The following is a 134,793-nucleotide window of genomic DNA, read 5'->3' on the forward strand; positions in this document are numbered from 1 at the left end:
ATTAAATAACATATGACATCATAAAATCTAATTAAAGTGAACAATTAAATTCATATTTTGAAGGAATAATGTATTAAAATATCCAAGTTTTTGGGTGCATAAAATTATGTAAAAATTTTCACATAAATGCAAACAAAAAACTAAGTCAAACTAGCACAATTAAGAAAGTGTTGATTTTTTATTTAATTACTCTCAAACTAAAATAAATTTGTAAAATATAATTTGAACATTCTCCTTCTGCACTTAAAATATATTTTTTCAATTTTTCTTATACATTTTCTCAAAAGTTCATTTTTGGACTAAAATACCCCTAGTGCACAAAACCTAAACGCTTAGGAAAATTTTCAAATATAATACAATGTGTATATACTTTGGGATAATAAAGCATTAATAATGGTTCTAATTGACATATATAATTGTGTAATAAATGTGTTCTATCAAAAGGTCAGGAAGAAAGTAGAGAATTAAAGAGAGCTATAACGGTCAGATTTTTGGATGTTAAGGTTCAAGTGAGATAAATGATCTGACATAGAATATATATATATATATATAGCCATGAGCCATTCACTCATGAAATAGAAGTGATCCATGCATGATTTGTCACTTCATTTGTTCATGTGGTCAGTTCAAGTTTGAAACAAATATATTTCATACAACATCCTAAATTTCTAATCTTGCATTAATGATTGATGATGGAATAAACTAGTAATTTAACGTGAGATTAGAATTTTGGGTAGTGAAGTATTATATTGACTCCTTAGGATGTTGTATGAAAAGATATGAGGGGAAGAATGAGGTCTTGTGGTAGAGCGTGTGACTACAGTGAGGATTTCCCTCACTGTACCACATGCCGCGGTGGAGAATGGATGCACCATGGTGCATGGTCGAGAAACTTGATAAAATGGGACATGTTACTAGTAAAACATAGAAAGAAAAGCAGAGAAAGAGAGTGTGAGGGTGGAGAAGGAGAAGGACATCTGCTAGGGCAAGTGAAATCAGAAGCAAGGATGACATTTTTGACCTGTTACTTATCGAATAAGTCTCATACTTCCTTAACCTCCAATTCTACCCTATTTTTCTCTTAGTTTCAACTAGTAAGATATTAAACTTGGATGTTTTAAGGAGATAAATTCTTATCCTATAATAATAGAAAGGTCATCTGGGACTAAACTAGTATTTTGTGATTGGTTTGAGTCAGAACGATAAAGCTTTAAAGCTATAGGCATAATTTGACCTAATATATAGAGAGAGTAGTGAGAGAGAATTTTTTGTTAGGGAGTTAAAGCTTGTTTTGAGTGGTAATCAGATGTGATACGCGTGAACGAGTGTGAATTGTGGAAGTGATAGTGATTAGATGTTTAATTATGGTAATTGGCACTTTTGTTAATTGTAAGATTGACTTTGGCTTGACAATTTTGTGTAGATTCTAGCATGTGATGCGTAAATAGAGAAAAGAAACTCGAATAGAGTTGTGGAACACAAGTAACCCTTTCTATTGAATAGAAGGGTTGAGGTAACTATATAGTTTATTATGTTTATTAACTATTATAAATGTATAGAAGTAATTGTATAACTATGATTCTGTTGGTTTTTATGCATGATTTGGTTTGAAAACAAGTTTATTATGAAATTAATTTATGAAAAGAAAGGTTGAGGATTTCTAGTATTGAATGAATAAATATGTATGTGTGTGTGTTATAGATAAAAGTATATGGTGTGCAAATGTGAAAAAGTAGTGAATTGTGTAGAAGGGCATGATCATAAGGGGTGAGAGTTCACCCAGTATATGTGGGGATGGGTGTGTGTGGAGATGTGAGTGAAAAAAATCCATAGAGTCGGGTTGGTACCATAGGACATCCGGTGCAACATTATATAGGTTGTTACCATAGGTAATTTGGTACAGCATATTATGGGACTGTTACCATGGGACATCCAGGTAGTCTGGCAGCTCCCTAGTGCTCATTAAGGTACGGTTAAGAGTCAACAACACCTCTATCATAAGTATGTGAAATGAGGAAAACCATAGTCCGTAGTAAGATAGATTACCCTTAACTTAGTATTTCTACCACCGAAAGTATGCTCAAGTTAATAAGTGATTGATCTAATAGAGCATATGGTTTCATGTCGGGAAACTTTAGAGGATCGATAGATAGATGATCATGCTAAAGTGTAAAAGTGTGTGAAAATGATTTATATGTGAAAGTGATGATTTAAGCTATATTATGATATATATATATATATATAGGTTATACTTTGGTTTCTATCACTTTAACATGGTTGTTTATGTTAATATACATGAATGAACTATATTGATTACTGAGATTTTTATCTCACCCGTGGTTATTTATATTTTTTTCAAGTTTTAGTATTAGTGATGTGAAAGGGAAGGAACTGGGTCGAGAATAGGGATTTCTCGATTAAGCCTTGCAAGAATCGGTGTAATGAATTTGTATATAAGTTGCCATAGGAATTCATACCTGTGCATAAATATGTGATTCTGTATGTGTGGATGATTTTGAGTTCTAGTCCACTGAATTGGATTAAATCCATGTATATACTAAAATAGCAATGTGGGCTAGTGGATGAATGTATATGTGAGAATATGTTAAATACTTGATATAGATATGTGGAGAAATTGGCCTCGTGTATGGATGAGATTGAGAAATGAGATATTGCCCAAAAGTGTGTAAAGGGCGATTTACAGGCTAGTTGTGTGTATGTGTGTTATATTATATATATAATTGGTCAATCAGGTGTATATTGTCCATTTGGATGTGGTCAAGGCCCTAAAAGCGGCTAATGACACACAATTTCAATTGGTGAGGCTCAAGTGGCAAATTTTCACATAAAACAATCAAAATGTACTTGGATATTTAATTTTCAATTAGGAAATCAGATTTAATCAAAGCTAGTATCATTGGTTAGATTTTGAAGCAACCTTTATGTGGGCACTTGAACCACCCCAATCAAACATTGGATGCAAAAATGGTGTACTTCTGAAGTTCATATTAGAATCTAAAATTTGATAGCAAATTCTGATATGTGAGCCATAGCGCATGTGTCAATAAAAGACCACATGCCGCAACACGACACAGAGAGGAACACTGAGGTCTTTATGCCACATGTCATAGTGTGTGGTCCACTTTTTGTATGAATTGGGCTGTTTTGAATTACAAATTGATGTGATTATGTATTGTGCTTCCACTATGTATTAGTCTATATAATGCAAGTGATTTCTATAAAGAGATTTTCAAAGATTTTATATTGGGATCTTATAGTTTTGAAAGTTAATTATTTTGATTAGTAGTTATGTCGAGGATCGTATAGTAATGTTAGTGAGGGCATTACATTTAATGCTTGAATTGTCCATATGAAAGAGTTATAGATTTCTGACATTTTAGCTCAAGCTATTTACATGTGATCATAGAATATATTCACACTTGAAACATTAAGGAAGGATGAAGGATGCTTACAGTAGGACATTTCACACTTGAAAGCTCCTAGCTATTATGCTTGATTTGTCATGACTTGAGAGGGATAGCTTTTTGTGTGACATTTCATACTTGAAAGCTACTTGCTCATGCTTGATTTGTCATGACTTGAGAGGGATAGCTTTTTATGTGACGTTTCACGCTTGAAAGCCACTTGCTCTCACGTGTGATTTGTCATGTCTTATGAAAGCCACTTTCTGTAAAGCATTTCAAGCATGTGAACTACATACAATCATGCTTAAAATGTCTTATAACATCAAAATTAGCTTTATTTACTCTAATTCTAGCTAGAGATCACCTGATTCACTAATTTCCTTGTGGAAGAAAACCCCAAATCAATTAAAATGACTAAGACTTAAGAGGTGAATCTTGCAAAATAAATTGAAACCACTCTGAAGCTCAAGTTAGTAATGTTCAAAATATAAAGACAAGAAGAAGAATGTATAATTGAAATTTAAATATTGATCATAACTCATTGGAATTTACCATTCCCAATTCTCTCCTTATAAAAGTGAATTGTTCTTCAGCCAAGGGTTTAGTGAAGACATATGCTAGTTGCTCAATTGTAAGAACAAATTCAACTATAATTTCCTTCTTTTGCATATGGTCTCTTAGAAAATGATGCCTTATGTTAATGTACTTAGTTTTCGAATGTAGGACATGATTCTTTGCAAGTTTAATAGTACTTTTATTATCATATCTGATTGGGATTTCCTTGAGATGAATTCCCAAATCTTCTAATTGTTGCTTCAACTATAAAATATGTGCACAACATACTTCTTCGAAAAATATTATATACTCCAATTTAAAATAAGATTCATTTAGCATAGAAGGGGTTCGCTTTGCATGATATGTGATCGATAGAAAAAATATATAAAAAATAGAAATAAAATAGAAAGATATAGAATAATGAAAATGAAAAAAATTACTATTCCAATTTATTACAATACAATATATTTATTACATTTTCTATTTATTATTGTTTTTTTATTGATTTTTTTTATTTGTGTTTGTGCCACCCAGAAAAAGGAAATCAAGTGATTTCTTCTTTGTTTTCCTTTCGTTTTCTTTATTTTAAATACTCAAATTCACATGAAGAGAGTGACACACTATTCTGCTTTTTGCTAAACCATGATATAAGTAAGCCTCTAAAGAATTGATATGTTCCACTGGTGCTCTTTCTGTTTGTTTTATAACCAATATGATCAACATTTGAGTAGGTAATTAGATCAAGCTCTACTCCTTTAGGAAACCAGAGTCCCAGCTGCGATCTGCTACTTAGGTACTTAAAGATCCTTTTCACAACTTTTAGATGAGACTCTTTTAGATCTAATTAGAATCGTGCACACATACAGACACTGAACATAATATCGGGTCTGCTAATAATGAGATAAAGCAGTGATCCAATCATTTGTCTATATCTAGCTTGATCCACCTTCTTTCCTTTTTCATCTTTATCTATTTTGATGGAAGCACTCATAGGGATATCGCTTGGATTGAAATTTTCAAATTTAAATTTCTTTAGCATCTCATGTGTGTGTATAGTCTGACTTATGAAGATCCCATCTCTCATTTGCTTAATTTGTTATCTGAGGAAGAAGTTCAACTCCCTCATTATGGACATTTCAAACTTTCCTTGCATAATTTTAGCAAATTTCTTATAAATAATTTCATTAATAGCTCCAAAAATAATATCATCAATATAAATTTGAATTATTACAATATCACTTCCTTCAATTTGGAAGAATAGAGTTTTATCTAGTAAAACTCTTTTAAAATTTTTACTGAGTAAGAAAGTACTTAACCTATCATACCAAACTCTAAGGGCTTTTTTGAGACCATACAAGGCCTTTTTCAGTTTGTAGACATGATTTGGCAAGGATGGATTTTCAAATCATAGGGGTTGATTAATATAAACTTCTTCATTAATTAGTCTATTCAAGAATGCACTTTTAATAACCATTTGAAAGAGTTTAAAATCTTTATGCAAGCAAATGTAAGTAAAAGTCTAATTGGAGCAAAGGTTTTTATTATAATCAATACCTTCTTCTTAACTATAACCTTTAGCTACTACTATGGCTTTATTTCTGGCCACAATTCTAGTTTTGTCAAATTTATTTTTAAAGACCTATTTTGTTCTAATTACTAGATAATCACTAGGTCTAGATACTAAATACCAAACTTGACTTCTTTCAAACTAGTTTAATTCTTCTTGCATAGTTATAAGCCAATATTCATCAGATAAGGCTTCTTTAATATTAGATGGTTCAATATTAGAAAGAAATACACTAAAATGGCATATTTCTTTGAGTGAACCTCTAGTTCTAACTTTGTCACCAACTTCTCCAATGACTTGATCTATAGGATGGGACTTACTATATTTTTAAGTTTTTGGAAGATCATTTATCTGCCCATTTAGATCACTGATCATGGTATCATCATTGGTTTGATTTTCTTCCTTATCATCTAGTGAGAAATCATTTAGAGGAAGATTTACATTTTTTTCTTCTTTGTTCTCATCTGAATAGGATTTATCTAACATGAATGGATTCTTCAATAGTTAAATTTATTTTATTAAAGATTCTAAAAGCTTTGCTTCTATTAGAATATCCAGAAAAATAGCTTCATCACTTTTAGAATTAAATTTATTAAAATTATCGTTACCATTGTTGAGGACAAAACACTTGTAGCTAAATACATACAAATGTGTGATGTTGGGCTTCCTTCCTTTATAGAGCTTATAGGGTGATTGGTCTAACATAAGCTATATTAGTGATGTAGCATGATGTACTCATTGTATTAGCCCAAAAATATTTCGACGGTTTCTTTTCATTTAATATTGCTCTTGCCATTTCTTCCAATGTTTTGTTCTTTCTCCCTACTACTCCATTTTGCTGAGGAATTCTTAGTGATGAGAATTCATGACCTATACCTTGTTCTTCACAAAACTTAATGAAATTGAAATTGTCAAAATCTCTACTATGGTCACTTCTTATTTTACAATTTTTAAATCCTTTTCATTTTGAACTTTACCGAGAAAAGCTACAAAATAATTAAAGGTTTGACTCTTGAGAGACATGAACATAGTCGATATGAACCTTGAATAATCATCAACAATAATAAAAGTGTAGAGATTACCTCATAAGCTATTTAGCCTTGCTTGACCAATTAAGTCCATATAAAAGCAATTCAAGAGGTCTTAGTGTGGATACCACATCTTTGATATGAAACATGGTTTTAACTTGCTTTTCCTCCATACAAGCATCACATAACTTATCAGTGTCAAATTTTATCTTTGGTAAACCAATGACAAGATCCTTTTCAACAAGCTTGTCAAGTTGCTTCATATACATGAGCTATTCTTTTATGGCATATCCATCTCTCATCATTCACAGATACTAGAGATTTAGTGTTTAAGGAATCATCATCACAAAGATTAATAAAGTACACATTTTAAACCTTTTTTCCTTCTAGGATAATTTTTCCTGTTTTCTCATATCTTACAATGTAATGCATAGCATTAAATAATACTTTATAACCTTTATCACATAATTGACTTATACTTAAAAGATTATGTCCTAAACCATTAACTAAATAAATATTATCAATACAAGATGAGTTGATGGAATTCTTACCAACCTTACTTATACAAATTTTTTTCTGCTTTTTTCATTGGTCCCAAAAGTGACAATGCCACCATATTTAGTTTTCACCATAGATAGAAATATAGAACTATCACCAATCATATGCTTGGAGTAGCCACTATCTAGATACCATTTTTTATGTGTGACTCTCCTTAGTACCTACACAACCATAAGGTTTTCTTAGGTACCCAAATTTGTTTGGGTCATGATGGGTTAGTAGATGTAACATCCTGATTTTCTAATCCCATGATTAGTTGTTAATTAAGGGTAAAGTGGTAATTGGTAAAGGATTACAGATTTAGATGATTAGTTATTGATTTGTGTCCTTTAGATGTTAGATGGGCAGATACAGGTAGAAGGATTGTATTTTAGGTTGAAGCATGTGTGCGTGGTGAGGATTCTTCTCACTGTACCACGTGCCATGGCATAAGCTATATATGCCACAGTGCATGGACCAGAAGAAGACCTTAAAAGTCATGGATCAACTAGTGACTCAAAGAGGAGAGAAGAGAAAAACGTGAAAGAAGAAGAGAGGAAGTAAGGTTAGCTAGGGCTAGCCTTTTCCAAGCATTGGAAGGCATTTCTGACTAGTAACTTATTGGGTAAGCTATACATAACCCTTACCTTCCATTCTTGATATGAGTTATAGAAAATTGAATTGAAAAAATTTAAGGGGCTTGATTCTTACCTAATAGTAATAAAAAGGTTCTTGGGGGTTAAATTAGAGTTTTACAACTAGTTTAGAGCTAAACGATAGAACTTTGGACCTATAGGCTCAATTTGGCCCTAATTCAAAGGGAAACAAGGGTGAAAATCATGTGTAAGTGAAAGGAGATCATTTAAAGTAATATAAAGCGATAATTGGTTAGTAATGAACCTAGATAGGATATGTAGAAAGTAATGAATGGCTAGTTATAACCATAATTGATAATTAAGCGCTTTTGGTCAATTTGAACTAATTGACTAAATTGTGCTAATTATGTGTGAATTGGCATATCTCACGAGTGGAGTAAGAAAGGAAGCTTGTGATGAGCTGTTGTGGTAATTGAAATCAACATGTAACCTTTTTAGTGACAAAAGGGTTGAGATAATAAAATAACTTTCTCTGTTAGACTATTTAATGTAACTCTGTGTGAATATGCTATATAGTGTATGAAATTGCTTTTAAACTAAGCATGTTTTGTAACATTGTATGTTTATTACATGAAAAGGAACTTTAATTAAACAAGTAATTTGATATAGAAATGTATGTATGTGTATATATGAGATTGATGGCGATTAAAAACCTATGATTGGTTCGGAAAGTATGATCATAGGGGTGGGAGTTCACCCGTGTAGAGTATAGTGATAAGACCATATAACATCATTCTCCTTAGTGCCTATAACATCTTGAATTTCTTAATCCCATGATTAGTTGTTAATCAAGGGTACAGTGGTAGTTAGTGTAAGATTAGAGATTTGGATGATTATGTGATGATTTGACTCATTAGGATGTTGTATGAACAAATATGGGTGAAAGGATCACGTTTTGGGTCGATGCAAGTATGCATGGTAAGAATTTTTCTAACTGTGCCATGTGCTGTGGCTTCAACTGCATGTGTCACAACTTGAGCTACATGCACCACGACACATGGAGCATAAAGTTACCCCATATGTGATGAATTTTGGGTGATTGTCAAAAGAGAGAAATAAAAAACGCATAAGAAGAGAAAAGGAGAAGGGCTAATGTGCTAAGGCAAGCCATTTCATATCATTGGAACGTGCTTCTAATCTATAACTAAGCTGGTAAGTTATGTATAACTCTTACCTTCCATTCTTCCTAAATTTCTCTAAATATGAGTTTTATAGAATTGAATTGGTGAGATTTTATAGGTTTGATTCTTGCCCAATAGTAATAAAAAGGTTCTCGAGAGTTAAATTAGAGCTTTACGACAAGTTTAGAGCTAAGTGATAGAACTTTGAACTTGTAGGCTTAATTTGGCCCTAAATCAAAAGGTTTTTAGGGTGAAAATTGTGTTTAAGTAAAATGAGACTGGTTGAGGTGATGTAAAGTGGTAATCAAGTAGTAATGGTTTTAGAATGGATAAATGCAAAAGAATGGATGGATGAATATAGCCCATAAGTAGTAAAAATGTATTTTTGGTCAAATTGGACTAAATGATTAAATTATGCCAAACGTGTCCAAATTGGCATATCGAGCTTGTGAGTTGAGAAAGGAAGCTCGTGACGAGCTATAGTAGTAGTTGAAATCTACGAGTAATATTTTTAGTGATAGAAGGGTTGAGGTAAGTCAATAACTTCATTTATTTATCTATTTGTTGTAACTATGTGTGAGTATACTATGTAGTGCACGAAAATAGTTTTCAACTAAGCATGATTTATGGGATTTTGTTAATGTTGCATGAAATGGCTTTTGATTGAATAAAAGTATTGAAATATGTGATTTCATATGGTATGTAATTATATATATAGTATGTATGAGAAAACATATAAAGTGGTTATAGGAAATTATGTGGTTTGGAGAGCATGATCATAGGGGTAGGAGTTCACTCGAGTAGGATGTGGTGATAAGACCATATGACATATTCTCCTTAGTTCTCAATGGGGTGTGCTGTTAAAGAATTATTCCTCTTTAATGCCTTTTGAGGTGTAATGTTGGAGATCTAGACTCCTTAGTGTCTATGTAATACGGTGTTGGAGTCAACAACACTCCATTGTGTGTATTGGAGGAAACCATATTCCATAAGTGAGATAGAACAACTTTAGCTGGGTGATTCTACCACTAAAGTTGAGCTCAAGCCCAATGAGAATGTAAATTGGTCCAAGGCGAGCTTATGGTTTTGTGTCCGGGTGATTTAGAGGTTCAGTCGGTAGTGATCATGCTATGTGATGCTTGTGCTAATAAAGTAGTAAAAAGTGGTGTGAAGAGGTGAAATGTGAAATATTGATGTGATTTAAGTGAAACTTGTGATATATGCTATGTTAATGAGGTTTATATGGTATATTATGCTTTACTTTCATATAGTTATATGTGATAGTCAATAGGAGTGAGATATTTTATTACTAAGATTTTTATCTTACTCCCGTGGTTACATTTTACAGGACAAAGTAGTGATCAAGGTAAGAGAAAAGAGTTAGGACTGGCTTAGGGTTGTTGAAGCCATGTTAGCTCAAAGTATTGTGTAATGAACTGAAAACTCATGTATATATGTACATATAAGTTGCCATAGGGTTACATGCATGATTTGAGTAGTGATTTTGTGAAATCTTAGCCTAATTGTATATATATGTGGTGAAATGAATCAAGGGCTAAGATTTAGGTATATATGTGTTGAAAATGTTGTGAGTTTGGTGAATCTTAACCCATGTGTGGAAATTATGATGAAATGAGTAATTTGAGGCTAAGATTATATTGTGAATATGTTTGAAGGTTATATTTGAATGTGTTGAGAAAAGGGGCCAAGTTCTACCAAAATGTGTTGATTTGTAAAAAGTTGAGAAATCTAGAAATTGACCGTTGAGGGGTCAAATTTTGATTTATATTTATATAGGTGATATATTGTGGTTAATCAGTTATAAAAGGTTCTTTTAGACTTAGTTCAAGGTCTTGTGTGGTATAATTAGAGAAAGGGATCAATTTGAGCGATTGGGTACGCAAAACTTTAAGAAAAAAAGACTTTTTGCACCCCAAGTGTCTAAATGTTGATCAGACCATTAGATCATGTCCAAACCTATCTCATTAGCTATCTTATGAGATAAGCTTTGTGTGGACACTTGAATCACTTCGATCAGATACTGTATGTGAAAATGATGCTCAGAAGTTCGTTATTTTGCTATTAAAATGACGCAGAAATTTCAAACTGGCATGCTGTGACCCATGGTGTCTTATGCCGTGTGATTAGGCACATTATTTACATATTTTATCCATATGTTTAGGACCTATTTTGCATGATATATTCCCTAACTACATGCATTCTTAGTGTTAAAAGTGATAAAATCCCCCAAGGGGTGAATTTATGCACTAGGGATATTTTGGTCCAAATTTGCACTTTTTATGGAAAATTAGGTTTTTGTTGGACTAAATGTCATTTTTACCTAGATTCATCATGGTCCAATTGGTTTTCAAAAATTCATTTTGGTTTGGGAGATATTGCATAAAAGTCGCACTTTTAATGTTGTTGACTTGGTTGACCTAGTTTGGTCTTTACATACATGTGTTTACATTGTGCTTCTCACATGGCATTTCTCTTGAATTTAATTTATAAATATTCTCCCATTTAAATAATTAAATCCTTGTGCAAAAATATAATTTATTTTGCCACACATATATTATTGGATTAAATCAAATGTTATTTTGTGACTTAAGTGAATAAGTGCACTTAGACTTGTGTCAATTAGGCTAAAGGCAAGCAAGGAACGCTTTTGGACTTGAGTTAGGTTTGCAAAGCCTTGCAAGAAGAGGAGAGGGAGCTACAAAATTCAAATTCAAATTCAAAATGACAACCATGTGGCAACACCTCACTTAAATCTCTGAATTAGGAAAATCATATTCTCTCCTTAATCGTTATCTTGACTCTGTGATTTGGAACCAGATTTGTAGCCAACAAAATCACCTTCAAATCAGCTCATATTCCTCCCTTCTAATCTGAACCTAACCTCTTTGTGTCCAAGTTCATTCTAAGCTTAATTTACACACTTAATTTTGGCCAACTCACACAATCATCCATACTAATTCAAGGGGCGGTGTAATTTCATCCAAGCCATCATCCATTCACTCATCCATTCATTTCTCTCATTCTCTCATCTCTTTTCTTCCATCTCTCTTCACAAATTTTATCCATCGCCTACATTACCCAAAAAAACACACACAACCCTAGTCTCCATCCAAAGTTTTCATCTCTAATGTTAGGTGAGTTTCATTTTGGCTAGGGCATGAAGAAGAGGTCTTCCATGGAGTTTGAATGCTAAGGGGCTTATGGATCTTAGAGGAGGAGGAAGAGGATGAGGCCAAAAACTCAACATCTCTTTAGTTTTTAATTACTCTACTCTAGTTTTCTTCAATGTCTTGATGCTATAAGGCCATAATTTTGGATTATTTCATCATGTATTTGAGCCATAATGTAACATTTTCCTTAAGTGTTATCTAAAAATCACACAATTCAAATAAACTAAGTGTGGTTAAGGAGTTGATTCTAAAACTAACTTAAGAAACAAATCATTTAAATCACTAAACGGATACACCATGGCAAAATAAACATTTAAAACCTTTAGAAAAATTTATAGGTTCTACCTATAGCGCATGGAAGCAAGCTAGGTGAAAACAAGGCAAAAAGATGTTGTCAATGCTGTCATGACAGCATTAAATTGCTGTCATGATAGCCCTCCCGAGCCAACTTCTGGGAGGTGCTGTTCTGTCATCTAGCCTCCAATCGTAGTAATTTTAAAGCTCACACATCATTCTTAATGATTACTAGTAGTTTACCAAATTTCAAAAAGATCTAACGGTCAGATTAAAAATTGGACACATTACAAGTTTGTCATTTTTGCTGTCATGACAACACATTCAGACCAACTTTTGGAGTGTACCATTTCATCATCCAACCTCCAATTAGAGCGATTCTAGAGCCCACACGTCACATTCAAAAGGTACTACAAGTGTATCATATTTCAAAAAGTTCCAACGGTTGGATCAAAATTCATGCATGTTGCAAATTCAGCAACTTTGCTGTCATGACAGCACCTCTGAACCAACTTCTGGAGTAGACTGTTTCTCTATACGATGTCCGATCGAGGTGATTCCAAAGCCCACACAAAGATTATAAAAATTTTTACTTGTGATCCAAATCTCAAGAAAATCTAATGGTCAGATTGAAATTTGAATACCCGGATGCAAAAGTGCAGCTTTTTTGGCAAAAACTATTTTCAAAATTATCCAAAACTTATGGTCACAAACTTGTGGGAACGCTTTAGACATATCAAATAAGACTAAAAACACCTACAAAAATATTTAAATGATAGAAAAACCCCCCATACCAAAATTTGACCGGGTGCCATTTCCTAAAATAAACCCTAAGTCCCCAAAATTCACAAATCACACAAGAGTGGCCAAAAACCAATTCAAACACCATATGCAATCACTTTGCATTTGCTTATAGAATCACATATATACCAAACTAAACATTTTCTTGTAGTGGAAACTTAGTCTACCAAATAAATCCATCAAAACCACACACCATAACCAAGTTTCCTAGCCACAAGTCTACAAGCAAACAAAAATTCATACACAAGCCATAAAATTCACACAATACACACACATATATATAATCACATCCTACTGGCACCCTAATCCTAAATGAATTACAATAGATTTGCTCAAAAGAAAGGGGTTGCAGTTCTTTACAATCCACAAACAACCCCTAGCTCTGCTCCTTTCCCCGTCCACTACTGGTTCCTTTGCCTGGACTTGAAAATATTGAAAAGAATGGGGTGAGATAACTACAATCTCAGTAACATAGAAATCTACATTGATTATTACAAAGTAAGTCATAATCAAATAAATGAATTTTAATTCAACGTAGTATATAACTTAGTCATTTAAAATGCATGAATGCATGACATAGGCTGGTATAGCCTTTCATGACCAACAAAATGCCCCCTGGTACTCTTTAACTCGTAGGTAAACCTTATACCCACTTATACCTCCACAGGCATAAAACATAATCTAAGGCATGATCTAATTCACTGAACCACCTACGCCCCTTCAACGTGAATCCTGAGCAATTAAAGCTAACTCCCTCCCAAAGCCAACCTGACTTACTCTCTATGTGAGGGCTACCTTGGTTTAAGCACTCAACCTCACACTTTATATGTTGAATTCCCTCCCCTACTGAGAGATGTCGAACACTCAATATACTAACTACTTTAGTGCACTGAGCCCATAATACGTAAGGCAACACTGAGTACTGGCAGTGTGCCATAGAATATCACAATTCCACACCTTCTTATTGGTGAACTCCCACCAAGATCATACCTTTTGCTCTTGTCTACCTTTCCCAAGTATTGACCACTTCAACACTCTAAAGTAGTACAACATCTATAAATCTCCCTTAAACGGTTCCTTAGCCTATATAAGGTTCCTAATTTAGTTACACTTCCTTAAGTGAAACTTCTATTCTTTATGATTACAATACATTCAAATAATCTCATTTCTATAAAAACATTGTTGTTAAACAAATAGAAAACTTATTTGCACTATAATTAAAGTAGTACCCCATAACCCCTTATAAAGTGCATTTAATCTTTTAAAACATGTAATGCATGATAGCTAGTAATATTTATTCAAAAATAGCTAAACAAAGTAATAAGAAATATAAATTCTCCTGTTACCTCAACCCTTTGGTACCAAAATGGTTTCTCTTGTACAAAATAGGACTTGGCTTATTCCTTAACTTCTCAATAAGTTCTACCAACAATTTCCTACAACATATAGGTGATCCATATCACTCTTTAAGGCAAATAGCATTAATGAAGACTATAATGTTGGATAGGGAGGCACAATGAAAGATTAAAATTTTAAAGTCCCTATCCTAATATGGATTGAACAAACTCGTTTAAGTCAAGGTGGATAGAAGAGTTGCCTTTTTAATTCTTTGAAGTTGATACACATTTGGATCTCAGGAGCTGACAATGTAGATCTGCTCCCTCTACCAATATCCACATGAACAGCTCTCTAACTCGAACAGTGTGTTAGCGCTCTCAGCATCCGTTCTTCTTTAAACGTTAATTTTTGTTTCTATAGGGTGTTTCATAACTCTCAAAGTGTTTTTACCGTTAAAACTTTTCTAACTCTCTCTCTCTCTACCTTCATAAGGACATCCCTATCTGTATATAGTATATAGATAAGGGTTTTCGTCTTTCACTTAAAAGCTCATGAAAATTTAATTAAATTTATTTCATAAATTTAATTCATAATATCATATCTAATTGGAATTTATCTTATAAATTCAAATTATAAAACTGACATGATATTCTCTCTTATCATGTTAGTTATTAAATTTAATCTATCATATAAAATTAAATTTAAAACTAATATAAGATAAGATAATATAATATAATATATATCACGTGTACATATTATATTATATTATATATATATATATGAATATATATACACATATATATTTCAAATATATATATATTATATTATCTATATTTAATTTTATATATCATATACATATATCATATATATATTTGATATATGTATACATATATGGATATATATATTTCGAATATATATAATTATATTCTGAATTTCATATTTCATATAAATATATATAAATATTTGTCAAATAAATATTCAAATATAGATATATATATATATATATATAATTCATTCACCCTATATTATATTCATTGAATCTAAACATATTCCAGATTCAACGAACTTGGATATTATAACTCGAGTTGGGCCGTTCTTGTGTGTAACCCTGTAGGCCCATATGAAATTGGCAGTGGGCTAATTACGCTACTAGCCCACAAGTTATAAGTGGCCTCTAGCAAGACATTGCAACTACTCAATTTATATGGGGATCGATGATCCAATGTAACCTATCATGCAACCATATCACATCCTTTTTGTCACACGATATTTCAGTTAAGTATGAGACATGGAATTGTCATTCTCCTTTACCTGACCATTACTTTTTCAATCTCTGAGTAGACTGACAGTAGCAATGGAAAAACCCTTTCTATTGTAGTATGGCCATACATTTTTTCAGTCTTACTCATCGAGGGGCCCAATAATATCTCTCACTTAATGTGAGGGAAAAATTATATCTTGACTACTCATATTCCTCTGTATGAATATTACTAAACTCAATCATAGCCTTTATGATCACCCGGTCAAAGGTGACTTTTAACTAGGTCAAAGTTCAGTGGTCATCATGTAGGAATCCATGATGATCTCAAGTTAAAGGGCTTAGTGATATAGTTACATATGAAATAAGCTTATGACTTTTACCATGCAACTTTCTCACAGCGGGTCGGTCCAGCACCTTATACTCTTTCAAGTGCCTATGACTTTAATTTGTATCTCTATAATTAATCAAAGTCATACTAGTCTTGTTTCATTTATGATCCCTCAAAGATAATCGACCAGGAACATTTAGGACAATTACTATAGTTTGTCTAAGGATACAGTTATCATATTGAACATGTAATTGTTATGATAACAAAAGAGAAATTCATTAAATAACAATGTGCATAGTACAATGATTGACCCTAGGGCACAATTTCTAACATATAACTCATACCACAACTTGAGTTAATGAGCCATAATCCATCTCGATGGTCTATATATTAAACCAACCATTCACATAATACCACTTAACTACTAAAACCATTTATTAGCCACCACTAGGCTAATTTTCAATTCATATGATTTTTAATCAATTAAAAACCTTCACTTAGTATCACCAACTTTTACCATTAGCCCTTATAATGAAAACCAAAGCTTAATTTAAATCTTATTGGATTCAAATAGCACAATTGTAACTAAATCAATAGGCTTAAACCATTAAGGAGCAAAACCCAACCTCTTGGGGTTTGACTATTGCCCTAAAACTCCATTTTTCATCCAATTACTTGCTCAAAACTTTAGAGCACCATATAAAAACTCAAAACAACCTCCCAATGAACTAAAGAAACCGAAGCTTATAAGAATAAAGCCTTTGGGATCAAAATCTAGAAATTCCCTCTTACAAAAATTGAAGAAAATCAAGAGGAAAGGAAGAGGATTGAAGTAGGAAGTTTATCTATCATGTAGCCTAGCTTGCAATGGTCATAAAGCCTCCTAGATTTAAGCCTAACTCCCTCTCTTCCTCCTCTCTTCTTCCTCTCACTCTCTTATTTTCTTTCTCTTTATTTCTTTGTTTCATTTTTGCGTGAAATGGTTCTTAAAAAAATGATCCAAACACTTTAGGAAAAATTACAAGGAAGGCCTAACATCTCTTAATTATAACACAAAAGCTTGGGTCAACTTTGGTAATTTTTTTCATAGTTAAAAATAAAATAAAACCAAACTTTTGCCTACTAAAATTCAAACTTGGGACCTTTATCATACTATTCTTAATTTTAATTTAATTATAAATTTTTTATTTTTTAAAAATAAATCTGAGTCTTAAAATTTCATGACGTTACACATAATCTTAGTTCATTTGTGTTTATTGTTGAGAACTTAGTGATTTGATTATGTTTTTTGTATTTGGTACTTCCTTACATTAATGGATGTTATCATAATCTTGAGATTTCTATTAGTGTCTCATCTTGCATTTTTTACATCATAATCTTGAGTGGTTGATGCTTGATTTATTGTTTTCTCACCATAATTTTAGGAGTTTACATGCTTTTTGGGAAGGGTCGAATCACATATGCATAATTCACATCACACTTGGTCAATACTTAAAACTAACCTAATGAATTGAACTGAGGACCTTAATTGAGGACTTAAGGAGGTTGTTAGGAAGGTTAAAAGGCTAGAGATAACTTTTCTAGTTTTCTTCATTTTAGGACTTTCCTTGATTTGATTCCTACTAAATTTTGTGATTTTTAGGCTTGTGTGTTGCCCTGTGCAAATTTGTGAAGCAAGCAAAGTCTGACTGCCTGTTTTGGAGAAATCTAAAGCACTAAGGCAAGTTGTTTGTTTCATATATCTAGTTGTGGTGTTCTAAATTAACTAATTCTTATCTCATTTTTTCTTTTGTTATCTTAACTCTATTGTTTGTGTTTAGTGTTTTTCATTTCAAAGTCTTTAATATTTTTGAATTTGAGGTAGAAGCTCACTAGGTCACTTTGGAAGAAATTTTGTTTCCAGAGTGCTGTAGCCCAACTTTAGAGAATTCTAGGATGTTTTTGTGCAGCTAAAATTCTAAAATTTTAATATGTTTTTCTCTTATATGTCCCTTGTTTGTCTATAAATTTACAAGTTTATTGGACGAGTGGATTGCTCCAAGGAGATCATAAAATCTACTGGACTCAAAATATGGCCAATTTTCCAGTGTTCAAGCTTCATTGATTCTATTTTTTCCTCTCTTGTGTGTTTTCCTTGATTTGGGGCTTCTATTTGGTATATGACTAGAAATTCATCTCATTTAGTAGCCTTAGATCAATACTCCATTGGAGATAAAAGAAATGTGTCTTTCATGATTACAGGTTTAAATGATAATCAACTTGAATTGCTTGCATTGAAGATAAGTAAGATGCTTTATTCACAAGGTACATTTGGCCAAGGTAATATGGCCCAAGTTTCTCAAGTTGCCAATGCCTTTTCCACCTTAAGGTTTCCCATAAGTAAGCAATGTAAGTATGTCCAATGCTCTTATGCCTTACTCTTGTACTATATGTGACTCACCCATACATGTAGATGCTAATTGTCCACATCAAGTTGAGCAAGTGAATGCCATGTATGGGGGGTAACAATTCGGTCAAGGGAGAGGAGGTCAAGGAGGACAGATGTACTCCAACACTTATAACCCTTCATGGAAGAACCACCTTAATCTTTCCTATGCTAATAAGGATGTTTCATTACAAGAGGAAATTCCAAGGTGAGGGTATCAAGGAAGACCAAGCTCTAGTTTTGGTCAAGGGAGTAATGTACTTGTACCTACTTCTTTTCCTAGTAAGCAAGTTATTCCAATTGAATCAAATGCTTCTACTTCTTCTAATAAGTTTAACTTGTTGAGCAAGCAAATTTTTGACATGAATAAGTTGTACAAAGGTATGTTTGATGAGTATGGAAATAGGTTAAGCAATTTGGAGGCCTCTCTTAATTCTGAATTTGACATACTTGCACTAGTACAAAATATGAAATTTAAAGGGTACTTTCTACATCAGTTGAAAGGCAAACGGTATTGAAAGTTAAGGCGATGACATTTTTGTAATTTTGGCAACGCGTATTATAGTTTTTACACCGATGACCCACTAACTGCTGTTAAAAACACTTTCTATAGCGGGTGTCTATGCACCCGCTGTAGAAAATGGAGTTTCTACAGCGGGTGAGAGGTACCCACTATAGAAACTCAACCTTCTACTGTAGAAAGCTTGATTTTCTACAGCGGGTGGCAACCACCCACTGTAGAAAGTTGTTTTCTATAACGGGTGACATCACCTACTGTAGAAAATGGAGTTTTTACGGCGAGTGGCAAGCGGGTGGTTGCCACCTGCTGTAGAAAATCAAGCTATCTACAGCAGGTGTTTTCTACTCACAGTAAAAGGCTGAGTTTCTACAGCGGGTGAGTCCCACCTGCCATAAAAACTCCATTTTCTATAGCAGGTGACATCACCCGCTGTAGAAAACCACTTTTTACAATGGGTTACTATTCACTCGCTATAGAAAGTGGTTCAAATTTTTTTTCTTCAACTCTGCGTGTCTCCTCCCTCATTTCCTCTTCTTTGCGTTCCAAAACTTTCCTTCCTCCTCTCCCTTGACCGATGCCCCTTCCCCCTCCTCTTCCTCTTCCCGAGCCCCCTCCCCTTGCCCTGCTATTCATCCTCTACCCCTCCTCACCCCCTCCCCCCCGTCCCCACCCTCATCCCCTCCCCCCTCGGCCTCCTCCCCCTGTTCCCACCCCCGTCCCCCTCCCCCCTCGACCCCATCCCCCTCTCCTAAGCCCCTGTCCCCACCTTTGTTGGCCCCCTCCCCTCGTCCCCACCCCGTCCCTCCCTCATCCCTACACCCCCTTCCCCCTCCCCATCCCCTTTACCTCCCCTTGCGGCTCTACCCCTCCCCCCCTTTGCCACCATTCCCTTTGCATTCCCCTCCCCCTGCCTTTACCGCCTCTTCCTCCTCCTACCGCTTGCTCCTCTTCTTGTTGTTGCAGCCACTCTTGATTAATTAGGTATGACTCTTAATTTTTTTAATTTATTAGGCTGATATGTGTGTGTATATATATGATGATAATGATATTGATTATTATTGGGAGTGCTGTTAGTAGATTCATAAAGTCTTAAGTTGTTGCATGTAATCATTAATTTGGTTTAAAATTATCAATTTTCTCTATTAAAATTTTTTAAAAGTCTTGGGAGGTCTAATTTTAGGGGAGACTCTGCCAAAAATTTTTAAAATTCATTCTTTCCCCTTGAATTGCTTAAATTTAGTTTTTAAGGTGTCATCAAGTTGTTTGCATGTGGTCATTTATTTAGGAATTTAGATTTTTGAAATAATTTGAAGGTAATAACATTAGTTATATTCTTTAGGAGTTGACATATGGATCGTAGTTGGATAAATGCTGGATGAACGAGTGATGAGTATGATAATGGGATAAAGGAATTTTTAGAATTTGCTAAGAAAAATACTATTGACAATAGTGTAAGGTTCTATTGTCCTAGTGTTAATTGCTTGAATGAGAGGAGATTAGGTACTGCCAAAATGAGAGAGCACTTGATTTGTGATGGGATTTGTAAGAATTATACGGTATGGATTTGGTATGGTGAACAATTGGAAAATTATAGTAACACGTCTCAATATGTGGAAATTGATAATCTGGATGATGAAATAGATATGAATGAAGATTAGTTAGAGGATATGATCCGTAATGTTGGGGAAGAAGCTTTTGAACGAGCACATGTGTATGATAACTTGTGCATTGATATGGAAAAGCCTCTATACCCGGGGTGCACTGATTTTAGTTTGTTATCTGGGGTGTTAAAACTAGTTACCTTAAAGGCAAGAGCAGGGTGGAGTGACCAAAGTTTCACTTAGTTGCTAGAGTTACTTCAAATAATGTTGCCGAAAGGCAATGTACTACCAAATCATTATTATGATGACAAGAAGATCTTATGTCCAATGGGTATGAAGTATAAAAAAATACATGCATGCCATAATAATTGTGTGTTGTACAAAAAAGAGCTTGAAGGGGAGGAGAAGTGTCCGAAATGCGAGGCACCACAATACAAAGAGAAGGGGGCTCCTACAAAGGTCTTATGGTATCTTCCAATTATACCAAGGTTCAAGAACTTGTTTGCAAATACTAATGATGCAAAGAACTTAATATGGCATGCAAATGAGAGGATATTTGATGGAAAACTTTGACATCCAGCTGATTCTCCTCAGTGGAAGAAAATTGATCAATTGTTTCTTGAATTTGGCAATGAGTTAAGAAACCTAAACCTCAGACTTTCTACAGATGGAATGAATCCTTATGGTAGTCTCAGTAGTATACATAGTTCATGGCTTGTTCTTTTGGTGATTTATAACCTATCACCTCGGCTGTGCTTGAAACAAAAGTACATGATGCTATCCATGTTGATTTCAAGACCATAACAACCTGGAAATGATATTGACATTTACCTAAGACCTCTAATTGAAGATTTGAAAATGTTATAGGAGGTAGATGTGGAAGTGTTTAATACAAATCGGAAGGAAAATTTTAAGTTACATGCTATGATCTTTTGTACTATAAATGATTTTTCTGCATATGGAAATTTATCTAGCTATAGTGTGAAAGGTCATAAAGCTTGTCAAATTTATGAAGAAAGCATAAACTGTCATCAACTTCAACATGGAAGGAAGACAGTCTACCTTAGCCATCAGAGGTCTCAGATGAGATCACCCTTATCGTAAATTGAAGAAAGCTTTTCATGGTCACCAAGAGCACAATCATACTCTGGATGGTTTAACTAGGGATCAAGTGTTTGAATGGGTGAAAGACATCAATATTGTCTTTAGTAGACTAAAAAGAACATTGGTGCAAAAAACATATGGAAAAAAAGGTCTATCTTTTTTTACCTTCCATATTGGCACAATCTTGAAGTGAGGCACTGTATTGATGTTATGTATATGGAGAAAAACGTGTGTGATAGTATTATTGGAAAGCTTCTGAACATACCAGGTAAGACCAAAGACAGTGTGAACGCAAGATTGGATTTGAAAGAAATGAGAATACGAGAGGATTTACACCTGAGACCAGAAGGTAAGCGAACTTATTGTCCCCCAGCCTCTCATACATTGTGCAAGTCTAAGAAAATAAATTTTTGTGAGTGTTTATATGGAATTAAAGTTCCTTCGGGGTATTCTTCAAATATTGGGAAGCTTGTATCTGTGAAAGAATTGAAACTGGTAGGCTTAAAGTCTCATGATTGCCATGTCTTGATGCAATAACTATTACCTTTGGCTATTCGAGGTATATTGAAAGAAGATTTAAGACTCAGAATAACTAGACTCTATTTCTTTTTCAATGCTTCATGTAGTAAAGTTATTGATCCCTGTAAACTAGAAGAGTTATAACAAGAAGATTGTATGATTTTGTGCCAACTTGAGATGCACTTTCTTCCTACTTTTTTTGACATTATGGTTCACCTAATAGTGCATCTAGTAAGGAAGGTAAAATTGTGTGGCCCTATTTATTTATGATAGATGTACCCAGTTAAGAGATACATGAAAATACTAAAAAGGTATGTCAAGAATCCATATTGACCTGAAGTATCGATAGTTTAAAAATATGTTGTTAAAGAAGCCATAGAATTTTGTTCTAATTACTTGTCAAGTACAAAATCAATTGGACTTTCTAAATCTTATTGTGAGAAGAGGCAATTAGGTCAAGGCACACGTGGAGTATCAGTAAAGAGCATGAGTCATGATGAATTACAAGAAGTACATTTATATATTTTGAATAATATTGATGAAGTTAAAGAATACATTTCTTCTCACAAAGAACTTCTAAAGGCAGAAAATTATCGAATGAGAATGACTGAATAAAGGTTGTTGAAAGAGCATAATAAGACTTTTATAGATTGGTTCAAGCAGAAAGTTTTGAATGAAAGTAGCATTTCTGATACAGTTAAATGGTTGGCAGGAGGTCCTAACTTTGATGTTATATGTTGGAGTGCGTATAATATTAATGGGCATTCTTTCTACACAAAGTCCTTGGATGAAAAGAGTATAGTGCAAAATAGTAGGGTTATAATAGTGGCTGAAGCCGTTCACTTCTCTAGCTCAAAAGATAAGAAACTAAACTAGCAGTAAGGACTTATTTTGGGGTTATTGAAGAGATTTGGGAGGTTGATTATACAAAATTTAGAGTTCCTATTTTCAAATGCAAATGGGTTGACATCAATAGTGTTCATAATGATAAGTTAGGATTTACAATGGTTGACCTTAAAAAACTAACTTATGGGGATAAGCCATTTATCATGGCAGACCAAGCTAAACAAGTTTTCTATGTGGCAGATCCAGAAAGTAAAAATTGGTCAACAGCACTGAAAGGAAAAATGGTGATTTATAGTGATGATAATCAAGAATCAAGCTTCAATATTTCTGAAACCCTTACTTTCTCATCAGGGCTACCAATTTTGAATGTAGTAGATGACGAACATGCTACAAGAAATGATCACCATGAAGGGATATGGGAGAATATCCCTATATGAATTTAGTTTTTAAATTAAAGTATGTTTTCTAAGTTCAATTAAATTTATATTATGTTTTCTAACCATCTTATATTTATTTATTTTTCTAATTAATTTAATTTATATGAATTAATAGGAACATGGAGTATCAGAGTGAACATGGTGATGACACTCAGAGCCAACCTACTATTAGCCAGCCACTTGGTGATGACTCAAGTCAGGGCACCCCTAGTGAGAGCCAGTCTATGAGGAGAAGTAGACGTGGCACACGATTGAGAGATTTGACATTAAGTAGGAGTGCTGGGCACAGGTTACCAATCCAATTTGATCGGAGATGGAATTCGATAGGGGAACACAAGGCCAAGTTTATTTGTTTTCTTAGCCTCCTATCTCGTACCAAGCCCCCTATTATATTTGAGGACTGGTCTAATGTGCCAGAATGTGTGAAGGACCAGATATGGGAAAGTATTCAAGTACGTAATTAATTTATGCATGTAGTTATATATCATTGTTAAATTACTAATTATCATCTTGTGTTTTAATTGCAGCTCACGTATGATGTTCCTTCTAATCAAGATTGCCAACACAGGTTGATTTCCTATTGTGGAACGTGCTAGATAAATTTCAAGACTGATCTTGCTAGGAGATATATCCATATTGAGGTGCCAAAAGGTCAGGCTCATCCTAATCCTCTCGACACATACCAGTTCCTTGATAAAGATACTTGGCCAGAATTTGTCAGGATTCAAACTTATGAAAAAGCTTTGGTCTGTTGATTTCTAATTGATTTAAGTTTTGTTTAGTTTTACTTCAACTATAAAATTTAAAATTTATTTTTTTAACAGGAAAAACAAGCTAAAGGGTAGGAAATTGCTCGACAGAATCAATGCCCCCACACGCTGTCTCGTGGGGGTTATGCTAGGACTGATAATTGATGGTGGAGAAACAGAAGAAGAGAGAAGAAAAAGCTAAGTCCGATCCTTCCATACTCCTTTCTCCACCATCCCCCATCTCCCGAGAGGAGAAATGGGGATATGGACACCAATATAAAAAAGGAGGCAAAAAAGGCTATACAAGCGAGACGGCGTGTGAGATTGCTAAGAGGATTGTAAGTAATATTATTATTTCTTATCCCTTTAAATTTCTATATAATTATATATAATATTAATTAAGATTGTTATTTTTATGTTACAGGATGCTCTTAAGGACAACAAGCCCAAGGAAGTTTCATTCCAGAGGGCATAAATGATATCTTGACTATTGCAATAGGAAAACCAGAGCATCCGGGTCGTGTGAGGGGCATTGGACATGGTGTGGGCATAAGAGACTACTTTGGAGCACCTTTACGCCCTAACTCAAGAGGTGTAGTGACTAGAGAAGAACTTGAAATAGTGATATCCACTGTGAGGCAACAAACTAAAGAAGAGTTTGAAGCTTCATTTGAGGCCCGGCTTTTACAAACGAAGGAGCAAATAAAGGAGGAGATGATGAGCATGATGAGCTCACGACAGGAGATGCCTACTAAACTAGTTCATATGTCTCCTGGATTTCATAGCACAAAAGGGAGTAATGTTCTTGAACGTGTGTCAGAGGTCCTTCTGGTGACAACATTGGTGAACCATGCGAGATGTTTCTAAAAGATCCTGATAGACACTTGGTTGCTCTTGGTAGCATTTATAACTTGGGGTCAACTATCCACCATAAGCAAATTCAAGATTATCAAGTAAGAGTGGTGGTTGAAGATCAAAAAGTGCCAAACGTGTTGGTTCCATTCCCTATTGATGAGGTGAAGATTGTAGCAGAAGCTGTTGGCAATTTTATCCTGTGGCCCAAGAGACTTGTGAATATGGTTCAACCTGTGGTATGCAATTTTATTATGTTGCAGCTTTCCTAAAATGTTTTCTTACTAACTATTTCTTTCTTTTTATTATGTATAATATCTTTTCTCACCAAATCTCCTGAAACTTCCAGAACCCTCGTTAACTCTACACCAACGAATGATCTTAATGGCGTATGATCCATCATTCAAATTCAAAGATTTAGAAATGGATCCGGACGTTGTGGGTAAGAAAGACATGAGTGACAATTGAACGAGAAGATTTGCTTAGACTTTTGTCAAATAGTTAGCTTACCATACCACACATTAAGCTATTTATGATGTAAGTTTGTGTTTTTTTAATGAAATTAACTTAATTATCAAGTCTAGTAATCTAACACAATTGCATTGTTGTAGCTACCTTCATCATTTATGCATCACATTAGGCAAAGGTGATAAGTTTGGATTCCTTTGCCCACATCACATGACAAAGAAAGGGAATACTCCGGAGTTAACGGCCCAGTACCTCCAGCAAAGAATATGTGAAGTCAACAAGAAAGATGTTTTTATGGCTCCATATGTGCACTCGTAAGGATCAATTTGTAATTAATAGTTTTTTCGATGTAGATTTACTTTAACTCGTCATATTTTGTAGAGACCATTGGCAGTTGTTTGTTCTTTCAATAAAGAGCAACACTATTGTCTTCTTATGTTCCCTCCATTACAAACTTTGGAAGGAAATGAAGAAGACGATAGACTTGTAAGTATATTTGTGCAAAAATATTTAATATAATTTACACTAAATATTTTAGTTACTAATTGGGTGATCTTGAACATATAACAATGAAAACATATCAAAATGTGGTCTTGCAAAAGCACGGATATGAGCTCAAGATTCCTACATGGATCGAGCCAAAGGTAATGTTATACTTTATGAATATGTTCAATTACTAAGATTATTGATTTCTTATGATTTATTCCTATACAGAGCTGTAGATAACCAGTGAAGACGAATTTGTGAGGCCTATATGTCATGAGACATATGCTCAACATTATCAATCGGGCATGACTGAATTTACAAAAGAGGTAAATATATTTTTAAGAGTTTTATTTTATTATGTTATTTGAGAGTACATAATAAGTCTCTTTTACAAATTATATTTTAGATGTTTGACAATTTGGATCCATTCCCCGAAGTTAAAATTGAAGACATTCACATATGTTAGGCAACTTATTTTGGGGAGAATTTGTGAGTTTTGTAGAAAGTTTCATACAATTTAAGAAGTTTGTTAGTTGTAGACAACTTTTGAAAACATTTGTTAACACAATGTTTTGGATAGCTCAACATATAGTTTTTAGATAGTTTATATATAACTTTGAGTTTTGGATAGTTGTTAATTTAATTTTATATTGAAAATTGTAAATAAATTGAGCTGTCTGGTTTCGCTATGGTAATTTTTGTGTACAGAGTAAGGTAAATTTAAAAATACAGACGTTTATTTTAAAAACAAAATACACTTTTTACAACATTTACTACATTAACCGGTGTAGAAATTACTATTATACATTAGTTAATGTAAAAACTGGTGTAAAATAGCAAACTTTCTATAGCGGTTGGATTGCCAACCGGTGTAGAAAGTATGGACGTTTATTTTAAAAACAAAATACATTTTTTTACAGCATTTATTACATTAATCAATGTAGAAATTACTATTCTACATCGGTTGATGTAAAAATCGGTGTAAAATAGCAAACTTTCTGCAATAGTTGGACTGCCAACCGATGTAGAAAGTCCACTTTCTACAGCGGTTGGAATACAACTATCGTAGAAAGTATTCCAGTTTTTAATTTTTTAATCGTTGATCCATTTTCTATATTGGTTGTGGTTAGCTGATGTAGAATATATATTTTTTAAAGGGATTGTATAACCGATGTAGAAAGTTCCTGTAACAACATCGCCTGTTTAACCGCTGTAAAAAGTCATTTTTAACCATTGTACAATGTCATTTTTATAGTAGTGTTGCTTCACAAATAAGTTCCATAACCAATCATTTGAGTGCATCACAAGCACAAGCACTTACGCTTTCTAGCAATACAGTGGTCAACCCTAAGGTCAATGTGAGTGCCATCACTTTGAGAAGTGGCAAGGAAGTGGGAGAATCATTCAACCAAGGCCAAGAAGAGGAGGAGGCTGAACTTATGCTTCAAGAGGTTGAGCCTCATGGTAAAACTTCTAACCCTACTTCTGTTGTTACTAATGGTGTGCCCTCTTGTTGTGAGGATAATGAGACCATTGAAGAGATTGTTTGTAAGCCAACTCCAACTAAGGATAAACCAAGCAATGAGCTTATGCAAAATAAGGAGAAAGCTTTAAACAAGAAGATGGAGGATAAGGAGGAAGAGGAGAGATTGAGCCTTAAGTTGAAGAAGAGATTGCCTTTCCCTTAAGCAATGAGAATGCCAAGGAAAGATAAGGGACAAGATAGTAAGGTATATGAGCTCTTTAATAAAAACCATGTGAAAGTACCTTTGCTTGATTTTATGAAAAATATCCCTAAATATGCTAAGTTTTTAAAAGATTGTTGTACTAATAAAAGGAAATTTACTCAAAATGCTATGGTGCAACTTTCTTCTTCCATTAGTGCCATAATAAAACCCTAATTACCAATTAAATATGAAGATCTGGGGTTATTTACAATTCCTTGCAAAATTGGTGAATTGCAATTTTTACATGCTTTAATTGACTTGGGTGTTGCTAGTAAGATGATGCCTTTATCCATTTGTAAAGCCCTTAGTTTGAATTGCATGCGCTCTACAAAAATGATTTGCCAATTAGTTGATAGGACACTAAGGCACCCACATGGAAAAGTTGAGGATGTTTTGGTTAGTGTTGGAAATATGCCTTTCCTTGCTAATTTCTATATGCTTGACCTGTCTAAAGAGAGTAGTGGGGAGGATATTTTGATACTTGGTAGACCTTTAATGAGGACTACCCATACTTTGATTGATATGGAACAAGGCAAACTTACCTTGAGATATGGTGAGGATTCTATTACTTTTAATATTTATAAGGCTATGAAGCATCCCTATAAGGATTACTCCCTCTTGGGTGTGAGTACTATTGAAATTGTTATTGAAGATGCTTTAAATGTTGTTTCAAAAAATGCTTTGCCTCTTAACTCTTATCCTCTTCCATCTTTTTTATTGCCTTGTTCTTGCATTAATGGGTATACTCATTCCTCTTATGAGAAGTTTGATTGTTTCTCTTTTGGCAACATTGATGTGTGTGTTGTTCTTGACTCACTTGGCCTTGAGAGAGGTATTATTTCTTATTCCCATATAGGTGAAAAGCCTATGGCTAAATTACATGGTGAACCTCTACTTAAACTTGATGCAGCTTTCCTTTCCAAGTTATTGGATGTTGATTATGCACGCTTGAAAGACAAGGCCATAGCTACTTTGACCTTGCTTGAGGATGAAGATAAAGAAGGAGAGGCCAAGTTAGAGAATCTTACAAATGAAGCAAACTCAATTGTATCCTACAAAAAGGGTAAGGTGGCTGAGATACATTGAGGCTTAGAACTCACTACGTTGGTGCCATCAAGCATTAAACCTCCCACGTTGGAGCTTAAGCCATTGCCAAGCAATTTAAAATATGCTTTTCTTCTTGAGGTGAGAAACTTCCTGTTATCATTTCTAACTCTCTTGTCGAAAAAGAAGAGCATGATTTACTTGATGTGCTTAGATGTAATATGCTTGCTATTGGTTGGTCATTGGCTGATATTCCTAGAATTGATCTACATGTTTGCACACATAAAATTTTCTTGGAAGATAATGTTAAACCTGTTAGGCAACCCAAAAGGAGGCATAACCCTTTGATTTTAGATGTTGTGAAAAAAAGAGGTTGCGAAACTATTGAGTGCTAGTATTATTTACCCTATAGCTGATAGTGAGTAGGTTTCACCACTTAAGTGGTTCCTAAGAAAGGAAGGATCACTATTGTAACAAATGAGAAGGGTGAGCTAGTTCCTATTAGGGTTCAGAACTGATGGAAAGTGTGTATAAATTATAGGAAGTTGAATGATGTGACTAGGAATGATCATTTTCTACTTCTTTTCATTAACCAAATGCTTAAGAGACTTGCTTGTAAGACACAATACTATTTCCTTGATGAGTTTAGTGGGTACTTTCAAATACCTATTTCCCTACATGACCAAGAAAAGGCCACACTCACTTATCCCTTTAGCACATTTGCTTATAGGATAATGCCATTTAGTTTGTGTAATGCTCCAAGTACTTTTCAAAGATGCATGATGTCTATTTTCTATGATTTCATTAAGGATTATATGGAAGTGTATGGATGATTTCATTGTTTGTGGTGACTCTTTTAATGCTTGTTTGTCTTCTTTGGACAAAGTTTTGGAAAGATGTATTGAAAAGAAACTCGTGTTGAATTTTGAAAAATGCCATTTCATGGTTGATAAGGGTGTTGTTTTGGGTCACTTGATTTCATCTAAAGGAATTGAGGTTGATAAAGCTAAGGTAGAAGTCATTACATCTTTTCCTTACCCCACTTATGTTAAAAATGTTAGATCTTTCTTGGGTCATGTTGGTTTTTATAAGAGGTTCATTAAGGACTTTAGCAAAATTACTCTGCCTATGTCTAAGTTGTTACAAAAAGATGTGCCTTTTGTGTTTGATAAGAAATGCAAAAATAGCTTTGATACTCTTAAGAGCATGCTTGTTTCCCCTCCTATCCTAAGGGCACCTAATTGGGATTTGCCTTTTGAATTGTCTTGTGATGCATTTAATTTTGTTGTAAGAGCTATGTTAGGCTAGAAATGTGATAAATTGTCTCATGTTATTGCCTATGCTTCTAAAACTTTCGATGCTACACAAATTTACTACACCACTACTGAGAAGGAATTGTTTGCAATTGTGTTTGTATTGGATAAGTTTACATCCTACTTGCTAAATTCAAAGGTTATTGTTTTCACTGACTATGCTACTATTAAGTATTTGTTTAAAAAGACAGATTCAAAGCCAAGATTGATAAGATGGGTCATTCTCATGCAAGAGTTTGATCTTGAAATCAAGGACCGAAGTGGATCCACCAATCAAGTAGCTAACCATCTCTCTAGACTTCTTAACTTGGAAGAAAGCATGGTAAACTCTAACCTTAACCCTTGTGATGCATTCCCTGATGAGATCCTTAGTGTTATAACTATTCACATGCCATGGTATGCACATGTTGCTAATTTCATTAAGTGTGGTACTTTTTCACCTTGCTTATCTCGATTTCAAAAAGAGAAAATCAAGAGGGAATCTAGATATTACATTTCTATTTTTTATCAACTCATAATCAATACCCATTCTCACCCAATGGGCTCATTAGATTTCATAAATGTACATTATCACTAATTACACCTCAAACCATCATTAATGCACATTAACCTCTCCCAACTACCTCGTAAATATCAATTTTCAGGTATTAAATGCTCCTATAGGCCAACCACTTCTAAAATCATCAATGTAGTATTCTAATACATTAAACAACTCTATTTTAACTTATTTTAACCAATGGAATTGGATCCATACTCTTATGGACTAAAAATCCATCTCCCAACTCAAACCCTACCATAAGTCATAACAAATGAGAGAGGAAAAGGAAGAAGAAGGTACCACAAGCTTACATTGGGTGTTTAAAAGCTTCAATTTATTAACAATGGGATCGAAAGTCATGCCTAGTAGAGTTAAAACTGAGCTCTTCATTTTCTTCCTCTTTTTCTCTTCTGTTTTCATGCAGCTCACAAGCTAATTTATCTAATTATTGACCGTATACCACGGCACATGGCACAGAGGAGCCCATTACATTTAAATTGTCTCCGTGCACTGCGGTGGACCAACCACATATCGCGGCGTATGGCACAAAAAATAATTCTTCACTTTTTCATCCTCTTTCCTTGCCTGAGTGGCCTGCCATCGATCCGGACCCACTTCTAAGGCTGAAATCATAACAATTATGCCAAGTTAAGCCTCTCTGGCCACACACCTCATTAACTCACTAACTACTCTTATTAGGTTAATAAATCAAGGTTAAAATTTTTTAGATATTACACTCTAAATCAATGGCCACTTGCCAAGCTTTTCAAGAAGGCTGAATTGGACACTATATCATAACTATGAGCCTCCTTGACCAGGTCGTCTCTCTCCTTACTTGCTTTTCACTTTAATATTAATCGCTTGATCTAATAATTGAATGAATTGCAAGTATGGGTTAGGGTACTTTAGTAGTAAAATTAGTTACTTTTCTTAGTTGTTTTGTTTATTCATTTGTTTTGCTTGTTCCACTGAGAAAAATCCTTCATTCATACTTGCTCATGCATTCATTCTTGATTTTTATTGTCACATCATATGTCTTTGTATACATTAAGGATAATGCATGGTTTAACTGTGGGGGAGTGGAAACAAGAAGATTTGTTCTCCTTATGTTTTGAAAAAAAAATTTGCTTATTTTGTTTTATTTAGAGTTGTTCAATGATTAAGCCTTTGATTTGGAGCCTTGATGTTTGATATGTAATGATTTATGGAGATTGAATTATTGTGAAATGAACTTGTCCTTTACCTTGATTTAATGGATCGAAGTGGCATATTAGCCTTTGTTGGAAGGAGCTAAACACTCTTGTGTGATTGTTCCCTTAGTTTATTTTCCCTCTAGAACTCGTTTCACTTCTTATTTGAGACCACATTACTTGTACTTGTTTGATGGAAAAGGCTAGATGGCATTTATGAAAACATAGCCAAGGACCAAATGGCCAACCCTGAAATGATATATCCTTTGTTAGCCCCTTTGTGCCTTTTGAAAAAAATGTATCTTTTAAAAAAAATTCATCCCATCATTTCCCATGGAATACATGTTACATTGGTCATAATATGTTTTGCATAGCTTAGTTCAAATGGTGATTATCTTCATGGAAGGTTAAGAGGCTAGAGATAATTTTTCTAATTTTCTTCATTTTAGGCCAAGACGATAAAGTAATCTAAAGCCAACTTAATTAATTTTTAAGCCAATGACTCACTCGCTACTCCAACCTTAAGATCCTATTATTCTATAAGAAATCACTAAAAACACTTTGATTTAGTTTTAAAGCTTTTTTTATTTTCAAAAAAATCAAATCAAAATCAATCAATCCTTTGAGTAGTTTAATTAACATTGGTTAGCTCTAATTAATCATAGTAAGCCTGCTCAAGAGAATCTACCTAGGTTGACCATTATCTATATAGTTTGAAACTTAGTACTATTTTGAGAGTTAACAACAAACTCTTCCCACCATGGTGCATGTCATAAAAAGTTTGGGCATGTGGCTCTGCCACATGCCACTGCGCATGGCCCATTTTCCATCTTAATTTTGTGGTTCTTAATGCATGCAATGATTGAGGTAAATGTTTATGATTTATTTATGTCGTGTATTACTCTAATGCATTGTGGTTTTAGTGAGTTTGCAAAACAAGTCTTTGGCCAAAGCTTTCCAAACAAAATATTTGATTATTAATTTATGTGATTGATGTAGTAGTTCTGTTAATCTTTTCCTATATCTAGAGGATATAAGAGGAGGTTACAATGCCCAACGGGGTATGGTATTGGAGAATTATATCTCCTTGGTGCCTTTCGAGGTGCGGTGTTAGAAATTATCTCCTTAGTACCTATTAAGGTTCGGTGTTAGAGATTTAGACTCCTTAGTATCAATTTGGAGTTAGAGTCAGAGTCAACAACGACCTATCGTGTGTATTGGGGTAAACCATAGTCCAAAAGTCAGATTGACCACCTTTGACTGGGTGATTCTACCATTGAAAATGAGCTCAAGGCCAATGAAAGTGTATATTAGTCTAAGATAAGCCTACAGTTTCAAGTCAGGGTGATTTGGAGGTTCAATTAATAGTGATCATGCTATATGTGGAAAAGTGGTAAAATAAACGGTAAAAGTAGGGTAATGATTTATATAAGTGGAATTTGAAGTGAACATGTAATATATACTATATTAAATGATATATATATTATGCTTTACTTTTATATAGTTGCATTTGATAGACCATAGTAATGAGTTATTTCATCATTGAGATTTTTATCTCACCCCTATGGTCACATTTTTATAGGACAAAATAGTGATCAAGGCAAGGGAAAATAGTTTGGATTGGCATAGTGGTGCCATGGCTATGAGACCCTTTGAGTTTATGTAATGAACTAACTAGATGCAAATATTGTATATGTATAAGTTACCATAGGGATTACATGCATGTCTAAGTGGAAATTTGTAGAGAATTGTAGTGATTTTTGTGAATTTTAGCCCTTATGTGTGAGTATGTGTTGAAATGAATAATTGGGGCTAAGATTTAGTTGTGAATATGTTGTGAATGTGTAAAGTGGAGATTTGTAGTGAAAATGTGGTGAAAATGACCAAAGGAAAGTTTTGAGCCAAGTTGTACAAATTTATGTTTTGTGGAAATAGGCCGTTGAGTGGCTAAATTGTGATATATGTGTATATTTGCTATATAACTTAGTCAGTCAGGTGTGTTATGTCCTTTTGGACTTGGTTTAAGGCCATATGAGGTTAATAAGATAATGGAATTGATTTGAGTGCTTGGGTGTGTAAGATTTATAGAAAAAGTAAATTTTTACACCTAGGTGTCTAAATTTTAATCGGACCATTAGATCATGTCCAACCTGTCTCATTAGTTAGCTTATGAGTTAAGCTACATGTGGGCACTTGAATCATTCCAATTGGACATCGTATGTGAAAACGGTGCACGTCAGAAGTTCACTATTTTTGCTATTAAATGGCAACAGCAAAGTCAAACTTGTACGCCGTGGACATAGAGAAGGTTTAGGCGTGTGGTTTTGTGCCACATGCTGTAGCACATATGCTACCCGTCGCGATACATGGCCCTTAAACTGACCTTATTTGTCTGCTTTTGAGGCATGCAATAGTCATATTTTCTATATCTAGCAGATATAGGAGAAGGTTACATTATACCCTTGTAAAACCCACTTCATATTTTCACTCAACCTTTATTTCCTGTGAATACATGACTTAGTCATGTGTCCTTTCTGTTGGAAATTATGCCTTAAGGTCAATCATTGTACTATGAACATTGTTATTTAATAAATTTTTCTTTTATTATTATTTAATTGCATGATCACAATAATAATTGTATTATTAGACAAACTATAGTGATAGTCCTAAATGTCCCTGGTCAATCATCTAAGAAAGATCATAGATGAAATAAGAATAGTATGACTTTGATTAATTATATAGATATAAATCAAAGTTGTAGGCACTTAAAGGTACTGGACCAACTCGCCATAAGAAAGCTGCATGATACAAGTTATAAGCTTATCTCATATGTAACCATGTCATTAAGCCTTTTGACTTGAGATCATCATGGATTCCTACATGATGACCACTTAACTTTAACCAAGTCAAAAGTCACTTTTAACCAAGTGATCATAAAAGCTATAATTGAGTTTAGTGATATTCATGCAGAGGAATATGAATAGTCAAGATGGAATTTATCCCTTACATTAATTAAGAGATATTATTGAGCCCCTCAATGAGTAAGACTGAGAAAATGTATAGCCATACTATAATAAAAAGGGTTTTTCTATTGCTATAGTTAGTCCACTCAAAGATCAAGAACATAATGATCAAGTAAAGGAGAATGACAATTCTATATCTCACACTTAACCAAAATATTGCTTGACAAAAGGGATGTAATAAGGTTATATGATAGGTTATATAGGATCATTGATTCCTATATAAATTGAGTAGTCACAATGTCTTGCAAGAGACCACTTGTGACTTGTGGGCTAGTAGCATTATTAGCCTACTATCAATTTCATATGGGCCTATAAGGTCGCACACAAGAATTGTAATGCCCTCAATGACATTACCATATGCTCCACTACATATATCACTAATCAATCCACAATCATTTACTTTGAAAACATTGGGATACTAAAATAAAATATTTTTAAAATCAAATAGTAATATATTCAAGTAGTAAAATAATACATAATGGAAGCATCTCTAAATCTACAAGAAAACATGTGCATCATAATCAAATTAAGTCAACATAGGGGTAGCGCACCGCGGCATGTGGCTAGAGACCACAACGTGACTCTTTGTGTTGTGTGTCACGGCATGTGGATACATGCACCACGGCGCATACACCTGATTCTACTGTCATTTTGCAATTTTTAGTGTGAACTTTGGATGTGTGCCATTTTTACATCTGATGTTCAATTAGGGTGGTTCAAACGCCTACACAAAGCTTATCTCTTAATCTAACTAACGACACTAGTCTTGTTTCAATTAATATTTCCTTCAAATCCAAGTGCATTTTGACCATTTTAAGTTAAAATTTGCCACCCGAGCATCATAATTCAAAACCATACGTCATTAGCTGCTTCTTGGGCCTTAACCACGTTCAAGTGGATAATATACACTTGATTAACCAATCATATAGACAATATAACACAAATACACACATTTGGCTTGTAAATTGCCTATAACACACAACTTAGGCAAATTCTCATTTTTATCTAAATCACGTTCTAGGCCAAATCTCCACATACACTTTGAGTACACCTCTTATCCACACATATTCACATTCATCCACTAGCCCACTCAATCACTTTACCATTTCTACATATACAAAGGGGCTAGGGAACTCAAAATCACCAAGACATAATATTCACCATATTATGCACATGTTTTGAATCTTAAGGCAACTAATACACATTGATAACTAACAACATACAAGTTCATTACACCAAGTTCATCACACGCTAGAATCTACATAACTTAGGCACCCAGAGTCAATAACTCTATTAACAAAAAGTGCCAATTATAGTAATTTAGTAGCTAATCGCTATCACTTCCACAATTCACATTCGCTCACGCATATCATGCTTAATCATCACTCACCACAACCATTATCTTCCTCACAAACACACTTTCTCTCACTACTTTCTCTTTAGATTAGGGAAAATCATGCCTATCACTTCAAAGCTTTATCGTTTCAACTCAAACTAATCACAAAGTACTAGTTTAGTTTTAGAGAACCTTTCTATTACTATAGGGTAAGAAATCAACTCCTTAAAACTTCTGAATTCAATTTCTCACTAGCTAAGACTAAGAGAAAATAGGGTAGAATCGGAGGTAAAGATAGTACGAGACTTACCCAATAAGTAACAGGTCAGAATAGTTGCTCCTGCTCCTGATATTACTTGCCCTAGCAAAGGCCCCTTCTCTTCTCCATGCCAAAACCTCTTTTCTTTATTCCTTCTTCTATTTTCATGAGCAAGACACATAGGCACTTACCAGAATTCTATACCATGCATCACGACACATCCATTCTCTGTCGCGGTGCATGGCATAGTAAGGGAAATCCTCACTGCACTCACACACTCTACTTTAGGGCTCCATTCCTCTACTTATATCTATTCATACAACACCCCAAAGAGTTAATACAACACTCCACAATTTAGAACCCTAATCCCATAATAAATTAATGATTCAATATGTAATCAGTAATTAATACATGACTAGAAATTTAGGATGTTACAAGAATAGCCTCACTTGAGCTACAATGTCCAAGTTCATTGAATTAGATATGTGTCTAAATTCAATGAATGTAATGCTTTATCTAAGTGAAAAAATTATATATATATATATATATATATATTGCATATGTATTTGAATATTTATCTGGTAAATATATATATATATAGATATATTTATGTGTATGAAATATAAAATTCAAAAATGTAATATTATATATTTATATTTTCAATATATATCTATATTTGTGTGTGTGTGTATTATATTATATTATATTACATTACATTACATTATATTGTGTTAGTTTTAAATTTAGTTTTATATGATAGATTAATTTTAATAACAAACACGATATAAGAGGATATTATATCAGTTCTATAATTTAAATTTATAAGATAAATATCATAAAGATAAATTAAATTTTATTTTTCCTGGGTCAAGATATGATTTTTGAAATAATTATGATTATTTTTAAAAATTCAAAAAGGAAGACAAAAGCCCTAATCTCTATATAATATAAGGAGGAGGTGTGCTTCTATAGTAAGAGAGAGTCTCTTGATGGCAAAATTTTGAGAGCCATAAAAATACCCTAGAAAACAAAAGGAGCATCTAATTGATAGAGGAACAGACATTAGATACTGGGAGTGGTAGCACACTATTCATGTTAGAAAGCTATTTGTGTGGATACTAATAGAGGAAGCTTATCTGTGTTGTTAGCTCCTGATGTCTAAACACTTGAAAAAAACTTGAGAAGTTCAACACTAGAATAGGTATTTCTTCTATCCAGTTTGACTTAAACAGATTCAATCAGTCTGCAATCATGATTGGGGTTTTGAATTTTATTCTGTTGCACCCCCTAATCCAACAGTTTCTTGTTGCAGTAAGAAAAAATGGACTTAGGTGAGCTAGTCATAGTCCCAGCTATAAAAAAGTTCTTATAATATTTTTGTTTTGCTTAGGCTTGTAACCTAAACCTACTTTATCATAAACACTTCTTTGTTGACTTAAAATTTTGTTCCTCTTCCTTTAACAAATTTAGCAAGTATATCTTTCAAATCTTCCTTTTTAAACACATGAAGTATGTAATCAATACATTTAGTTTTGTTTTGAAAAACATATATCTTCTTATTTAAGGATTCAATTTCGGTTTTCAAAATCATATTTTCCTTTTTTGAAGATGCAAACTTCTTTTTAGTTTGAGCAAGATTTTTCATAAACATAAATGATTCATTATGCAATTCTTTAAATTCTATTTTCAATTCTTTAAAACTATAATCAACTTTAGAGCCTAATTCAAAATCATATACTTGTTGTTTGTCACTTTTTTCCATAAGACAAATTTTTGCTTCTTCTTCTCTAGACTCTTCATCGCAATCACCCCATATTGAAGAGAGGTATGCCTTGAATTTCTTTTTATCATACTTGAAGTTTTTGCTCTCTTATTTTAAGGGACAATTGGCTTTGATGTTGTCTAGCTTTTTGCACTTGAAGTATGTAATCTCCTAGTCTTTCTTCTTTATGAATATTTTGTTGAACTTTTTCTTGCTAAAGAACTTGCCGAATTTCCTAACAAGTATAGCCATCTCTTCATCAAAATCTTCATTATCACTAGTTTTAGAATCAGAACTTTCTTTTGAAGGTTTCAATGCCAACAATTTCTTTTTCTTCTCTACATCTTCCTTTAGCACAATTAACCTTCCTTCATGTTCAGCAACATTGCCAAATAGTGCATCAACTAATTTCATTGATTTACTCTTTACTTCTTTAATAGTAGTGATTTTAGGTTGCTATTTAGTAAGGAGTCCTCTCATGATTTTTTCTGACTTACTCCTTTTATGAATATGTCTTTCTAAGTGCACCAAGCTTATTCATCATGTAAGTATATTTGATATACATCTCTTTGATACTCTCCCCAGGCTTTATTTTGAAGAGCTCATTGTAACATCCTAAATTTCAATATAAGAAACTAGTTTCTAAATAAGAGTAAAGTAGTAATTAGTGGATTGATTATGGTTTTGAATGGTGGGTTGATATATGGTGTTTGTTGGCTGATATGGTTACAAGATTGAGTAGTAGAATAATGATCTAAAATGTAATGCATGAGCAGCAGTGGGGATTTATCTCATTATACCACACACCACGACATGTGATCCACGCATTATGGCGCATGGCACAAAATTTGGATAAATACTGACATGCTCAACTTGTGAAATAGAGAGAGAAGGGAAGAGAAACATGAGTAAGAGGGAGAAAGAAGGGACTCTGTGCTAGGGCATCGATCCATGAAAGATTGGGAGTTGATTCCAACTAATGACTTGCTGACTAAGTCTCGTACTACCCTGCACTACATTTCTACCCTAATTTCTCTAAGTTAGGTTGATAGAGAAATTGGATTGAGATGTTTTAAAGAGTTAAAATTTAAGGAAATGGTTGGTAAAAGGCCATTAGGTGTAAAACTAAAGTTTTGTGACTAGTCTAGGGTTTACTAATTGAGTCTTAGAGATGCAGGCTCAAATTAACTTAAATGGTTAACTTAAAATGAGCAAAAACTTAGTCAAGTTTACTAAAAGGGGTGCTTTGGTCATTTAGATGGTCTTAGGATGAATGATTTTAGTGAATGGGCTAAGTGAACTTAAAAGGTGTTAGTGAAACTATTTTAGGTATTAAGGAATTTGGCTCAGCCAAATTAATACCCTGTGTTGAATATTGCAAAATTGATAAAGGATGTTTCATTATGTATATTAAGCATTCAAGGATTTCTCATGAAAGTTTATACAATTCGAGAAGTTTAGTGAAACGGTAATCCTGGTAATAAGGGTAAAGGTTAACTAGAGTAACCCTTTTATCTATTAGTCTGTAAAATGATTTATAGGTATTTTATATAAACTATATGCATTATGTTTCATGAAATAGTATAGTAGCAACATTACAAAAGTGATGCATGGGTGTGTGAGTAGAGATGCCTCAAATATGTATGGTGTGTGGTGACACAGGTAAATTTGCATTCACGAGTGTACTCTTAACTAGTGTAAGGGGTCGTGGCCCTACTATGTGTAAGACTAGGAAGCCTTGATAGTCCAAGCATAAATTTTAATCCACTATTAGGGACACAAGAAAGTATACCACCTATCCTTGATACCTTAGTTTGAGGCAATGCTTGCTCTACTAGTGGCAACCGAGAGTACATGAGCATACTATATAATTAAGTACGACATTATGTGTGAAAGTAATGTTAATCTATCCCTTGTAATTGATTTTACTTGCTAATTGATATTTGGGATTTAACTAAGTTACTAAGACGTATGTCTCACTCCATTACCTCTTGTGTACAAGTGAGGAAAGTTCTAGAAGATCGAGAAAGGAAGTGAGGAAAGAATAGCATTGTTTTTGGATAGTGGTGTGAAATTACCTTGTAGTGTAATGAATGTATATTTGTATTCAAGAGACTTTAGTTGCCAACAAGGATGTATTCATGTGTTTATGTTGTTTAGAGAATTTCTTGTTTATATATAACATTGCATCTTGCAGAGTGTATCACAGGGGTGAATACGTGGGTAGGCCTAGATACTATTTAAGCAAGTATATACTATGGTGTATAACTTGTTCCAATAATAATGTATGTGAATTGTTGTGTGATAATGCATATGTGTGAAACTTAACTAAATGGTGACGCTTGGCCCCATTTATGAAAGTAAAGTATATTATAAATCCTGACTATATGGTAAGGCTTAGCCCCATATGTGTAAGTTAAATATATGAAAGTAGAACAAGTGTGGATATGTGTGTTACCTCATAATACTACAAGTGTGTAATATGGCATTGAGAGGTCAAAATGTACTTGAGATATGTTAAATGTAATGTTGTGTGCCAATCAAGTGTATTTAGTCCTTTTGAACTTAATTCAAGGCCCAAAGCAATCTAATTAGGCAGGCCATGGAATTTGAGCTCTTAGGGTGCCTATTTTTTTCAGGAAGTAACTTTTTGCACCCAAGTATCCAATTTATGATTAGACTATTAGATCACATCCAAACTTGTCTCATTAGATAGTTTATGTTACATGCTTCGTGTGGCGCTTGAATCACTCTAATCAAATATTAAATGAGAAAATGTATACACGGAAGTTCATATCAGACATCTGTCATGACAATAAATTCTGATACATATGCCATAGTACATGGTAGCAAACCACAGCACATGACATAGAGCAGTAATTCATGGCTCTGTACCACATGCTGCGATGCATAACACGTTTTTTAGAAAAATAATTATTTAATTTTTCTTATGAAGTGGGTGTGTATCTATGCTTATGTAAGCCTTTTTTATATAACTTTGAACATGTGTTTGATGTGTTTTCAAATGAAGTCAAGATCTCACATTTTAAAAACAAAATTAAGGGCTTGTTTATATTTATTGTGATGTAATTGTATTGTGAGATGTAGTTGTGTAAGTAAAGTTTGAGGTGGAAAAATAGGACTTTACACTCATATTCTTAAGTCAATGTACTCATTTTATTTTCATTGACTCCTTTTATGACTTCATGAGCTATTTCAAGATCATCCTACATTTCTTTTGTAGTCTCAAATTGCTAACTTAAAAATACTCCTATTGACTTAAGGCACTTGCAATGATCAATTTTTCCTTAGAGTTTAGTAGCACTAGCTTTATACTCCTGACTTTCTTTACTTACTCACCTACTATTTTGATAGGAACATATGGACCATTTTCAAAAATTTGCTATAAATCTAGATCAGATGCCTCAAAGAACAATCTCATTTTGCTCTTCCAAAAAGTATAGTTTTCACCATTAAATCTTAAAGGTCTATTGATCTTAGCACCCTTAGCAAGAACACTATCACTAAAACCAGCCATAGGATCCTCTTAGACTATTAAGTCTGAAATCAAAAGACCAAGCTTTGATACCAAATGTTGGATATAGCTGGCACCCAAAGGGGGGGTGAATCTGATGACAATTAATTTTTCTAGATTTAAAGAAGAGTAGAAGTAAATAACAAGAGATTCAAGGAAAAAAAAAAGCTTTTACACCAATGATTTTTCTAGGTTCAGCCCAATAACTTAGTCTACATCCAATTCTCAAGATCGCTATTAAGATTTTCAACTATAATCACAAGCTTTACTAGGTGCTTGTAACCTTAGTACAACTCTTAAGAGTTGACTAGTCTTGTTTCAACAACAATCCTTGCTACAACTAGCAAGTTGTTACAACTTACTTGAAAAATCTCTTTTCAAGATTTTAACTTAATTGTAAAAAAGAAATCTCTTAAAGAATAACTCACTATAAAGAGTAGATTAAAATACAATGAAGGCTTAAGAACTAATGAGAGCTTCTTTACTAATTTTTTAAAGAGTTGTTATATAAATGAATGTAAGATCTTTGATGTACAAATGAATGTTTTTAAGAATGTTCAGACTAAGAATAGCTCACTCAATAATTTAAAATTTGTGCTCTAAACTTGAATTAGGTTATATATATAATTTAGCAAGGTTTAAATTGTTGCAACAGTGAAAGTAGCCATTAGTGACATTTCAAGTATGGAACCAAAAGATTCACACATGAAATAAAGCTTAGCTAAGTTCCAGTCAAGCATATATGATAATTTAAGCATGGACACAGGATGACTCACATGTGATTTATAAGGTGTAAAGTTCAGACCATTCTATGTGACAAATCAAGTATGAATCCCTCTATCTCTCACATGTGAAATGGCTAGTAAAAAGACCAAGCCATTTAGAATGACAATGTTAGATAGGGAGGCGTAGCGAAAAATTAAAATTTTAAAATCCCTATCCTGATATGGACTGAACGAACTCATTTAAGTTAAGGTGGATGGAAGAGTTACCTTTTAATTCTTCAAACTTGACACATGTTCTCTTCAAGAGTTTGGATCTTAGGAGCTGATAATGTAGATATGCTCCCTCTATCGGTATCCACACGAACAACTCTCTAACTCGAACAGCCTGCTAGCTTTCCTAGCATTCGTTCTTCTTTGAACATTGGTTTTCCTTTCTTTAAGGTATTTCATGGCTCTTCAAGTGTTTTGCTATTATAACTTTTCTAACTCTTTCTTTTTGCACGTCCCCCTATATCTATTATATATAGATTAACGTTTTTGCCTTCCTCTTAAAGAGCCAACCGAAATTTAGATTAAATTTATCTCATAAATAAAATTTATAATATCATATATAATTAGAATTTATCTCATAAATTCAAACTATAAAACTGATATGATATTCTTCTATATCATGTTAGTTATTAAATTTAATATATCATATAAACTAAATTTAAAACTAACACAATATAATATAATATAATATATAAACATATTATATTATATATATTCAATTTTATATATCATATACACACACACATATGAGAATATATATATATATATATCTGTGTATATATACATATAATTATATTTTGAATTTTATATTTCATATAAATATATATATAAATATTCAAATATATATATATATATATATATTTCATTCACTATATCACATTCGTTGAATCTAGACATATTCCAGATTCAATAAACTTCAATATTATAACTCGAGTTAGGCTATTCTTGTGTGCGACCCGTAGGCCTATATGAAGGTGGCAGTAGGCTAATTACGCTATTAGCCCACAAGTCACAAATAGCCTCTAGTAAGACATTGCAACTACCTAATTCATGTAGGAATCAATGATCTGATGTAACCTATTATGCAACCGTATCACATCCCTTTTGTCATGCGATATTTCGGTCAAGTGTGAGACATGAAATTGTCATTCTCCTTTACCTGACCGTTACTTTCTCGATCTCTAAGTACACTGATTGTAGCAATGAAAAAACCCTTTCCATTATAGTATGACCATACATTTTCTCAATTTTACTCATCAAGGGGCCCAATAATATCTCTCACTTAATGTGAGGGACAAATTTCATCTTGACCACTCATATTCCTCTGCATGAATATCACTAAATTCAATTATAGCCTTTATGATCACCTAGTCAAAGGTAACTTTTGACTACGTCAAAGTTCAGTGATCATCATGTAGGAATCCATGATGGTTTTAGGTCAAAGGGCTTAGTGATATGATTACATATGAGATAAGCTTATGATATGTATCATGCAGTTTTCTCATAGCGGGTCGGTCCAGCACCTTGTACCTTTTCAAGCACCTATGACTTTGATTTGTATCTCTATAATTAATCAAAATCATACTAGTCTTGTTTCATCTATGATCCTTCATAGATGACCGACCAGGGACATTTAGGACAATCACCATAGTTTGTCTAAGGAAATAGTTATCGTAGTGAACATGCAATTGATATGATAACAAAAGAGAAATTCATTAAATAACAATGTGTATAGTACAATGATTGGCCTTAGGGCACAATTTTCAACAAACAAATCATGTGTGGAAACCTCTTTCTATCATGGGTGAAATGACTATTAGAAAGCCGAAGCTCTGGCTGGTAGAAAGCCCAATCCATTCAAGATGACAAATCATGCATGGAACTCTCTTTCGCTCATGCGTGAAATAGCTACCAAAAAGCCTAAGCCATTCTATATGACAAATTACACATGGATCCAAAATGCATTTAATTGTCGATTGTAAGATAGAAACACTTAACTTAATTAGGTGACAAGTCATGCTTGAGCACATTACAAATTGACCTTGAATTGGCTTGACTGGCTTTAGGCTCTTTTATGCTAGATTTGTGTTCAAGTGATTAAGCGACAGATCAAGCATGAAAATTTTCCTTCAAGGCATAAATCATCACTACATTTAAATGCAATCTAATACTATGTGACAACTCAAGCATGTGTGCAATTAGCATTCAAGCATGAATTAGAGCATAGAAGCTTTAAAAACATATCTCTCATGTACAGGTAACAAATCATGCATGGATCATTTCTAATTTAGGAGTTGATCATCATGTAGTGTGCCTAAAGTGACAAATCAAGCATCAATCAATCATGATTCAAGCTTGAAACATCATGCAATGTAAAGCTTAACTTTTATGGTCCAATTCAAGCATGACTCACTTTTCTTTCATGCTTGAATTGACTAAGACAAGTCCTAAAATGCACAACAATAATCATTTCAAGCATGGATCATTCTACATCAAGCTTGAAATGGACAATTAAGATTAAAGGATTTATGAGCCTAAAGATGATTTTAAATTGATGTATTCACATTAAATTAATGACATTTGATTAAGCTCTCATAGTTTTCAAATTCAATCTAAGAGAAATAAATAACTAAACCTATAGAACTTCTTCTTCTCTTGATTCTTCATGTTCTTGGAAGTTTTGTCACTTCAATAAGTCTTGATATCTTCAAAATACATGGTTCAACACATATATGTGTTTGTATTGCTTTGGTAGCTTGCTTGTGTATGTTGTATTATATCTCGTCGAGGGTATCACAATGGTAAATATATAGGTAGGCCTAGATGCTATTCAAGAAAGTTTGTAAATATAAATGTTTAACTTGTACTGTTGTTATTGTAACATCATGATTTTTTAATTCTGTATTATTTACTAATTCAAGGGGAATTAATAATTAGCAAATGATTAGAAATTTGGATGAAAGTTTAGTATTTTGACCTATTAATGTGTTGAATGAATAGATGTAGGTAGAAGAACCACGTCTCGAAGTAAAGCGTGTGTGCTCGGTAAGGATTTTCCTCACTATGCCATACGTCGTGACACAAGCTACCTGTGCCACAGTGCATGGAATAGAAAATTAGTTAATAAATCGTGAAATAACTTGGAGATCAGAGAGCAAAAGAAAGAAAACATGAGAAGGCAAGAGAAAAGAGGAAAGGATTAGCTACGGCATCAACTATCGGAGTGTTGGATGGCATTTCTGACCGATAGCTTATCGAGTAAGCTTTGTATGATCCTTAGCTTTGATTCTACTATAATTTCTTTTAATATGAGTTATAAAGAAATTGAAGCAGGGAAATTTAAGGGGTTAGTTTCTTACCCTATAATAATAAAAAGGTTTTCAGGAGTTAAATTAAAGCTTTGTAATTGGTTTGGATTTGAATGATAGAACTTTGAAGCTCTAAGCTCTAATTAGCCCTAAATCAAAGGGAAAATGAGGCAAAAATGGAATAGAGATAAGATGGAATTGTTAGAAGTAATAGAAAGTGATAATTGAGTGGTAATAAACCTAAAGTGGCTAAGTGGAAAGGGATGGATGGCTAGTCATAGCCTTAATTAACAATTAAGTATTTTTGATCAATTGAATCAATTGACTAATTGTGTTAAATATGTGTAGATTGGCATATTCTGCAAGTATGTTGAGAAAGGAAGCTTGCAAAGAGCTTTAGCGATTGTGATAAATCCATAGGTAACCTTTCTTGTAACAGAAGAATTAAGATAACTAAATAACTTTATCTAGTTAATCATCGCTTATAACTATTTAGGAGTATAAATATTATTGCATAGAAATGTTTCAGAATGAGCATACATGTTAAATGAGTATTTTAATGCATGAAAGTGATTTTAAAAGAATTGAGTTTATTAATTGCATGATTTTGTAACTTTATAAAGGGTTGTATATAAATATATCTATGTAAACATGTGGTTTATACAAAAGCATGATCATAAGGGTGGGAGTTTATAACATCTTGAATTTCAATCCCAAGAACTAGTTGCTAATAAGGGGTAAATTAATAATTAGTGGATTAATTGTGGTTTGGGTATTGAGTTAATGTTTTGTATTGTTTGGATGTTATATTGATAGGATTGAAGGGTAGAAAGACAATCCGAGGCATAATGCGCAAGCACAGGTAAGAGTGAACTTACTATGCCATGCGCCGTGGTGGATTGTCTAAGGATCACTTAAAATTGATGTGAACAATGTGTTTGGAAAGGAAGAGAGGTCCTCACTACTAGGGCAAGCCTTATCTAACTATCGGGAGTCTGCTTTGATTAGTAACTTGCTAAGTAAGTATCACGTAATCTTAAGCTTTGTTTCTACCCTATTTGTGTTGAATTTCATCTGTTGAAAAATTAAATATAAGGTTTTGAGGTGTTGTAATCTAAAATAAAGGTTTAAAGTGGGCTATCAAATACAGAACTAAGGTTTTGTGACTAGTATGGAGTTAAATGGTTAAGTTTTGAGGATTTACGCTCATTTAGCCTAAGAAAGGTTAAATGTTAAAATTGAGAAAATAAATGAGTTAGGAGGTTGTTATGGTCATTTGAATAGCCTATAGGGCTAATAACTATAAATAATGGATAAATGAATTTAAAAGGCATTAATTGAATCATTTTGTCTGTTGAGGGATTCGGTTTAGTCGAATCAGTGGTTATATGAAGTGTTGAGAATTGATTGAGGGACACTGTGTTACGTAAATTGAGCACTTGTAAAGTTACTTGTGGGAATTTGTGCCCCTAGGAGCTTAATGTGATTAGTAACCCTTAGTAGTAAAGGTTAAAGGTAACTGGAGTAACCCTTTTACTTATTTGTTTGTGAAATTATTTATAAGTATTTTTATATAACTATGTGCATTGTGTTGTGAACTGGTAGAATTGTAGCATTGTGAAAGAATATGCATGTGGGTGTGTGAGTATTGATTGAAATGAATTTAAGGTGGCATGTGCTTTGACATACATCGCATCAACGAGAATACCCTTGATTATGGTAGGGGGACGCGACCCTATCGTGAAGAGGTTCAAGTGATCCTAGACTAGAGTAAGGGGTCATGGTTCTACTTTGTATAATATTAGGAAGTCTTGATAATTCAGAGTGTAGAGTTTAACTCTGCCATGACAGACCTAAGAGACCACCCATAGGCAAAGAGGATTACCTGGTCTGAGCAATGGTATGGTGGGCCCTATTCCTTGTGATTAGAAGTCCTGGTCTGAGTATAGAGATTACTCTACTGGGTGGAACCAAGAATGCATTGCATGAGCATAATGAGATTAATGAGAATGAATCCTTATATATGCATATGATACTACTTTTACTTATACACATGCTACTTTATTGCTTGCTTATAATTTTGCTTACTAATAAGTAATTGGGGTTACCTCTGAGTTTTTGGGATATATGTCTCACTCCATTACTTTTGAACACAGGTGAAGAGAGAATGAGAAGGTCGGGAAAGGAATCAAGGGAAGAGTAGCCTCACTTGGTAATAGTATGACTACCATTTGTATAAATGAATGTATAATAAGTTGTGATAGTAAAATTACCAACTAGGATGAATAAGTGAATGTGTATATGAGTTGTGTTGTGAATCTTGCTTGTATCTATATGAATGAATGTATAGGGTGCCCTAGTGAAGGGTACATGGGTAGGCCAAGATGCTATTCAAGCAATTTTGTGTTGTTATGTAACTTATTCGACTTGTATATATGTGAATTGATGTGATAATTATGTATTGATTGTGAATTGTGTTGTTATATGAGAACTTAATGCAAATAGTAAGGCCGAACCCTATTTAGAAGAGTTAAGTATGATATGATTCCTAACCATATAGTGAGGCGGAGCCTCATATGTAAGAGTTAGAGGGTTGAAAGTAGAACAAGTCTAGTTATATATATGTAAATATATGTTGTATGTGTTGTTCCTCATATAAGTCCACAATTGTGTAATGTGGCATTAAAAGGCCAAAATGGGCTATTGATGTGATATATGTGGTATGAGGTTCAATTAGGTGTAGGAGGTCTTTTTGGACTTAATTCAAGGCCCAAAGTGGTCTGATGGGATAAGGAATGAGAATTGAGAGCTTAGAGTGCAAGTTTTTGAAATAAAATAGGCTTTTTGCACCGAGGTGTCCAATTTTAGATCGAACCATCAAATCAAGTCCAAACTTATTTCATTAGCTAGTATGTATTGTAAGCTTCATGTAGGCATTTGAATTACTTTAATTGGATGTCAGATGTGGAAATGGTGCATGGCAGAAGTTCATCTTTTGAGCTGTCATATGACAACAAAAATTGTTATCATATGCACCGTGAAGCATGATGTGCCCTTCGCGATGCATGACACAAATGAAAATAGATCTCGTTGCTCTCTACCACATGCCACAGCATATATGGTACACGTCATGGCACATGGCCCTTTTTCAAGGTTGAGAATTGTGTCTTATTAAGTCGTTTGACTGCTTTTGCACTTCCGCTTGCCCTCTTATTTGAATATATATTTTAAGAAGTTGAGATCCTTTTATTTGAAAACAAATAAAAGGCTATTACTCTGATATTGATTTGTGTTTGATTGTTGATTGTGTGGTTGGGAATGGTAAAGTCTAGATTGAATTAGGACTTTAAAAAGATCCAGACTTTACAGAATTCACTCATAGGGAGAAATAGTGAAAGACTATATGGCAATATTCTCCTTAGTGCCTGACGGGGTATGGTTGATGTTAGAGATTTAGGCCTCTTAGCATCAGTGATATGGTGTTGGAGCAAATACAACCCATTGTGTATAATGGCAGAAACCATAGTCCGGAAGTAAGATAGAACATCTTTGATTGAGTGATTATACCACTGAAAGTGAGCTTAGGGCCAATGAGCATGCGTATTGGTTTAAGGCAAGCCTATGGTTTCAAGTTGGGGTTTTTCGGAGGTTTGGATGGTAGTGATCATGCTAATAGTAATGAGTTGTTATGAAAATACTTGTAAAAGTGGTGAATTGTTGTGAAATACTTACAAAAGTAGTGAAATGTGGCATAGATGAAGTAAACCTTATCATATTAACTATGTTTAAATGTATATTATGCTATATTTACTTATGGTTGCATGTGATAATTGATAGTAGAGAATTATTCTGTTACTAATATTATTATCTCACCCTGTGATTATATTTTTACAGGCCATAGTAGTGAGCTAGACAAGGGGAAAAGTTCATGACCGATTTAGGGTTGCTAAAGCCGAGTAAATTCTAATGTTTGTGTAATGAACTCACTTTGCTGTGAATATTGTATATATAAGTTTTCATAAGACTTGCTTGCATGTTTTGAATGGTTAGAAGTAATGAATTGTTGAAATTTTAGAGATTTGTGTAAATCTTAGCACTTATATAGAAATATGTGGTAAAATAAGTGACATGGGCTAAGATTTTGTTGTTAATATGTTATGAATGTGAGAAGGTATAACTTTATCGTGAACTCATTGTGAAAATGGCCAAACTAGTCTGTTTATGTTAAATTGTGAATAGTACTCAAAAGTGGAAATGGGCTATTAAATGGCCAAATTTTGATTTGTGTATATATATGATATAAAATGTGGTCAATCAGGTGTAAAATATCCCTTTAGACTTGGTTCAAGGCCTAGAAAGGTTTAATAAGACAATGTGAGCGATTTGTGCACTTAAGTATGCTAAAAATTTAAAAAAGTAACTTTTTGCACTCGAGTGTCTAAATTTTGATCGCACTATTGGATCTTATCCAAACTTATCTCATTAACTAGCTTATGAAATAAGCTTCATGTGGGCATTTGAATCACTCCTATTGGACATCGTATGTGGAAACAGCACACGCCGGAAGTTTTCCATGCAAACTATCGTATGGCATGTTAGGCCATGGCTCATGGCATAAAGAGTAGGAGCTCGTGGCTCTGTGCCACATGTTGCGGCACATATGGTGCATGCCCTATAATTTGACCTTATTTCTTCTATGTTCAAGCATGCAATGAGTATGATGAATGCATATGTTTGATTTCCATTGTGAAATGCTCTAATATGTTAAGGATTTGATGATTTTAAAACTAAACCTTAGGTTCCAAGCTTTTCAAACAAGATTTTGAATATAGTTTGATTTAGGTGTGTGGTAATTCTATTACTTCTCTCCTTATATCATCATGATATAAGGGATGGGTTACAATTATTATATGTAAACTTTTGTGTGATGATTATGTGTATGTGAAACTTGATTAAACGGTGAGACTTAGCTCTATTTGTGTAAGTCAAGTATGTTTGTAGTTCCTAACTATATGGTGAGGCTTCACCCTATATTTGGAAGTCAGATGTTTGAATCTGGAACAAGTGTGAATGTATATTTGTGATGATGTGTGATACCTCATATATGACCACAAGTGTGTGAAGTGGCATTTGGAGGGAAAATTGTGTATGTGAATGTATATATGTGACTTTTGAGAAGACACATTATTTACACACATTTCTTAGCTAATTAGGATAATTTTACATATATTAAAAGTCTCCATATGCATTCATATCACATTCTTAGTGCAATTTTACCTAAATGTTCAATTACATGTATAAGGGGTATTTTAGTCATAAAATGCACATTTTCACCAAATTAGAGTTAAGCTAGAGATTTATGTCTTTTAATAAGCTAAGATAATTTATCTGATTAGTTTTCATTGATTCATCTTAAGTTGAGAGTTATTAGAAAAAGATAACATTTTAAGGTTATCTCCTTGAGAGTTTTTATTTAGTGTTTGATTTTGGTTCAAGTGAGTACTTACCTACACTTATGTCTTATGAGGCTTTCATATTCATTTTTCCTTGATCATTTTAATACTTCAGATAAATTAAATATTTTCTATCTTAGTCTAATTAAATAAATGTCACACTATGGTTATTTGATTATTTGATTATTTGATTTAATTGTGACTTAGGTGAATTAGTATGACAAATGAAGACATAACTCAAGGCAATTGAGGAAAGCTTCCAAAGGGCATATATGGCATAAATAATTAGACTTAGAGAGATCCAAATTAAGCTTAGAATGATGCATTGTATTGGATCAAGCCTATATTGCAATCATCACCAATTTTCCCTTCAATTTACAAAGTAGTTTTGCCACTTACGCAAGTAATTGAAGACCACAACCAATTTAGAAGTTTCTATCACTTTGCTCTAATTTTCCATCAGCCAATTTCGTGTCCCACACTCTCAATTCAGATTTCTCTCTAAGTTTCCCATCTTCAAACATTTTCTATCACTTTCTCGCTTATTCTTCAATTTTCCTATCCAATCAATAACCCATATCCCTCTCATTTCTCATTAAAATCACAAAAAACCACATTCATTCTTCTCCTCTCCCTAAATTCATCATATCCCACATATCAAATTAAGGATAAGGCTCAAATCATCATTAAAGAGGATGCAATGGTACGACCTAGTTGGGATCTCCTTTGAATCTTTGAAGATGATGATGCATTACTAGATTTCCTAAGGGATCTTAGAGGGAAGATGGATGGAGGATGAATCAATGATCTTTCACATGGCTAAGCTATTCTAATTCTCTTAGTTTCTCTTATTTGATTTGATGTTTAACACCTTAGTCTAAGGTTATTCTATCATTGGTTTGTAATTCTAGTTGGAATTGATCCTAATGAAATGAGAGATAATTGTTTGGTTAATTGAATTCTGGTGAATTTCCTCAGTTAATTAGGCCATATATGGGAAGATAATAGTATTATGTTTTTCTATTGATGAACCTCTTGTTTTTCTCTTACATAGTCTTGTGGGTAAGGTTGAAACACTAGAAAGAATCACCATAGTCTTGGGGTTCAATCTAACATTGATTTGCCATGGTTCTCACTAGAGTTTGTCTAACCTAAACACTTGGTCAGTATAAAATCAAACTAGGGAAATAACCTAAGGACATTAGTTAATGACTTAGGGAATTGAACTTGCTAGATCATGTTTCTTAAGATAGTCTTTATAAGGAACTACTAAAAGGCTACGAAGAGAAATCAATCACTAAAGCCATAAACATTAATAAAGATAATAATTCTTCCACTACCTAAACTTTAGGGTTCTACTTCGTTAAAAGGGTATTCACATTTTAGATTAGGATTTAGCATTTTAGTTCATTAGTTTGTAGCTAATCTCTCTTAACTTTTAGGTAATTTGTCCACTAGATAAGTTCATAATTGAATCGAGACACTCACTAGGGAGATGGACTTAGGGTTGACCCTATGCTATATTAGGGTTAGAACTAGTATTATTTTGATAGGTGTACGATCCACCTCCACCGACTTTATGTGCTAATTAGGTGTATTTGGTTCTTTTGGACTTGGTTCAAGGCCCAAAGTGGTCTAATGAGGTAAGGTATGGAATTCGATCACTTGGGAAAGAAAAGTAACTTTTTTCACCTAAGTATCTAATTTGTGATCGGACTATTAAATCATGTCTAAACTTACCTCATTAAATAATCTATTTTACAAGCTTCATAGAGGCAATTGAATTACTCCGATTGGACACCATATGTGAAAATGGCATGCGATGGAATTTCATATTAGAAAAGCTGTTTTGATAGCAAATTCTGATACATGTGTCATGGTGCATGATGGTATGTTGTAATATATGATACAGATTAAAACTATATGGCTATGTACCACTTGGTGTGGCGCAAGTGGTACATATTGTGACACATGGCATAGTTTTGGGAAAAATAATTACTTGTTTTTCATGTGAGTGGGTATGATATGTATGCTTCTATAAGCCTATTTTTATCAAACTTTTAATGTATGTTTAACATGTTTTCAACTAAGTTAGGATCCTGCATTTTAAAAACAAATTAAGGGCTTATGTGTATATATTGGTGTTGTAATTGTGTTGTGAGGTGTGGCTATTATAAGTAAAGTCTTAAGTAAATTGCAAGATTTTACAGTTTGGTATAAGTTTACTTTAGTTTTGACCTTGTTGTGCATTGCATCCTTATTAGTTGGCAACTTTTATACATTCATTACTCTTTTTTGGTCTCTAATCACCTGCTTACTTTCTTTTCTAACTTTGCTCCTTAGAAGGGGAAAGAGACATGTGAAGCTACAATAAATATAAGAGGACATGATAGGAATCCATGACATTTTCAGGGTTAAAGGCATGAATTCTAGAGGTGCCATTAGAGCAACCTTAAGGAATGAACCATAATAGGGATCATGAGGAGCTGAGGCTGGAGCAAAGGTGAGGCCTGAGGCTGAAGTGAGAGTAGAGCCGGAATGGAATTTTGAGGCACAATTGAGTAAGCTAGTGACCTCCCATAATTGAGGAGTAGGTTAGTGATTTGTAGGAAAGATCAGGAGATTTTCACAGATCGAGTTTAGAGGACGTTCTCATGGTTAAGATTGTGAATGTTTAATAAGAGTATGAAGGAGGGAGATGTGGAGAACTAAATAGAGAGAATGGAGACAATCTTTAAGGTCACCCCATGTTCCTCAGAGCATAAGGTTGTGTTGGCTACAATGCAGTTAGTAGAGGATGCCAAGCATTAGTGGAACTTTGTCAGACTTTTTAATGGTAGTTAGCTCAATTTGAAGTAATTTAAAGAAAAGTTCTTCGACTATCATTTCTCAGTGGTATTTAAAGATGAATAAGAGGTTGAGTTCTATGACTTACAGTAGGGTAATCTGGATGAGAAAGCTTTTATGAAGAAGTTCAATCAGATTTCTAAAGTTGTAACATATCTACATGACCGTGACAATGGTAAGTAGAAGGTGAAGAGATTGCTCGAAAAGATATGTCTAGAGTATCAAAGACAGATAGCCTTGATAGGTGATTCTACCTTTAATGAGATGTGTAACTGACTTCATATGGGGGCAAGGCGAGGTCGAGAGGTAAAGCCGGAGAAGAAGAGGAATAGTTATGGGCGATCATATACTCCTCTAGTCCATTGATCTATCTCATATTTTACATACTAAATACTTGGTTTTTGATGTCAAATTGTGCATAATAGGGTTTAATTCCCATTTTTGAGTTGTCTTTTCTCTATTGACTTTATAAACCCTAATAATGCTATTTGATGATTGTTTTGACACTTTCATACCCTAATTGAGATCTTAGGCCTTAATTCTCTTTTCTTTCCTTTTTAATTCTCTTTTTAGGATTTATTTAGTTTTATATCTTTTATTTTCAGATTTTTGAGGAAACAAATTTAGAGCTAAGAGGCAAAGACTAAGTCAACTTCATTAAAGAATTCAATATCAAGAAAGGACTTATGTGGCATTAAAATTTTAAAATTAAAGAGCTGAGTTGGTGCCATTTAGAAATTAATTAGAGAAGCTTAGAATGACATCATCATATGGCTTAAAGAAATGCATTTGTGCATGAATTGAAGCTAATCCAAGAGAAATATAGGATGGCATCATTAAGGGAAAACAAAGAAGGATGATATGCATGATTCAATTCTGATTTAAAGAAGGCATTGGGTAACATCATCATGATTTAAGTGAGAAGTATTTTAGGCGTGAAAGCAATCTGAATTTAGGATGGACAATGTGGCACTTGATCAAGCTTGATGGAAGTCACGTTTGTCACATTTGGATCACAATTTCTATGCTCATTGTCTAGATTAGATTGCACCACATTTTCCCCTATTTTCTAGATTTATTTGCTCATTTTTAATTCATTTTCCAGCTCATAATTAGCCACATTTAGATCTGGACCACTTTGGAATTATCACCCATTCACATTATTCACACAAACATAAGCCTAGATTTCAAATTAGAGCCTCATAATGTATATTCCAATCACTCTCATCATCTGAAATTCTCTCATTTTCTCTCATCATCTTCTTCATCTTTTATCTCCAGATTCACGTCACTCTTTATCTCTATAAGTTCAGATCCATTTCTTCATCATTCATCCTCTCATATCATGTCTAGCTTCTTCTCTTCCATTATTCCAAATTTTTGTCCATCATTTTCCCTTGCTTTAGCACCATTATTTTGTCCAAATCAAGTCCTTTTCCAGTCACATATTTCCAAATTTCATGAAGTTTTCTCAAGCTCAAGGTTTGATTCAAGTGAAGAGGAAGAGCATAAGAGGCTAATCACTTAGAGTTCTAAGGAGGATGACTTGACATTATGAGATTTTTAGATTTGTAATCTTCATTCACTTTCTTGATTTTACGTTCTTTTCTTGATTCATAGTGGAATTCAAATTCTACACCTAGTTTGGTTAAGAACTTTGTAATTCTAATTTAGATTTGATAAGAATATAAATGTTAGATTTAGATTTTTAATGCTATGTTCAGATCTGGAATTTATGATTTAACTTGATGTTCTAGGGTTATTTCATAAGTTCTTGCTAATTCTTGTTCAAGTTCATGTTTAGACTTAAGTTAGATCTATATTGGTTATATGAATTTGGCTTAAGGTGCTTTTCTTTCACTAGTTTTGGTCTGAAACTTGTGTAGAACAAGACTGGACATATTGTTAATTCTAAATTCACTTAACTTAGATTCATTAATGTTCATTAAGTTTACTGGTGCACCACACTTAAAGGCTTCTAAGTGTCTCATATTAGGTTAATCAAGAGGGTTTGTGTTAATATCATTCTGGAAATCAATGATTAATGTTAGGAAATATGACTTAGGCTCATTATAATCATCATTCACTTCACTCCAATTAAAACAAAAAATTACAAACATCTAATCCATGCACTTAGACTTAGTTTTGATTACTTGAAAATTCAACTTAACTTGTGGCATTTGAACAATAATTTGTATGCTTTGTTCTTTAGGGAAATGACCTAGGATATTCACTTCTACATTCTAGTTTTAAATTTGACAACCTATGGTGACTAGGGTACAATCAATTGGCCATCGAGAGGAATATTGAATAAGAGTAGTACTGGTGTCAATGGTTATGGATCCTCAAGTAGGAGGGTTTTAAGTAGAGGACTATAGTCCCGAGGTATGATCGGTCAAAGTAGGAGGACTAGTAGGGCTAGGAGTTTTGAACCTCCATAGCAATCGAGTCAGACAGTTATTACACTTACATCTGGTGTGAGTACTACATGCTAGCCTGTGTTTCCCATTTGTGGGAGGAAACATGCTGAGAGATACTGGGCATGTTATATTTGTGTTGACCAATGGTGATAGGCTAATCTGGTGCCACTCATTCATTTGTGTGTCATGAATGTGCAGGGAAATTGTGTTTGCCTGTGTATGAACTTCCTTTTATAGTCAAAGTGTCTATACCATCTAGATTATTGGATAAGAACAATAGGGTGTGTATAAGAATGAAGTTAAGTTTTGAGGGCTAAACTTCTATGGTAGATTTAATCCTAATCCTTATTCAAGGATTGAATGTAATTATTAGGATGGACTGATTGATAGTTAATAATGCTATCTTGGATTATGCCAGGAAGATGGTGTTGTTACCAGTTTATTTGACCCCTATAGTGACTTCTAGTCAGTCAAGGCATCTCTCAATGGTACAAATAGAAAAGTTGGTTTCTAAGGGTTATTAAGCTTACGTGGTCTTCTTTTCAATGCAAGGCAATAATATTAGAAGAGTTGATAAATTCAAGTTGTGAAAGAGTTTCCAAAGGTATTTACAGATGAGATCTCATGCTTACTACTAGAGTGGGAGGTGGAGCTCTCCATTGATTTGGTACCAGGTATCGAGCCTATTTCAAAAGCTTCATATTGAATGGCTTCTTCTGAATTGATGGAACTTAAGAAGTAGCTTGAGGAGTTACTAGAGAAGGGCTTTATACACCTTAGCTTGAGGAGTTACTAGAGAAGGGCTTTATACACCTTAATCCTAATCCTTACATTAGGGTTTGCTAGCCTTATTTGTGAAAAAGAAGGATGGCAACCTTCAGTTGTGTATTGAATATAAGCAACTGAACAAGGTGACTATGAAGAATAAATGTCCACTTCTGAGGATTGATGATCTGCTGGATTAGCTGGTAAGAGCTTTTATGTTTTCTAAGATTGACTTATGATTGAGGTAGCAATAGTTAAGGGTGAAAGCCGAGAATGTGCCTAATACGACATTTTGTACTTGATACAGTCATTTTGAGTTCTCGGTGATGCCATTTAGGTTGATAAATGCACCTATAGTTTTTATGAACTATATGAACCGCATATTCTGTCCCTTTTTGAATCAGTTTGTTGTCATGTTCCTAGATGACATACTGATATATTCTAAGGATGAGAAAGAGCACACACGGCATTTAAGGATGGTATTGAGGATTTTAAGAGACAATTACTTGTATGCAAAGCTAAGTAAGTGCAAGTTATGGTTGCAAGAGGTGCGGTTTCTTGAATATGTAATGTCAGCTAAGGGTATCTTAGTAGATTTATATAAAGTGGACATGGTGTTGTAATAGGAGCGAGCATGATTTGTGATAGAGGTGTAGAGTTTCTAAGGTTTAGCTGGTTACTGTAGAATATTTATTCAAGGATTTTCATATATTGCCATTCCTTTAACTCAGTTGATGTGAAAAGATCAGCCTTTCCTTTAGGATGAGAAGTGTGAAGCAACTTTCGTGAAGCTTAAAGAGAAGTTAACCTCAATGCCAGTATTGATTATTCCTTATCCAAGGTTACCTTATAAGATTTATACAAATGCTTCTATGAAAGGATTGGGTGTGTCCTGATGCAAGGAGCCCAAGTGGTAGCCTATGCATTTAGGTAGCTACGGCCTCATGAGGGGCGTTATCTGACTTTAGTGGTAGCGGTGGTGTTTGCTCTTAAGATTTAGCAAAATTATCTCTATGGTGTAGAGTTTAATGTGTGTAATAATCATAAGAATTTGAGATATCTTATGGATCAAAAAGAGCTTAATATGCACCAAAGGAGGTAGATATAGTTTTTAAAGGATTATAATTTTGAGTTTAAGTTCCATCCAAGAAAAGCCAATGTAATAGTGGACACTTTGAGTTGAAAATCAATGCATATGACTAGTTTGATGGTCAAAGAGCATCAGTTGATATTGTTCTTATAGAGGTACAGCTTGAAGCATTAGATTATTCATTGAATGTAGTTTACTCTACAATGATTTCTAATGAGTTTTGGCAAGAAATAAGAGAAGCACAGGTGAAGGACAAGTTCTTGTTGAGCACTCAGAGGATAATAAAGAGGGTTATAGTAATCTCTTCTAGTTTAACAATGATCGGTCATCTTATATAAGGACAAGATTTGTGTGCCCACAGATGAGGGAATTAGGAGAAGCCTCTATGAGCAAACATACCCAAAATTCATGATCCCATATTGATATAGTGCAAATGATCAATGACTGGCCAGAAATGTGGTTTTGGAGGGATTTGGAGCATTTTTTAAAGTTTTAAGTGTATTGAATGTGAGCTAAAATTATTTAGATTTCAAGATTCTAAAAGGCAACACTTGACATTTATTATGAAACAATCATCAAGTATTAATATTTGACACTTGTTTTATATAACTATCAAATATATATTTGATATATAATTTGATAGCTATTTACAAACAAGCGTCAAATATTTATATTTTTTAAGTAATATTAAAATTATTATCCATTTGACACTTATTATGAAGTAACAGTTAAATATAAGATTGATGAACATTCTGGACCCTAAAGTATTACGTAATAAGCATCATAGATCCTGAACTCTTAAAATGTGCAAAATGAACCCTAAATTTATAAATCTAAAGCAAATTACCCCTACCATTAACTTATAGATAACGCTGTTAATGTTGACTTTATGGGGCCTTGTCAAATGTTAATGTAATAGTCCCTTACTGATCTATCATCAGTTAATGAGCACCACATACAATAAACTATTGTGCGAATAGTATCTTAGACCCTGAACATTGAAATGCAAAGAAAATTACCCCTACCATTTATGTGAAGAACGTTGACTGTTATATAGACCAAATTAGCCTCAGCGTAGTTCGCCACAGCGAACAAGCCATAATTTTGTGAAATGATAATTTTGCCCCTTTTTGCAATGTTTTCCAAACGATTAGTATTTTATACTTCTATATACTCTATAATTCTGATTTAGTCTTATTTTAAATAATATTTATTCATTTAATAGTGAAAAATCGAGAACTCATTTGAAAAGATGTAATATCTTCAATTTTAGATCAAGATTTATTAGATTCAAATAGACCAAATAAATGTATTAGTGAGTTGTATGGCTATAGGGGCTTAATTTGGTGTAATTGTTGTGAATTTAGCCTTAGAAGTGGGTCTGAATTGATGGCACGCCACTTGGGCAAGGAAAGATGGAGAAAAAGCGAAGCATTGCTCTTTGTGCCACATGCTGTGGCAGGTGGCCAATCTGTTGTGGTGCACAAAGGTAATTTTTAAATCTAACAGGCTCCTCTATGCCATGTGTCGTAGTGGAGGGCAACGTGTACCGTAGCGCATAGCTAAAATTTTGATATATCAGCTTCGTATTTGCGTGAAATAAACAAAGAGGAAAAGAAAAATGAAGAGAATGAAGGAGTAGTGCTAGGGCTTGGGAGAACTGATTATCAGGAGTATTTTGAAGCTCCTAAATACCAAAGGTAAGCTTCCTTACTTAAATTTTCCTCTCTTTTTCCATTTTCTTAATGGTAGAGGTTAGGGTTTAATTATTAATGGTGATTTTCGGTCCATTGAAGCTATGGATCCAAACCCATTGATTTAAATAGAGTTAATGGGAGTAAATTGAGCTAAGTAAACTTAGTATTAATGGTTTTGTGATGATTGGTGGTTGGAGGACATTAAATGTCTGAAACTCTCATAAATTTTATGGTTGGGGACAATGTGATTTCTTGAATGACCATTTAAGAGCTCAATGTTATTTATGAGAGTTAAAGGAAGCTAAGAAGCCTTATGGGCACCTTTACATGAGTCAAGAATAAATCTTAAGCATTAAGAAATGATGAAGTGTTAGTGGAAAATAGCTCAAAAATGGATATTGATGTTTTGCATGGTAAATGCTTGTAGAGTAACCACTGTTGGTACCATTCAAGCTTCTTGGATGCTTTGGGAGTGAGTAATTGAAGGGTGAAACCTTTGACCTCTCAAAGGTTTAAGGTAATTGGGGGAATTCTATCTTATGCTTTTGTGTATTTATTAGTTTATGAATTTATGATTGATCATTGAAATGTGTAAATTAAGAAGAAATGCAAGTGTGGCTTTATTTGTTAGAAAATCCACTAGATTCATTTTGTGGGTTTTATGCCTTTTGATGTAAAATTTTTTTAGAACAATATTGATGGATTCTTGTTTTATGAAATGAGAGTTCAATGATTTTGTGATTGAGAAGTAACATGAATTTTGTTTATGAGGAGTTCAATGATATTCAAAATGGTGGAGTTCAATGATTTTGTAGGTGCGAGGTACAATGATTGTGAAATCGGAGTTCAATGATTAGTTAGTTTGAAGTTCCATGAAAATGCGTTTAAGAAGTTCAATGATTTGTGAAATAATGGAGTTCAATGAAAATTGATAATGTAAAGTTTTATGAATTGCATATGTGTGAATTATGACATGAATGTGCATTGCATGATCTTGAGAGGTGGGAGTTTGCTTAGGAAGAGGAGTAGATGATAAATTCTGCATGGTAAGACCCTATTCGTGTGATGGTTTTCCTGGATTAATTATATCCATATTGTCCCACTGGTTTAACAAGGGACTATCCCACTGGTTCAATGAGGGACTCGAACCTAGCTAGCTATCCATCGGTTCAATAAGGAGGCTAGTCTAGAGTGTATGACACCCCAAAGTGTGAGAAATGGGAAAAACCATGTTCCATAAGTGAGTTAGGTACGCCTTGACCGAGTAATCCCCTCACAAGTATTTAGGCTAAGGAAGTCAAGGAATATAGACTATGCTATTGAGTTATAGCCCATGGTTTTATGTCAGAAGAATAAGGAAGATATAAGAGAGGTGTGATCATGTATATAGTAAGTAAGGGCACCTATTGTCTATATTGTATCCCTAATGATGATATCATGAGTTGAGTCTTAATTTCTTCCAATGTATTTGTCAATGATTTGTGTGACTAACTCTCTTTACATGAAAAGTGCTAAAGAGCATTGTTTCTCAAGTAAATGCTATCATGTGAGTGGAATTGTGAATATCTATTTTCAAATATTTTACATGGGTTTTGTATTGATATTAACTACCACTTACATTTAAACTAATTGACATGCATTAGTATGGGTTAGTCGGACCTTGGTTACTAAGTAGTTGTACTCACCCTATTATCTTTAATATTACAGAAAATAGCTCAAGAGGTGTGGATAGAGGAAAACACCTAGAGGTTTAGCATCACGATCCTTTTGTAGTAAGCCTTCTTATTTTGAGTAAACTTATATGTATGACAATTTCAATTGTCAATTAGGAATTCTCATTTGTTCTTTATTTGCATTATATGGATTGTAAATCATAAGTGTATTTTGGGGCCTAGAGAGTGAGTTGATGAGTATATGTTATTGTGATAGGGCCAAAATACTAATGCAAGTAAGAGTAGACTCAATTATGTGATAATTTGGGATAACTTGATGAAAATTTTGGTAAACTTCCCCTTTCTATGTTTTTGAGTTTAAAGGGTTGGGTAGTGAAGATTTGATCTAGAAATATTTCATGTGATATGGTGCATTGAATGAGTTAGTCTTAATGACTTGTATGCGGTTAAATTGGTGTTGGTAGCTATTGGCCCTTGGTATTTGGTTTGGATACTTGAAATTGTGAAAATTGTTATAAAAGTGTAAGTTTTGAAAAGGGTGTCCATATTTTGTTTTAAAAAGAATTTGAATATGAGACTAATGCCACTAGTTAGGCCTCGGAAAGAGCTTTTCGTAGACACCTAGTTCGTGTCATTTGGATGTCAGACAGAGTTTTGGGACGTGTGGAAGTTGGCCCTAATGCTGTCAAATTAACAGCAGAATTCACTATCAAAATTTATGCAATTGCGTCGCAGCGCATAGTGCCACGAGCCATAGTGCATGTCACAAAGGCGAACATGCCGCAGTGTATGTTCAACGAGCCATAGCGTATGCCTCAAAATTTTTCAGAAATTCTCCTGTAATGATCACTTATGTAATGATCACATGCTTCCACATATTTGTGAACTCTGATTTGTTTAATTGCAAGATTTGAAAATGAATTTAGTTTTGTAAACTTGGGGTTTCCATTTTACTAACCATTGAAAATTTTGTATTTTGATAATTACTATAATTCCATTTCCTATTTAATTGAGATTTGGTTTTAATTATGAGATTAGAATAAGGAGGATATTACAAAAGAAGCATAAGTATTAGAGGATTTTACAAATGATAGATGCAAAAATCGATGATTTCATCAATAGATTTCAAACCCAAATTAACCGGTTAATTAAAATTCTCTGACAGGGGTTAAAATCATGCCTCTCTTAATGTTCAATACACATTTCATGAAACCAAAATGGGCTTAAAACACTAGTCTAGCGATCCCATCATCAAATAATTCAAGCTCAAAAATGAAATTTAACCCTTTCTTAAGATTATAATTACAATGAATGTCATTAGCAATTGACTTATGCCCTATTGGGTATGCTGGAAATAGAGACATGAAAATGGAAATGGAATTGCAATTCACATTTTTTTTTTTGTTTAGTATGCATGAAATGGATTTCCATGTTGAAATGAAATCCATCAAAATAGGTTGAATTGGATTCTATAATAAGACTCATGGAAATGAGATAGGTTCCATGGAAATGAATTTTTTTGAACAAAAATAACCTCAGTTATGAAATTGTTTGACAGATTTGCCCTTTCATCAATCATTGAAGTAAATCAAAAGTTTTTTAGTAAATATGCATATATTAAATAAAAAATATATCATAATTAAAAAAAATTGGCAGGGGTATTTTAGTAAATTAATTATATAGATGCACATATTAAATAAAAAAGTATATCATAATTTTAAAAAATAGATAGGGGTATTTTAGTAAATTGATTATATAAGTGCATATATTAAATAAAAATATATCATAATTAAAAAAAATTGACAAGGGTATTTTAGTAAATTGATTATATAGATGCACATATTAAATAAAAAAGTACATCATAATTAAAAAATTAGATAGGGGTATTTTAGTAAATTGATTATATAAATGCATATATTAATTAAAAAATATATCATAATTTTAAAAATAGCTAGGGGTATTTTAGTAAATTGATTCTATAAATGTATATATTAAATAAAAAGTAAATCATAATTAAAAAAATTGACAGGGGTATTTTAGTATATTGATTATATAAATACATATATTAAATAAAAAATATATCATAATTTTATGTACATACCAAACATACTTTTAAAACTCATTTTCACCTTCATTTCCATTTCGATATCCATTTTTATTTTCATTTTCATCAAAAATATTTTCAAGATATCAAACGAAGCATTAGTTCCAGTCTTTCTCCAACCTTATGAGTTGCTTTGCTATTTATTTATTTATTTATTTTTCTTAAAACTCAACCCAAGTAGTCAACTTGTTGGGTGAACAAGTTTGCACCGTATCAACACCTAGTTGGATAGGTTGATTTGAGTCACTATCTTTTTAATTTTTTAAAACTTTTGAACAAATCAATTCACTAGTTAAATTAGTCATTTTGAATTTTTGTACTATGCTTTATTGCCCCAATTACTTTTAACTCTTGTTAGCAAACCGGTTGTTCTTCCACATTGGTTTACATTGGCTTAAAAAAAAAAAAACAAACAAACAAACAAAAAGTCGATTAATTAGATTCATCCCAACATTTAACTCTGAACATTTATAGTTAACAGCAGGGGTTAAAAATCGTGCTTTTTTAATGTTGAGGACACAATTCATGAAACCAAAATGAGCTGAGGACCCTAGGTCTGGCGAGATCTCATCAAATAACTGAAGATCAAATATGACATTTAACCCTTCATAAGATTATAATTACAGTGAATGTCAACGGCAATTGACTCGGTTCCATTCTTTCTCGATACTAACCTCCAGGATAGAGGCATCGATGAACCGAATGGTTGACGAGACAAGGACGGTTCATTTTAGCGCCATTCTTCATCTGCAACTCCGTGAGATCGTACGCATCGTCAAGCTTTCTGATCTTCCATGAAACTTGAAGGGTCCTCATTTCCATGGGGGCCAGATCGCTGAAGAGAAGGCCCATTAAGCAGCATAACCTTGAACCTCAGGCTTCCATGGCTTCTTCGCGGCGTAAGTTGGGTTCTCATAAAAAGTTCTCTGTGCTTCTTTCGGTTTCTCTAGCCCTTGCTGTCATTGGTCTCTTCATCATTTGGTCGAACAGTAGGTGCAACATTGAACCCGGAGTATCGTATGAGATTATTCGTGTGGTCAACGAATTTCCTCACGATTCTGACGCCTTTACTCAGATAATGTTTATCTTCGGCATCTTACTTTTATTGGTAATGCGCTTAAGGTTTTAGCGATCAATTGAACTCAGTGTCGAGTTTTTTTTTTTTTTCGGATGAATTTACAGTTGTGTTTTCTGCGGTCAATTTCCAATTTATGTATTTTCTTTCCGGGTATTGGCTGTTTCATGGTTCTTTTCCCCGCGAAGATCTTCACAAACCCTAAAGTTTGAGGTTCATGAATGTCTATACCCGCAAGTGTTTTCCTCAGGCTCAAGCATGCCTTACCGCTTGAATCACTTAGTTGTGCTTGCTGGTATTTGATTACTAGTGAATTTTTTAAACACTTTAAATTGATTTTTTTTTTTCTAGATGATTTGAAGCTCATGGATGCCAATATCTGCTTCTTTGGGATGTTAAAATGACTGGGTGTTTTATTCAATCCTTCTCTCCTATCAATTTTCTGCATGCACCTTGATATTCTATGCATTTCATTATGGTAGAGGCTTAAGAGTTTTTATTCGTCCTTTGGGTTAAGAAGTATCTTGCACTCATTATAATTGGAAGCATGAAAATTAATAAATGGTATTGATCTGGTTGTTGCTCATGGGAGAGGCATATTTTATTCTCTTATTATTTCTTTCAGGGCCTTCTTTATGCTGAAAATGATACCTTGTTCGAGTCAACTGGTCTTTATGGGAAGGTAACGTTGCGTTGTATTCTATTTGTCACTTTTCTTGCCCCCCCCTTCTTTACCCCCTTCTCCTTTCTCTCCGGCTTCTTTCGTTTTTGCCACCCTTTTATATTGCCATCATACCCTGTACCTTTGGAAGGATTTATGTGTTCTTGATCTTAGCAGGAAATTGTGCGTTTTCGTTTTTTCACATTCATTCATTCAGAAATGCTTGTAGGATTTAGTTGGTATGGTTAATGTTTCTTTAGGTGAAACTGCAAGTTTCTTTTCGTCACCTTCCAATTTTATGGAGCTATGGTACAGTTATATTCCAGTGGGGTTGCTGTCACTAAGAGTTGGGTTCGGAGACAAGCTCAATGAATCCACTGAAAAATTATTTCATGAGACAATGTTTCTCTAGCATGGGTTATTGGTTACATGAGCTTCAAGTATTAGCAACTGTTTGAATCTATTCGTGCCTTCCTACATGTTTTTGTGTAAATGCTTTATGAGCAAGTAGTAATTCAATTTTTGATTGTGAGCATCCAGTGCAATGCTTTCTCAATTGTGGTAATATCTAAGAGAAGGCCAGACTGCTTTCAACTTCTGTATTTTGTGTGGTTTATTTTGTGAATCATGAATGAGTACAGCATTTGATCCTTTAATTTTATTCTTATTTTTGCGTTCACTATCAATATTCCTAAAAGGTTGGCTGATACTAGAACACAATAGTGTTGTGCTATCTATGTAGCTGACCCCACCTAATGGAATAAGGCTTATTGTTGTTGTTATCTTTGCATTGATTGGATACATTATTTTTCTGTATGAAAGTTATCACTAAACTTTAATCTTTTTCTCATTTCAGTCATCTGTCAGGAAAGTTTCTCTTCATACTGGACAGGTACAGAAACCTGGAATTTGAAGTTTACTGTGTTCTTTTATATATACTCAGTTCTAGTTAAGTATACACACTTTTGTTGTATATACATTAGGCATGCTAGTCATGCTTGACTGAATATTTGGTCATATGGCATTTGATGCTCTCAATACACAGCAAGCATTAAAAAGTTTGTTTGACTTGACTGACTTGATCCTAGTCAGCTATTAGCTTGGGAATTCTGTTATAAGATAACAATATATCAAATTTTATTTATTTATTTTTTCTTGGGTTAAATTTCATATCTTTGTTTATGTTGTTATTTGCTACATGCAGATTGAAATTCTTCAAAAGATGGATGATTCTTTGTTCGGGGAAGGCTTAACTCTTATTGGTGAAAGGTAAGCCAAAGTGTTGCAATCTGTCTTTCTTACTGATTTAGTAACTTGGTCACTCGAATGGAGCTTCTGTTTTTCAGAAAGGGAAACGTGATCAAATATTGGGATGGTAGGATTTAAGGTAGTTATCTCTTTTAGATATGCAAAAGGTATGGGTGGCCCTGCTGCATGATTAACGATAATTTTTGTTTCACTTAAATTATTTTGCTTGATATGTGACCTTCTCTTATCTCCTCTTTTATCAAAAATACTAGATTATAGGAAAAAACAATGGAAAAATGTGACTTTTCCTTTTTTAAAAATATGTTGAATAACTCGTGTTTTTCTTCTTGATTTCATTTTCCCCCTTGAAGGAGGGAACTTCTTGGCCATTGATCTTGTATTCTTTCCTCCTTTAATTCTCCCACATTATTTCTTGCAATGATAGTTCTTAAAAAAATATGCTATAAAATTTCTTTCGTACATTTAGAAACTGCTACATTTTTGGCGCCACAAGATGAATGATCTAGATATGATCATATGAATGGCACACATTAGACTTGATGCTAAACTCATACGCAGGCATATATACGCATGTCCATTAGAAAATGAGCCTACGTGATCAAAAGATCATTCAATCATACCATTCTTCTATTCTTATCAAATTGGTAATTGCTAAGTTTAATTCTCATCATCCTTTAGTTGCTATTGGATCTAAATTGATTGGCATTCCTCTTTGAAACATAACCTCTACCAATATTTATTGTTTGAAATGAAACTTTTCCAGTGATTCATTTTACAGGCTGTTTTACAATCCATTTCTTCTGAATGTTTAAGATAATATTGTTACCTTAATTCATGCATATCTTAATTCTTTTAATTTTAGCCTTACACATGGTAAGTGTTAAATTGGATAAAATAATCTTTTGTAGGCTGTTCCAAGTGACCTGGTTGCAGAAAACTGGTTTCATATATGACCGGAATAATTTAAGCAAAGTTTGTGCTTTACCTTGCTCCTCTTGTAATTTTCTTTCTTTCCCATAGTTATTTGGATATTTTCTTTCTCTTCAATAGTTATTTTAAAATTTGTTCTTAATTTTTATTGTGTGAAAACAATTTTCTAACAATATTTGCTCCTTTCTTTTTATTGCCAATATCAGTTGACAATTTTCTAACAATATTCAAACCCAAACCAGGGTGCTGGAATATTTATCAGATGGTTATAGATGTAATATCAGTTGACAATATCTGTGCAATAATCTGAGGCAGAAAGATCATGACTTTAATTGTACCTCTGTACCTTTTTTATTAATTAAAAATATGTATTATTTTTCTTTACAATTTGGTAGGAGAATATAATCTTGGCAGTGTACATTAGATTCAGTTAACACGGTTTCTACTAATGGTGAAGGCTTATTTAGTTGCAATAGGTGGTCAGTTGACGAGAGTTTGATTTAGATGCAATCTTTATCAAACTTCTTGAAAATTATCATTATGAATTTTATTGCCCTTGGGTTATGGACTTCTACCAAATTTAAATTACCAATCTCTTATTCTTTGTTCTTATAATTTTTCTTGAGATGTTGTTTAATGAAGGTTATGTTTCAAATTGCCAGTTTATATTGGTAGAAAAATTTCAAACAACGTTTTTTTCCCCTGTAGTTACAGCAATCCACTCATGAGATGAAAGATGGTTGGGGTCTGGCAACTGATGGAAAAGTCTTGTATGGAAGTGACGGCAGTTCAACATTGTATCATATTGATCCTCATACATTTAAAGGTCCTCTCTCTCTTACACACACAGAATGCCCTTTCTTATTGCACTTCTTGGGAATAAAAGCAATGCTTGTATATTCTAGTTTCAGTGCCATCCATAATGGTTTGAGACTGTGCGCGCGCACTTGCCTATAAATCTATATACGGCTTTTAAAGTTGACGGCTTGATGCTACTTCAATAGTTTATTATTGCTTTATATTTTCACTGAATTTTCTTGGCTATTACTTTTGCAGTTATATCTAAACAAGTTGTCCACTTTAAAGGACATCAAGTACACAATCTCAACGAATTGGAGTTTATAAATGGTGAAATTTGGGCCAATGTATATATGGTATGCCCTTGTAAATTGAGTCATGGTTTAATTATAGAAAATAATCTATTTTCTGCTCGTCTTCAAAGTGCCAATAAATGTCATCCCTTTATGATATCTATGGTCCAATATTGTTCTGTGCTGTGCTGAAAACATTGATATATTTTAATTCGTAGACTGATTGCATAGCAAAGATCTCTCCAAAGGATGGTGGTGTTCTTGGATGGATTCTCCTCCCAAATTTGAGGTCTTGCTTCTTATTTCTTCTCGTTGTATAAATTGATTTTTTTAAGCATATGCACATTACTTATCTTAATGACTCACAAGTGTGAGGGTTATCTAATTCTCATAGCTGCATTTTAATTATTCTATGCAGGCAAGAACTGATTGCAGCTGGTGGGATTAATGTAAGAAACCTGAGCCCTTTTATCAACTTGAAATAGGATATTGTTCTATACTAGTATATTTATGTTGCATTCTGATTGCCTGAGTCAAAAGTTAGATTAAAAGGGAAAAAAAATGATTTAAAGGGTTAAACTATTGTTACATTTTTTATTTGGCTATCTCATCATTACACAAATGCTTTGGTATATTGTAGGGTATTGATGTTTTGAATGGCATAGCATGGGATAGTGAACAAAAGAGAGTTTTTGGTAAGCTCCAACTTGTTATTGTTTTATTTGTAATTCTAATAAAGATACATTGGAACTCATGCATAGTTCTATTTAGAAGCTGGCACAAACATTCTTATTAGGATATTTAACAAGTGGCATGAGAGTATGTGATAGTTTCGTCCATCCTAAAATTGCTATTTTTCTATATTTAGTTATTATATGTGATGTATGTAATTCAAAATGCCAGTGAAAGGGTAATACGTGTCCTTGCGGGAAAGATTGCATATTGTTACTACTTTATTTATGGCTTGAAAATGTCAAAATATCATGCATAAGAACAATAATTCAGAAAATTTATTAAGGAGAACATAAAAATATTTTATCCAATAGTTTGGTGGTTGCTTTTTTTTTTTCTTTTTTCAAGTTTTTGCTCATAGAAAGTAACTTTTTTTAAAGAGTGAATCACACAACCTCTTGAGTTTTGTTAAGAATACTCATGTACTTTCAAAATATATACAACAACAACAACAACAACAACAAGCCTTTATCCCACTAGGTGGGGTCGGCTACATGGATTGCAAGACGCCATTGTACTCTATCATTTATTAAGCTTTTAGAAATATTATTAATTAAGAGATCACGTTCAACAACTTCCAAGAGTGTTCTCTTAGGCCTTCCTCTACCTCTCTTAATCGGACTCAAAGTTATATGTTCCACTCTTCTCACTGGTGCCTCCCTTGGTCTTCTTTGTACATGCCCAAACCATCTCAACCGATTTTCTACCATTTTTTCCTCAATAGGTGCCACCCTTACTTTTTCACATATGTGCTCATTTCGAATTTTATCTTTACGTGTATGTCTGCACATCCATCGTAACATTCTCATCTCTGCTATTTCAACTTTATGCTCTTGCTGTCCCGTTAGAGCCCAGCATTCACTACTATATAACATTGCCGGTCTGATAGCAGTACGATAAAACTTTCCTTTAAGTTTATTAGGCACCTTACGATCACAAATAACTCCTTTAGCTTTTCTCCAATTAAACCACCCAGCTTGAATTCTATGTGAAATATCTCCACTGATTTCGCCATCATTTTGAATAATGGCTCCCAAATATCTAAACTTTTCCACTTGAGGTATAATTTGATCTCCCAATTTTACTTCCAAATTATTTTCGAATAGTCCTTTACCAAATTTACAATATAAATATTCCGTCTTACTTCTACTCAGACGAAAACCTTTCGACTCCAATGTCCTCCTCCATAACTCAAGTTTGCAATTAACCTCTTCTCTTGTCTCTGCTATAAGAACTATATCATCCGCAAAGAGCATACATTTCGGGATTTCCTCTTGAATATGTTCCGTCAAAACATTTAAAATCAAGTTAAACAAATAAGGACTCAGAGATGATCCCTGATGTAGTCCAATCTTTATAGGAAAATCCTTTGTTTGACCACTAGGCGTTCTTATATTAGTTTTTACCCCCTCATACATATCTTGTATGGCTTTAATATAAGCAATCCGTACTCCCTTTTTTTCCAACGCTTTCCAAAGCACTTCTCTTGGTATACGGTCATAAGCTTTTTCCAAATCAATAAAAATCATGTGTAGATCTTTATCTTTACAACGATACTTTTCCATTAATCCCCTTAGTAGATAAATCGCCTTTTCAAAATATATACTTTGATCTAATTCAGATGATTTTGGCTGAAATATCTCCATTAACTTAAATATTGAAATATTGCATCCAAAATGCACAAATGAAGAAAAAAAAAGAAAATGAGGGTATCTTTGTGTAATGATCATCATTATATATACTGTTCTATTACTAACATGTCATTATAATATACTCTCTTTAGATGTTTTCTAACCTCTTCCAGTTTTGGGGTGCTATTTAATTTTTTCATTTTTGTATGCAACCTTAATTGCAGTTATCGGAAAACTATGGCCAAAGCTTTATGAAATCAGGCTTTTTCCTATAAAGAAATCATTTAAGGAGGGGGTTATTGAGCAGCTTTGCTTGCGCAAGCCTTTCAGGTTTACAACTTAGCTGTTTGTACACACTTCGAAGCAACTTCTTTGGAAGACTGGGCAGCCAAACTCAGCTTTGGAAATGGTATTTAAAAAGGGAAGTCAATAAGTCTGTCAATTGGCTTACTAAAGCAGCCCATGGTCTTGATGTTCATTTGTTGTACTTAATTAACCCTCCCATTGGATGCAGGAGTTTAATGGAGCTAGATATCCATGGCAGCTAGAGTGCTCTGTTTTATTTTGTTGTTGTTTGTTTGTTTATTATTATTATTATTATTTTTTTGGGTGCTTTTTGTTTCCTTTCATTCGAGGGGGAAAGTAAATGAAATGGTATTGTAACACAGCAACCTCAACATATTTAATAGTGGAAAATGCATGCAGCCTCACAAGTGCCTTCTTGTACTGAGAACTATTGTTCCATTTAGAGTGAAACACGCTATTGTTCAAACAATGCATTTTAGTCTAATTAAAAATTTTATTTTGGACAAAAATATCCTCCGCAAATTAATGTTAGTGGTTAATGAAGGATATTTTAGTCAAAATATGTAAGACAAGTTTAAAAATTATGGTGCAAGATTTGTCTAGATTTAATTGAGAGAATGCTCGTATAAATTCAACAAAATTTGACAAGCCTTTGTAACTTACTGTTTCATTTATTCGGTGCGATATAATTTGGAATTGGGTCACAGGTCACTGTAAGAAATATAATAAAGCGTCCATTTTTATGGTTCTGTGGGACACTGTCATTAGGATTTCGATTCTCTCATGTAAACTTGATGGCCAATCAGAATTCTCAGTGGCGGTGGAAGTTTTATGGATCACTTGTTGGGTTTGCATTTTTAAGAAATAATTGTTTTTTAGACCTTTTTTAAATTTTTTTGTGACAAAATGATATTTGATGCCATTGAGTATTCTAAGTTCGACTATTATCATGTCCCAAATGGAGGTTAGCTCTTCCAGTGTAGGTTTTTCTACTTATAAAGTTTGAAACTGATTTTGTATGATGGGCATTGTATTTGTTCTACTTGACTCAACTATTGTCAATTAATCTGTCATTTAATAAAGCATTTTCCAGTTTTACATGCCTCGTTTGGTAGGATGAAAGAGTTTTTGATGTAATCAGAATTGAAATTGGAATCGGAATTGAAATCAGAATAGAATGAAGTTATAAATATATGTTTGGTATGAAAATGAAATTTAAATATAATATTAATAAATATATGTATTTAAAATAGATAAAGATCAAAATTCTTTTATAAAAAAAAATCAAAAACTCACCCATCATGATGGAGTGTGTATGTGGGGTCACTTATGACAATTCTATGAAATTGTGTCAATTCCATCATGATGAAGATGAAATTGAATTTTAGATATTTTGGTAGAATTGAAATTCATAAAGAATTTAGATTCATCAATACCAAACCATTGAAATTATGATTTCAATTTTATTTCTCTTGAATCCAATTCTAATGTACCAAACACGATCTCAGAGTCTGGTCAATGTAGCAGAATGGCATGACTTTCAAGCTTGAACCTAGGAAGGAGCCCAAATAATTACAAATGAGATCAGTTTATTACTGGTGTTTTAAAAAGTTTGTACTGCATGTCTTTAAAAAGTGCGATGAGACCCTTTCGATCTTGTCACTGTGGGCTCCGATCTGTTTTCCTTATCCAAAAATCGATTATAACTGTATTGAAATATAAATTTGTAAACATAATTAAAATGCAAACAAAATATATATCTTGGAAATGAAAGAAAAAATAACTTATTCAGGAAATTTTTTTTTTAAAGGATGAAAAGAAATATTCATCAAACATTCTGGAAATACGCCCAACTTTCTTAAGTTTGCCTATCAAATCGCGTCATCATCTGCATTCAGTCTTATTCCTCAAACAATCATCATAGTCATTCATTTTTTGAAATGATCTTTGTTGTTAATTTTAAATTAATTTTTAGACTTTTTTTAATAATGTATTTACAAAAATAATAATTTTAAAAATAATTATTCATAATTTTTTAAGTTGAATGCTTTTTTCAAAACTAGATACTTGAACATTTTTCTTAAAACTAGATAACAAATAATAAATTTCTCATGTTATATAATACATAAATATAAATCATCCCAACCCTCGCTAGTCAATCCAAATTTAATATTAAAATTAAAATTAATTTTTTTATAACTTTTATAGATGTGTAGTATGGAAAATGTAACATTAAAAATGCTTAAAAATAAATTTATAACGGATGGATGGATGGCAGGTCATTTCATATTTCAAAATGAAATAAAAGGCTAGCATGAAGAAGTGTCGTTACATTTCTTTCTTTGTACAATTTTCTTCTTTTTGGTCTAAGGAATTTGAACAGCCTCCCTTTCCCCCAAAAAAAAAAAAAAAAAAAACCCCTCTTCCGACTCTTCTTGGCACTCGTCTTTTTGTTTGCTCTCCCTTGAACCCTTCTGCTTCTTTCTATCTCACTCGCTTTCGCATTGCCTTGTCTTTCACCAATGGCTTCCTTCAGGCCCGAATCAGCCGCTGTCCCGACATTTGACAGCATTTCGTCGATTATTGTAAGTCCTTTTTCTGTTCGTATGCCATTTTTCCTTTTAATGTTACTTTTAAACCCCATTATTCATACTCACAGTTCTAGGCAACAACTTTACTCCCCGCATGTATTAGCTTTGAGTGAGTTTTTCTCTTATTTTGATGCTTTATCCTTCCTTTTCCTAGTGAGTTTCAGAAATGAACTTCCTTTTCTTGTAGCACACCCCCTTATAGCTTTGTACCATCATATGCTTCCGATTTGGCTTGCATCTTCTTTTGTTCCCACCGGAAGTGTCTGAACAAAAATTTTCCGTCGCCGAAGCCAACGGTGTCTTCGCTGAAGAAGAACTCATTGAAAAGGAGCATGTCCTTTTTCTGCTGGTGTTCCTTAGCCAATGGGTTTTCATCGTGGGCGGTGGCAAGCCTCCACTAACATTCTCCCGCTTGCCAAGCCCTCGGCGGCCTCGCTAACAGCAAGTGTTGAACCTAGGTTTTGGATAATAACAAATTAGAGAAGATTTGGTTTAATAAGTATTTAAATGATTAATAAGAGGGAAGAGAAGGTATGAATGTGCTACATTGCTTAAATCTCTGATTTCATTGTTTTTTAAGTATCACTACTGATATTGTGTTGATACTACCCGTCTTGATATAAGTCCTGTTTCTAAGCCTTTGATTCATTTTTACCTCTATAGGTAGTGTTTTTAACAATACCCATGCTCTATCAAGGTTTAATTCTTTTCGTGTCTTGTTACTTTGGATTGTAAGGTCATGCTATCAATATTAAGTTTAACTAGTCATTGCATGGGAAGCATTAACTTCATTAACACAAGATTTGCAGTAACTACAATTTAAAATCACAGAACCAAAAAAAATAAAAAAAAAAAAGAAAGAAAGAAAAAAGAAACAGTTGCACAGAAAAAAAGCATCATTTCCAAAATTTACAGTCTAACCTTCCATGTAGTGATGACCCAAAAACAATAGCAATACCTGAAAAAGAAAGGATTGACCAATCATAAATTAATGCACTAAAGTTTGAAAGATTACTTTTTATTTTATTTTATTTTTTTGGATTTTGTGTAATGCATGTAATCAACATTGGCAGGGTGATACAAAGTAAACCTATGTTTGAAGTACAGCTATGTAAAGAATTTACATACTTACAAGCTTTTTTTTTTTTTTTTTAATATGATGATGAAATCAATCATTCTAAAAAATGGAACAGCTCTCTCTGTAAACAACATTAGTTGTCTTTTATACCTATTTATTGTTATGATTCAAAAATATTTTCAGGCTATTTATACTCCTCACTCTTGATAGAGCTGCATATAGCTGGCTATGTGTAAACACAGGTTTTGTCAAGAACAAACCAATATGGTGTAAAGATTGACTTTGACTTTTATTTATTATCATAGCAAGTGAGAAAATAATTGAAAATTGTGTTCTTTGCATACGAAAAGGCCACCTTGTCTTAGAAGGGGTTATGTCCATCTTATAAATAAGAACCTTGTGACCCTTGTGGGAGCCATTCATTATTATGGCTTCAACGACTGTTTTACCAAGTATGGTTACTTTCAATCTTGTTCCATTACAAAGATCATATGCTTGGTCAATGTTCCTTAACAACATGATTGGGGCACCTACCTTCAACATGAGTCTATGAGGTGGTACTTCATAAATATTAGTAGTGTTTAGAAACTCAATGGTGTAAAGATCATCAAAAGAATCCTTGTTTGTAGAAGAGTTGCTAATATAATCACAACTCAAATATTCAATCGACTCATTGGGCAAAATGGAACACATGTAATCATTAAATTAGTTGACACTATCAATTGTTGGTGCAAGTTTATCCTATCATTAAAATAATAAACATAAGAAAAATGATCTATAAGATCAAGATATGTTGAAAAAACGATGGTAGTAATTGGATCTTGATAACTATGCATAAGTAAGTCCCTTGATATTTCAATCTCTACTATAACATCAAGAGGAAGGTCTAGCTTCCTATCACCAACATCCAATAATTATTTAAAAAACTATGCTAATCTATCACTATCATGATTTGATGAGGAAGTGCTCAATTGCATCTTCTTTGACAGATTAAAATTATGCAATAGTCCTAAAGATATGATAAACTAATGCATGCAATTACATTAATAGCCCTTGTATACCTTTAGGGATAACTGGAAGGATTTGCCAAAAGTTACTACCAAATACAATGGGTTCTTGCAAACTCATTAGAATCATTAAATTGCACCAAATTGTTAAACCCTTGCTCTGTCTAACAATTTCATAACATTATTAGTGTTAGAATATACAATGTATTGGTGATTAGGCAAGTGAAAACAAAGCCTTTCAACAGAAGGATATTTATGGTGTACGTCAAATACAAACAAATGCCATGATGCTTCACAAGTTGAAATATATCAAAAAATTATAATATTGCTTGATCTCATCAAGTGCATGCTTGGAATTTCCATCCTGACTACTATCATAAATAGAAGCAATCACTCTATCATTACCCTTACTTATATACTTGAATAAGTATTTAATAGATATGGAATGATTGCATTTTTCAACAATGATATGAGCTTCAAACATTGCCAAAAGAGTAGGATTGTAAGGCACAATATAACGATTATCTAATTTGCCTTTGATATTTGTAACTTCTTTATATATCCACTCAATATAGGAGAATATTACGGTGTTATCACATCACTCAAAACAATTAGCAAACAAATGTTTGGTTTGAAAAAGTTTGGGTCCAAGACTCATTTTTAAAAATCCATCCAAAATCACAATATATCAAGGAAAAACATAGCGGAAGCAATATGCATATTAGTCTAACACGTAGTGGACATAACCCCCTTTCTATTGCAGGCATTTTCATCACAAAATAAAGCTGAGATTTGTCTATGCGCCATGGCAAGCAGTACGTGCGCCATGGCATGTGGCACAGAGCTACACGCTCAACTTTTCTATGCTGTGCGCCGACACCATGCGCCGCGGTGCACCTGTCCGATTTTCTGCTGTCATTTTGACAACAAAAATGACGAACTTCTGGCATGTGTTGTTTTCACATATGACATCCTATTAGAGTAATTCAAGTGTCCACACGAAGCTTAACCCGTATTTTGACTAATGAGATAAGTTTGGATACGATTTAATGGTCTGATCAAAATTTGGATACCTAGGTGCAAAAAGTTTTTTTTTTTTGAAAAATTTACATATCCAAATGCTCAAATCAATTCTTTTTACTTATTAGACCTTACTAAGCCTTGAACTAAGTTCAAAAGGATTCAATATACCTAATTGAAAACAATATATCTCAATCATACTTATATATCAAAATTTGTCCCTTCCACGGCCAATTTTCAAAATTCACTAACTTTACACACTTTGAAATTTCTTGGCATAACTTAGCTCACTTGACTATTTCTCAACACTTTCATACATATTCATGTTCACAATATAATCTTAGCCCTCAAATTACTCATTTCATCATAATTTGTCCTTTGGCTTAAGATTCACTGACACACATTCATTTCAACACAATATTCACAAATCATAGTCCTTTTGTCTCAGTCAACACATATACACATAATTGGGTTAGATTTTACAAAATTCCTATTCAAATTATGCATGCAACCCTATGGCAACTCATTTACACACACATATATATACAATTTCAGTTCAGTTCATTACACAAACTCAGAGTACATAGCTTCACAACTCAAGCCGGTTTAGACTCTTTTTCCTTGCCTTGATCACTTTCTGGTCCTGTAAACATGTAACCACAGGGGTGAGATAAAAATCACAGTAATGGGATAACTTACTCCTATTGACTATCACATGCAATAATATGGAAGTAAATATAGTATATCATTAAAACTTCATAAAATAGCATTTATATTACATATCTCATTTCATTCTCAACTTTTCATCGATCACATAGGATTCCATGTCATCTCAAAGCATATCTCATCATATCACATAGCATGCTAGCATGATCACTACTAATCAAACCTCCAAATCACCCTGACACAAAACTATAGGCTCACTTTAGGCCAATGTACACTCTTATTGGCCTTGAACTTACCTGTAGTGGTAGAATCGCTCGGCCAAAGATGTTCCAACACACAATACAGACGATAGTTTCCCCCAATACACATAATGGGGCATCGTTGACTCCAACACCGTATCATAAAGATACTAAGGAGTCTCTCATCTCTAACACCGCACCTCAATAAGCACTAAGGAGATCTTCTCCAACACGTTACCTTTCAAGGCACTAAGGAGAATTGTTTCTAACATCGCACCCTATTAAGTATTAAGGAAACCTTGCCATATGGTCTTTATCATCTTTTACACTCGAGTGAACTCCTACCCCTTGATCATGCTTTTCTGAGCCATTTAATGTTCTCATTTACCATTTCACATACTTTCTTATACATAACATACATATAATTCTCTACATGACAAAACACACATTTCGATGCTTTATTTCAACTAAAAGCCATTTTACACAACAATCACTCAATGCGATAAAAAATGCTCAGTTTAAAACCATTTTGTACACTATATAGTATATTAATATATAGTTAAAACAAATAGTCAAACAAAGAAAATTATTCGGTTACCTCAATCCTTTTGTCACTAGAAAGGTTACTCGTTAATTTCAACTATCAAACAAGCTTATCTCAACCTTTCTTTCTCTACTCACGCATCCAATATGTCAATCTGAGTACATTTGGCACATTTTAGTCATTTGGTCCATTTTGACCAAAAACTCATTTTTACTACTCAGGCCTATATTCATCCATTTTTACCAAAAACTCATTTTTACTACTCAGGCCTATATTTATCCATTTTAGGTCTGTAACTATTCAATTATTACTTTACATCGCCTCAATCGGTCTTATTTTACTCAAATTAGATTTTTGTCCTAACTTTTTCTCTCTAAGGGCTAAAATTGAGCTTAGAGGTTTACAACTCTACCGTTTAGCTTTAAACCAGTTGCAAAGCAATAATTTAACTTCCAAGAGCCTTTTTATTACTATTAAGCAAGAATCAAGCCCCTCAAATTCCATCGATTCTATTTCCCTATTACTTATTTTTAGAGAAATTTGTGTAGAATGGAAGGTAAGGGTTATACATAGCTTACCTAACAAGTTATCGATTCGAATCACCTTCTAATGACCTGAAATGACTTGACTTAGCTTCTCAACCCTTCACCTCTCCTCTCGTGTGTTTCTCAGATTTTTACTTTTGAAAATCATCCAATTTCACAACTTAAGAAGTGATTTTCTAGTCCATGTGTCGTGATGCATGTAACACAAGTTGTAGCATGTGGCACAATGAGATTTATTCTCACCACGCGTACTTGCTTTGACTTGAAATGCACTCCTCTCACCCGTATCTGCTCCTACAATACACCAACAAGTCAAAACATCAAGGAATCATTCGAATCTTTAATTCCACACTAATTACCATCCTCCCTCGATTAACTGCTAAACTCGGCATTAAGAAATTTAGGATGTTACAATATTAACTATCCTACCATCATCTCTTATCTTATATGTAGGATAACCATCCTCATTAATAGTTGTATGGTCATTGATTTCTTAAGAAAGTACTTACTACATATCTGTTCCATCATGTAGGGTGATTTAGGATTTGATGAACCTGTCCATGAATTTCTTGACCAACTCATACATCAAAGGAAATGATTCAAAGTCTAGGATTTCAGCTGAGATAATATTGTCTATATCATCTAGCGCTTCCTGCTTATCATGTTTATCAAGGAATAATAAAATATGTGCATGTTGGAATCCTCATTTTTGAAACTAAATAGTATATACTTCTATAAATATATTAGATAAACAAAAAGTTGCAACATGGCTATGAAAAGTTTATATATGTAAGATTAAAATAATTAAAATTTACACTTGATGATTTTTAATCTATTTTCTCCTTATCTTTTCTTTTAGCTTATGGTTGTATGTGATAATCAATGGTAGAGAGTTATTTTGTTACTGAAATTATTATCTCACTTCATGGTTATATTTTTATAGGACAAAGCAGTGAGACGGGCAAGGAAAAAGAGTTAGGACTAGCCTAGAGTTGTTAAAGTCATGAGATTTTTGAGTTTATGTATTGAACCTAAACAATGTAAACATTATGTATATAAGTTGCCACAGAGTGTGCATGCATGTTTTGAATGATTATAAGTTGTAAAATGTTGTGATTGTGGTGAATTTATGAATTTTAGCCCATACGTGAAAATATGTGATGGAATGAATTGTATGGACTAAGATTTAGTAGTGAACATGTGGTGAATGTGGATATATGTGATTTTGTAATGAAAATGTGGTGATTATGGCCTAAAGGGTAATTGTACTATGTGGTGTAAATTTTGTATTTATGGAAATGGGCTATTGAGTGGCCAAATTTTGATACGTGTGTGTATATGTAATATATTCTGGTCAATTAGGTGTAATAGGTTTTTTTAAACTTAGTCCAAAGCCTAAAATAGTCTAATGAGATTAAGGGATTGATTTGAGTGTTTGGGTATGTTAATTTCTTTAAAAAAGTGATTTTTTACACTCGGGTGTTCAAATTTTGATCGAACTATTTGATTGTGTCCAAACTATCTCATTAGTTAGTTTATGAGCTAAGTTTTGTGTAGGCGTTTGAGTCACTTTGATTAGACATCGTATGTGGGAATGACGCAAGCAGAAAATTCACCTTGTGAATTAGTTTTTGACAGCAGCATTTTCTGTCATATGCGCCACAGCACATTGCGAATCAAATCGCAGCATAAGGCACAGAAAAGGTCAGGGCATGTGGCTCTGCACTACATGTCATGACACATGTGCTGCACATCGCAACGCATGGCCCATAATCTGACCTTATTTCCTTGTTTTAAAGATATGCAATAATTGATATGAATATATATGATTTGTTTTCGCTGTGAATGGCTGTGATATGTTAATATTTTGATGATTTTACCAAAACAAGTCTTAGGTCCAAGCTTTTTAAATAAAATATTTGTTTATAATCTGGCTTGAAGTATGGTGATTAGGTTAATTCTCTGCTTATATTAAGAGGATATAGGGGAGGGTTATAGTGTTCAATATAATCTCTATAACCATCATCTCCTCTATGAAATAAGATTGGTTATTAGGGAGGAAGGTATGATGCATGTAACTCGTTGATTCATTGTATAGATCCTGATAGTTTAACTATAATATTCGTCGATTTAATATTCAAGTCAAAATCACAAACAACAATGCGGCTACTTTAGAAGTAGTTGGTAGTTTGTGAGTACACCCATTACTCTATGTTGTATTGATCAAACAAATCTTCGCATTATTATGTTTGCAACCCTTAATCATTGATGAAGCTAGTTGATACTATTTTATCAATGTATTGCATTCATCAATCATCTTCTTGATTTGACGAACAATTTCAAGATCAACAATGTTATCTTTAAAATGCTTGTTGGAATGAGTGTTAAAATTATAAAAAAAAACATGTAGAAAATATTATTAAAAATGATTATAATAATATAATGTTTGTAAGCATATATACATTTTTCAATCGAAAAGAATTATCAAATATTAGTTCTGTACATACCAGATAGCTGATATGCAATTTGCAACTTCGTTGCCAGTATCATATATATATATACATATATAGCTAAGAGTATATTTGCTTTGGCCTTTTAGGAGGCAACAAATTGCCAATCCTATGGTAGTTCATGCTAAATAATATGAATGAGCAGGGACCTTTACCATAATTTTTGAAATGATCAATCTTCGTTTCTATTAGCGTAAAAGAAAACTTGTTGCATGATCTAATGTTTAAGTATAAATTCTTTGACTATTGCATTCTCTCTGTTTTTCTTTTATTTAAAAAATCTTGTTCAAAGGTTGAGGAGGTGACTTGACTGATGGCAATTGAACCTTGCCTGTAACACAAGGAAAAGGAATGGTTAATTCTAAACTTTTGATCTTCTCCCTTCTCGTTATAGCATAGTAAAACACCACAAGAGCTACATATATAGATAGCATCACCCTCATCCAAGTATTATGCAATATAAAGAAACTTAAACACTATAATATGAATAATAACAACAAAAGCAATACATCAAGACAAAATGATAGCATCTCACCATCTGAATTGTAAGCAAAGAATTCTTCATGATTAGTTCAGTTTCTTTTATTGGGAAAGTTATAATATCATTTGCAAAAGATCATTTTCCTTCAACTAATACAATAAAATAAAACATAATAGTAAGAATCAATTATTATATACTTTCAATTTCTTACCTTCTATAATGATAGAATCATTTTTAAAATCAAAGCTCTAAATGCTGGAGTTGTCATGAAAGGAAAATTCAATATCTTTGTATAGCATTTTTGCACATGTCATGAAGAATTGAAAAAAAGAAAAACTAAGGTAATAGCACTGAAGAAATATTGGACAATAACACAAATTTTTTCATGACCTTAATTCATACCTTGGGGTTTTTCATTTCCTAACAGCCTTAACTTCATTCTAGTATCCTGAGTGCTAGTTTGAAATTATTCTACCATTTTTTAAAACAATGAAAGAATTAAAAAAAAACACTAATGTCATTAGGATAGTACCAAGAAATAAATTGACAGAATTATGAAAGAATAACATACTCATACCACCATAATCATTTCAATAATTCTAATAAAAAATCTGGATTGATGAAGATTCTATAGCATAATCTTGGTAAGTGTAATTGATATTATACTTATAACTAGAACTACTTTGAGCAATTCCTAACGAAAAAGAATTACTATGAGATGGTATGTTCATTACATTTTTTTAAAGGAAAATCAACTAATTACAAATTATAACTTATATGAAAGTAATGCCAAGTTCACAAGACTAAATTATAATAATCGAAACTATATTCAATACATGGTGATGCTACTGCAAAAAGATTGATTTGAGTTAAATTGGTAGAATTTTGAACACTACAAGTGTGTGGACTCTTGAACTTCAAAGTTGCATTATTTAGGGAAGAATCTATATATATATATATATATATAATAAAATATCTTAATAAATTATACAAACCCACATATTTTTAATATAGGCTAATACCATTGAAATAACACTACTACAACCAATAAAAGTAAATGGAATAGTTAACTTACCTTTAGGGCAAATAGGTGACTAAAATTTGACTAATGGAATGTTTTCATTCATAGGAGTTACACTGTCGTCCATTACTTGTGCAGTTATTAATAGAGGCACAATGAAGTTGTTTGATGGATGATAATTGGGAGTAGAATACATGCTGATAGGTTATGTTTATTACATACTTTTCTTAGGCATTTAGGACCACATTTCATGATAAGAAACCCTAGAATGTGCATTTTTTATGTTAAATTAGGGTTTTGGGCCCTATAGAGTATTTATCCATATTAGGAATATTTTGGTCATTTTGCGCTTTGTTAGGAATTTAAGGAAAAATTTAGAATTTGATGTGTGCATTGGTTTTAGGTCCATTTAAGTCAAAACATTTGGTTTTAAAAGTTACATTTGGACCTAGGGTTAAAAAGTCAACATTTTGGGTTGACTTTTCAATTTGACAAGTTTAATCTAATTTGCATGCATACATAGCCACCTTATCTATCTCATGTGTGTTTGTTAGGTTTTGAATGGATTTTGAAGATACATGCAAAAAAGATATCAGGGTTTGAATATTTTCATATTTTATCACATGTGCAAATACCTTAATTAAATTTCACGTTGTTGTCTTAGGTGAAAATTTGCATGGAAGAGGTTTGTGGTTCGAGACTTGGTCAAGAACATGAGGAGCTAAGAGGGATGAAATTCAGACCTAAAATGGACCATTTGGGGCATGAATTACTATGCATAAGAGGAGTGTATGGGGTTTACCATGCATTTGAACACAAGGGATCATATTGACTTGTCAAAGTTTAAGATAGTCGCAATGCGGCTAACAGACTTTGAAGACAAAATTCAAATTTAATTTTGAGCTATATTGTAACATTCTGATTTTTTAATCTTACGATTAGCTATTAATCAGGGGTAGATTATTAATTAGTAAATGATTAGAAGTTTGGATGGTTATTTAATGATTTGACTCCTTGGCATGTTGAATGAGCAGATACGGGTGGAAGAATCGTGTTTTGAAACGAAGCGTGTGAGCGTGGTGGGGATTTCCTTACTGTGATATGTGCTGCGGCATAAGGCTGCTTGTGCCATGACATATGGTATAGAAAATGACTTGATTTTTGTGTGTGGAGCTTGTGAGTTCAGAAGGAAAAGGAAGAGAAACATGAAAGAGAGAGGAGAGGAAGGCTTTGGCTACTAGGGCAAGAGATTTCAAAGCATTTAAAGGTACTTCCAACCGATAACTTATCAAGTAAGCTTCGTATAGCCCTTACATCCAATTCTACTATAATTTGTCTTAGTATCAGTTATAGAGAAATTGAATCAAGGAAATTTTAGAAGGTTAATTTCTTACCCTATAGCAATAAAAAGTTCTCGGGAGATAAATTAGAGCTTTGTGACTGGTTTGGAGCTGAATGATAAAGCTTTGCAGCTTTAGGCTCAAGTTTGGCCCTAATTCAAAGAGAAATGGAGTGGAAATTGGGTAGAAAAGAAATGGATCATTATAAATGATAGAAAGCAGCGATTAAGGGGTAATTTACTTAGTTTGGTTAAGTGAAAAAGAATGAATGGCTAAGTATAGCCTTGTGTAGCAATTAAGTATTTTTGGGTTAATTGAGCTAATTGACTAATTGTGTCAAATGTGTGTAGATTGGCATATCGCAGGTGTAAGTTGAGAAAGGAAGTTGTAGTGAGCTGTAGTAATAATTGAAAGTCTACGAGTAACCTTTCTTGTGACAGAAAGGTTGAGATAACCGAATAACTTTCTCTGTTTGACTATTTGTTGTAACTATGTGAAAGTATGCTATCTAGTGCATGAAATTATTTTAAACTGAGTATGTTTTGCAGCATTGCATGAATGTTACATGAAAACAAAGTTTTACCTAATTAACAAGTGAAAAGCTATGATTTCATACTCTATATATGTATGATGCATATATATATATTTGCATAGATGTGAATGTGAATCTTGTGATTGGTATGGAAAGTATGATTATAGGGGTGGGAGTTCACTACGTGTAGATGTAGAGAAAAGACCATATGGCTTTATTTTCTTTAGTGTCCGATGGGGTGCAGTGTTGGAGAATTATATCTTCTTAGTACCTTTCAAGGTGTGGTGTTGGAGATTATCTCTTTAATGCCTATTGAGGTGTAGTGTTGGAGAGTTAGACTCTTTAGTGTCGATGTGATCTAGTGTTAGAGTCAACAACACCCCATTGTGTGTATTGGAGGAAACTATAGTTCGAAAGTGAGATAGAACACCTTTGGCCGGGTGATTCTACCACTAAAGGTGAGCTCAAGGCTAATGATAGTGTATATTAGTCTAAGGCAAGCCTATAGTTTCATGTTGGGGTGATTGAAAGGTTTGGTCTGTAGTGATCATGCTATATGTGAAAAAGTGGTGACAAGTGGTAAATATAATGGTAAAAGTGGTGAAATGATATATGATGATGAGATTTAAAGTGAAACATCTGTTATGTGCATATGATATATTTAACTATATATTATGCTATACTTTCTTATAATCGTATGTGATAGTTAATATTAGAGAGTTATTTTGTCACTGAGATTATTATCTCACCCTCGTGGTAACATTTTTATAGGACCAAGTAGTGAACAAGGCAAAGAGAAAGAGTTAGGAACAGCATAGTGGTGCTGGTTGTGACATCTTTGAGTTTTATAATGAACTAATTTAATGTGATAGTGTGTATATAAGTTGTCATAAGGATTGCATCTTGTTAAAGTTGTGATTTGTGAAAAATTTGTGGAAATTTGTGAATCTTAGCCCATATGTAAAATGTGTAGTGAAGTGATTAATAGGGGCTATAATTTAGTTGTGAATATGTTGTGAATGTTTAAGTTGTGATTTATGCTGAATTCATAGTAAGAATGGCCAAGTGGGCCATTTTATGCTAAGCGGTGAATAGTTATTGAAATGTGGAAATGGCCTATTGAACAGTCAAATTTTGATATATGTGTATAATTATGATATTATTCGGTCAATCAGGTGTATTAGGTCCTTTTGGACTTAGTTTAAGGCTTAGAATGGTCTAATGAGATAATGTGTGTGATTTATATGCTTGGGTGTGCTAAATTTTTATGAAAAGTGAATTTTTAGACCAGGCTGCTCAAATTTTGATCAGACCATTAAATTATGTCCAAATCTATCCCATTAGCTAGCTTATGAGTCAAGCTTCGTATAGGTACTTGAATCACTCCGATCGGATGTTGTATGTGGAAACGGTGCATGCCGAAAGTTTGTTTTGTGAACTGTCACATGACAGTTCGTATCACACTGCAGTGCATGACACAGAGAAGGCCAGCTTATGGGTTTATGCCACACGTCATGGCACATGTGGTGCATGTCACGGCTTATAGACCAAATTTTGACTTATTTTCCTTCTTTAAAAGGTATGCAATAATTGTTATGAATACGTGTAATTTATTTCCACTGCATATGGCTTGATATATTAAGATTTTGATGATTTTGCAAAACATGTCTTGGGCCTAAGTTTTTCAAAGTAATTGAAATTAGTTTGATTTTGTAATGTGGTGATTAAGTTAATCTTCTCTTATAACTGGTGGATATAAGGGAGGGTTACATATATGGGGCATGAATTCCTAGGTGAATTCTTATATCTGGTTTCAAAGGCATGCAATGATTGTTATGAATGTGTATAATTTATTTCCACTGCGTATGGCTTGATATATTAAGATTTTGATAATTTTGTAAAACAAGTTGATAGGGACGCGGAAGCAGAATCGTGCTAGTTTAGGGACAGAACCTTGAAACAACAAAAACACAAGAACAAAAAGAAAGGGACGAAATTTATGACGGAAATAAAGAAAGGTATGAAGTAAACAATAGGATAATGATCAAGGAGAAGATCCTCTAGAGCACCTGCCTCTAGGAACCTCAACCTTCAAAGACACCACAAGAGTTGATCACGCTCTTGATCACGTCGGTTTTTCACACGGGATACCAACACAAAGCACTAAGGCTCACAAGAGTTATAAACTCTAAAATGAATAATTTCATTCAACTTCTGTGTTGTTTACAATAAGGAGCATGCTTAATTTATATAGGCTCATAGAAAAATATTTTCTAAAATTAAAACCCTAATTTCCTAATACTAAAAGGAGAAATAATGATAAAATATTCAGCCACATAATTTAGGAGATGTGATCCTAAAATTATGGGATTACAAAATTTAGAAATTATAATTAATTCTAACCTTTGACTAGACTCAAAATAGAAAATCAAATCAAAGGACCATTAAAATAGGAAATAATTTAGGAGACAATCAAGGGATCATAAAGGATTTGAAATCACGCCACCCTTGACTTCTTTACTAGGGTTTCATACCTCCTTGCATGCAAGAGGCTCAACTTGTAGTCTTCCTTGCATTGGGCTAAGGTCTGCATCTCTTGGGCTTGACTCTTCATGAGTTTGGATCTTAAATACATTATACACGTATAGATGCTCTCCTTTGGACTTGAGGGGAGTGCCCCAATGCTCTCCAAGCTCTTGAACTTCTTGCACAAGACTGAACAAGGCTTGCTTCATGGCTTTGGTTCGGGCTCTTGTCATTGGACCTCCAATATGTTGCAATGGGTCTTTAGATACGTTGGATTGGAAGTATTGGGCTCCTTCTATATCACCCTGCTCATGATTACCATCCTCAGGCTTCGTTGCCATTAATGCTATGTCACCCGTGCCATGGGGTCCATCATTCCCTCCTAGTTGGAAAGGATTCGTCCTCGAATCTGCAGAATCATATAAAGATAAATCAGAAACATTAAATGTGGCACTAACATTGCCATAAGAGCTAGGCAAATCAATCTTGTAAGCATTATCATTAATTCTTTCCAAAACTTGAAAAGGTCCATCTCCTCGAGCTTAAAGTTTGCACTTCCTTTGATTAGGAAATCTCTCTTTCCTTAAATGTAACCAAACCCAATCTCCAGGCTCAAAGATCACACGTCTCCTGCCTTTATTAGCTTGCTTGGCATATTGCTCATTCTTTCACTCTATATTTGCTTTAACCTTAGCATGTAAGTCCTGCACAAACTTAGCTTTTTCCTTGCCATCAGTGTTAGCATGCTCAGAGAAAGGCAAAGGTAAAATATCAATAGGAGATAATGGATTGAAACCATAAACAATTTCAAATGGAGAATAAGAAGTAGAAGAATGAACAGCCCTGTTGTAAGCAAATTCAATATGAGGTAAACAATTCACCCAATTCTTCAAATTCTTCTGAATTATTGCTCTTAATAATGTAGTCATAGTTCTGTTAACTACCTCAGTTTGACCATCAGTTTGTGGATGGGCAGTAGTGGAAAAAAGTAACTTAGTTCCTAATTTATGCCATAGGGTATGCCAGAAATGACTAAGAAACTTCACATCTCTGTCACTCACAATAGTCTTAGGTAAACCATGCAAACGAACAATCTCTTTAAAGAATAAGTCAGCAATGTTAACAGCATCATTAGTCTTAGCACAAGCAATAAAGTGTGCCATCTTAGAGAACCTATCAACAACAACAAATATGGAATCTTTGCCTGCAGAAGATTTAGGCAATCCAATTACAAAATCCATAGAGATATGTTCCCAAGGGTGAGAGGGGACGGGTAAAGGAGAGTAAAGTCCATGAGGTTGGATCTTAGATTTTGCCTGTCTACATTTAATGCATTTATCACAAACAGATATGACATCTTTCCGCATGTGAGACAAAATAGCCAAAGTTTTATCTACACCAAAGTGTCCCATCAAACCACCACTATGTGCTTCCTTAGTAAGCAACTCACGCATAGAACAAATAGGAATGCATAATTTATTTTTCTTAAAAAGAAATCCATCAAATTTAAAGAAATCACTAGATCCATGATTTTCACAAGATTTTCAAATATTTTCAAAATCAGGATCAGTTTTATAAAGATCTTTTAGAATCTCAAAACCAAGTAATTGAGCTGCAAATAGGAAAGTAATGTATACCTTCGAGATAAGGCATCAGCAATGATATTTTCTTTACCTTGCTTATGCTTAATCACATAAGGAAAGGTTTCAATAAATTCTATCCAGCGAGCATGTCTCTTGTTTAACTTACCTTGAGACTTGAGAAACTTTAAACTTTCATGATCAGAATGAATGATGAATTCCTTGGGCCACAAATAATGTTGCCATGTTTCTAAGGCCCTCTTTAGAGCATAAAGCTCTTTGTCATAGGTGGAATAATTCAAAGCTGCGCCGTGAAGCTTTTCACTGAAGTAAGCTATGGGCTTAGAATCCTGCATTAAAACAGCACCTATACCAATACCAGAAGCATCACATTGAATTTCAAATGCTTTAGAGAAATTAGGCAAAACAAGTAAAGGGGCATTAGTCAATTTATCCTTTAGGGTTTGGAAGGCCTTTCTTGTGTTTTATCCCATTTAAAGGTTGCATTCTTCTTAACAAGTTCATTAAGAGGGGCAGCAATGCTAGAGAAATCCCTAACAAATCTCCTATAGAAGCTTGCTAAGCCATGGAAGCTTCTTACTTCACTTGCATTCTTAGGGGTTGGCCATTCACGAATAGCCTTAACTTTCTCCTCATCTACACGAATTCCCTGTGATCCAACAACAAATCCCAAAAAGATAACAGAGTCCATGCAAAAGAAACACTTTTGAAAATTAGCATATAATTTATATTCCCTCAAGATGTCAAACACATTTTTAAGATGATTCATATGATTAGTCAAAGATTTACTATAAATCAAAATATCATCAAAGTAAACCACAACAAACTTGCCTATAAACTTTCTAAAAACATGATTCATTAATGCCATAAAAGTGCTAGGAGCATTAGTCAAACCAAAAGGCATAACTAACCATTCGTATAATCCAAATTTAGTTTTAAAGGCAGTTTTCCATTCATCACCCTCTTTCATACGAATTTGATGATAACCACTTCTAAGATCAATTTTAGAAAAGATAGAAGCACCATGTAATTCATCAAGCATATCATCAAGTCTAAGGATAGGGTAACGATACTTTACAGTGATTTTGTTGATTGCTCTACAATCAACACACATCCTCCAAGATCCGTCTTTTTTTGGCACCAAGATAACAGGGACAGCACAAGGGCTAAGGCTCTCACGCACAAAGCCTTTCATCATCAATTCCTCTACTTGGCGCTGGATCTCCTTAGTCTCTTCAGGGTTAGCCCTATAAGCAGGCTTGTTTGGAATAGCAGCTCCAGGCAAGAAATCTATCCTATGCTCAATTCCTCTTAAGGGAGGAAGTCCATCAGGAATTTCATCAGGGAATAGATCTCTATAATCCTGCAACAAAGAGACAGCACTAGAAGGCAAAGTGGGGTCAAAAGTATTAGTAGAAAAATAAATATTCTTGGGAATTACAATAAGAGCTTGCTCACTCATCAAAGCCTCTTGAATCTTACTTTTCCCACACAATAATTTTTTTTTTCACTATTTTCCTTCACTCCCACCATTCTATTTTTTTCTTTTCTCACCTTCTCACCACTCTTTTTCCTCTCTTTGGATTGATTTTCAAGTAAAGTAATACTCTCTTTCTTTTCTCTCTCACTCATGCCACAATCAAGGAGATCTCTCCTTTGCTTGTAATCTTGAGTAATCTTTAGTTGATCTTCATAGGCTTGGATGGGCCTAAGAGGATTTAATACAACAGTCTTGCCTTTAAAAGGCACCTTGTAACAATTTCTAAAACCATCATGAGTAGCCTTACTATCAAACTGCCAAGGCCTACCTAATAACAAGTGTCCAGCAAGCATAGGGGCTACATCACATAATACATCACAAGTATAAACTCCAACAGAGAAAGTAATCAACACTTGCTTAGAAACCCTAATTTCAGCAGAATCATTCAACCATTGCAATTTATAGGGCTTAGGGTATGGGATTAAAGGTAAAGATAATTTATCTACAAGTAAAGTGCTAGCGACGTTAGTGCAACTACCACCATCAATTACCATGCTACACACTTTCTCTTTGATGAAGCATCTAGTGTGAAAAATATGCTCGCGTTGCTCATGTTCATCATCCTCCTTTGGTTGAATATTGAGAGCTCTTCTTGCCACCAAGATAGAGTCAACTACACCATTGCATTCAAGCTCATCATTTGATTCATGGGAGGTAGAATCATCATCAACATTATCAGTATCATCTTTATCACTTTCATGCACACTATCATAGCCACCATCATCTCTCAAGATCATAACCCTTTTATTGCTACAATCTCTCGCCATGTGGCCCACACCATGACATTTGAAACACTTAATAGGAGAAGTGTTAGATGAATAAGAAGAAGGTTTAGGGTTAGAAGTTTTACCCTCATACTTGGTCTTTATTTCTTCCTTGGCTTGGGATGTATCTTTGGCTTTGGAATCCTTCCATTTGGAAGTTGTCTTGGAGTCTTTCCAAGAGGACTTGGAACGTTTGTTCTTACTTCTCTGCTCCAACTTTATAGCCTTGTGTATGAGCTCTTCCTTGTCCACAAAAGTGTACAAGTCAAGCTTATCTCTCAACTCTGGCCTCAAGCCATCCATAATTCTTGACATTGCTTCACGTTCATTTTCTTGAATGTTTGGACGAAACTTCAAGATATTCAACTCGTGCACATACTCCTCCACTGTCATAGATCTTTGAGAAAACATTCTCAATTTTCTATTCAGCTCTGTATAGTAGTAGCTGGGGACATAAGCCTTTCTCAAGTACCTTTTAAGCTTCTCCCACGTTTTAATGGGCTTTTTCCCAAGTTGGCTTCTTTTGTACTGTAAATCTTGCCACCAATAAACAACATAGTCAGTGAAATTCAAAGAAGCAGTTTTTACCTTCCTTGACTCAGACAAATCAAGAGTCATGAAGATTTGGTCCATCTTCATTTCCCAATCAAGGTATTTTTCTGGATTGTTGCTTCCCTTGAATGAAGGATACTTTACTTTTTGGTCCGGTAAGTCAACACCACGCTTTAAGGATTTCTTTCCCTTAGGAGAAGGGGGTTCTTCATACTCCTCATCATTGCTGGGGATCTTATGCTTCTTTCCTTTAGAAGAGGAAGTCTCCGGCTCATCTTTATCCTCTTTATGGAACCTATGATCAAGTTCCAAGCGAAACTGCTGCAACTGTGTTTTGATAAGTTCGAAAACAGAGTTCATATCAATACTAGGGGATTCATCCTTGTTACTCATGTTCACAGAAGCACTAGAAACCATATAAGATAAAAATAGGTCCTCACACACACAAACTCACGTGTTTACTCTCAAGATAAAGTCACTCGTGTTTCACAAAAAAAAAGTAATGGCTTTTTTTTTTAATGATGAAAAACACACTTGCCTTTTACCACTCACTAAGCTTGTGGATAGAATCCAATGGTGAAACCCACAAATCAAGAAACTAAGGAACAATCAAGTGAATATCTTCTAAATTAAGGAAACTAGAAAACAAGCACAAGGTGAAAAGAGGATTTTTTTTTTTTGCAATTTTGAAACAAATAGGAAAGCAAAATTTTCAAATAAAATTAAGCTTGTTAAAGGAAAAACCACACGTGACAACAAAAATAAGAAAGAAATAAATAAAAGTCAAAGAGTCAAATACTCAAAGACAAAAATAAAAAAAAACTAAATAAAATAAGAGAGTAGCACAAATAGCAAATAAGAGAGTAGAGAATTTGAAAAGTGCTACCAAAAATAAAAAAATAAGAAAGTGATCAACGTAAAAGACTTTCTTATCACCCAAGTTGAAATAATGATAAAATATTCAGCCACATAATTTAGGAGATGTGATCCTAAAATTATGGGATTATAAAATTTAGAAATTATAATTAATTCTAACCTTTGACTAGACTCAAAATAGAAAATCAAATCAAAGGACCATTAAAATAGGAAATAATTTAGGAGACAATCAAGGGATCATAAAAGATTTGAAATCACGCCATCCTTGACTTCTTTACTAGGGTTTCATGCCTCCTTGCATGCAAGAGGCTCAACTTGTAGTCTTCCTTGCATTGGGCTAAGGTCTGCATCTCTGGGCTTGACTCTTCATGAGTTTGGATCTTAAATACATTATACACGTATAGATGCTCTCCTTTGGACTTGAGGGGAGTGCCCCAATGCTCTCCAAGCTCTTGAACTTCTTGCACAAGACTGAACAAGGCTTGCTTCATGGCTTTGGTTCGGGCTCTTGTCATTGGACCTCCAATATGTTGCAATGGGTCTTTAGGTACGTTGGATTGGAAGTATTGGGCTCCTTCTATGTCACCCTGCTCATGATTACTATCCTTAGGCTTCGTTGCCATTAATGCTATGTCACCCGTTCCATGGGGTCCATCACAAGTCTTAAGCTTAAGTTGTTCAAACAAAGTAATTGAAATCAATTTGATTTTGTAATATGATGATTAAGTTAATCTTCTCCTATATATGGTGGATATAGGGGAGGGTTACATATATGGGGTGTGAATTCCTAAGTGATTGAGGGGAATATAAAAGCTTAACATGTTCATGCACACATGAGATTAGAAGAGAACATTGGAATCATCATCCTAATTAACCTGCAACCTAGACTACCCTTAACCTTACTTTGCCTAATCACTTGTGTTTAGTTTTGAGGAAACTTGCTAACCAAGTGTCCCTCTATAATTTTGGCCAAAACAAATTTTACAGAGGCATTGGATTAATTTTCAGATATAGAGATTCATTTGCTTAGATTTTCGTCTTCATGTTCATCAAACTCTCTCATTTCTCTCTTTACACTTTTACTCTCTCTCATCCATATCTCTCAATCTAACCATCCAAATCTCACAAAATTCACATCAATCTCTTTCTCTCATTTTCCTCTCCATAACCTAGAGCTGTTATGAGGATCAAATCTTGCTAGCTTTACGCAATTTTAAGGTGAAAATGGCTATGATTTTAGAGCTTCAACTTAGTGATCACTTAAAGATGCAATGCTACGTTCTTGAAGGAGCTACTATGTGGAGGAAAAAAACCTTGAGTCTGTATTATTTTCTAGTTAAATTTAAATTTCTCTCTCTACTTTTCTCTCTAAAATTATAAATTTGTATGACTCTTTAATCTTGTAATTTCAAGTGATGATAAATGTGATTGAGAGATGATTGTTGCAATTTGAGTGTTGTTTTCTCAAGCACTAATTTCGGCCTCTTCAAGACTAGATCATAATTTTGGTTAGCTTGATGAGTTTAACATATTATCTTGAGCATGTTGATTCCATTAAAGTATGCTTGACCTAATTGACTCATGTTTATAACACTTTGATTATGCTTAATGCTAGCTTTCCTATGGCTTATTCTAGGACTATAATCTTAGATTAGGATTGGTCAAGGTGTTAGCTAAGTCTTAGTTAATATAACTAGGTGACTAAAACCAAAGAGAAGAGAGAGGAGACCAAACTAACTAGGTTATAACCAAACAAAGATTGGTGACCAATTCTATATAGGAGTTCACACTGTTAATAGGTTTACACTTACCCATTTCACTCACTCTAGAATTAGGTTTATTAGCTTAACTACTTTTAAACCCAAATCTGTCCCAATCATCTCTTAACTTGTAACATAGTTTAAGATAACTTGTCAAACTAAGCCTCCTTATAGAGATTGATTTAGGTTCACACTAGTATTACATTAGTGTAACCTAGTGTTCTTTTGCTACGGTAGCAACAACCTTAGCCAAAATTTGGTGCTGTTGTCAGGGAGGGCAATGCAAGAACTAGTTTAGGGTTGTTTTGTGTTTAATTTGACATTATGTGGCTTTTGTATTTTTTTTTTGTGATTTTCATGATTTTTGTATGGTTTTTGGTGTCTTTATAAAGTTTAGGTTACTAAGGGTACAACTCTATCAAAACTATTTTCCTAACTTTCCTAAGCGAATTTCAAAAATTCACTGGGAAATGCCTTGTCAAAGAAATATTATGAAAATTTTTCCATAAAAAGATTTATATATTATATTTTTTAAAAAATTGGCTTGATATCATTTGAATTCGTATACTATATGTGTGATTTTTTGAAACATATATGGTGAAACACATTATTCTGGAGCAATCCTGGACTCTTATCAATTTTGTGTGTCCATAACTTTTTTTGTATTTATCTAAATTTTCCCATCTAAAGCTCATATTACTCCTAGTATTTTAGCTTCATTTTTGGTGTTTTGATTTTTTTGTGATTCGCTGCTAACTTATTGGAAACAAGTGAAAAAGCTTATAGGGTCAGTTTGGAAGAAATTTTGTTTCCAGATTGTTATAGCCCAACTTGAAATAAAAAATGGGAAGTATAGGATCATTGAAAAAGTTTGAAATTTTTATATTCTTGTTTAGTATCTTCCCTGATTACCTTCCAATTTTTAGGTCATTTAGAGGTGGGAACTACTTTAGAGAAATTGCATAAGAAGACTGGGTAGAAAGCATAATTGCAGAACGTCTAGTTTTAGAAGAAGACTCTACTTGAGCATTTCTAAACCTTTTCCCTGCTTGTTTTTATACTGAATTCATTTTCTTAGTTAATTTAATGTTTGAATGATGATAGAACACATTTGTTTCCTACTTTTATTTTTCAATTAGGACCCTTTTATTAATGATTTATCACCTTCAAGTGTACACATTGCATTGGATTTAGAATTTTGTCTAAGTTTCTCGATTTAGTGTATTAGGGGCATTTTCGTCAAAAAAATAAAATTTTGAGAAAATGTAGTAGAAAATTTGATAAAGTGTATTTTATGTCCAGTTGATAAGTGGTGAAATTATATTTTTAAAATTCATTTTAGTTGGGGAGTAATTAAATAAAAAAGTTAACACTTTCTTAAGTGTCTTAGTTTGACCTAGTTTTCAGTTTGCTTTTATGTGAAAATTTTTATATAATTTTGTATAGCCTGAAACTTGGTTAATTTAATAAATTCTCCCTTCTAATTATGAATTTAATTCTGAAAGTTGATTATATTTTATTATATCACATGCCGTTTAATTGAATTATGTGATTTATGTGACATAGGTGGCATGTGACTTGTGAATCAATTAGGCAATTGAAGTCAACACTCCTTGAGGTCAATGGCTAAGCATTTGCACATGATTTATGCTTTTTTTGGGATATTAAATCAGCCTAAATGATGTGGATGACACATGAGAAATTACACACACATTGGAATCATCTACAAACCAATAGGAGGTTGCCACCTTGCAAGTGTGACAAGGCTCCCATTTTCATTTTAATTTATTTTCTATTTTTTTAATTAAGTTTCAATCATGCCAAAACAGAATAAGCATGCCATTCAACTCCTAAAATGATATTCATTCACTCATTTACTCATCTTCTACAATTTCTCTCTCTAGTTCATCTTGTTCTTCATTTTTCTCCAGCTTCTCTCTACTTTCTTCATTTTTCCAGCACCCATAACTCCACATTCGGCTATCAAACCTCCACAAAACCACCATCATTCCATTCCTCTTACTTGGATGAACCTATCCCTACCACTTGCAAGGAGATTTAAAGCTTGATTCCACCATTTCCATGAAGCTCTACTTGGCTGTCTAGTTCTTAGAGGAGTAAGATGGTTTTAATGTTTTCTAGCTAAATTCTCCATGGAATCCTAGGGAGGAGTTGATGGAAGAGGAGTTTTGAGATATTCATTTGGCTAAGCTCAATTATTTCTTCATCTTGTTTCAATTTCACTAGAATACTATGATTATGGTTAATTGTTGTTCAATTTGACTTTAGTTTCATAGTTAGTTGTAATTGTTAGTGTTGAAACAAGATTGTTGACTTGAATTTCACTTCCTTTTATTGCTAGAAATTTCTGCCACTTAGTGATTTTGCATTATAATATGTGATTTCATTTGGTGAATGTCTTGTATTAGCCTAGCATGTAATTGTGTGGTGAATACTTGATGAGTTGCTTGAGTTTTCATAGTTTTGAACTTAGGTATTGCTTTGGCCAGTGGCAATTGGGAATGAATTTTAACTAAACACTTAGTTAATTCTTGAGCTAAGCTAGTGAGGTTACCTAAAGAGCTTGTAATAGCACTTAGGGAATTGAATTAGTGAAGCTAGGGTGTATAAGATAATTGTCTTAAGTAAATATATTTTTCAGCTAAGAAAGAGAAGTTGAGTGAGTTGCCATAATTAATTAGAAGCTAGGATTCTTCAATTAGTAATACCCAAGGGTTCCTACTTAAATTGAGAAGCCACTTCTTTCAAAATTAAGATTAGTTTTCTAGCTTAATTCACTAGATAAATAGGTTAGCAATTAGTTAATCAACTTCAAATTTTAAGTGATTTATTTTAGTAGATAACTTTTAAATTAGACTTAAAATTATTCTTTGGGAGATGACGTAGAGTTGGCCCTATATTGTATTAGGGTTAGTTTTAGTTTAATTTTGAAGGCAAATGACAATCCCTATTGAATGAATTTTGTGTTTTTCTTTAATTTTAGAAAACAAAATATTACTTTTCACTTTTTCTTTGTTTGTGAGTCATTTGCTTGCTTGTATGTGTTTCCATTTTTGAGTCTTTTCTTTGTAGAACCAACTTTAGGTGTTTTTGTTTTTGTATCTTGTGTATTTTTATTGTTGAATTTGGTTTTCATTTTTAATTCATTCTTTCATTCATTCTATCACCTAAGGGAGACCTAGTGAGCAAGTGTCTATTAATAGAGAAATAGAGAGAACCTTGAGGAGGATAAGAAGTGAAAGGAATCCCATTAATAACCATCTTGTCTTAGAATGCTCCACGACTACTCCTAATCACAATATTGATATAGCTCATCTAGGGATGCCTAGGGACTTCAACAATTTACAGTAATCCTAACCCTAGTGTCAATCTTATTGGCTAAAATGTTCAAAACTAAAATTTTAGGGTCATCAATTGAGGGAATAGGATAAACCTTGAGGGTCCAAGTCTAATTCTACCTTTGAATAATACACAAATCCATCCACAAAACTTAAGGAAAAATGGCAATTTCGTGCATGATCATAATCATGCATTTAGGGAAGAAGTTGGCATGCATTATCCTCAAAATGATGAGATTTCTATCAAGAAACTTAGTTCTCTTAATGGGAACACAAATCCCTATGGTTTTTACATCCTTCAACACGACAATATGTTTGAGCTTAAGCATTCTCTCATTCAAGCATTGCATAAGTTTCATGGTTTGCCCGGGGAAGGTTGTCATGGATTTTTGCATTCATTGTATCTTGTTTGCAATATCATGAAACCAGTTGGTGCTCACATAAATGATATTCAAGCTAGAGCATTTGTGTTTTTTCTTAAGTCTCATGCTAAAGAGTAGTACATGAACTTTCCACTATATGTCAAGGTTCACACTTAGAAAGAGTTGAGGAATATGTTTTTGAATAAATTCTTTCCATCACCTAAGCTAGCAAGTTTGAGAAAGCAAATCGTTAGCATAGTTTAAAATTTTGATGAAAGTCTTTATGAGTTTTGGAATAGATTTTAATCTATGCTAGCTAGATGTTTACATCACCAAATTCCAAGTGAGCACCTTATTTAATAATTTTATGATGGTCTTATATCTAAAGATAAAATGAGCCTTGATGCTGCCTTTAATGGCTCCCTTAATGATTTGTCTCCTAATAAAGCTTAGGAGTTGATTGATAAAATAGCACAAAGTGGAGTACAATATAGGGTGAGAGAGCTAAAGCTAGCTTCAATTACTAATAGTTTGAGTAGTTCACAATTAGATGAACTTGCATATAGGATTGGAAAGATCATTTCACCTTAAGTGCAAATGCTAATTTAAGGAATGTTTCTAATGTTGGTGTTCCATGTAATACATTAGTTCCTATGTCTTGTTCTTTTTGTAATTCTTCCATGCATGGTGAAGCTAATTGTCCTTTACAATATGAATATGCTCATGAATCGAATGCTATGTATAGGACAAACAATCAAGGAGGAGGACAACAAGGCATGTATAGGAACACATACAATCCTACATAGAGGAATCATCCAAACTTATCATATGCCAATCAAAATGGAGTTTTGAATCAAGAACACTAACGAGGAGGATACAAAAGGTACCCAAACCATGACAATTCAATGCAATATGGACAAGGTAGTGCTTTAAATTTTTACTAGGGCAAAGGTAATGGTTCCTACTCTCAACCTCTAAGTTCTTCTAAGCAAATTGTACCTATTAAGGGGCCATCTTCTTCATCTTCTAATGCTACTTCCATGCTGTCCAAGAATTTAGAGTTGTTACTCAATGAGGTAAAAAGTGATAGGGAAGCTCAACAAGGTCAAAACAAAGCCATAAATGAAGATATAGCTAGTATGGAAAATGCTATTGATACTTTATGCAAACAAATGAGTGTTTTGACTAACCATATTTCTTCTCCTAATGCTCAATAACTTACTTTGCCTAGCAACATGGTTTTTAATCCTAAGGCTCCTATTAATGCTATTGAGCTTAGAAGTGAAAAAATAGTTAATCAAAAGTGTAAAAATGAGCTTGTGCATGAAAATTTCAATTTTAAAAATTTTGTTCCAGCATCCATTTCTTATGATTTTAATATTAATTTTTGCTCTAATGATGCTATTTATTATAGTGATGAAGATGAGGAAGGAGTGGAACAAGTTTATGTTGATCCTCCATCTTAAAAGGAGTCAAAAGAGCAAGAAAATCAAGGAAATCAAGCCACATGCCATTATACAACAAGAGGCCAAAAATGTCAGAATGAGAAGGGGAAAGAAGTTGTCCAAAACCAAGAGATTGCAAAGAAATAGCCTTCCCTCAAGCCCAAGCATCTAGATCACTAGCTCAAGCACCACAAGATCAAGAGGTGATGAATTTCTTTTTCCAAAATTCAAGTTAACATACCTCTTCTTGATTTGATTAAGAACATTCCTAAATATGCTAAATTTCTCAAGGAGTGTTGGATAAATAAGAGGAAATTTAAACTAAATGCTAGAGTTCAATTGTCATCCTCTATTAATGCTATTATGAAGCCCCAACTTCCCATTAAGTGTGAGGATCCCAGATCCTTCATAATCCCTTGCCAAATTGGTCCTTTAAAGTTTTCACATGCTTTAATTGATTTAGGTGTAAAAATAAATGTGATGCCTTCTTCCATTTATGTTTAATTGAACATTGATTGTTTACATGCTACTAATATGATTTGTCAATTGGCTTATAAAAGTGTTAGGAGACCTCAAAGAATTGTTAAAGATTTGATTGTTAGTGTCAAAGACCTTCTATTTTTAGTTGACTTTTATCTTTTAGACATGGCTACAAGGATAATGGGGAGGACATACTCATTTTGGGTAGGCCATTCATGAGGACTGTAAGGACCCTCATTGACATGGACAAAGGGACTTTAGTGCTTAAGTGTGGTGATGAGAGTGTTTGTTTCAGTATCTATGAAGCATTAAAACATCCTTATAAAGACAATTCTTTGCTAGATGTTAATGCTATTGAAAGTGTTGTTGATGACTTAGTAGATGAGCATGCTTTATCTTTTCTTATTTCATGTGATACTTTGTCATCTAATCTTGTACCTAGTATTGTTTGTTTTTGTAAGGATAGTATTTCATGTGATATTTGTAAGGAAATTGCTTCAAGATTGCTTGATGAAGATTCTTCTTTGGACATGTCTCTTGTGGATGATTGTGATTTATCTTCTTTAATTTCCATGCTTGATCATGAGGAAGGTATTTCTCCTTGTTTTTGTTCTAAGGGTGGGCCATCATCCTTCTCTTGATGTTCTATGAATTCCTAAGCATAAGGATGAAAGCCTATTCAAAATTGTTATAGAGGGCTTAGAAACTATCAAGAAAAGTAAGGATATTCAACCAAGTTGAAGAGAGGCCATAAGGATGCATATAAGGGGAGATGAAGAAAATTGTTCAAATACAAAAAATTTCCAGCACCATTATTTTGAGTCAATTTTGGCCCAAACAAAGCAATTGAGGAAGAAAAAGGCAAAGCAAAGATGTAAAAAGGATTGGAGCTTAAAGAGCTAGTGTCATCAAGTGTGGAGCCTCTTAGCTTGAAATTAAAGCCATTTCCATCCAATTTGAAGTATGCATAATTGAAAGAAGGAGAAAAGCTTTGATAATAATCTCAAACTCTCTCTCTCTCTCTTGTGATAAGGAACATGCATTGTTAGATGTCATACTATTCGTTGGACATTAGGGGACATTCCAGGCATTAATCGACTTGTGCGCACTCGTAAGATTTTACTTGATGATCATGCAAAACCCATTAGGCAACCACAAATTGAACCCATTGATTCTTGATGTTGTGAAGAAAGAGGTGGTCAAATTCATTAGTGCCGGCATTATTTACCCCATTAGTGATAGTGAGTGGATCTCACCTACTCAAGTGGTTCTTAAAAAGAGGGATCACAATTAAGAAGAATGAGAAGGGGGAAGTAGTGCTTACTAGAGTTCAAAATGCATAGAGGTTTGCATTAATTATAGGAATGTTAATGATGCCACTGGGAAAGACCATTTCCCTTTACCATTCATAGATTAAATGCTTGAGAGACTTAATTGCAAGTTTCACTATTATTTTCTTGATGGCTTTAGTGGATATTTTCAAGTGCCTATGGATCCTATTAACTAAGAGAAAATTACATTCACTTGCCCTTTTAGGACACTGCATATAGAAGGATGCCTTTTGGTTTATGTAATGTCCTGGGGACATTTCAAAGGTACATGATGAGCATTTTTAGTGATTTCATTGAGCATTGTATAGAGGTTTTCATGAATGATTTCACGGTGTATGGGGATTCATTCTCATCTTGTCTTGTATCATTGGATAGAGTGTTGAGTAGGTGCATTGAGAAAAAGCTTATCCTTAATTTTGAGAAGTGTCACTTCATGGTTGATAAGGCATAGTCTTATGTCATCTCATTTCATCCAAGGGCATTGAAGTTGATAAGGCAAAGATTGAGGTCATTGCTTCTCTTCCTTATCCAACTTGCATCAAAGATTTAAGATCATTTCTTGTTTATGTAGGACTTTATAGGAGATTCATCAAAGGTTTTTCACAAATTGCATTGTCCCTGATAAAATTATTGCAAAAGGATTTTGCATTTAATTGTTTGAAGAACATGCTTGTTACACCTCCTATCTTATAAGAACCTAAGTGGTCCTTATCTTTTGAATTATCTTGTGATTATTCTAACTTTGCTATATGCGTTATGCTTGGATAAAAGGATGGTAAGCTCTCATATGTTATAGCATATGAATCTAGGATACTTGGTAGCACACAAGTGAATTACACCACAACCAAAAAGGAATTACTTACTATTGTTTTTGCACTTGATAAATTTAGATCTTATTTGATTTGTTTTAACTGCTTTATTTATAGTCATCATTTGGCTATCAAGTACTTGATGAGGAAGGCTGAGAGCAAGCAAAGCTTAATTAGATGGGTGATTCAAATGCAATAATTTAACTTGGAAATTATGGATAGAAGTGGTTCTACTAATGTAGTAGCCGAACATTTGTCAAGGCTTCCATATCTTGAGGATTCATTAGTAACTTTTAACCTTAACTCTTCTATTATTGATTCTTTTAGGGATGATGTGCTTTATGATATCTCCACTAAACCACCTTGGTATGCTTGCTTGGCTCATTATCTTGAGTATTGTGATTTGCCTAGTGATTGGTATAGGTTTGAATTAAACAAGTTGAGAAGTGAAGCTAAGTAGTACATTTAGGAACCGCCTTTCATGTGGAGGATTTGTAGTGATAACGTACTTAGGAAATGTGTTGATGATTATGATATGTCTTTTGTACTTGAATTTTATTATTCTTATGCTTGTGGAGGACATTTTAGTGCCAAAAGAACATATAGGAAGATCTTGGATTGTGCATCTTTCTTCAAGGATTCTTTTGAGTTTTGCGAAAATTGTATGAAGTGTCAAAAAAGTCTCAAGTTGGAGCAAAAGAAATGAAATGCCTTAAATTCCTATTCTCTTTTGCGAAATATTTGATGTTTGATGTATTGACTTTATAGGACCTTTTCCTTCTTTATTTGGAGACAATTGTATCTTGTTGTGTGTTGATTATGTTTTCAATTGGATTTAGCCTATACCTACTCATACTTGTGATGTAAGAATTGTTGCAAAATTTCTCAAGTCTTTCATTTTTTATAGGTATAGAGTCCTTAAAGCTTTAATGAGTGATCAAGGCTCACACTTTTACAACAAAGTGATAAAGGCTCTCTGGGCTAAATGTGAGGTTAAACACAAAGTGTTGGATAGGTTGGCACCCAAGAGGAGAATGAATTGGGTGACACTAAAAACTTATTGAAAGCTTGAAGAGTGAAAAGACTTGAGCAAGAAGAAAAGAGATAATACATATAAGATTTATCCTGATTCAATCCTCAAGATCACACTTGAAATTTCCAATTAAAAATCACAAGCTTTAATAGGTGATTGCTACCACTGGACACCTCACAAGACTTAACTTGTCTTGATCTTAACAATAAATCTTGCTACAATCTAGCAAGTTGTTACAGTCACTTGAAAAACTCCTTTTTAAGATTTCAGATGAATTATAAAAACTTTCACAAAAAAAATTCTCTTGAAGAATAGATATATTGTAAATGAAAGCTTAAAAATTGTGAGAGCTTTTTCATAAACTTTATCAAGAATGATAAATAAATGCTAAATGTTTATGCACAAGTTGAAAGCTTTTTAGAATGCTCCAATAATGAATAGTTCACTCAAAGATGACAATCCTTGTTTTAGACTTGAATTGCATCGCATATATAGTTTTAGTAGTTGACATACCATTGGAATAGTGTTACTAGTTGTTGGTGACATTTCTTATGTGCAACCAAATGAATCATGCATGAAATAAAGCTATCTATATTCTAGACATGCGTTTATGACAATTCAAGCATGAATCTTAGGGTGTCTCAGATGGGTTTTCATTGGCAAGAATATACAACCTATTCTGTGTGATAGAATTCATGTGTGACCCTTATGTTCTCACATGTGAGTTGGTTGGTAGATTGCCAAAGCCAATTCTATATGACAAAACTTGCATGTGTCCCTCAGGTCTTCACGTGTGAATTGGCAGGCTGAATGCTAGGCTCAATTATGTGGAACCACTATATCATGCATGGAATGGCTGTTTCAAAACCTAAATCATTCGAGAAGAGAGATCACACGTGGAACACTATAATACTCATGTGTGAAATGGTAAGTTGTAAAACTTAAACCATTCTGTAAGACATATCACACGTGGGACTATTATGTACTTAAGTAAGGAATGCATGATCAAGAGATTTAGAATAATAAATGATAGATCACGCTAGTGTACAATATTGAACCACACTTGAAATGGCTTAAGACTCAATTTGGAAAAATGTGTATAAAAGACTTGATGACAAATCACGTATGGTTATCTTCTGTGTCACACGTGAAATGGCACTTAATAATATGAACTAGAATATAAAATGACAATTCAGGTATGTATACCCAAGGGTTGCTTGCATGAAATGGAGCATAGAAACAATGTCAAGGCATCACACAAACCTTGGATAAGTGGTAATATAAAGTTAAATTGTTGTTTGGTGAAAGTTGAATCAAGCCCTAGCTTGATTATAGGGTTTTAAGGTGTGACAAGTTAAGATGTCAAGTGTTATATTGTAATAGAGTTAAAGGGAGGCTTGAAGGGATTGTGTGAGAAAATTGTAATCTTGACAAACTTATTTGTTGAGATTATGAGTGAGAAGTAGGAGAATTGGGATGTTATGGATAGTTAATAGTGCTTGTATTAATTGAAAATTAATATATAATACTTGTTGATGTAGATTATGCTGTGGGAAAACTTGCCTTAACACAAGAAGAAATTTAGTATCATGGGTAACCCTTTTAGTAACAAAATGGTTAAGGTAACTAGATAATTTACATTATTTATTTCCTTGTATAAGTTATTCTCAAGCTATTCTTGTATGATTTGTTATGTATATATGTATGAATTTGGTAAAAGGTAACTATTTTAGAAAATGAGTGGAGTATTGATTTGTAAAATATCATGTTTTTTAAAGTAAGTGGTAATATTCATTATATTAGTTTAGAAAGTGGCTTATACATGGTCAAATAGAGATATGTAGTGAAATGTGACATATTAGAGGGTGGAAGGTCACCCTAGTAGAGTTAGTGGAAATTAAGTCCATATGGCACTGCTGGCATCTTGGGACGCCAGGTGCAGCTCATATTACTCTTTAGTCTCAAAAAAGGGTGCAGTGTTGGAGACTTACTCTCCTTAGTACCCATAAGGGTGTGGAGTTGGAGACTATGCTCCTTAACATCTATAGGATGCAGTGTTGGAGTAACGGTACCCTAATTACTTGTAATAGGGGGAACCAGTAGTTTAGAAATGGTTTAGGATATTTGTTTTTAATTGTCACCTTGTTAAGCTGGCAGAAGTCGATACACAATTTCATACTCCCATCTTTCTTTTCCACAAAGAGAACTGGTGATCCCGATGGTGATACACTCGGTCTTATGAAGCCCTTAGCTAACAAGTCTTCTAGTTGCTTCTTTAACTCTTCTAATTTTACAGGGGCCATTTGATATGGAGCCTTTGAGATTGACTCAGTACCTGGAGCTAAATCAATTTAGAATTTGACTTCTCTCTCTGGTGGCAAACCATTCACATCTGCAAAAACCTCTAGAAATTCTTTCACTACTTTTATCTGATCAATCTTTTATTCTTTATCTCCTTACACTAAACAAAACAGCATGAACATTTGGCATCCTTCTTGATCTGACTTCTTGACATCCATAGCAAACAAGAACTTAGGCATTTCTGTGTCCACCATAATGGTATGTGTAATGTCCACCTTGACATTACCAAAATTCACCACACAATCACAACAACCAATCATAATTAGGAGTGAGGATTTGCTCCTAATTTCACATTATATATATAAGGGTTAAAACTAATAATCTTTTAAAAATAATTAAGGAATATTTGGGATCCCATAAAAACCCTTTAAATTGATAGTTTGAGCTCAAACTTAATGTTTTAAATAGGCGTTGAAAGCATGGAAAAGTTTTGGGAAGCAAACTACTTCAAAACAGGGCTAAAAATGTCATTTTTGAGTGTTTTGGTCCATGCACCGCGGTTCGTGGTCTGTGCGCCACGGCATTTGGCACAGAATGCCAACTCGCTGTATCGCGCGCTGCGGCTTGCATGAAATGTGCCATGACGCACCTATCCATGATAGCAATGCTGTCATGATGGCTTTTCTGAATGAACTTTGAACACGCACCATTTTCACATCCAATGTCCGATTAGAGTGATTCAAGCACCCACGCGAAGCTTATTCAATAAGCTAACTAGTGGTATAAGTTTTGTTATGATCCGACACTATATGAGAATTTTAGACACTCGGATGCAAAAGTTAGTTTTTCAAATAAATTTTCAACCATCCAAGTATCCAAAACTCATAACTTATACCATTAACCCATTGTGAGGCTTGAACCAAGTCCAATAGATCAAAATACACTTGAGTGACCAATCAAACACACAAAAACATACCAAACACAAAATTTGGCCACTCAATAGCCATTTTGCCCAATATGGCCAAAATGCATAATTAGCACTACTAGCACTATTTGGCCTCTATTGTCACATAATACACTAACAATATATTATCACTACTTAGATAAAACATTCCTTGTACCTGTATTAGTATTTTAGCTCATCACCATAAAATTACCACACATTTACCTCATATACAATGTTGGTCTAAAATACACAACAACATAGTATGAAACAAGTGCAACCAATCAAAATGATATGCATTCCTAGTTGGCAACATATAATATCATATAACAAGTTTATGTACACCACTCAAACCAAAATTAGGCTTTACAAAGAGTGTAGCAGAAATGTTAGCCCTTGCCCGATTCCCTCCCTAGCTCAGTCTCACTAGTAGCACCTGTAAAATGATAATCCACAGGGTGAGATAAAAATCTCAGTAACTAAGATAATCTACATTATTGATTAACAAGCCAAGTTATAAACAAGTATTAAAATAAGTGACATAATCACATCATATAATATCATCACAAATTTGCATGCATGATCCCTAACCATTTGGTCCTCCAATACTCCCGATCGAACCAGTAGGCTATTTCACAGAACCAAACCACATGTATGGTCCCCAAGCTCACTATCCATGGCAGGACTACCCGACCAAGTGGTCTTAAACACCGCATCCTAGAGATGCTAAGGAGCATAGTTTCTAACTCCGCACCTATTTAGCTACTAAGAAGAGTAAGCCTCTAACACCGCACCCATTTTCAAGTACTAAGGAGAGTAAATGCTGCACCTGGCGTCCCGAGGTACCAGCAATGCCATATGGACTTAATCTTCACTTTCTCCACTAGGGTGACCTCCCACCCTCTAATATGCCACATTTCACTACATATCTCCACTTGACCATGCATAAATAACTTTTCAAACAAGTATAACAAAATCTTGCCATTTACTTCAAAAATATAGAATAATACTCCACTTTTTCTAAAATAGTTAACTTTTAAAGAATTTATACATATATACTCAACAAATCATAGAAAAGCACTTGAGAATAACTTATATAAGGTAATAAACAATGCAAATTATCTAGTTACCTCAACCCTTTTATTACTAAAAGGGTTACCCGTGGTACTAAATTTCTTCTTGTGTCAAGATAAGTCTTCCCACACCACAATCTACATCAACAAGTACTATATGTTAATTAAAAATTAACACAAGCACCATTAGCTAATAATAACCTCCCAATTCTCCCACTTCTCACTCAAATTCTCAACAAATAGACTTGTCAAGATTAGAATTTGTTCACTTCATCCCTTCAAGTCTCCTTCTAACTCTATCACAACATAAAACTCAATATCTCAACTTATCACACTTCAACACCCTATGATCAAGATAAAGCTTGATCCAACTCCCACTAAACAATAAAGTAGCTTCATATTACCACATATCCAAGATCAATAAACCTAAATTAAACCTTTAGAGTTAATAGAAACCTTTAAAACATTGACTCATGGCTTAATCCCATCAGACCAAATTCTCACTCTTCCAAATCCCATAGAAAATGAGATGAAAAGGTAGAGGAGAAGGGTAGGAAACTTACCCAAGAGTTTAAAGGATCAAATGATCTTTAAAATCCTTCCAAATTGATGCCCTAACAGTGCCCAAAGTTGCCCCCTTCGTGCTCTAGATTTTCTACCCTAAAAACTGTCCATTTTTGATGATTCCTGAAAATTTAAGTTGCCTGCTGTGCCGTGCACTGCATGCATGCTACGCAAGCCGCAGCTCACAGCGCAGTGAGCAAAAACTTGATTTTGCTCCCCTCGATGCCTCCCAACTTGATCCGACTTTCATCCTATCTTAATTTGGAGCTAAATATGACTTAAAAATCTAATTAGCAACCTAAAAATATAATTAAATAAATTAATCATATTTTTAACTAATTTATCCCTTAATTAATCCACTTTTCTAGATTTGAAGTTTTAGGATGTTACAGTATGCATAGTCTTTTCAAGGACTACAGAAGTAGCAGTATCCACTAGCAATAGAACTATCTTCTTATTACAGTCTAAAATCGCTCCATTAGCCAATAGCCAGTCCATTCCCACAATCACATCAATGCCCAACAAAGGCAAACAAATTAAGTCAATTATTGTAACCTTATCACCAAACTTCAAATTGACATTAGAGCACTAGTCCTGGCAGAGGCCCCAATCGACGTAGAAACATTCATAACAACATCCATTTCACACACAAACATTTTGGCGCTTCTCCTTCTAAATCAACACTAGTCGCGATGTCGCTCGCTCTCTCGCTCGCTCTCTGTGCGTGGAAGAAGGAATGAAGAAAAGGGAAGAGAAATGAAAAGGGCAATAAAAGTATTGGTTTTAAAACATAGTGGGTCCCATGTCAAATTCACGCCTCTCTCTCTTTCTTTTGTTTTCTTAAATTTGCGCAGCATAAAGCCATTCCTTCCTTTTCTTTTTGCACTATTTACACATTAACACACATACAAAAGCAAAAATTACTTCCCCTCTTTCAATTTTTTTATGCTCCTTTTCCTTCTTCTTTCCTTCTTCTTTTTTTAATAATATTATTATTACTATTTCTATTTACTATAAAATCATAACTTAGGATTTTAATATAAATTAAATCCAATATTCTAACTAAAATTATTTATATCTAAGTATTCCTCTAAAATTAATCATTTGCTCTAAATTAACTTTATTAGCATTAAGTTAATTTTTGGGATGTTACATGCTTTAGCATTCAGCCGATTCTCCACAATGAAAAGGAATTGATCAATTATTTCCTGAATTGGGCAATGAGCCTAGAAATCTTAGGCTTGGACTGTTTACAGATGGCATGAATCCTTATGGCAATCTTAGCAGTCAACATAGCTCTAGGCCTGTTATGTTAGTGATTTATAATCTTCCTCTATGGTTGTGCATGAAATGCAAATATATCATGTTGTCTTTGATGATTTCAGGCCTTAAACAACCAGGAAATGACACAAATGTTTACTTGACACCATTGATTGAAGATTTGAAGATGATGTGGGAGGTAGGTGTGGATGTGTTTGATTCATATCGAAATGAGTCTTTTAAGTTACGAGCTATGATTTTTTGCATAATAAATGATTTTCCTGCATATGGAAACCTGTGTGGATATAGTGTGAAGGGGCATAAAGCATGCCTTATCTGTGAAGAAAATACATCCCATCAACAACTAAAACATAGGAAGAAGACAGTCTATCTTGGTCACCAAAGATTCCTGAGACAAGACCATCCTTATCACAGGCAGAAGAAATCATTCAATGGCTATCAATAGTATGATAAAGCTCCAAAGTCAATAACTACAAGCTTGGCATATGAATGGGTCAAAGACATCAATATAGTATTCGGTAAGAGCCAAAAAAAGGATGGTCAAAAGAATCAGTGGAAGAAGAGGTCAATTTTCTTTAATCTCCCTTATTGGAGCACCCTTAAGGTAAGACACAATATTGATGTGATGCATGTGGAAAAAAATATATGTGATAGTCTCATTGGAATACTATTAGATATAAAAGGGAAGACCAAGGATGGAGTCAAAGCAAGAATAGACTTACTTGACATAGGAATATGAACAAACTTGGGTCTAAGAGCAGAATGAAAGAGGACTTGTATGAGGCCAGCTCCTCATACTTTGTCTAAAAGAGAGAAAAGAAGTTTTTGTGAGTGTCTACATGGTATTAAAGTGCCACAAGGATATTCTTCAAATGTCAAGAACCTTGTATCAATGAAAGATTTAAAATTAGTTAGTTTGAAGTCTCATGATTGCCATGTACTAATGCAACAATTGTTACCAGTAGCCATTTGGGACATATTAGAGGAAAAGGTGAGAAAATCAATTATTAGACTATGTGTCTTCGTTAACACAATTTGCAACAAAGTCATTGATCTTGAGAAATTAGATAAGTTGTAAAATGTTGTCGTCATTACCTTGTGTCAGTTAGAAATGTATTTTGTTCCTTCCTTTTTTGACATCATAGTACATTTAGTTGTATATTTGGTGAGGGAGGTACGTTGGATGTATCCATTTGAGCGGTACATAAAAATTCTTTAAGGCTATGTGAAGAATACCCATCATCCGGGAGCCTCTATTATTGAAAGATATGTTATGGAGGATGTCAAGTTTTGTACTGAATACCTATTTTAAAGTCAAATCTATCAGTATTCCTGAATCTCACCATGAGGGAATAAGATTTGAAGGACAAGGGACACAAGGCATGAAAGTAAAGCATATAACTCATGAAGAAATGCAACAAGCACATTTGTATATCTTGAATAACACCAATGATGTTCAAGATTATTTGGATATGTACAAAAAAGGAATTAAGAGATCAGTATCCTAAAAAGGGTGATAAATGGTTACTAACTGAGCACAAATGATATTTTTCACTTTGGTTTCGGGCAAAGGTAAAGGAGGATCGTAAGAAGTTCAATGTTTTAGAAGTAATAAGATGGTTAACTAGTGGGCCTAGCTTTGATATTACTACTTAGAGTGCATATGACATTAATAGATATTCATTCTATACAAAATTACAGGATGATAATAGGACCATGAAAAATAGTAGGGTAATGATAGCAGCTAAAGTAACTCATTTTTCTAGTGCAAAAGACAAAAATCCAATGTTGGCATCCTCGTCATATTTTAGGATCATTGAAGAGATATGGAAAGTTGACTACTTTAAATTTAAGGTGCCTATTTTCAAGTGTAGATGGGTTGACATTAAGAATGGTATTTAAGAAGATAAGTTGGGTTTTACTTTATTGGATCTTAATAAGGAAAATCATAAGGATGAGCCTTTTATAATGACAACTCATGTAAAACAAGTTTTTTATGCCACCGATCTAGCTAATAAGAGGTTATCTGTGGTTCTATTGGGAAAAGTCTCCTTACTCATGGTGAGATGATGAAATGAGTTTTGATATTAAAGAGATTCCTTTTTTTATGCCAACCCTGCCCCTATTGGATGGGAAGACGAAGACGACGTATATGATATTAGAACTGATCATGATGAAGGTTTATGGGAGAACTAAAATATTTTTATAATGGTAATAGAATATAATTGGATCTTTTTGATTCATTTGATTTTGCTTTTTATACTTTCATTTTTACATTAATTTAAATTTATTATATTTCTTGCCACTGACCTTATTTATCTTATTTGTTTTAGGAAAAATATGGAGAATCTCGTCACTGACAAAAAAAATTCTAAAAGACATAAAGGAGGGGCCACACGACTGACTAAATTGGCCCTAAATTCATGAAAAAGTTCATCTTGATTTTGATGACAATGGCCAGCCAATTGATAAGAAGAAAGGAAACATCTTTAAAAGTTTTGTAGGTTTGGTGGCACGTCAAAAAATCAACATCTTGGAGGAAAAGTGGGATGATATCAATGAAAGTGATAGAAATGATGTTTGGAAATCTATACTGGTATTTCCTATTGTTATATGTCACATCTATTTTTTATTTTGAAATATATTGTTACTAAATTCATTATTGATATGTATTATTTTGTAGATTACTATGACATCAAGGAAACTCCATTTTTAAAGGACAAGTGGCTAAAGTATGCTGGGGACCGATAGAGGGACTTTAAATCCAAGGTTACTAGAAAATATGTCTTTCTTGAGAATGGCAATGAAAATGACGATAGTAATAATGATGCAAACATGGAAAAATGTTAGGAGAAATATTCGTTCATTGATTATAACACGTGGATAAAAATTTGTTCACAGTAGACATGATCCAAAGTTTTTAGTAAGTAAAGGAAGAATATGATAATTTATTTAGTATTAGTGAAGGTTTATTTTTAATAAATGCTTTTCATTATTTACTAATAGGAAAAAAGTCAAAAAGGTCAAGAGCATTGAAAGAAAAATCTATACAACTATACTATGTCTCAAGGAGGGTATGCATATATTTATAATATAATGGATCAAGAGAAGTGGGAAGCTAAAAGACAAGCAGTGGGAGTTGATAATATTGAAGACATTTCTCCTCCATCTCCTGTTAATCGTGCTCAAGCATGGAAGAGAGGATAGAAGAATAAAAAGGGAGAGTTTATTTCCCCGGAGGCTAGAGAAGTAGTTGAGAAAATTGTAAGTATTTTTATAGTCAATATCTTAATCATATAATTAAAATTTATTGCTTACATTGATTTCTACTTGCTTACATGTTCCAGGATGTTCTTACAGAAGCATCATCCGAGGGGATCTTTATGTCTATTGGCAGAAAGGACATATTGACCATGGCCTAAGGGAGTGAAGGGCACCCCTACTGTGTTATTGCGGTTCTAAAAGGTATAGGTATAAGACAATATTTTAAACCTCCACCATCTAATCTTATGCCAATCCAGCAAGTACAAATGATGATAGCAGAATGCAAGTCAAGCATGATGATTGAAATGCAATCAATGATTAGTAATTTACAAATGCAACCACAACAAACACTGAATTATGGTAGTGCTATAGATCTAGTGTGTGATCTTAGCCTATCAGATTAAGGAATGCCTTGCATACTTTAAGTAAAGGATCATGGCAAGCAAGTAGTTGCATATGGAAAGGTGTATAACCATTCAACTATAGTCCACCATCAGCAGATACAACATAACCAAGTAAAGGTGATGGTTGAAGAGGTTGTGGACGCTAATGCTCCTGTACTATTTCCTCCTGAAGAGGTGGAGACAATGGGACAAGCTCAACATAATTTCATTATTTGGTTGACAAAGCTAGTCCATAGGTTACTAAAGAGGTATAAAAATGTTACAACTTTTTATTTTTTAATTCATAACATAGGCATTTCTAATTTTTATTATATATTAATTATAGGAACTACTACAATCAAAAGAATCTTTGAGTTCCAATCCCTAACCGATGCAAGATGATTTGAAATGATTGGGTTCAGTGGTGGTTGACATGAATGAATTTTTTGATGAAATAAACTTAATCGAAAATATTGTTGGGAAGTCTATTACTTTTAGAGTTGCCAAAAAAGATATTAGTGACCTCATTATTTTTGAGTGGTTGGACTTGTCAATAATTCAAGTTTTTATAATGTAAGTATTCATTTTTATTTCTAAATTAATATTTGATATTTTTATTTTATTGCTAACGTATGTCTAATTATCAAAGGTACCTCCACAAGATATGCACCAAACTCGGTGTCGATAAGAATTATGGGTTCTTATCTCCACTTTTAACCTCCATTGATAAAGTGAATCAAAGAGCTTCTTATATTGGAAAGACAATGTGTAAGCAAAAAAAGAAATGCTGGTTTTTACCAATTATTGAGAGGTATCAAATTTTAAATTCGTCGCTCAATTTATAAAATTTTTTTCTTAATGATGTGATATTAATATAAATTAATATATTGTAGTCATCATTGGATGCTTACTGTCATTTGGCCGTATGAAAATACTATATACTGCATTTGTTCACTGCAAAAGGAAAGTAAGCAACAACATGAAGTCTTTGCTTGAATTGTAAATTTTTAAATAATTTTATTTTTTGTTATTAATAATATATATTTAATATTTTCTAAGTGTGTATATTTGATAAATAGATCTTTAGTGACATATTGGAAATCAGCGGGAATGGTTGACAAGAAAAAAAATGAAATCAAGTTTGTACCAATGCAAGTAAGTATTTCAAATTTATTCCTTAATTAGAATGAAGATTATAATATTGTTTTAATGAATTTAATTATTTCTATTTTCTTTATAGTGTCCTCAACAATCAGGAAGTGTAGAGTGCAGTTATTATGTGATGATTTTTATGTATAAAATCATCACTTAAGGTATTGGTCACTCATTTGAATAGGTAATAATTTATAAATAATGATTTATAATTATGATGTTTGCCATATACTTGAGTTATTATTCATGCGTATATTGTTATTGAATTTGCAGCATTTCTAAAGTTTAGAGCCATATTCTAAGCAAGAGTTGAGATATATATGCAATTTATGGTCTAGCTTTTTCTTAGAATTAACAGGATTAGAGTAGAAACTTTCTAGATATTTTGTATTGGAAATGTAAATTTAGTTCATATGTGTTCACTAGATATATTTATATTGGTCTCTAGAGCTGCTATTTCTTAATTAATGCAGGTTTTGTAGGTAAGGGATGTATATAGATATAAGTGTATGAGTAAAAAATATATAGAGTATTTACTGTCATAATTATTACAATAACTGTGGTAAAAGTCATTTATGGCAATAGTTGTGGATACTTGTGGTGAAAAATGATATTTTTCTCCTATTTTTAGCCACAGGTAATCTCAGACCTGTGGTGAAAGATGCGATCTTTCGCCACAGGTCTGAACCCACCTATAGCAAAAAGTGATATTTTTCACCATTGTGTTTTACGCCACAAGTCAGATAGGACCTGTGGTGAAAAATAGTATCTTTTGCTATAGTTTCTTTTGACCTGTGGTGAAAAATATATATTTACTACCACATAATCTTCTACTACACAACATCTCTTCTAGCCAAAAATGCATTTTAACTGTGGCAAAAAATGAATTTTGCACTAGTAGTTGCACACAAGAATAGCCTAACTCGAGCTATAATGTCCAAGTTCATTGAATCTAGAATGTGTCTAGATTCAATGAATATAATGATTTATCTAAGGTAAATGAATTATATATATTCCAGATGCACAGACAAGTTCATAGACTAGCTTCAAACTATTGAGCTTGTACTTGAGTATAAGGAGATTCCATATGCACAGAAAGTCAAGATTGTTGCCCTCAAACTCAAAAAACATACCTCCATTTGGTGGGAAATCCTTAAACGAAAGCAAAAATGCAAGGGGAAGTGCAAGATTGAGACTTGGGAGAAGATGAGATGCTAGCTCACCAAGAAATTTCTACAAGTCCATTACTATCAAGATAACTTTCTCCAACTGCAAAATCTTCGACAGAGGTCCATGTCTGTAGAAGAGTATACTAGAGTATTTGAACAACTCATGATGAAGTGTGACATTTAAGAGAAAAAGTAGCAAATAATAGCTCAATACCTTGTTGGCTTAAACACTGACATTAGTCGTCCAGTCCAGCTTCAGAAGTATTGGACCTTGGATGATGTAGTTCGTCTAGCCATGCATGTTGAGAAGTAGACGCTCAAGAGATTATCTTTCCAACCCTCTTTCTCCAGGGGTTATTCAGATGGCCACAAGGCAGAGTGTAAAGTCCTAACTTAATCTAGACTTTACCATTCTCAAATACATAATCATTAAATAACAATCACATAACATTAGAGTAATAGCCCATAAAATATTTTTTAATGCGGGATCCTAAATTCATCAAACATATGTTCAAATAAGAGGGTTAATAGAAGAATAAACATAATTTTATGACTTAAAGAGGCATAACATTTTTCCCTAAAAAAAGTGCCATACGCCATGGCTTACACCACCATGCATTGCAGCATGTGGTATAGAGCAACAAGCTTTGTTCTTCTTTGTGTCATGTGTTGCGGCGTGGCATAAATGTGCCATAGTGCATAATGATAGCTCAGAAGATGAACTTTTGTCGAGTTCCATTTCCACATTCGACGTCCGGTTGGATTGATTCAAGTGCCTACACAAAGCACACAATGTATTCTATCTAATGAGACAAGTTTGGACTTGATTCGATGGTCCAATCTAAAATTAGATACTTAGGGTGCAAAAAGCTACTTTTTCTTTTAAAACTTACACCATAAGTGCTCAATTGTTATTTCTTGTCCTATTAGACCACTTCGGGCCTTAAACTAAGTCCAAAAGGACTATATGCACCTTTGACTTATCATAATATAAATATCATATCAAATACTCAATTTGACCTCTCAATGCCACATTACACAATTGTGGACTTATATAAGGCACAAACATACCAATACATATATATATAGACTTATTTCACTTTCAACTCTCCAACTCTCACATATAGGGCTCCATCTCAACATATAGTCTAAAATCACAAATATACTCAACTCTTCTAAATAGGGCTCTGCCTCACTAATTGTGTCAAGTTCTCATATACATATACATAAATCATCACATCAATTTCATATATACTAGTGGAACAAGTTACATAATAACATACACTTGCTTGATATGCATCTAATCCTACCCACATACCTACTATTGTAGTACCTTCGGTGAGATGCAGTATCACACAAAGCAAGTTTCCATAACAGAATTCATATATATATTTATATATTTATTTTCACATATACTTATGCATCCTAGTTGACAACTCAAATTCTAAATACAACTTTATACATTCATCTACACAATTGGTAGTCATACCACTACCAAGTGAGGCTACTCTTTCCTTGTAACATCCTGAATTTCTTAATCTTAAGTTTAGAGGTTAATCGAGGGTGAAGTGAAAATTAAAGTGGGATTAGAGATTTGGATGATTAATTGGTATTTTGACTTGTTTGTGTATTGTATGAATAGATATAGGTGATAGGAGTGTGTTTTAGGTTAAAGCAAGTGTGTGTTGTGAGAATAAATCTCACTATGCCACATGTTGCGGCTTGTGCTGCGTGCGCCGCGATGCATGGACCAGAAATTCACTTCAAGTCATGAAATTTCAGAAATTTCAGGGGAGAGAATTTGAGAAACACATGAGACAGAGAGAGGAGAAGGGCTGAAGAGCTAGGTTAAGTCATTTTAGAGCGGTGGAAGGTGATTCAGATCAGTAACTTGCTAGCTAAGCTACGTATAACTCTTACCTTCCATTTTACATAAATTTTTCTGAAAATGAGTTACAGGTAAATTGAATCGGTAGAATTTAAGGGGTTTGATTCTTGTCTAATAGTAATAAGAAAGGTTTTCGAAAGTTAAATTAGAGCTTTGTGTCTGGTTTAGAGCTAAACAATAGAGCTTTGAACTCGTATGCTCAATTTTAGCCTTTAGAGAGAGATAAAACACTCAAAAATGACATTTTTGGCCCTATTTTGAAGTGGTTTGCTTCCCAAAACCTTTCCATGCTTCCAATGCCTATATAAATCATTAAGTTTGAGCTTAAACTATCAATTTAAAGGGTTTTTATGGGATCCCAATTATTCCGCAATTATTTTTAAAAATATTATTAATTTAAACCCTTATATGGATAATGTGAGATTAGGAGCAAATCCTTGATCCTAATGATTGTTTGTTGTGATTGTGTGGTGAATTTTGGTAATGTCAAGGTGGACATTACATGTATGATACTTACCTGACAAGTCACTAGCCAAAGCAGACTTTAAACCTCTGAATATTTGATGCCCTAGTAGAGCCAAACCTTCTATCCTCCTTAGATGCATTTTTCTCTTATTTCTTCTAATTTCATAAGTTCTAACTTAGGTCTTAAGTAAAATTTTGTGTAGTGCACCGCAGCACATGTAGCTTCCACTGCAGCGCATGGTACAATGAGTTTAATCTCACCTATGCTCACACGTTTCATCCCAAATTACTATTCTTCCCTTCAATCCTATTAACATAATATCCAAACAACACAAAATATCAACTCGATATCGAAACCATAATCCATCTACTAATTTTTAATTTACCCTTGATTAGCAACTAGTTCCTTTGATTGAGATTCATGATGTTACACAGACTTTCAGTAGACCAACCCCTTAAGCAAGCTGTAATCTATAAGGTCTCCCTTATTTAACCATATTTAACTCCATGTTTAAGGTAATCAAAGGACTAACCCTCAAAGGATCAATAAAGTTTTAAAATTACATAAAAGAGAAAATTTTGAAAATCATATACAATTGGGATCCTAATAGGTCATATTTGTTAAACATTTTTCTTAGAAATTTAGGACCATATTTCATGATAGAAAACCCTAAAATGTGCATTCTAGGTGTTAAATTAGGGTCTTGGGCCTTAGTGAGAAAGTGTGCATATTAAGGGTATTTTGGTCATTTTTGCACTTTGTTGGGAATTCAAAGGCAAATTGGGAATTTTATTTGTGCATTTGTTTTAAGGTCATTTATATATGTTAAGAGTCTTCATATGTATTGATATCACATTCTTAGTGCAATTTTGCCTAAGTGTTCAAATACGCAAGGGTAATTTGGTCATAAAATGCACTTTTTCGCCAAATTATGGTTAAGCTTGAGATTTATGTCTTTTGATGAGATAAGATGATTGGTATAATTAGTTTTCATTGATTCATCCTAGGTTGTGATTTATTTGGAAAATACAACATTTTAAGGTTGTCTCCTTGAGGGTTTCTAATTAGCCTTTGATTTTAGTTCAAGTGTGTGCTTGTCTACACTTGATTTTTGTGAGGCTTTCATATTCATTTTCCTTTAGTCATTTTAATACCTTGGATGAATTAAATATTTTCTATCTTAGTCTACTTAAATAAATGTCACACTATGGTTATTTGATTATTTGATTTAATTGTGATTTAGGTGAATAAGTGTGACAAATAAAGACATAACTCAATTGGCACATGAGGAAGCTTGAGCACGAAATTTCAGACCTGAATGGGCTTAAAAATAGTGTGATTTATCTGGTCTAATGAGGCACACATGAAGGTTCCATGCACTTGCACATAATGGATCAAGTTGACTTGTCAAAGCTCAAGTTAATTGCAATGTGTTTGAGAAGCTTGGAGGCAAATTTCATATCTGAATTTAAGCTTCATTTAGAGTGAATTCCAAGGAAATTAACGGAGCATAAGAGCTTATCATATCCATGCATATATGGGATTAGAAGAGAAAGCATTGGAATTATCACCCAAGTTAACTTGCAACCCAGACTACCCTTAACCTCACTTGACCTAATGACTTGTGTTTAGTTTTTTGGAAACTTGTTTAGCAAGTAGACCACCACAATTTCATCCCAAACACTTCTTAGCTAGCTTAGGATCAATTTTTTCAGATCATTAACTCATATTTTGAAATTTCAAGCTTCAAGTTCTCTCACTTCTCTCTCTATACTTCCATTCTCTCTCCTCTATATCTTTCAAACTAACCATCCAACTTTCACAAAACCACCACCATTCTCTTTCTCTTTTCTTCCTTTACATAACCTAATAGCTTTCTCAAGGATTAAACCAAGCTATCATAGGGCAAAATCATGGTGAAGAAGACCATAATCTTCGAGCTTCATCTTGTTCATCACTTGAAGATGTAAGGCTAGATTCTTGAAGGAGCTACTATGTGGAGAAGGAAACCTTGAATTTGTACTATTTTCTAGTTGAATTTGAATTTCTTCTCTCTACTTTTCTCTCTCTAGAATTGAAAATTTTTATGACTCTTTGATCTTATAATTTCAAGTGATGATTCATATAATTGAGAGATGCTTGTTGTAACTTAAGTTTTATTACTTTAAGCTCTAGATTTTGGCCTCTTCAAGTTTATTCATAATGGTTAGCTTGATAAGTTTAACATATTTTCTTGCTTGTCATAATCTTGCCAACTTGAATGCATGTGAATATCTTCATGAATTATAGTCTTGAGCATGTTGATTCATTCATATGTGCTTGACCTAATTGACTCATGTTTGTAATACTTTGGTTAGGTTTAATGCTAGCTTTGCCTTGGCTCACTCTAAGACTATAATCTTGGATTGGGGTTGGTCGAGGTAATAGCTAAGCCTTGGTTAACATAGCTAAGTCACTTAAACTAAAGAAAAGAGAGAGGAAACTAAACTAGATAGGTTGTAATCAAACAAGGATAGGTGACTAATTCCATATAGGAGTTCCCACTTCTAATAAGTTTGCACACACCTACTTCATTCACCTTATAATTAGGTTAATTAGCTCATTTAGTTTTGAGACTAAATCTATCTAAGTCACTTTTAACTTGTAGCACACTTGAAACCTAAATTTTCTAACTAAGCCTCCTCATAAAGATCGACCTAGGTTCACACTAGTACTACATTAGTGTAGGTTAGTATTATTTTGCTAAGGTAGTAACAACCTTAGTCTGATCCCAAGTGAACATTTCAAATATCAAACAAAACTTATTGTATTCAAATCAAAGTTTGAAAATGATGTGAAAGCTTGGAAAATAAATGGGGCCCATCACAATGAGTTTTAAAACTTAAAACTGGGTTTTATGTAGAAAATGTGATGTGCGCTATAGCTTGTGACATATGCACTATGGCTCACTCTTCTCTGTGCCATGCACCACGGTGTGGGGCATAATGCGCTATGGTGCATTGCATGAAAATGACAGTATTAGTTATTGTCATTTGATAGCATAGGGAGCAAACTTCTTACTCATCCCAAATCTCCCTTTGATATTCAATTGAGGTAGTTTTAGTATCTACACAGAGCTTTCTCCTAGCTTTAGCTAATGGCACCAGTTTCACACTCATATTCTTTTTTTGTGAAAGGTTAGACACCAAAACCCTTTTTACCACTTTTTCACAAAAACCTCACATCAAAGGTGTCCTAACACAATTATGAGTGCCAAAAGCTTACACCGACACTCCAACCACACTCAATAGACTTTAGTAGACCCATTCAACACACCACATAAAACTGAAAGCACTTACTTCTTAAAATTATCACTTCACCCCAAATTTTATAAAACACAAGGGGGAGGAAATTTATGCACGAAATCATCATTTTCATTTCAAATCTTTCAAAATACACATGTTTTTACTTGCATAGGTATTTTGGCCCTATCTATGGGTTTACAACCAAAACTCACTAACCCAAGGCATAAAATATACAAGTTGTACACTAAGCTAGTGCAAGTAGTACAAAATAATGACATTTGATCCTAGTTGGCAACTATACAACATTAATACACAATAATAAGTAAAGAGGAATGAAAGTAGGATTTTACCACAATCCTACGCCTTAGAGTGTTTTTGCCTGACTCAGATTTGATGAGCTAGGCCCTAAAAATATTGAGAATTGAGGGGTTAGTACAACTACTCAATAACCAAGTTTCACCTAATCTATACACTTGTATATCAATTGTAAATAGATTTAAATAGGCAAACACATATATAGCACATGTGAGGAACTTGGCCACGGTTCACAAAACTAATAACCATATGGCCGAGCCTAAAAACATATAATCATTTTATTTTGTAAAGCACAACATGGGGTTGCAATAATACCAACCATGTGCCCTTAACTCATACCGGACCACAATACTAACAACTATATGGTTGGATTTATATACATGATCAAATGCCAACCTTATACCCTCCTGTTACCTCTAACATGAAACCAGTGGTTATCACATGGCTACATCCTTCATGGACTAACCTAACTTTCCACTTGTGAGGAGCAACCAGGCCAGGGTTAACTCACTCACTTATGTAATTTGGTTTCCCCCAATACTAACAACCATGGGGTGTCGTACTCCTCATCTAGTCGCCTTATGAACTGGTGGAGACTAGTTAGGTTTAAGTCCCTTATAAAATAAGTGGGAAAGTCTCAAATCATCTATAGGATAAGTGATAGGAAATTAGTCGCTTATCCTCAAAATTACACTAAAGCTAACCCTAATGCAATATAGGGCCAACCCTAGGTCATCTCCCAAGGAATGGTTTTAAGTCTAATTGAAAGTTATCTAGTGAAATAAATCAACCAAAGTTTGTAGGAATTTAGTTATCTAGCTAATTATCTAAACTAATTACCTAATATGCAAGTAATTAAAATGCTAGTGAAAGTGAGTGAAATGAACTTCCCTTTTTACAATAATGGAACCCTAGAGATTAGTTGATTTTGGACTCATTATCTTCTCATGATTAGGCTAAGTTTAGCTTCTTTCCTCTTGACTAAAGCTGTCATGACTTAAGAAAATTATCCTAAGCCAATTAACCTAATTAGCTAACCTCCCTAGGTCTTAGATTAAAGTCCCTATTTCAATTAACCAATTGGTGAAGACATTAGCCAAGTGATTCATTCAAAATCCTCTCTCAACAGCCATGGTCAAACACATAAATTGAGCAACCACAAGATTATGTCAAGCTACTCAACAACACAAGCATTAACACCACAAGATTATGCAATATTAACACAAGAAATTCACTAATTGAAAAACACAAGATTATGTGCCAAACAAAGAGTGGCAAAATTCAGTCATGGCTGTCCAAGGAAGAAATTAAATGAAACAATCCTCTCTCTTTACATCAACATCAAATTCAAATTAGAATTTATAAGCTAAGATGATTAAACCCTAGATTAAGGAATCTAACCATCTAGTAAAAAGAGAAGAGGATAGGAAACAAAAGAACTTAGCCAATTTGAAGCTCAAGACTCATCCTCCATCTTCATCTCTCTAGGATTCCACAAAGAAACTTAGCCAATCTTCATCTTCAAGAACCCTAGTGATTGCTTGTGAAGGCCAAACTCCATAGCTCTTGAATGATGAAAATGAGCTTCAATCCTTGTGAAAATGGAAGGGATGGAACGAAAATGAAGAGAGGAGAAGAATGGTATGAGTTTTGTGGAGGTTTGGTGGCTGAAAATGGAGGTTAGGGTGCTGGAAAATGAAGAACAAAAGAGAGAAAATGAAGAACACTATGAACAAGAGAGAGAGAATGTGGAAGATGAATGAGATATGTGTTGGATCCCATTTGGGACTTAAAATGGCGTGCTCCTTGGTGTCTCCCATCAGCTGAAGCTTAATTAAAATAAGGAAAAAGAAATTAAAATGTAAATGGGAGCCTTGTCACACTTGCAAGGTGGCAACTTCCTATTGGTTTGTAGATGATTCCAATGTGTGCCTAATTTCCCATGTGTCATCCACATCATTTTAGCTGATCTAATCCCTCAAAATAATCATAATTCACGTGCAAACCATCAGCCATTGTCCTCAAGGAGTGTTGACCTCAATTGCCCAATTGATGCACAAGTCACATGCCACCTATGTCACATAAATCACATAATTCAATTAAATAGCATATGATATAATAAAATCTAATTCATGTCCAGAATTAAATTCATAATTAGAAGGGAGAATTTATTAAATTAACCAAGTTTCAGGCTGCACAAAATTATATAAAAATTTTCACACAAAGGCAAACCAAAAACTAGGACAAACTAAGACACTTAAGAAAGTGTTGACTTTTTTATTTAATTACTCCCAAACTAAAATGAATTTTAAAAATATAATTTCCACCATTCATCAACTGGACATAAAATGCACTTTGTCAATTTTTCTTGTACATTTTCTCAAAAGTTCATTTTTTTGACCAAAATGCCCCTAGTGCACTGATCTTAGAAACTTAGGCAAAGTTCCAAATCTAATGCAATGTGTGCACTTGAAGGTGATAAATCATTAATAAAATGGTCCTAATTGACAAATAAAAGTGGGTAACAAATGTGTTCTATCAATTCCCCCACACTTAGCTTTTGCACTCCGGGCAAAATCAAGTGAAAAAGGTCCCAAAAGAAACTATAAGACAAAGAAATAAGAGAAAAAATTGTTTCAAGTCACTAAAATACTAGCTCATGAACTTCTACAAATTATCAATCAATGTGGCAATAATTACGAAAAATTATGCACATCACAAACAAACCCTTACCAAGAATCAATGTCAAAGAGTAAGCCTCTCTAGGTTAAGTGTTTGCTCTCATCACTCAAAGTGTATAAGGTATTAAATTTCACTCAAAATTTCTTAGGATAAACCCTACTATGAATTTGTAACCCTTCTACATCTCCATCACTAAATAGCACTTGCAATCAAGAATCAAATGGACTTTATTAGGTTGTGATATAGGTAATGAAAGGATGTCTAAGAAATGCATGTATATAAAAAAAAATAGGGTTAGCATCAAAATAATGCTAAATCAAGATATATCCCCTTAATATGCAAAGCATAACCTAACTCAATTGAGTGAACACCTTAACACAATGATGATGGAAAGAAATGATAAGAAATAATAAAACAAATGGAATGGATGAGCTAGGCAACTTTTTATTTTTATTTTTTTTTTTTTTCTTTCTTTTCTTTTTTTTCTTCTTTTTTTTTTCTTTTTCTAGCAACTTTATTTCTTTTCTTTTTGACTATATTTTTTTTTTTCAAATCTATCTTTGTTGTTTTTTTTTTTGTTGCCCCTAACTCTTTGAAAACAATGGAAGTAATGGATAGAGAAATGATAATAGGCATCCACTCATTTGATCTAGGACATGCAATGAATATTAAAAAGACATATAAAAGTGTAACATGCATTCCTTGGGGAAAAATAGGGTGAATATTTTTTTTTTTAAGAATCAAACCAAAGGCTCAAAGTGGCTAACAAAGGATAATAAATAATAATAGTTTGGCTCTTGGCTATTTTTTATGAATGCCATCTCTCATCTCCTATCAAACAAGTGCAAGATATATGGTCTTAATTAAGAAGTGAAACAAATTCTAGAGGGTAACATCACTAAGGAATTAATCACACATGAGTGTTTAGCCTCTTCCATGAAAGGGTAATATGCCACTCTAATCCATTAATTCAAGGTAAAAGAATGTTCACTTCACACCTATTCAATCCTAAAAATTACCACATCTCAAGAATCAAAATATCCATTCAAGAGCTAGGTAATTAAGTAACCTCAAACAAAACAAAACAAAGAAATTTTTTTTTTGAATTTTTTTTTTGCAAAACCAAACAAAACCAAACAAACAAAACAAAATGTTTATTTCTCTCCCCCACACTTAAATCATGCATTGTCCTCAATGTATGTATAGACTAGTGATAAAATAAGGTGAGATCAATAATGAATGCATAACAAAAGTGTGGTGCAGATATTTTTTTTTTCAAACTAAAACACAAAACAAAGAAGTCAAATAAAGCAAATAAACTCTAATTTTCCTACTAGGTTCATCTCCCCCACACTTGAACTATACCTATCATTAAATATATCAATTAAAGGAAGGTAAAAGCTCAAGGTTAGAGAGATACAACCTTATCATGGTGGTTCAAAAACATGTTGAGAGAAGTCCTCCTCCTTTTGAAGTGATTTGGCATCTTTGTAGAGCTTGCATAGGTGACCATTGATTTGCATAGTGGAACCCGTGGCTTTATTCAAGAGTTGCAAAACCCCATAGGGAAACACCTTGGTCACTAGATATGGTCCCTCCCACTTAGACTTCAACTTGGCATGCTTATGAATAAACCTTGTTTGGAACAAGAGGACTTGATCTCCTTCTTGGAACTTTTTCCTCAAGATTAGCTTGTCATGAAGGATCCTTGTTTTCTCCTTATAGATTCTAGAAGACTCATAGGCATCCAACCTAAGCTCCTCAAGTTCTTGCATTTGAAGAAATCTCTCCTTAGCCGAAAGATGGAAATCCAAGTTTAGTTTCTTGATGGCCCAATAGGCCCTATGCTCTATCTCCACAGGGAGGTGGCAAGCCTTTCCATACACCAATCGAAAAGGAGACATGCCAATGGGAGTCTTATAAGCGGTCCGATAAGCCCACAAAGCATCCTCCAAGTGTAAAGACCAATCCTTCCTATTTGTGTTCACCACCTTGGTTAGGATTTTCTTGACTTCTCTATTTGATACTTCGGCTTGGCCATTAGTTTGGGGATGATATGGTGTAGAGATTTTGTGATGCACCCCATATTTAGCCAAGAGAGCCTTCATCATCTTATTGCAAAAGTGGGATCCTTGGTCACTTACCAAGGCCTTAGGAACTCCATACCTACAAAAAATATTAGATTTGAGAAACTTCAAAACAATCTTAGCATCACAAGTTCTAGTAGGAATGGCTTCAATCCACTTTGAAACATAATCAACACCAAGTAATATGTACTCAAAACTAAAGGATGGTGGAAAGGGACCCATGAAGTCAATGCCCCAAACATCAAAAATCTCACAAAATAAAATGGGTTGTTGAGGCATTTCATGTCTCTTACCCCAACTACTAACCTTTTGACATTTCAAGCATGCTTTACAAAATTCATAAGAGTCTTTAAACAAGCTAGGCCAATACAATCCACAATCTAAAACCTTCCTAGCTGTCTTATTTGAGCTAAAATGACCACCACATGCATGAGAGTGACAAAATTCAAGAACAGAAGGCACATCAACATCATCAACACACCTCCTAATCACTTTATCACTACAAATCTTCCACATCAAAGGTGGTTCCCAAATGTAAAATCTAGACTCTCTTTTCAATTTTTCAATGGCAAAACGTGAAGCACAAGGAGGCAAGACTCTACACTCAATATAGTTAGCAAAAGAGGCATACCATGGAGGCTTAGATGAAATGGCACACAATGCCTCATCAGGAAATGAATCACAAGGAATAGTAGGGTTAGAGTTTACCATAGTAGCTTTTAAATGAGGTAGTCTAGACAAATGATCCGCTACTTGATTGGTAGAACCACTCCTATCCCTTATCTCCACATCAAATTCTTGCATTAAGATCACCCATCGAATCAAGCGAGGCTTAGAATCTGTCTTCTTAAACAAGTACCTCACAGCAGCATGGTCAGTGTACACAACAACTTTAGAGTTAAGAAGATATGATCTAAATTTATCAAGTGCAAAAACAATAGCAAACAACTCTTTCTCAGTTGTGGTGTAATTAACCTGAGCTGAATCTAGGGTCCTAGATGCATAAGCAATCACATATGATAACTTGCCCTCTCTTTGACCAAGCATAGCTCCCACAGCAAAATTAGAAGCATCACATGACAACTCAAAAGGTAAAGACCAATTTGGGGCTTTAAGAATGGGAGGGGAAATGAGCATGCTTTTCAAAGTGTCAAAACTCCTTTTGCAAGCATCATCAAAAACAAAATCAACATCTTTTTGTAAGAGTTTAGACATAGGCAAAGCAATTTCACTAAACCCCTTTATAAATCTCCTATAAAAGCCTGCATGTCCCAAAAATGATCTCAAATCTTTCAAACAAACAGGATATGGCAAAGAAGCAATCACATCTACTTTGGCCTTATCCACCTCTATGCCATTGGAAGAAATCAAATGGCCTAAAACAATTCCTTTATCTACCATGAAATGGCATTTTTCAAAGTTAAGCACAAGCTTCTTTTCAATGCACCTACCAAGCACTTTATCTAAAGAATGCAAGCATGAATCAAAGGACTCACCATACACAGTAAAATCATCCATAAAGACTTCCATGCAATGTTCAATAAAATCACAAAATATGGACATCATGCATCTTTGAAAAGTACCAGGTGCATTGCAAAGACCAAAAGGCATCCTCCTATAGGCAAATGTACCAAAGGGGCATGTAAAGGTAGTCTTATCTTGGTCACTAGGAGCTATAGGAATCTGAAAATACCCACTAAACCCATCTAGGAAGCAATAATGGGACTTGGAAGCCAATCTCTCAAGCATTTGATCAATAAAAGGCAAAGGAAAATGGTCCTTCCTAGTCACATTATTGAGCTTCCTATAGTCTATGCACACTCTCCAAGCATTTTGAACTCTAGTTGGAACAAGCTCTCCTTTCTCATTTTTTACCACAGTAATCCCCCCTTTCTTAGGTACAACTTGGGTTGGAGACACCCACTCACTGTCAGCTATAGGATAGATGATCCCAGCACTAAGTAGCTTAACAACCTCTTTCTTTACCACATCTAAAATCAATGGGTTAAGTCTCCTTTGTGGTTGCCTAATGGGCTTAGCATTGTCCTCAAGAAAAATTTTATGTGTGCACACAATAGGGTCAATACCAGGAATGTCAGCCAAAGTCCAACCAATAGCATGTATGTTCTTTCTCAACACATCAAGTAATGCATTTTCTTCCTCAAGAGATAAAGAGTTAGAAATTATTACCGGAAGCTTCTCATTCTCAATGAGATATGCATACTTGAGATTGGATGGTAAAGGCTTCAACTCCAAGGTAGGTGGCTCTACACAAGAGGGAATGAGCTTCTTCAAGTCTAATTTGGTGGAATATTCCATGGTACTATCTTGTCTTTTAGGCTTCTCACTTGTTTTTGATTTCTCCTCTTCTTTCTTTACAGCCTCCCCCTTTTCTTGCAACTTGTCCTCAAGTGCTTGGACTTGAGCCACGGCCTCGACATGTGAAAGTGTAGAATTTTCCTCCAATAGCTTGGGAATCCTAAGAACATCAAGCTCGAGTGGAGAAAAACTCATAGATTCGGCCTTAATGGCTTTAGTACCTACAACACAAGAAGATATACCCTTCTCAAGCATTTCAAGATCAAGCATAGGAGATATTTTAAACAAATCATGAGAAGAAGTAGTTGCATCATTCAAGCATGCATCAATCTCTAAACAAATAGGACAACTACATCCATCAATACATGTAGTAGTAACAAGAGACAAATCATCATCAACATGTGAGAAAGAATCAAGCATGTGAGACTCACAAGCATCATGAAGCAATAACTCAATGGAACTTACACCTAACAAAGAATAATCCTCAAAAGGATGTTTCATTGCTTCATATATATTAAAAATAACATGATCCTCTCCACATTTCAAAATCAAACTACCTTTTTCCATGTCAATCAATGTACGGGCAGTCCTCATAAATGGCCTTCCTAAAATCAAAATATCATCCCCACTCCCTTCTTTTGACATATCAAGCACATAGAAATCCACAGGAAATAATAGACCTTTAACACAAACCAACAAGTCTTCTACTACTCCATGTGGTCTTCTAACACTTCTATCCGCTAATTGGCATATCATAGGTGTCTTATGCATGCAATCAAGACTCAAGGCATGATAAATTGAAAGAGGCATAACATTAATGGCTGCACCTAAGTCTATCAATGCATGAGAAAAATGTGTGTTGCCAATCTTGCATGGAATTGTGAAGGAACCGGGGTCCTCACATTTTATAGGGAGTTGAGGCTTCATGATAGCACTCACAGATGAGGGTAATTGTACCCTTGCATTAGGCCTAAATTTTCTTTTATTTGTACAACAATCTTTCAAAAATTTGGCATACTTAGGAAAGTTCTTAACTACATCCATCAAGGGTACATTAACATGAATCTTGTGGAAGAAATCATATACCTCTTGATCAAATTGTCCCTTTACTTGCTTAGGGACCACTTGTGCTTGTGGAAAAGGAAGCTTCTTCATAATCTCTTGACTTTGCTTTCCTTCTTCCTTCCTTGAACTCTCCTTTCTTGTTTCACTTTGCTCGGCCTCTCCCTCTTTTTCCTTACTAAACAACTCGGCCATAGTCCCCTTTTCCACCTTAGATGGTGGTTGCTCACATATGATCTCCTCAATGTTTTCATCCTCATCATCTCTACAAAAAGATGCATCATTAGGAGCAAAAGAAGAACTAGAAACATTAACATCAATTGAAGAATTTAAAGAGGGCTTCTCGGCCTTCCCTTGTCTTTTGTCTTCTTGTACTCTTTCTCCCAACTCCTTGCCACTCCTCAATGTGATAGCATTAAGATTAGCTTTAGGATTAGCAACGGTGTTGGATGGTAATGTAGAGGCTTGAGCATTGGCTGCACTTAATTGGTTAGCAAGCATATTCATTTGAGAAGTAAGGGCATCAATTTTAGAGTTCATGTTCTCACACTTGTTACCCATACTCTCTACCTTGTTCCCTAAGCCATCATACATGTTTTTATACAAAGAGTTCATTTCAATCAACTGCTTACGTAACACATTCACATCATTAGAAGAGTTTGAATTAGAAGAACTCTCAATTGGAACAAGCCTCCTATCACTATAAGAATTAGAAGAAGGTGCAAGAGAATTACCACTTGGATTGTAGCTTTGAGAAGAGCTACCTTGAGACAAATGAGGTGGAGGGTCACGGCCAAAGGTGTTTTGATAGGATCCTCTTTGTTGATTGTCTTGTAAAGCCACATTTGGATTTGAATAGGAGAAATTAGGATGGTCTCTCCATGAAGGGTTGTAAGTATTAGAATAAGCTCCTTGCCCTTGCCTCCCACCATAGGATTGTTTTCCATTGTAGATAGCATTTACTTGTTCAAACTTAATAGGACAATTGCTTTCTACATGCATAGGTGAGTCACAAAAAGTACAAGAATAAGGGACAAGTGCTTGAGAAGTACTTACATTGCTCACTTGAGATATTTGTGGAGCCAACATTCTCCCAATCTTGGCAGCTAGCAAGTCCACATATGAATCATTAAGAACTGAGGAACCTACCATATTCACATTTCTCTTTTCCCTTGTAGAGTATTGAGCACCACTTGAAGCCATCTTGTCAATTAGTTCCCAAGCCTTTAAGGAAGTGAGGTCAATCAAGCATCCACCACTAGCGGCATCAATGTTAACTTTGTCTCTTGGAATCAAGCCCTCATAGAAATATTGGACTAAATTCTCACTAGAAATTTGATGGTGTGGGCATTTAGCCAAAAGGCCTTGGAATCTAGTCCAATACTCATAGAGACTCTCATCCTCTCCTTGTTGGACCCCATAGATTTGCTTCCTCAAATTGGTGACCTTGGAATTTGGAAAGAATTTATCTAAGAAGAGTCTTCTTAGCTCGGCCCATGTGCTCACTTTCACATAAGAAGGGTAGTTGAAATACCACTCCTTTGCTAAACCTTCAAGAGAAAATACAAAAGCCTTAGCTTGAACATCATCAACATTTACATGCATAGGCTTCATAGTATCACAAACCAATAGGAAAGTATGCAAAAACCTATGGCAATCCTCTCCTGGTAACCCATGAAATTTAGGCAATGCATTAATCAAAGAGGATTTAATTTCAAATTGAACATTAGTAGGAGGAACATATAAGCCATAAGGATTATCATGCCAATTAGGTTGAGTTAATTGCCTAATGCTCCTCTCCTCTCTAGGGTTATGCAAGCCTTCAAATTCATTATTAACATGGCCATCATCATGCAAATTCTCATTCCCATTCCCATGGCCCTCATTATGCACATGCTCATGTCCTAAGATACCTTCCATTGTTGAATTACAAACCAAATGAGAATCAAGAATAGGTTGTGATCTTCTCAATCTAGAAATAGTCCTTTCAATTTCTGGATCTAATTCAACAAAAGAGGTATGTTTTCTTCGGGTCATGCACTAATCAAGCTCAAGAAAATTAAGAACAAAGAACAAACTAAACTAAAATGCAAATCAACATGAAACAATTCAAAACACACAAAAGCAAGAGAAATAATTTTTTTTTATTTTTTTTTATTAAACTCAATAGCAACAAAATGAAAAAAAAAATAACACCAAACAAGTAGAAAGAGAGTTAGAAATGCTCAATCAAGAAGCTTTGGCAATTCTGGAATTCGCACAGTAGGCTCTCTGGAGACAGTGAACTTGTGAATTTCTATCAGCAAATCCACATGATAAATTCCCCTGAAACTTTTATGAGAAACACAAGAGATATACAGGAAAATTATATAAAACTTTCAGATTAAAAATCCTTCCAATCGTTCCCAGAATTTTTCACAAGTTGGTCCTCAGGTCTGGAGAAACAGGATTTCGTCCAGAAGACCTTCAGAGCTTCTAACAAACTTTCAAATAGGAAAATGGAAAAATTGAAGAAAATCCTAAACACAAGAAACAAAGATAAGACAGCGATAAGAAAAATGAAACTGGAATCAATCAATTTGAACGCACAAAGACGAAGATATGCTAACTCAAAGTTGAAACAGGGTTTTGGAATCCTCTGTAATGGCTCCCTGGACCTTGTTAGATTGTAAAATTTCCACAGGACACTTCCCACGTCCAAAATTGACCAAACCAATTTTAAAGTGAAGCTAGGATATAGAGCTTTCAATGAAATAAATTCCAGTTCAAATTCCCTCAGACTCATTCCCAGTTAATTTTTCAATTTCAGACAGAGACACTAGAAACAGAGTATTTTCAGCTCTACACCAAACCAACGAAAATTGCACTAATTTTTTTTTTTTTTCAAAACAGAATAAAAACACTCAAAACACACAAAAAACACTAAACAAACAAAAAAAAAAAATTTTTATAATTTTTCAAAAATTTTTCAGGAACACTAAAAATGTAAATTAAGTACTAAACAACCTTAGAATTAAACTTAAAACCATTCCCCGGCAACGGCGCCAAAATTTTGATAGGAAATTAGTCGCTTATCCTCAAAATTACACTAAAGCTAACCCTAATGCAATATAGGGCCAACCCTAGGTCATCTCCCAAGGAATGGTTTTAAGTCTAATTGAAAGTTATCTAGTGAAATAAATCAACCAAAGTTTGTAGGAATTTAGTTATCTAGCTAATTATCTAAACTAATTACCTAATATGCAAGTAATTAAAATGCTAGTGAAAGTGAGTGAAATGAACTTCCCTTTTTACAATAATGGAACCCTAGAGATTAGTTGATTTTGGACTCATTATCTTCTCATGATTAGGCTAAGTTTAGCTTCCCTTTCCTCTTGACTAAAGCTGTCATGACTTAAGAAAATTATCCTAAGCCAATTAACCTAATTAGCTAACCTCCCTAGGTCTTAGATTAAAGTCCCTAGTTCAATTAACCAATTGGTGAAGACATTAGCCAAGTGATTCATTCAAAATCCTCTCTCAACAGCCATGGTCAAACACATAAATTGAGCAACCACAAGATTATGTCAAGCTACTCAACAACACAAGCATTAACACCACAAGATTATGCAATATTAACACAAGAAATTCACTAATTGAAAAACACAAGATTATGTGCCAAACAAAGAGTGGCAAAATTCAGTCATGGCTGTCCAAGGAAGAAATTAAATGAAACAATCCTCTCTCTTTACATCAACATCAAATTCAAATTAGAATTTATAAGCTAAGATGATTAAACCCTAGATTAAGGAATCTAACCATCTAGTAAAAAGAGAAGAGGATAGGAAACAAAAGAACTTAGCCAATTTGAAGCTCAAGACTCATCCTCCATCTTCATCTCTCTAGGATTCCACAAAGAAACTTAGCCAATCTTCATCTTCAAGAACCCTAGTGATTGCTTGTGAAGGCCAAACTCCATAGCTCTTGAATGATGGAAATGAGCTTCAATCCTTGTGAAAATGGAAGGGATGGAACGAAAATGAAGAGAGGAGAAGAATGGTATGAGTTTTGTGGAGGTTTGGTGGCTGAAAATGGAGGTTAGGGTGCTGGAAAATGAAAACAAAAGAGAGAAAATGAAGAACACTATGAACAAGAGAGAGAGAATGTGGAAGATGAATGAGATATGTGTTGGATCCCATTTGGGGACTTAAAATGGCGTGCTCCTTGGTGTCTCCCATCAGCTGAAGCTTAATTAAAATAAGGAAAAAGAAATTAAAATGTAAATGGGAGCCTTGTCACACTTGCAAGGTGGCAACTTCCTATTGGTTTGTAGATGATTCCAATGTGTGCCTAATTTCCCATGTGTCATCCACATCATTTTGATCTAATCCCTCAAAATAATCATAATTCACGTGCAAACCATCAGCCATTGTCCTCAAGGAGTGTTGACCTCAATGCCCAATTGATGCACAAGTCACATGCCACCTATGTCACATAAATCACATAATTCAATTAAATAGCATATGATATAATAAAATCTAATTCATGTCCAGAATTAAATTCATAATTAGAAGGGAGAATTTAAAATTAACCAAGTTTTCAGGCTGCACAAAATTATATAAAAATTTCACACAAAAGCAAACCAAAAACTAGGACAAACTAAGACACTTAAGAAAGTGTTGACTTTTTTATTTAATTACTCCCAAACTAAATGAATTTTAAAAATAATATATTTTCCACATTCATCAACTGGACATAAAATGCACTTTGTCAATTTTCTTGTACATTTTCTCAAAAGTTCATTTTTTGGACCAAAATGCCCCTAGTGCACTGATCTTAGAAACTTAGGCAAAGTTCCAAATCTAATGCAATGTGTGCACTTGAAGGTGATAAATCATTAATAAA

The 134,793-nt window shown here is 33.8% G+C and overlaps 1 protein-coding gene, 1 long non-coding RNA gene and 1 other non-coding gene across 16 annotated transcripts; all 3 read left to right on the forward strand.

Annotated features, from left to right (window-relative positions):
• Nucleotides 1–64,580: 64,580 nt before the first annotated feature.
• Nucleotides 64,581–72,133, forward strand: LOC129319398 (glutaminyl-peptide cyclotransferase-like). 4 transcript variants are annotated; one of them, XM_054964481.1, is made up of 12 exons: nt 64,834–64,868; nt 64,960–65,077; nt 65,670–65,726; nt 66,562–66,597; nt 66,910–66,974; nt 67,883–67,946; nt 68,613–68,730; nt 68,961–69,058; nt 69,214–69,284; nt 69,414–69,444; nt 69,636–69,690; nt 71,583–72,133. In XM_054964481.1, the coding sequence occupies exons 2-12, from the start codon at nt 65,048–65,050 to the stop codon at nt 71,699–71,701; spliced, it is 744 nt and encodes a 247-aa protein (XP_054820456.1). In that variant the 5' UTR covers nt 64,834–64,868; nt 64,960–65,047; the 3' UTR covers nt 71,702–72,133. The 4 variants fall into 4 exon arrangements, with proteins under 4 accessions (XP_054820441.1, XP_054820448.1, XP_054820434.1 ...); XM_054964466.1 differs by having other exon boundaries at nt 64,581–65,077; nt 68,619–68,730; XM_054964473.1 differs by having other exon boundaries at nt 64,585–65,040; nt 65,666–65,726.
• Nucleotides 72,134–74,047: 1,914 nt separating this feature from the next.
• LOC129292603 (uncharacterized) lies at nt 74,048–120,287 on the forward strand. 11 transcript variants are annotated; one of them, XR_008588924.1, is made up of 17 exons: nt 74,048–74,249; nt 84,031–84,155; nt 84,401–84,445; nt 84,553–84,633; nt 86,610–86,817; nt 99,324–99,461; nt 99,993–100,226; nt 109,943–110,016; nt 112,172–112,434; nt 112,522–112,607; nt 112,845–113,102; nt 113,186–113,754; nt 114,135–114,296; nt 114,379–114,452; nt 114,565–114,640; nt 114,726–114,821; nt 119,404–120,287. It is a non-coding gene; the product is annotated as an uncharacterized LOC129292603 (long non-coding RNA). The 11 variants fall into 11 exon arrangements; XR_008588914.1 differs by adding an exon at nt 96,424–96,475 and having other exon boundaries at nt 84,031–84,633; XR_008588917.1 differs by adding an exon at nt 104,460–104,603 and having other exon boundaries at nt 84,031–84,633.
• Nucleotides 120,288–131,242: 10,955 nt separating this feature from the next.
• On the forward strand, nt 131,243–131,349 carry LOC129296848 (small nucleolar RNA R71). Its single transcript, XR_008590010.1, has one exon. It is a non-coding gene; the product is annotated as a small nucleolar RNA R71 (small nucleolar RNA).
• The last annotated feature ends 3,444 nt before the right edge of the window (nt 131,350–134,793 follow it).

Source organism: Prosopis cineraria, unplaced genomic scaffold (assembly GCF_029017545.1).
Source record: "Prosopis cineraria cultivar Desert tree isolate PC_DT_omini unplaced genomic scaffold, ASM2901754v1 PC1, whole genome shotgun sequence".
NCBI lineage: Eukaryota > Viridiplantae > Streptophyta > Magnoliopsida > Fabales > Fabaceae > Prosopis > Prosopis cineraria.

What these genes read in the sequence shown, in the direction of transcription:
- LOC129319398 (XM_054964459.1), top strand. Translation starts at nt 64,790, where the DNA reads ATGGGGGCCAGATCGCTGAAGAGAAGGCCCATTAAGCAGCATAACCTT. An exon ending in TTTCTCTTCATACTGGACAG is followed by an intron (nt 66,598 to 66,909) that starts GTACAGAAACCT and finishes TGCTACATGCAG; the next exon opens with ATTGAAATTCTTCAAAAGAT. An exon ending in TGAACAAAAGAGAGTTTTTG is followed by an intron (nt 69,691 to 71,582) that starts GTAAGCTCCAAC and finishes CCTTAATTGCAG; the next exon opens with TTATCGGAAAACTATGGCCA.